This window comes from Balaenoptera acutorostrata, chromosome 7 (assembly GCF_949987535.1).
Source record: "Balaenoptera acutorostrata chromosome 7, mBalAcu1.1, whole genome shotgun sequence".
Taxonomy (NCBI): Eukaryota; Metazoa; Chordata; class Mammalia; order Artiodactyla; family Balaenopteridae; genus Balaenoptera; species Balaenoptera acutorostrata.
This window is the reverse complement of record NC_080070.1, coordinates 28,392,961-28,537,139: the sequence shown is the minus strand read 5'-3', so window position 1 is coordinate 28,537,139 and position 144,179 is coordinate 28,392,961. Positions and strand designations below refer to the sequence as shown.

At 37.1% G+C, this 144,179-nt stretch overlaps 2 protein-coding genes and 1 non-coding gene across 5 annotated transcripts; 1 reads left to right on the top strand and 2 right to left on the bottom strand.

The window, feature by feature from the left end:
* Positions 1 to 36,060: 36,060 nt before the first annotated feature.
* On the bottom strand, positions 36,061 to 104,986 carry IQUB (IQ motif and ubiquitin domain containing). Of its 2 annotated transcripts, none has more exons than XM_057550541.1 (13): positions 104,950 to 104,986; positions 99,846 to 100,270; positions 97,403 to 97,537; positions 88,885 to 89,046; positions 88,623 to 88,795; positions 88,252 to 88,407; positions 79,780 to 79,990; positions 71,115 to 71,290; positions 62,899 to 63,069; positions 60,350 to 60,526; positions 46,708 to 46,956; positions 45,821 to 46,006; positions 36,061 to 40,794 (listed from the first exon to the last, which is right to left on the bottom strand). In XM_057550541.1, exons 2-13 carry the CDS (start codon positions 100,264 to 100,266, stop codon positions 40,612 to 40,614), a joined length of 2,400 nt encoding a protein of 799 aa, XP_057406524.1. In that variant the 5' UTR covers positions 100,267 to 100,270; positions 104,950 to 104,986; the 3' UTR covers positions 36,061 to 40,611. The 2 variants fall into 2 exon arrangements, with proteins under 2 accessions (XP_057406524.1, XP_007177288.1); XM_007177226.2 differs by lacking the exon at positions 104,950 to 104,986 and adding an exon at positions 104,883 to 104,949.
* Positions 80,886 to 80,945, top strand: LOC114237059 (U7 small nuclear RNA). The gene has a single exon (XR_003622854.2). It is a non-coding gene; the product is annotated as a U7 small nuclear RNA (small nuclear RNA).
* Positions 104,987 to 112,081: 7,095 nt separating the features above from the next.
* NDUFA5 (NADH:ubiquinone oxidoreductase subunit A5) lies at positions 112,082 to 125,646 on the bottom strand. 2 transcript variants are annotated; one of them, XM_007177224.2, is made up of 5 exons: positions 125,546 to 125,646; positions 125,193 to 125,237; positions 121,161 to 121,277; positions 116,139 to 116,204; positions 112,082 to 113,041 (listed from the first exon to the last, which is right to left on the bottom strand). In XM_007177224.2, exons 1-5 carry the CDS (start codon positions 125,564 to 125,566, stop codon positions 112,940 to 112,942), a joined length of 351 nt encoding a protein of 116 aa, XP_007177286.1. In that variant the 5' UTR covers positions 125,567 to 125,646; the 3' UTR covers positions 112,082 to 112,939. The 2 variants fall into 2 exon arrangements, with proteins under 2 accessions (XP_007177286.1, XP_007177287.1); XM_007177225.3 differs by lacking the exon at positions 121,161 to 121,277 and having other exon boundaries at positions 125,546 to 125,619.
* Between the last annotated feature and the right edge of the window lie 18,533 nt (positions 125,647 to 144,179).

Here is a 144,179-nt window from a genome sequence, read left to right as displayed (position 1 = left end):
CGGTTCGGATCGCAGGGAGAGGACTGGGGCTGGCGGCGTGAACACAGCCTGAAGGGGTTAGCGCACCACAGCTAGCCGGGAGGGAGTCCGGGGAAAAAGTCTGCAGCTGCCAAAGAGGCAAGAGACTTTTTCTTGCCTCTTTGTTTCGCGGCGGGCAAGGAGAGGGGATTCAGAGCGCCGCCTAAACGAACTCCAGAGAAGGGCGCGAGCCGCGGCTATCAGCGCGGATCCCACAGCAACAGGGGCGCAGAGGGAAAAACGGAGAGACTCCCGCACAGAGGCTCGGCGCCGAGCAGCGCTCACCAGCCCGAGAGGCTTGTCTGCTCACCCGCCGGGGCGGGCGGGGCTGGGAGCTGAGGCTCAGGCTGCGGTCGGATCGCAGGGAGAGGACTGGGGTTGGCGGCGTGAACACAGCCTGAAGGGGTTGGCGCACCACAGCTAGCCGGGAGGGAGACCGGGAAAAGGTCTGCAGCTGCCGAAGAGGCAAGAGACTTTTTCTTGCCTCTTTGTTTCGCTGCGCGCAAGGAGAGGGGATTCAGAGTGCCGCCTAAACGAACTCCAGAGAAGGGCGCGAGCCGCGGTTATCAGCGCAGACCCCAGAGACGGGCGTGAGACGCTGGGGCTGCTGCTGCCGCCTCCAAAAAGCCTGTGTGTGAGCACAGGTCACTCTCCACACCGCCCCTCCCAGTAGCCTGTGCAGCCCGCCACTGCCAGCGTCCCGGGATCCGGGGACAACATCCCCGGGAGAACGCACTGCGCGCCTCAGGCTGGTGCAACGTCACGCCGGCCTCGGCCGCCGCAGGCTCGCCCCGCCTCCTCCGTACCCCTCCCTCCCCGCGGCCTGGGTGAGCCAGAGCCCCCGAAGCAGCTGCTCCTTTAACCCCGTTCTATCTGGGCGGGGAACAGACGCCCTCAGGTGACCTACACGCAGAGGCGGGTCCAAATCCAAAGCTGAACCCCAGGAGCTGTGCGAACAGGGAAGAGACGGGGAAATCTCTCCCAGCAGCCTCAGAAGCAGCGGATTAAAGCTCCACAAACAACTTGAGGTGCCTGCATCTGCTGAATACCTGAATAGACAACGAATCATCCCAAATTCAGGAGGTGGACTTTGGGAGCAGGATATATTAATTTTTCCCCTTTTCCTTTTTTTTGTGAGTGTATATGTATATGCTTCTGGGTGAGATTTTGTCTGTATAGCTTTGCTTTACAATAGCTTTATTTTACTTCACTATACTATAGCCTCTTTCTTTCTTTCTTTCTATTTTTTCTCCCTTTTACTCTGAGCCGTGTGGATGAAAGGCTCTTGGTGCTCCAGCCAGGCATCAGGGCTGTGCTTCTGAGGTGGGAGAGCCAACTTCAGGACACTGGTCCACAAGAGACCTCCCAGCTCCACGTAATACCAAACGGCAAAAATCTCCCAGAGATCTCCATCTCAACATCAAGACCCAGCTTCACTCAACGACCAGCAAGCTACAGTGCTGGACATCCTATGCCAAACAACTAGCTAGACAGGAACACAACCCCATCCATTGGCAGAGAGGCTGCCTAAAATCATAATAAGGCCACAGACACCACAAAATACACCACCAGACGTGGACTTGCCCACCAGAAAGACAAGATCTAGCCTCATCCACCAGAACTCAGGCACTAGTTCCCTCCACCAGGAAGCCTACACAACCCACTGAACCAACCTTAGCCACTGGGGACAGATACCAAAAACAACGGGAACTACGAACCTGCAGCCTGTGAAAAGGAGACCCCGAACACAGTAAGATAGGCAAAATGAGACGACAGAAAAACACACAGCAGATGAAGGAGCAGGCTCAAAACACACTGGACTTAACAAATGAAGAGGAAATAGGTAGTGTACCTGAAAAAGAATTCAGAATAATGATAGTAAGGATGATCCAAAATCTTGGAAATAGAATAGACAAAATGCAAGAAACATTTAACAAGGATGTAGAAGAACTAAAGAGGAACCAAGCAATGATGAAAAACACAATAAATGAAATCAAAAATACTCTAGATGGGATCAATAGTAGAATAACTGAGGCAGAAGAAAGGATAAGTGACCTGGAAGATAAAATGGTGGAAATAACTACTACAGAGCAGGATAAAGAAAAAAGAATGAAAAGAACTGAGGACAGTCTCAGGGACCTCTGGGACAACATTAAACGTGCCAACATTCGAATTATAGGGGTACCAGAAGAAGAAGAGAAAAAGAAAGGGACTGAGAAAATTTTTGAAGAGATTATAGTTGAAAACTTCCCTAATATGGGAAAGGAAATAGTTAATCAAGTCCTGGAAGCACAGAGAGTCCCATACAGGATAAACCCAAGGAGGAACACGCCAAGACACATATTAATCAAACTGTCAAAAATTAAATATAAGGAAAACATATTAAAGGCAGCAAGGGAAAAAAAACAAATAACACACAAGGGAATCCCCATAAGGTTAACATCTGATCTATCAGCAGAAACTCTGCAAGCCAGAAGGGAGTGGCAGGATATACTTAAAGTGATGAAGGAGAAAAACCTACAACCAAGATTACTCTACCCAGCAAGGATCTCATTCAGATTCGATGGAGAAATTAAAACCTTTACAGACAAGCAAAAGCTGAGAGAGTTCAGCACCACCAAACCAGCTTTACAACAAATGCTAAAGGAAATTCTCTAGGCAAGAAACACAAGAGAAGGAAAACACCTACAATAACAAACCCAATACATTTAAGAAAATGGGAATAGGAACATACATATCGATAATTACCTTGAATGTAAATGGATTAAATGCTCCCACCAAAAGACACAGGCTGGCTGAATGGATACAAAAACAAGACCCATATATATGCTGTCTACAAGAGACCCACTTCAGACCTAGGGACACATACAGACTGAAAGTGAGGGGATGGAAAAAGATATTCCATGCAAATGGAAATCAAAAGAAAGCTGGAGTAGCAATTCTCATATCAGACAAAATGGACTTTAAAATAAAGACTATTACAAAAGACAAAGAAGGACACTATATAATGATCAAGGGATCGATCCAAGAGGAAGGTATAACAATTGTAAATATTTATGCACCCAACATAGGAGCACCTCAATACATAAGGCAAATACTAACAGCCATAAAAGGGGAAATTGACAGCAACACAATCATAGTAGGGGACTTTAACACCCCACTTTCACCAATGGACAGATCATCCAAAATGAAAATAAATAAGGAAACACAAGCTTTAAATGATACATTAAACAAGATGGACTTAATTGATATTTATAGGACATTCCACCCCAAAACAACAGAATACACATTTTTCTCAAGTGCTCATGGAACATTCTCCAGGATAGATCATATCTTGGGTCACAAATCAAGCCTTGGTAAATTTAAGAAAATTGAAATCGTATCAAGTATCTTTTCCGACCACAACGCTATGAGACTAGATATCAATTACAGGAAAAGATCTGTAAAAAATACAAACACATGGAGGCTACACAATACATTACTTAATAACGAAGTGATTACTGAAGAAATCAAAGGGGAAATCAAAAAATACCTAGAAACAAATGACAATGGAGACACGACGACCCAAAACCTATGGGACGCAGCAAAAGCAGTGCTAAGAGGGAAGTTTATAGCAATACAAGCCTACCTCAAGAAACAGGAAACATCTCGAATAAACAACCTAACCTTGCACCTAAAGCAATTAGAGAAAGAAGAACAAAAAAACCCCAAAGCCAGCAGAAGGAAAGAAATTATAAAGATCAGGTCAGAAATAAATGAAAAAGAAATGAAGGAAACAATAGCAAAAATCAATGAAACTAAAAGCTGGTTCTTTGAGAAGATAAACAAAATTGATAAACCATTAGCCAGACTCATCAAGAGAAAAAGGGAGAAGACTCAGATCAATAGAATTAGAAATGAAAAAGGAGAAGTAACCACTGACACTGCAGAAATACAAAAGATCATGAGAGATTACTACAAGCAACTATATGCCAATAAAATGGACAACCTGGAAGAAATGGACAGATTCTTAGAAATGCACAAACTGCCGAGACTGAACCAGGAAGAAATAGAAAATATGAACAGACCAATCACAAGCACTGAAATTGAAACTGTGATTAAAAACCTTCCAACAAACAAAAGCCCAGGACCAGATGGCTTCACAGGCGAATTCTATCAAACATTTAGAGAAGAGCTAACACCTATCCTTCTCAAACTCTTCCAAAATATTGCAGAGGGAGGAACACTCCCAAACTCATTCTACGAGGCCACCATCACCCTGATACCAAAACCAGACAAAGATGTCACAAAGAAAGAAAACTACAGGCCAATATCACTGATGAACATAGATGCAAAAATCCTCAACAAAATACTAGCAAACAGAATCCAACAGCACATTAAAAGGATCATACACCATGATCAAGTGGGGTTTATCCCAGGAATGCAAGGATTCTTCAATATACGCAAATCAATCAATGTGATACACCATATTAACAAATTGAAGGAGAAAAACCATATGATCATCTCAATAGATGCAGAGAAAGCTTTCGACAAAATTCAACACCCATTTATGATAAAAGCCCTGCAGAAAGTAGGCATAGAGGGAACTTTCCTCAACATAATAAAGGCCATATATGACAAACCCACAGCCAACATTGTCCTCAATGGTGAAAAACTGAAACCATTTCCACTAAGATCAGGAACAAGACAAGGTTGCCCACTCTCACCACTATTATTCAACATAGTTTTGGAAGTGTTAGCCACAGCAATCAGAGAAGACAAAGAAATAAAAGGAATCCAAATCGGAAAAGAAGAAGTAAAGCTGTCACTATTTGCAGATGACATGATACTATACATAGAGAATCCTAAAGATGCTACCAGAAAACTCCTAGAGCTAATCAATGAATTTGGTAAAGTAGCAGGATACAAAATTAATGCACAGAAATCTCTTGCATTTCTATACACTAATGACAAAAAATCTGAAAGTGAAATTAAGAAAACACTCCCATTTACCATTGCAACAAAAAGAATAAAATATCTAGGAATAAACCTACCTAAGGAGACAAAAGACCTGTATGCAGAAAATTATAAGACACTGATGAAAGAAATTAAAGAGGATACAAATAGATGGAGAGATATACCATGTTCCTGGATTGGAAGAATCAACATTGTGAAAATGACTCTACTACCCAAAGCAATCTACAGATTCAATGCAATCCCTATCAAACTACCACTGGCATTTTTCACAGAACTAGAACAAAAAATTTCACAATTTGTATGGAAACACAAAAGACCCCGAATAGCCAAAGCAATCTTGAGAACGAAAAATGGAGCTGGGGGAATCAGGCTCCCTGACTTCAGACTATATTACAAAGCTTCAGTAATCAAGACAGTTTGGTACTGGCACAAAAACAGAAATATAGATCAATGGAACAGGATAGAAAGCCCAGAGATAAACCCACACACATATGGTCACCTTATCTTTGATAAAGGAGGCAAGCATATACAGTGGAGAAAAGACAGCCTCTTCAATAAGTGGTGCTGGGAAAATTGGACAGGAACATGTAAAAGTATGAAATTAGAACACTCCCTGACACCATGCACAAAAATAAACTCAAAATGGATTAAAGACCTAAGTGTAAGGCCAGACACTATCAAACTCTTAGAGGAAAACATAGGCAGAACACTCTATGACATACATCACAGCAAGATTCTTTTTGACCCAGCTCCCAGAGAAATGGAAATAAGAACACAAATAAACAAATGGGACCTAATGAAACTTAAAAGCTTTTGCACAGCAAAGGAAACCATAAACAAGACCAAAAGACAACCCTCAGAATGGGAGAAAATATTTGCAAATGAAGCAACTGACAAAGGATTAATCTCCAAGATTTACAAGCAGCTCACGCAGCTCAATAACAAAAAAACGAACAACCCAATCCAAAAATGGGCAGAAGATCTAAATAGACATTTCTCCAAAGGAGATATACAGATGGCCTACAGACACATGAAAGAATGCTCAACATCATTAATCATTAGAGAAATGCAAATCAAAACTACAATGAGATATCATCTCACACCGGTCAGAATGGCCATCATCAAAAAATCTAGAAACAATAAATGCTGGAGAGGGTGTGGAGGAAAGGGAACACTCTTGCACTGCTGGTGGGAATGTAAATTGATACAGCCACTATGGAGAACAGTATGGAGGTTCCTTAAAAAACTACAAATAGAACTACCATACGACCCAGCAATCCCACTACTGGGCATATACCCTGAGAAAACCATAGGTCAAAAAGAGTCATGTACCAAAATGTTCATTGCAGCTCTATTTACAATAGCCAGGACATGGAAGCAACCTAAATGTCCATCGACAGATGAATGGATAAAGAAGATGTGGCACATATATACAATGGAATATTACTCAGCCATGAAAAGAAATGAAATGGAGGTATTTGTAATGAGGTGGATGGAGTTAGAGTCTGTCATACAGAGTGAAGTAAGTCAGAAAGAGAAAAACAAATACAGTATGCTAACACATATATACGGAATCTAAGGGGGAAAAAAAAAAAAAAAGGCCATGAAGAACCTAGTGGCAAGACGGGAAGAAAGACACAGACCTACTAGAGAATGGACTTGAGGATATGGGGAGGGGGTGGGGTGAGATGTGACAGGGTAAGAGAGTGTCATGGACATATATACACTACCAAATGTAAAATAGATAACTAGTGGGAAGCAGCCGCATAGCACAGGGAGATCAACTCGGTGCTTTGTGACCACCCAGAGGGGTGGGATGGGGAGGGTGGGAGGGAGGGAGATGCAAGAGGGAAGAGAAATGGGAACATATTGTATATGTATAACTGATTCACTTTGTTAAAAAGCAGAAGCTAACACACTATTGTAAGGCAATTATACTTCAATAAAGATGTTTAAAAAAATAAATAAATAAATAAAGTGATTTTCTATTTCCCTTATCCCTTCTTCATTTATTGATTGGAATTCGTTTGTAATGAATACTTACCCCTTCTCCCCTATTTATTTATTTAGTTATTTATATTAGCATGGACTCATGGATATTTATCTGATTCTTTAGGTTATTAGTCAAGAGTTCTCCAGAGAGACAGAATGAACAGGACATGTATATACATATATACAGGTTGTGTGTGTGTGTGTGTGTGTGTATACATGAAGAGAAAGTTAGAGAGGGGTTTTAAGAATGAACTCACACTAATGTGGAAGTGCAACTCTAAAATATACAGGGGAGGCCAACAGGCTGGAGACCCAGGGAAGAGTTGTAGTCTGAATCCAAAGGCAGTCAGCTTGCTAATTCTTTCTTGCTCAGGGGAAGTCAGTTTTTGTTCTATATTCAGGATTTCAACTGATTGGATGAAGTCCATCCACATTATGGAAAGTAATCTGCTTAATCTCATCTAAAAAACACCTTAACAGAAACGTCCAGAATAATGTTTGACCAAATATCTGGGCACCATGGTGGAGTCAAGTTGACACATAAAATTAACCATCTCAGGTTATAATCCAAATGACCATTATTTATTTTCTTTCTCAAATTTTTCCAACTTTACCCATTAGGAGTTCCTTCAGGTTGACTCCTATGTTCTCTTGACAAGCTTCTACCCTTTTGTACTTTTATACTTTCTGGAACTATGACATATTTCAGGCTCATCTTGTATTTTACCTGTCCCAGCCCTGGAACCAACCACTTCTCCAAGGAACGTTGTTCTTTTTATGGAGAAAGATATTTAGAAACAAAGATCTAGGCACTGAGTGTGCTCACTGCTACTGGGGTATCAAAGCTTGTAGGACCTCTCGGTGGACAGAACTAAGAAATGTGTGTATGTACACTTACCTACACATATGCACAAATACATATTTATTTCTGTATCTATCTCTTTGCATATTTTAAAACATGAGTTTACATTGATACCTCTGAATCTAATTTAGTGCCACAGGGTTCAGTTCTAGCCTTCTCCCCTTCCCTTATTTGTAATGTCTTTTTCCAACAGTGAGAAACCCTTTCTGACATTATGTACAACACATTAACTTGTTTGTTCAATTCTGGCTTATATATAGTTTCAGTATTGTTAGCCCATACTGCTGCAGGAAACACATTTACCAACCAGTGTTCAGTGACTATGTTTAGTAATTTTGTCTTTAGTCTTACATTATCCAGTCAAAACTCTGCTTTTCAAAGTTACTTAAGTCGGTTCCTTTCATTCCCACCCCCTTCAGTGCAGTTATGCCGTTCCTTTAAACTACAGTTAAAATCATTTGTCACAGTCTATCTTCCATCTTTAGTTCCTTCCACATCATAGTCAATCTTTTCTTTTTATTTACATACAGTAAAATTCTCTCTTCGTGGTGGACACTTCTGTGAGTTTTTACATAGTCATATAATACCATGATAAATGATCTTAACACTTTGCTGTTTATTAATGCTTTTTCTATGCCTATCTGTGTCAAAATTAACATTATAGTATTACTTCCATCTTATCTGGGAAAGAGTATGCCACTAGAATAAAAAGACTAGTTTTACAGATCATGGCCACTGTTTAGACTTCATCTACTACATATTGTCTTCCCAAGGATCAGACGAGATCATCATATAACTTTGTTTGGTAGGAGATAATTCGCTTCAAGCTTTTGTATTACCATCCATTTCTTTCTCCTGTAGAAATATAGTTTTGGCTCTTGTGGATATTAAAATGTATAAATTCATCTTTAAAAATAAAGTGAAATAAAAATAAGCGATCTTTCATTATCCAAGCTTATTATAGGATCTTGTGATCCATATGCTGATTCTAAAGATACTTTTCAAAAGCCATATCCATACATAAATTTACACTGGCAACAGTCCTTTCTTCCTGCTCTAGTGCTTTAAAATTCAAATGCAAAGAGACCATCCTGAAATTTTCTTGCCTTGTGAGCGACATGCTCCATGAAGGCCTAAATTTATCTCCAGCCCACATAGATCCAGTCTTCACAGAGTTTGCTGCTATGAATTTTAATAGCTGGAATGAAGAATAGTAAAATAGAGGTCTGAGAGATTACTTGTGCTGAAAAAACTCAGCCGCATATCAGTTTAGATATCCTTTCTGAACATTTAGTTTCAAAGAAGGAGACTTACAGAGGAACCGATTACAGACTTGGACTCAAGAAGAAATAGGAGGCATGAGTCAATACACCTACAGAGGGTAGCCTGTGTTTTGTCACCTGAAATCAGGAATGGCCTTGAGAAAAACTGCCTTGTGGTACCTCCTAGACAGTAAAGCTGGAGTTAAAGGAAATGGGGTGAAAAAAGATTTTTATAGTGTGTCCCTAAATAAGGAATTTCAAAATTTATGATAATATCTGAGGACATGAAGAAATATTGGGTAAAGAAGTTAACTGCGATATTTCTAGGTATCAAATGAGAGATTGTTATTTTAAAAATGGTAAAAATCGTTCTCCATCTTTGTTGGCAATGGAACAGAGGACATAGGCCTGGTCTGTGACATGAAGAAGATTGGTTAGGTAATAGGAATTTCCCAGCAGGGAGGACTTTCAGACTGTGGAATGGTTAACAAGTGAAAGTGCTGGGTTTCATTAGTGAAAGCATTTTGGAATCCATATTCACGCTTACATTTGTTACTTCCTTTTTGGGGAGGGGAGGGTGATAGCAAAATGCACTTGATCACTAGCCTATTTCCAGTGCTCTTCCCAGTAACTAACTCATTCCCCAGTTAAGGGACAGGTCACAAGAGTTCACCTCCATTGATTATGGAAAGAACAAGACTCACCATGGAAATAGAAAGCTAAGCAGACATAGATGGTGAATGTTATTGGAAAGACATCTGAAATGAAAGGGGAAAACTGTGAGATGAGAAGTAGTGTCTGGGAGTGAGCAGTGGGCAGAAGAGAGAGACACACTAGAAGCAGGGACTTGGGCGGGGCAGAGGGAGGGGTGGAGCCAGATGACCACCCCACTTCTCTCCAGGATGAGACTTAGAAAGATGAGAGGAAGACTCTTTAGGGCCATGTAGGTCCAGACATGTTTATGAAATGGACAAAGTTTTGCTAGCACAGTTCACCTCGCAGTCCCTCTCTCATTCTAACATTTCCAGACCCTTGTGCCCTGTCCCCTGGTCAGCCAGTCCCTCTAGCACCCTAGCATGCCCATTTAGTCCTTTCTCTTCTCTATCCTCTAAAACTCAGAAATTGAGGGAGGTCTGCATTCATATGGATCTCTTCTTGTTCTTTTCCTTAAATATGCCCACAAAAGCAAGCTCTATCATTATTTTCTCAATTTCTAACTCCTGAGGATTTTATTTCTTCCCTTCTCTGTCATCCTCCCTCAATGTCCTCGCATTGTGTTTCAAGTTTCCTAGATCTTGAAGGTGTCTTGTGAGGATGCAGTAATACATGTAAACAATAGGCTGTTCAAGTGCCTCCAGATACTCCAGGATTCTACCCCAGAAATTCTGACTCACTAAGTCTAAAAAAGAATTGGGCTCCAGATTTTTTAAAGCTCCCTTGGTGATTTCAATGGGCTCTCTACTTAGGAACAACTGGATTAACAGACATTTCAAAGAGAAGGTATAACTCACCCTAACATTCACATCAAAATGCAAAACAGTTATCTTGACCAAGTACTTTTCAAAATACTAAGCATTATATCTTGTTTTCTTTTAGTTGATGCATCTTCTTCATTCTTGTGAGTGTGTGTGTGTGTGTGTGTGTGTGCGTGTGTGTGTATAATCTCCTTCTCTCTATAGACAGACTGATATTTGCATCTTTCCTCTTTCTAGTTTCCTCTTCTTTAATCCCTTTCTCTCCTTTTTTCTTTTTCTCCTACTTCCTCTGACCGTACTATAGATTTACACGCTCGAATGTCTACAGAAGTTAGGCCAGTGATGCCCCCAGAACTTTTGCACCAGGGGAGCTAAAAGCCAGCAATAGTGTGAAAAAGGAAGGCAAAGTTAGCAATTTTCAACCTAAAGAGTGAGTGGCCCTGGGGCAAGGAGGGCACAGGAAGACTTTTAAGGGATGTAAAGCCACCCATAGTTTTAAAGGAATTAATTTCTCCACATTCATTTGCACTCTTTCTTAACATCAGGTAAATTCTATTTTCCATCTCCCTTTTCACAATATCCCATCTGCTACCATAAGTCACACCCTTGGCCATTAGGAGTCTCACTATGGTACATTGTTCCAAGGGGTAACAACTTCCAAGGTGACAAACTAAGGGGCCATTGCAAATACTATCTTGGGGAACCTCATTTAATGAGTAATCAAAGCAGATCAAACCTATCTTAATAAAAGCTTCCTGTCTTCCTGTGTCTTATATCAATTTGACGAAAGTAAGAAGAAACTGGGTATTTGTTAAGATGATCTAAAATCAAATATATTGTAGAATGTGGTCACTCAGAGTGATGATTTTCCTTTAACAACTTTAACTCCTCCATCCTTAAACCATTATCAAAGAATTAGTTACTAAAGAAGGTGCAAGCGTCTGGAGCCTGTGCTCTGCAACAAGAGAGGCCGCGATAGTGAGAGGCCCGTGCACCGCGATGAAGAGTGGCCCCCGCTTGCCACAGCTAGAGAGAAAGCCCTCGCACAGAAACGAAGACCCAACACAGCCAAAAATAAGTAAATAAAAATAAATTAAAAAAAAAAAAAGTTAGTTTAAAAAAAAAAAAAAAAGAAGGTGCAAGCAAAGCAAATCAACAATATGAAAGAAAATATAAAGGCTGAAAATGGATTTTGTTTTTACTTAAGTGTGAGCATTGTTTTTCCATTTTTCTCAGTATTCATCCACAGAATGAGTGATTAGGTGGAATAAAAAGTACCCCTAAACAACCAAAGAAGAATGAGAAGTACCACATCATTCTAATTACAACAAATAAGACCTGCAGATGCAAATTTAATGCGATATCATTTAAACTTGGGAAAATTAAAGCATACAATAAAGTAATACAATTAAGAACCTATTTTCAGAGATTGGTTCAAGATGGTAGAGTAGAAGGATGTGCGCTCACTCCCTCCTGCAAGAGCACCAGAATCACAACTAACTGCTGAACAAATATTGACAGGAAGACACTGGAACTCACCAAAAAAGATACCCCACATCCAAAGACAAAGGAGAAGCCGCAATGAGATGGTAGGAGGGGCGCAATCACAATAAAATCAAATCCCATAACTGCTGGGTGGGTGACTCACAAATTGGAGAACACTTATACCACAGAAGTCCACCCACTGGAGTGAAGGTTCTGAGCCCCCACGTCAGGCTTCCCAACCTGGGGCGTCCAGCAACGGGAGGAGGAATTCCCAGAGAATCAGACTTTGAAGGCCACCAGGATTTGATTGCAGGATTTTGACAGGACTGGGGGAAACAGAGACTCCACTCTTGGAGGGTACACACAGAGTAGTGTGTGCATCAGGACCCAGGGGGAAGGAGCAGTGACCCCAAAGGAGACTGAACCAGACCTACCTACTGGTGTTGGGAGGGTCTCCAGCAGAGGCGTGAGGTGGCTGTGGCTCATGGCAGGGATGGGGACCCTGGCAGTGGAAGCTCTGGGAAGTACTCCTTGGCATAAGCCCTCCCATAGTCCGCCATTAGCCCCACCAAAGACCCTGTAATCTCCAATGCTGGGTCGCCTCAGGCCAAACAACCAACAGGGAGGGAACTCAGCCCCACCCATCAGCTGACAAGAGGATTAAAGTTTTACTGAGCTCTGCCCACCAGAACAACACCAGTTCTACCCACCACCAGTCCCTCCAATCAGGAAACTTGCACAAGCCTCTTAGATAGCCTCATCCACCAGAGGGCAGACAGCAGAAGCAAGAAGAAATACAATCCTGCAGCCTGTAGAAAGAAAACCACATTCACAGAAAGAAAGATGAAATGAAAAGGCAGATGGCTATGTACCAGATTAAGGAACAAGATAAAACCCCAGAAAAACAACTAAATGAAGTGGAGATAGGCAACCTTCCAGGAAAAGAATTCAGAATAATGATAGTGAAGATGATCCAGGACCTCGGAAAAAGAATGGAGGCAAAGATCAAGAGGATGCAAGAAACGTTTAACAAAGACCTAGAAGAATTGAAGAACAAACAAACAGAGATGAACAATACAATAACTGAAGTGAAAAATATACTAGAAGGAATCAATAGCAGAATAACTGAGGCAGAGAACAGATAAGCGACCTGGAAGACAGAATGGTGGAAATCACTGCCGTGGAACAGAATAAAGAGAAAAGAATGAAGACAGCCTAAGAGACCTCTGGAACAACATAAAATGCACCAACACTTGCATTATAGGAGTACCAGAAGGAGAAGAGAGACAGAAAGGACCTGAGAAAATATTTGAAGAGATTCTACTTGAAAACTTCCTTAACATGGGAAAGGAAATAGCCACCCAAGTCCAGGAAGCGCAGAGAGTCCCAGACAGGATAAACCCAAGGAGAAACATGCCAAGACACATAGTAATCAAATTGACAAGAATTAAAGACAAAGAAAACTTGTTAAAAGCAACAATGGAAGAACAACAAATAACATACAAGGGAACTCCCATAAGGTTAACAGCTGATTTCTCAGCAGAAACTCTACAAGCCAGAAGGGAGTGGCATGACATATTTAAAGTGATGAAAGGGAAGAACCTACAACCAAGATTACTCTACCCAGCAAGGATCTCATTCAAATATGACAGAGAAATCAAAAGCTTTACAGACAAGCAAAAGCTAAGAGAATTCAGCACCACCAAACCAGCTCTACAAAAAATGCTAAAGGAACTTCTCTAAGTGGGAAACACAAGAGAAGAAAAGGACCTACAAAAACAAACCCAAAACAATTAAGCAAATGGTAATAGGAACATATATACCGATAATTACCTTAAATGTGAATGGATTAAATGCTCCAACCAAAAGACACAGGCTCGCTGAATGGATACAAAAACAAGACCCGTATATATTCTGTCTACAAGAGACCCACTTCAGACCTAGGGACACATACAGACTGAAAATGAGGGGTTGGAAAACGATATTCCATGCAAATGGAAATCAAAAGAAAGCTGGAGTAGCAATACTCATAACAGATAAAATAGACTTTAAAATAAAGAATGTTACAACAGACAAGGAGGGACACTACATAATGATCAAAGGTTCAACCCAAGAAGAAGACATAACAACTATAAATATATATGCACCCAACATAGGAGCACCTCAATACATAAGGCAAATGCTAACAGCTGTGAAAGAGGAGATCGAGAGTAACACAATAATACTGGGGGACTTTAACACCTCACTTACACCAGATTATCCATACAGAAAATTAATAAGGAAACACCAGCTTTAAATGACACAATAGATCAGATAGATTTAATTGATATTTATATGACATTACAACTGAACACATCAGATTACACGTTCTTCTCAAGTGCACACAGAACATTCTCCAGGATAGATCACATCTTGTATCACAAATCAAGCCTCAGTAAATTTAAGAAAATTGAAACCATACCAAGCATCTATTCCAACCACAATGCTATGAGATTAGAAAGAAATTACAGGGAAAAAAACGTAAAAAACACAAACACATGGAGGCTAAACAGTACGTTACTAAATACCCAAGAGATCACTGAAGAAATCAAAGAGGAAATCAAAAAATACCTAGGGACAAATGACAATGAAAACACGATGATGCAAAACCTACGGGATGCAGCAAAAGCAGTTCTAAGAGGGAAGTTTATAGCAATAAAATCCTACCTCAAGAAACAAGAAGAACCACAAATAAACAATCTAAACTTACACCTAAAGGAACTAGAGAAAGAAGAACAAACAAAACTCAAAGTTAGTAGAAGGAAAGAAATCATAAAGATCAGAGCAGAAATAAATTAAATAGAAACGAAGAAAACAATAGCAAAGATCAAGAAAACTAAAAGCTGCTTCTTTGAGAAGATAAACAAAATTGATAAACCTTTAGCCAGACTCATCAAGAAAAAGAGGGAGAGGATCAAATCAATAAAATTAGAAATGGAAAAGGAGTGACAATGGACACCACAGAAATACAAAGCATCATAAGAGACTACTACAAGCAACTCCATGCCAATAAAATGGACAACCTGGAAGAAATGGACAAATTCTTAGAGAGGTATAACCTTCCAAGGCTGAACGAGGAAAAAATAAAAAATACTAAAACACCAATCACAAGTAATGAAATTGAAACTGTGATTAAAAATCTTACAACAAACAAAAGTTCAGGACCAGGTGGCTTCACAGGTGAATTCTATCAAACATTTAGAGAAGACCTAACACCCATCCTTCTCAAACTCTTCCAAAAAATTGCAGAGGAAGGAATACTCCCAAACTCATTCTATGAGGCCATCCCCACCCTGATACCAAAACCAGACAAAGATACCACAAAAAAAGAAAATTACAGACCAATATCACTGATGAATATAGTTGCAAAAATCCTCAACAAAATACTAGCAAACAGAATCCAAAAACACATTTAAAGGATCATACACCAAGATCAAGTGGGATTTATCCCAGGGATGCAAGGATTCTTCAATATATGCAAATCAATCAATGTGATACACCATATTAACAAATTGAAGAAGAAAAACCATATGTTCATCTCAATAGATGCAGAAAAAGCTTTTGAAAAAATTCAACACCCATTTATGATAAAAACTCTCCAGAAAGTGGGCATAGAGAGAAGCTACCTCAACATAATAAAGGCCATATACGACAGACCCACAGCAAACATCATTCTCAATGGTGAAAAATGGAAAGCATCTCCTCTAAGATCAGGAACAAGACAAGGATGTCCACTCTTACCACTATTATTCAACATAGCTTTGGAAGTCCTAGCCATGGCAATCAGAGAAGAAAATGAAATAAAAGGAATACAAACTGGAAAAGAAGAAGTAAAACCATCACTGTTTGCAGGTGACATGAAACTATACATAGATAATCCTAAAGATGCCAGCAGAAAACTACTAGAGCTAATCAATGAATGTGGTAAAGTTGCAGGATGCAAAATTAATGCTCAGAAGTCTCTTTCATTCCTACACACTAATAACAAAAGATCAGAAAGAGAAATTAAGGAAACAATCCCATTCTCCACTGCAACAAAAAGAATAAAATACCTAGGAATAAACCTATCTAAGGAGGTAAAAGACCTCTACTCAGAAAACTATAAGACACTGATGAAAGAAATCAAGGATGACACAAACAGATGGAGAGATATACCATGTTCTTGGATTGGAAGAATCAATATTGCGAAAATGACTAGACTACCCAAAACAATCTACAGATTCAATGCAATCCCTATCAAATTACCAATGGCATTTTTTACAGAACTAGAACAAAAAATCTTAAAATTTGTATGGAGACACAGAAGACCCCAAATAGCCAGAACAATCTTGAGGGAAAGAAGCAGAGCTGGAGGAACCAGACTCCCTGACTTCACATTATACTACAAAGATACAGTAATCAAGACAATATGGCACTGGCACAAAGACAGAAATATAGATCAATGGAACAGGATAGAAAGCCCAGACATAAACCCACGCACCTATGGTCAACTAATCTATGACAAAGGAGGCAAGGATATACAATTGAGAAAACACAGTCTCTTCAATAAGTGGTGCTGGGAAAACTGAACAGCTACATGTAAAAGAATGAAATTAGAACATTCCCTAACACCATACACAAAAATAAACTCAAAATGGATTAGTGACCTAAATGTAAGCCCGGACACCATAAAACTCTTAGAGGAAAACATAGGAAGAACACTCTTTGACATAAATCACAGCAAGATCTTTTTTGATCCACCTCCTAGAGTAAAGGGAATAAAAAAAAAATAAACAAATGGGACCTAATGAAACTTAAAAGCTTTTGCACAGCAAAGGAAACTATAAACAAGACCAAAAGACAACCCTCAGAATGGGAGAAAATATTTGCAAACAAATCAACAGACAAAGGATTAATCTCCAAAATATATAAACAGCTCATGCAGCTCAATATTAAACAACAAAAAACCTAATCAAAAAATGGGCAGAAGACCTAAATAGACATTTCTCCAAAGAAGACATACAGATGGCCAAGAGACACATGAAAAGCTGCTCAACATTACTAATTATTAGAGAAATGCAAATCAAAACTGCAATGAGGTATCACCTCACACTGGTTAGAATGGGCATCATCAGAAAATCTACAAACAACAAATGCTGGAGAGGGTGTGGAGAAAAGGGAAGCCTCTTGCACTGTTGGTGGGAATGTAAATTGATACAACCACTATGGAGAACAGTATGGCGGTTCCTCAAAAAACTAAAAATAGAATTACCATATGACCCAGCAATCCCACTACTGGGCATATACCCTGAGAAAACCATAATTCAAAAAGACACATGCACCCCAGTGTTCATTGCAGCACTATTTACAATAGCCAGGTCATGGCAGCAACCTAAATGCCCATCGACAGACAAATGGATAAAGAAGATGTGGTACGTATATACAATGGAATATTACTCAGCCATAAAAAGGAACGAAATTGGGTCATTTGTAGAGACGTGGATGGACCTAGAGACTGTTATACAGAGTGAAGTAAGTCATAAAGAGAAAAAAAAATACCATATGTTAACACATATATGTGGAATCTAGAATAATGGTACAGATGAACCAGTCTGCAAGGCTGAAATAGAGACGCAGATGTAGAGAACAAACGTATGGACACCAAGCGGGGAAAGTGGCGGGGGGGTGGGGGGGTGGGATCAACTGGGAGATTGGGATTGACATATATACACTAATATGTATAAAATAGATAACTAATATGTATAAAATAGATAACTAATAAGAACCTGCTGTATAAAAAAATAAAATTTAAAAAAATTTTTAAAATTTTAGAAAAGAACCTATTTTGTCAAATTTTATAACAAAATGTATATAGATATACACACATCTGTCTCATGTATATATATACATTTTATGTAGTATATATAATAAAATCTTCATTCCATCCTTTTAATTCACCTTATAATAAATTTCATATTTACCATATTCTACATATTAATAATACATAAAAATACATAGTAGCTACTGGATCAACTAATTTTTAGTAGTATATACTTCTTTCTTTTGTTAATACATAGGAAAAGCTTAATCTTAACACCTAAAGTAATTAATGGAGTTATTTCTGACTTTTCATACATAATTCTTTTTTAATTATTCCCGAAAGCTGAGCATCAGAGTCTAATATATGAATGTATACCCATTTATTCAAGGAATACTATCCCTTTTAGCATCCTCTTTGCTTCTTAAATAAATTATATTAGTTATTCATATAATGCATTAGTAAAATTGGTAATGAATAATTACATAAGTTTTTGTCTTTAAAACCTTCCAAAAACTTAATTACAGTAGTTATATTAGCTACAGTAGTATTCATTACATTAGTTCTTATATAATTTTAATCTTGAATTGACTGCTTTTTATATTTTATGAGATTTATTCCATAATTTATCTTAGACATTTTTATTATATCCTGAAAATTCATTATTTTGTAATTGTTTACATAAACTGAAAAAGGGAGCCAGACTTTCTGACAGAAAGGAAGTCTAATTTGACTGATTGTGTTGATTGTGAGGATTGGCTTTGTTAATTACATTAAATGGCAGATATTATACAGAAATTTGTTATTTCAGGTCCTCCAAGAAGCATGTGCCAAGACAGAATTAGACAGGCAAGAGACTTACTAGGAAAAAAATCCTATGGAGAAAAAAGAGAAAGGAGCTGGGGTTGGCAGGATAGCCTTTAGACTACAATGCAGTTCTGACACCTACGAAAAGAGAAAAAGCAAGAAAGACCAGGGCGGGAAAAGCCTGAGACTGCCATGCAGTTCTGAGAAAGTTTTAACTATGGATGTGGATAGTCCTGAGCCAAAGCTGACTGTTAAAGGAACCTCATATTCACAGGAATGCGCTAGCACTGCTTTACCCACCATTGGTTGGGAGCAGCCAAGGAAAGTCCAGCTTCAGTGCAAACACAGCAGTGGATCCAAGAAGCAGCAACTGGGGCTGTCAGACAGTTATGCTTGCCACAGCAAGAGATCTAAGTGGTGTGTTCCATAGTTGTCACAAATTCCATGAGTTAAATCAATAATCTGCAGTCTTAAGTTTTGAAAAGAATATTTTAAAAATATCTAATACAATAAAAAGCATTCTTAACCAAAATATTGTATTGGCAAAAGTCTTTTTAAAATTAACAATATTTTAATTTTCATAGACTTCTCTTGGCATATTGGGTTAAAAAGTGAAAAAGACTTAAAAAGTCTCTAAGTGAAAAACAATAAAATAATAGATTTGATTAATAAGTCATTTGGTAAGTCTTATTAATTCTCAGAATTACAAAAGTAAATGATTATAATGACTGAGTAACAAATCCTAGTGTAAAAGCCAGGTGGTTTTCAGTTCTTTGCCTTGCACAAAATTAAAGAAGAATCACCAACTGATTAACTAACCAACTGATCAGTAAAAGTTATTTGTAAATTTTGTATTCAAATATTTATATAAATAAATATTATTAAATATTATTTTTAATTATTTTTGAAGATATATACTTCAAACTCTATATGCTTTTTAGCATGCAATTCACAAATTTAAGGAATTAAATGACATCGCCAAAAAATTGAAATTCCAATTTACATGAATGTTTTGTTGCAGAGAAGTATGACTGTGATCAATAAAAGACTTTCAGGCATTAATATATACTAATTTCATCAAGATAAAGTTCTGTGGGGGAGGTAGAGTTGTGAAAATATAATGTACATATCATCCTTGAAAAGGTGGTTAAGTGGATGATGAAGAATATCCAATTGCTACTGTATCAGTTTCACCCTGGAAACTGGAAAGAGCATCATTCCCACTCTTGCAACAAAGAAAAAGCTGGAAAAATGTCAGATTAACAAGTTTCCTTTAACCAGTCAGACAACTGAGGGCACAAGGCAAACAAATGACCAGAAATCTGCGGACAGGGGCTTGCAGGGAGAAGCAGTTGCTTATCTATGGTGGATGCTGTCAGATACCACAGATACCAGTAAAGAGTGAGCTGAATAAAGTTAATAAATTACAAAGGGATGAGGGTAGGCTAGTACGACAGTGTGAAGCTCCTGAAGACCAGATATCCAGAGATAAAAGGTGTTCATGGGCTTCCCTGGTGGCGCAGTGGTTGAGAATCTGCCTGCCAATGTAGGGGACATGGGTTCGAGCCCTGGTCTGGGAAGATCCCCACATGCCGCGGAGCAACTAGGCCCGTGAGCCACAACTACTGAGCCTGCGCGTCTGGAGCCTGTGCTCCACAACAAGAGAGGCCGCGATAGTGAGAGGCCGGCGCACCACGATGAAGAGTGACCCCCACTTGCCACAACTAGAGAAAGCCCTCACACAGAAACGAAGACCCAACACAGCCAAAAATAAATTAATTAATTAATTAAAAAAAAAAAACAGATGTTCATATTTCTTGCACGCTTTTCCTCCAAAAACCTCACAAGGCGCTCACTGAAATGACTGGGAAGAATCTAGAGAAAGTTCCCTTGTGGTACAGTTTGGGAGAGGAATCAACAATCACCTCTGAAGAACTCTGACAATACAGTTCAGATGTTACCCTTCTCCTGAGCCTATCCAAATTCTGGTCTGGTTTGTGTTTATTGTAGACCTAAAATTCTGGAAATGCAAGCACCACAGAGATTATCTGGGCCAAATAGTTCACTGTAAAGATGAAGAAATTAAGTTACTCATCCAAAGTTAAATACATAGTAAAATGCAGCATCAGAACTAAAGTCCAAGTCTCCTCAAATGTCCCACAGTACCTTTCAGTAACACTTTCTCATTCTTTAGCTGTGGTATGCATATATATTCCAGCCTAAACGACACATATGGGAACACTATAAAATCTTAAGTTAGATTTCCTGTTCAACCTTCGGAATTAGCCACATTACTCTAGCTAATGTGTGTGTAAATGAGACAAACATACTGTGGATAATATTAAAGTCAGAAATGCTAATTGGCATTTCTGCTTTGGACAGGTGAAGTGGGGCTGCATTTCTCTACCTGAGTAACGTTCGCAAATGAAAATACAGACCGTTGTACAGAGTGCATTATTTAGTTTCCTGATTGGCACCCTTTCCCAGGAATATGGTCAATCTCTTTCATTAAATATGAACTCACTTAAAATGCATCATCAGAACAATTCAGAGAACAGAAAAAGAAAGCGAGAGAGAAAAGAGAAAACTCAGAGTGATTTGATATTAACAGTTGAAAACATTCAACATCTGGATTTCATACAAGAGTAAACTACTAAAATAAATTTAGTTTGAATGAACACTCATTTCTTAGATTGAGTAGTTTTAAAAACCTAATAAATTCAGTCGATCTGATATACTCATATATTATTTTAGAGGAAGTAATTTTTATGCCCAAAGTCAAATTATGGACTACACATATAATTGCATATGAATAAAAACCTGCCTCAAATTTTTCTTCTCAGAAATGTGCCTTTAGGTTATATGAATCTGAGTAATATTATATGCACAGAGTCAAATATATAAAAGACATGTGACTGAATACTTACCTTGAAAAATATAGATTTTATTCAAAGAATAGCACTTGACTATTTTGCATTTCTATAAAATAAAATTATATTGCAATTATAACATACTACATTTGTTGAATATAGCTAAAGCACTGCCTAGAGGGAAATTTATAGGATGAAATGTTTCTATGAGGAAAGAAAAGAGGTTTCCAATCAATTCACTAAGTTTCACTTGAAGATTAGGAAAACATAAGTATTAACCCCCCCCAAAAGTAGAAACAATGACTTAATAAAAGAGCAGGTATTAATGAAATATATAGCAATCAATAGAGAAAATCAATTAAAGTACCAATAAAAGAAGGCAGAAAAATACTATTTTCAACAAATGGTACAAGAACAACTAGATATCCTCCATATTAAAAAAAAAGAAACTTTAGAACCAGAGTAATATCCAGCTACTAGCCTATTGCATTTGAGTTACATCGTTCAAACTTTTGACATTATGCACAGGATTATTGATCTTTATACATAGTTTGCAAGTGTTTTAGATAGAGTTTAAAAAGAAATTATGGAGAAAAACACCAATTCATTAAGAGTTTTACCATGTGTTATCCAGGAGTGTTAATGTTCTGGGGAGGGGGGCCTGAGGGGGGATAGAGAAAGTGAAGGAAGAGAGAAAAGTATTGCATATGTAGATTTAGTATTGAATAGAAATTGTTATGAATATTTCAGTTGTATTACTATTTGAATATTTTTCATCATAGGCATGAGTTAATTTTATATAAAATAAATTTTCTTTGTAATTTCAAAAAATAATTGAAAACCAAAAAAATTAAAAAGCTGATTCACTTTGTTATACAGCAGAAACACAAGGTTGTAAAGCAATTATACTCCAATAAAGATGTAAAAAAAATTTTTTTAATTAAAAAAAGAAACTTTAATCAATCCTTATCTCACATAATGTACAGAAATTAATTCAAGATGGATCAAGGACTTAAATGTAAAGCTTAAACTACAAAGTAGAAGGAAATAATATCTGCTCAACTTTGGGGAAGGTAAACTCTTCTTAGAGAGGAAACAGAAAGCATAGACCACCAGAGAAACAATTGATTAATTGGACTCCAACAAGTTAAAAACTGTTACTCATGAAAAGACACCATTAATAGAATTAAACAGAGAGCCAGGGACTAGGAGAAAATATCCACAATACATGTATCTAACAAAGGACTTGTATCCAGAATTTATAAAAAACATTTACACCTAAATAATAAGGAAAACAATCCAATTAAAGAATGGGCAAAACACTTGAAAAAACATATTCCAACAGAACGCATAAGAATGATCAACATGAACATGAAAACTGTTCAACATCATTAGTCATCAGGGAAGTACAAATTAAAATTACAATGAGATGCCACTTATATCCACCAAAATGACAAAAAGGCCTACACCACCAATTGCTCTGCACCAATTGCAGAGCAAAGAAAATTCTTGTATGCTGTTAGGCGGGGTATACAATAATACAACCAATTCTGGAAAACCGTTTAGCATTTTCTGCTAAAGTCAGAGATATACCTAGCCTACAACCCAACAATTTCAATTCTAGATATTTACTCAATAGCAATAAAAGCATGTCTGTTAAAAGGCTTGATAAAAGAAAGTTTATAGGAGCTTATTTATAATAGTCAAAAAAATTGGAAACAATCCAAATAAAATATCACTCAACAGTAAATATCAACAAACTGCTGAGACATCCAACAACATCAGTGAATCTCGAAAATGTTACATTGAGCAAAAGAAGCTCAGCACAAGAGTCCTTTATAAAATGCAAGAACTGGCAATGCTAATGTTTGATCATTGCAATCAGACTTGTGATTATCTATGGTGGGTAGGAACTGACTATAATGGGTCACAAAAGTACTTTCTAAGGTAATGTAAATGATTTATAACTTGATTGTCACGTTGGTTATACAGGTGTATACATTTTTTGAAATCCATTGAATTATACATTTAGGATCTACATATTTCACTATTTACAAATTTTACCTCAACAATAAAATGATGCAATAAAAATTAATTCCTTATGGTACACTTGAGTCACTGCAAATAAAAACTGTAAATAATTATAGGTATATTGGGGGATTTGGCATCCTTTTTACGAGTCAGACGTTGCCAGATTTATGTCTTATAAAATATAGTTTTTATTAAAAGAATAACTCGACTATTTTTGCTAGTTCTTATTCATAGCATTTTATTCATAGCATTTTTGTATTGATGTTTTTAAAACAAAGCATCGTTATGATGTGTCAAATACCTAAGGCCACTTTCCTTCTCCACATCTCCATAACTCATGGAGGGAACCTGAACAGTACGTGGCAGTTTGGCTTACACAATAAAGTTTATCCTTAAGAGTTATTCACAAGGAAAAGATGGGTTAAAAGGCAGATCGAATTAGGTCAAATAATAACGTAATTAAAAAGCTGGAAAAAAAACAGCAGACTAAATTTGTGCTAAAAATAGTTAATATCACTGGAATTTTGTCCAAAGAAAACAATTACAAAAATATATTGTTAATATAAAACAGCTGGAGATTTTGATTAGCAAATAAGAATTTTTTATTCTTTATTAGAAAGCAACTTAAACATTTTTTTCAACTCAAGGGTCTTTTCCTGGCTACTTGCTGTGCATAATAGAAATTAGTTTCTTACTCACACTTGGAGACCAACTCCAGCTGGTTTTATTCATATTGATTTAAAAACAGGTAAGGAGAATAGAGCTATCACGATATATAATTTTTTATCCTAATAATTGATATTTTTAAAACTTTCACATTGTTCGAGAATATTTGTAAACTAATAAAGCCTAAAAAGTTTAAGACCACATACAGTTCTTTGTTTCAAAGCCTCCTCAAGTTTGAGAGAATTACTGGCTTTACAAATTAGAAAAGGGAGAATTAGTGAGTTGTTGTCTTCCTAAAATTGCCCAGCTGCCTCTAATTTGGGAAAGATAAATGCAGGTTAGGAAGACCATTGGAAGCTGCCAAACACAAGCATTAGCAGGAAGCCAAGCTGAGTGGGAGGAGAGAGACAGCAATCCATCTGCAGATAAAGCTCTTGTGAAGTAGGGGAAGTTTTTTTTCTGAGGAAGTGTCACGGAAAGTTCATAATAACTTCTTGAACACATGTAAAATTCATAGCAGCAAGGTATCAGCAGTAGCTGTTCACACTTTATACACCTGAAACCTTCACCTCCAGAAAGTAGAGTTCTGTCTCTTTTGAATTGTTTTCAGGTACATTAAAAGGAAACAGTGAGAATAAGGGATCACACTTGGACCAAATTAGGATACAACGGCTTTGGACGAATCCCCACAGTACGTGAATAACCACGTAGGGCACCAAGAAAATGACCAGTCATTGAAGGGTAAACCTAATTCTGTGTGTCTCCTATCAACCTACTGCATATGAAATAATAAAAGAAAGATTATACTGTTTTATAAAACACTTAAAGCAAAGAAACACTAATCCTTCATTAAACAAACATTTAACACTTCCTGTATCCGTACATTTTATATACACACTTTAATTTTTAACAATCCTGCAGCTGAAATAATGCCAACTTCACTTTACAGATGAGGAGACACAGAAAGACAGCAATTATTTGCCTGTCTGTCTACATGGGTTCCTTGAGGGCATGAATAGTATTTTACTTGACATATGGCCCCAAGGCATAATAACTAGTCCATATTAAACTCAAGAAATATGTGTTGAATAAATGAGTAAATGACTGAATGAGGTACAGTTGGGCTGACCTTGAAAAATATATAGGATTGGAATAAGCAGAAGTAGGGGAGTGAAGGTAGAAAAGAAAACCAGGAGGAATATCCAGCATGTGAAAATGCATTTTATCAAAGAGGGATAGGCTTATAAGTATAGATGATAACAATTTGAAGAGCTATGAGGAAAGAATAACGGAATTTCCTTCTTTCAATTACTTGTTCCTGTACCTAAGTCAATTCACAAATCCAATACTGATGTAAAACACCAAACTTCAGTGTATCATTCTGTTGGAGAGTCAGAAAAAACACAGACTTCTGTCTTGTATAAAACTTTATACTCTGTTCAAATCGATTTGTGTGTGCATCCCCTATATTCGTCTTCACATCAAGTCACTTGAATCAGCAATGATTAAACATTGCTGAATTCTGTTTTGATACACTCTTAATTTCAGTTTCGACGTGATGTAAAAATGTCAACTCTCTAGAATCTGAGATCACTTTTCGCATGTATTTGTTAAGATTATAATTCAATTCTGCATTGCGTATGGGAGAGAAGAAATTCAAATTCAGTTTACATTTCACAAACATCTTGCAACAGCTGTCCACAAGATCCTATGAAAAGCAGACTTTGACTCTCGGTCATTATCACAAACTGTTCATATTTGAAAGATTCGTAGTTTAGTACGTATTTTCCTTTCCTGATTACATAAATATGCACATTTATGGGAACTTAATGGAAATATTTCCGCCTGAATCATTAAGGTTGAAAATTCAGTATAGGTATATGCTTTTTAACATTCATTGATAACATTTTAATCTATTTTTATGTGTATTAGATTTTGTTTACTATAAGAAATGTTCTTTAAAATCTGCAGTGCATTAAATTTAAGTTGGTAAAAGGATCATCAGAATTTTCTCCAAGTCAAGAGCATCCAGGGGACTTCTAGTTTCCAATCTATCAAGTAAAAGCTTAGAAGTCACCACTTCGCCCTAACAAGTAAAAAGCTAAACAAACTGAAAAAGCAACAACTCTTCTTAGATCTGTAAGAGAAGTGAGGTCACAGGACAAACCCCTACCCCCAACATTGGAGAGAAAGACAGGCAAATACAGAGAATCACAACCTACTGGAGCAGAAACCTCCACGGGAACCAGTGCCAGGGTAGGGACCCTGAACTGTAATTGATGAATTGCTAGAGGCTCAGTGTGGACAAGTCTGAGAGATGGAAAATCCAGGGGAATCCAGGCATCAGAGATCTCCACATTTTGTAAGTTTTATTTCCTGGAGCTCTATAAGATTCTCACAGTGAAGATTAGAGAAAAATCCCCTCATGCTTAGGGGGAATGGGGAAATTAATCATTTCAAAATATGCCAGATTATTCAGTTCTTCTGAACAAGCTCTGCCCTCAGGAGAAACTATTTAACCAGAGACAAACCTACTGGGACTTTATCAGCACCTAACGGACCCGGGAGAAGGGAAATACCCAACTCCAGCTCACTCTAGCCCATCCGGTCCCACTAAGTGGGAAAGAAAAAAGAAAACAAAAACCAAGAAGTACGTGTGAAGTTCACAATCCAGACTCACTAAAAGACCGACACTCAATCATAGGACTATAGAACCCTTCCCCTCCCCCTACACCTTACCACCACTACTAAAGTCCTATATTACAGCAGTTCCTTTTACCCAGTTAATGACCCATTAGTAAAAAAAAAAAAAAAAAAAAAAATTACAATATATACTAAAAGACAAACAACACAGTGTGAAGAGACAGAGCAAGCATCAAAGCCAGATCCAGATATGGCAGAGATATTGGAATTATCAGACCAGAAACTTAAAACAGCTATGATTAATATGCTAAGGGTTCTAATGGATAAAGTAGGCAAGCATGCATGAACAGATGGGCAATGTAAGCAGAGAGATGGAAATCCTAAGAGAGAACCAAAAAGAAATGCTAGAGATCAAAAACACTGTAATAAGTGCAGATAAAATTAAAACTTTTGTTTTTCTTATTCTTAATTAATCTAACAGATAAATTCATTCAAAATAATAGCAAAAATGTATTCGACTATATATATACTCATGTATACTTATAATAAGTGAAACAAATGACAGCAATGATACAAGGGATGGGAGGGAGGAATTAGGATTATTTTGTTGTTATAAGGTACTGGTACTACCTGGGAAGTGGTATAGTGGTATTTGAAAGTGGACTCAGATTAGTTGTAAAGGTATATTGCAAACTCTAGGGTAACCATTAAGTAACACTTTAAAAAAAAATGGTATAACTGATGAGACCATGAGAAAATTAGAGTAAATATAATAAAGAGAGGAGAGACAAGAGATTCATATAAAATACTCAGTTAAAACCAAAAAAGACAGAAAAAGAATGGAAGACAAGAGTAGAAACAAAGAACATGGGTAACAAATATGAGAGATATTACTACAACTATATCAACAATCACTTTGAAAGTCACTGGTTTAAATGCACCAGTTAAAAAACAGAGATTGTCAAAGTGTATCATAAAACAATACGCACCTATATGTTGCCTACATAAAACTCACTTTAAATATAGACTATTTTTATACAGATTAAAAGTAAATGAGTGGAAAGAGATATCTATGCTAATACTAATCAAAAGAAAGCATGAGTAGCTATATTAATTTTAAATCAAGCAGACATCAGAACAAGGAAAGTTACCAGGGATAAAGAGTGGCATTACATAATGACAAAGGCGTCAATGCTCCAAGAGGACATAACAGTACTTAATGTGTTATGCACCTAACAACAGAGTCTCAAACTGCATGAGGCAAAAACTGATAGAACTGCAAGGAGAAATAGATGAATCCACTTTTATAGTTGGAGACTTCAACACCCCTCTATTAGAAATAGATCCAGTAGGCAGAAAATCAGTAAGGACATAGTTGAATTCAACAACACTTTCGATTAACCGAATATAATGGATATCTAGACTATATACTCCAACATGATACACATTTTTCTCAAGCCAAGAGCATCCAGTACTTTATTTTTGACTAAACTTTTTTAGTTCTCCCTCAGAAAGTCTTTCTTTTAAATATATATTATGATTCTATAAAATATAATGTGTGATAGTTTTTAGAGTCCAAAATGAAATTTCATAATGCCCGTTATGGAATGATACATTATTCCTATAAAGCAACATGGTGTATTGCATCTATAAGGGTACCATAGCATACTACCTGGAGTATAATTTGGAGTGGCAAGGGACTCTTTTTTTTTTTTTTTTTAATAGCTACTTTATTTTATTTTATTTTTATTTATTATTTATTTTTGGCTGTGTTGGGTCTTCGGTTCGTGCGAGGGCTTTCTCTAGTTGCGGCAAGCGGGGGCCACTCTTCATCGCGGTGCGGGGACCGCTCTTCATCGCGGTGCGCGGGCCTTTCACTATCGCGGCCCCTCCCGTTGCGGGGCACAGGCTCCAGACGCGCAGGCTCAGTAGTTGTGGCTCACGGGCCCAGCTGCTCCGCGGCATGTGGGATCTTCCCAGACCAGGGCTCGAACCCGTGTCCCCTGCATTAGCAGGCAGATTCTCAACCACTGCGCTACCAGGGAAGCCCAGCAAGGGACTCTTATTGTGAGACCTCACGAGAATAAAATAATCTTATATCCAAAAAAATGTGGAAAATGTTTCTTCTCAACCAGGTATTGGTAGCTCTCAACCTGTGGAAAAGAGAGATTATGACCTGTTCACTTAGGACGACACACTAACTTAACCATTTGGGCTCTCTAAAGAATTGCTTTGTGAGTCTCAAAATCCAATTCACTGTGAATATTACTATGAATATTACTGTGTTCCCTGGAGAGATTCCTCCCTGTGCATAAAAGTCTACACACTCATTGAGTCCAAGGTTGAAGGGATGTGCATAGGTTATGTAGTATAATAGTGAAACAGGACACACTCAGCCTTAGCCTTTTGTTCCTAGTCCTGTGCATTCTTAAGATAAGACAGCAGCATCCATTAACCAGCTCTACCCATTGTTTCCCAGTCTATGCATTCTGGCTGTGAGGGAGACACCACTTATTGGCCAAGGACTTAAAGCATGTGCTGTATCCTGTAGGACAGCACTCCAACCTCTCAGGGTGTTGTCACCCAGATGGTGTCATAACTGACCCTTTAGTAGGCCATGCCAGAGTCTTATCAAGTCAGGTATTTCTGGGTGATAGAGACATGGTAAGATTGGTGAATTCTGTAAGCATGACCCATTGTCTCACTTCTGCCTCTGTAAAGTGAATTCCTTGATTGAAGGTAATATACGATACCACAGATGTCACATCTACCAGAGCTGCAATTGGCATCATCATCTGATTATCTTTTTTTTTTTTAATTAATTTAATTTATTTATTTTTGGCTGTGTTGGGACTTTGCTGCTGCGCGCGGGCTTTCTCTAGTTGCGGTGAGCTGGGGCTACTCTTTGTTGCGGTGCACGGGCTTCTCATTGCGGTGGCTTCTCATCGCGGTGGCTTCTCATCGCGGAGCACAGGCTCTAGGCACGCGGGCTTCAGTAGTTGCCGCATGCAGGCTCAGTAGTTGTGGCTCATGGGCTCTAGAGCACAGGCTCAGTAGTTGTGGCACGCAGGCTTAGTTGTTCCACGGCATGTGGGATCTTCCCAGACTAGGGATCAAACCCGTGTCCCCTGCATTGGCAGGTGGATTCTCAACCACTGCGTCACCAGGGAAGCCCCATCATCTGATTATTTTTATGATAATCCACAGCTTTTAAGATCTGGATAGGATTTGCACCAGCCCAAAGCATAATTAAATGGGACTGTGGTAGGAATCCTAACCTTCCCAGTATTTGGTGGCATCAATTCCCCCATCGATGCAGTATTGCTTTTGGTTTACTCTTTCTGGGGGGAAAGGAGAGATTTGGAGGACAGTTTCAGGGACTTTCACTTGGCCCTTTCTATTATAATAATCCTCACTGCATAAATGAGGAAACATACGGGAGAATCCTGCTAGTTACTAAGTATATGCATTTCCACTTTATACTCTAACCTTGGGGAAATGAGCACAGGATAGTTCTGTGGTTGCCAGGCACTCATCGCTGAATTGATTTGGGGCAGGAACCAACTTACTGCCTAGCCATCACAGACTCCCAGTAAGCCACAGTGATGTTTTGAATCTCCAGAGATCAGAATCATCTCAGAGCCAGTATCTAAGAGCACTTAGAAGGTCTGGTTACTTGTTTCCTCCTGGGCACAGTTAATGAGATAGGTCTCACTGGAAAAGGCTTGGAGGAACATACACAGTAAACACACGTTTGTGGAAGAGTCATTCTTTAAAGAGAGCCAGTCTCTCCCTGCATAAAGAGTCTGTAGGTCTGTGTTAAATTAATTAAACAAGAAAGCCATTAGACTGAGGGAGCTCTAATGCCATGGCAGCGTACATAAGGAAACCAAAAATCTAAGCCTGTAAATGTCTCAAGGTTATGAAATCAAATCAAAATGCTAAGGACAACCAATCACAAAGACCCAACTAGGCTTTAAGTTATAGCCAATCAAATAATTTCTGTTCTCCAATTGGAAAAGAAGTAAAACTGTCACTGTTTGCAGATGACATGATACTATACATAGAGAATCCTAAAGATGTTACCAGAAAACTACTAGAGCATAGTAGTTTGCATTCCTATACACTAATGATGAAAAATCTGAAAGAGGAATTAAGGAAACACTCCCATTTACCATTTCAACACAAAGAATAAAATACCTAGGAATAAACCTACCTAAGGAGACAAAAGACTTGTATGCAGAAAACTGTAAGACACTGATGAAAGAAATTAAAGATGATACCAACAGATGGAGAGATATACCATGTTCTTGGATTGGAAGAATCAACATTGTGAAAATGACTATACTACCCAAAGCAATCTACAGATTCAATGCAATCCCTATCAAACTACCAATGGCATTTTTCACAGAACTAGAACAAAAAATTGCATAATTTGTATGGAAACACAAAAGACCCCGAATAGCCAAAGCAATCTTGAGAAAGAAAAATGGAGCTGGAGGAATCAGGCACCCTGACTTCAGACTATACTAGAAAGCCACAGTAATCAAGACAGTATGGTACTGGCACAAAAACAGAAATATAGATCAATGAAACAGGATAGAAAGCCCAGAGATAAACCCACACACATATGGTCAACTTATCTTTGATAAAGGAGGCAAGAATATACAATGGAGAAAAGACAGCCTCGTCAATAAGTGGTGCTGGGAAAACTGGACAGCTACATGTAAAAGAATGAAATTAGAACACTCCCTGACACCATACACAGAAATAAACTCAAAATGGATTAAAGACCTAAATGTAAGGCCAGACACTATAAAACTCTCAGAGGAAAACATAGGCAGAACACTCCATGACATAAATCACAGCAAGATCCTTTTTGACCCACCTCCTAGAGAAATGGAAATAAAAACAAAAATAAACAAATGGGACCTAATGAAACTTCAAAGCTTTTGCACAGCAAAGGAAACCATAAAAAAGACAACCCTCAGAATGGGAGAAAATATTTGCAAATGAAGCAACTGACAAAGGAATAATCTCCAAAATATACAAGCAGCTCATGCAGCTCAATATCAAAAAAACAAACAACCCAATCCAAAAATGGGCAGAAGACCTAAATAGACATTTCTCCAAAGAAGATATACAGATTGCCAAAAAACACAGGAAAAGATGCTCAACATCACTAATCATTAGAGAAATGCAAATCAAAACTACAATGAGGTATCACCTCACACCAGTCAGAATGGCCATCATCAAAAAATCTACAAACAGTAAATGCTGGAGAGGGTGTGGAGAAAAGGGAAGCCTCTTGCACTGTTGGTGGGAATGTAAATTGATACAGCCACTATGGAGAACAGTATGGAGCTTCCTTAAAAAACTAAAAATAGAACTACCATATGACTCAGCAATCCCACTACTGGGCATATACCCTGAGAAAACCATGATTCAAAAAAAGTCATGTACCACAATGTTCATTGCAGCTCTATTTACAATAGCCAGGACATGGAAGCAACCTAAGTGTCCATCGACAGATGAATGGATAAAGAAGATGTGGCACATATATGCAATGGAATATTACTCAGCCATAAAAAGAAACAAAATTGAGTTATTTGTAGTGAGGTGGATGGAGCTAGAGACTGTCATACAGGGTGAAGTAAGGCAGAAGGAGAAAAACAAATACCGTATGCTAACACATATATATGGAACCTAAAAAAATAATTTAAAAAAATGGTTCAGAAGAACCTAGGGGCAGGACAGGAATAAAGATGCAGATGTAGAGAATGGACTTGAGGACACGGGGAGGGGGAAGGGTAAGCTGGGACAAAGTGAGAGAGTGGCATGGACATGTATACACTACCAAATGTAAAATAGCTAGCTAGTGGGAAGCAGCTGCATAGCACAGGGAGATCAGCTCCGTGCTTTGTGACCACCTAGAGGGGTGGGATAGGGAGGGTGGGAGGGAGACGCAAGAGGGAGGAGATATGGGGATATATGTATATGTATAGCTGATTCACTTTGTTATAAAGCAGAAACTAACACACCATTGTAAAGCAATTATACTCCAATAAAGATGTTAAAATAATAATAATAATAATAATAATAATAATTTCTGTTCTTTGTTTCCACACTTTCTCAATATAAGTCTTTCTCCTGGTTCCTTTTGGCAGAACACCCCTAACCACTTAAGGTTTGACACGGCCCAATTCAAATAGCTTGTACTCAAATAAACTCTTCAAAATTTTTAACATGCCTCTACATTTTAACGTCTGTGAAATAGCTTAAGTTTGAGAACTCTGGTAAAAGACCAAGATTCCTCACTACCATACCTTAACTAATTTTTTTTCTGCCCTTCAGAACTGGAATTTTTCTGCTCATATATGTCATATAGAACCATACTGCTATTGTGGATTGAAAGGTGGCTCCTAAAAAAGACATATCCATGTCCCAGTACCTGGACCTGGTAAATGTGACCTTATGTGAACAAAGAATATTTCCAGATGTGATTACATGAAGGATCTCTAGATGAAATCATCCTGGATTACCCAGGTAGGCCCTTAACCCAATGACGAGTGTCGTCATAGAGACAGAAGAAAAGACACAGACACACATAGAGGAGGAGGCCAAGTGACCACAGAGGCAGAAATTGGAGTGATGCAGCCAAAGCAGCCGAAGAATGCCTGGAGCCAGCAGAAGCTAGAGGAGCAAAGAGGAATTCTCCCATAGGACATGCGGAGGGAATGAGGCTCTGCTGAACCTTGATTTTAGACTTCTGGCCTCCAGAACTGTGGGAGAAGAAATCCCTGTTGTTTTAAACCACCCAATCTGTGGTAATTTGTTACAGCCTCTAAAAACCTAATACAGCAGTCCATTTCATGCCCGTGGATCTGATTATCAATTAACCACTGTTATAAATCCCTGCAGGACCAAACCACTCTGCCCCTAGGGTTCTTATTATAACTCTGCCCACTTTTTTCTGATGCTTAAATTTCAGCCTGACTTCTAGCATAGGGGATTGCATTATTCCCATTAAACCAGGCTGTCAAATTCCACTGCAGTCACCACTGTCATCTCCAGCTTACAGGGAACAGTCACCGTAGAGTTTTTCAAGGATGCTGGTAATCCACTTATGATCGCATTTTTTAATGTCTTGGTGAAGACCCTCTTGTGGAGTATAGACACCTTTAAGAGGCGTCTGAGAAAGTTGCACATAACAGATCCACTCCAACAACCCATCTTCCTAATATTTTCCAGGGGGAGTTCCGGCATTTCAAGCTCACTGATATAGGCCACTTTTGAGTTTAGGCTCCAGTTAACACATATAGCAATTCTCAGGGCCTCAAGCCAACACATTAAATCTTGAATTCTAGGCAAGAACATCTATTTGGCTTGATATAATCTTTTGTTTTATCCTTTTTAGTCTAACACCCTTACAATAAATTCTTATATATACTCCCCTGAATCTAAGTAAAAATTGACACACTCCTGAAACTCTTTCAGTATATAGGCTAACTCATACCAGACCATACCTTGTTCTTCCTCACCAGTATCCTTACCTTAGCATGAGATCTAACCTGGGTGCACATCTAATTGACAAGACAACTCTACACACATTACAAGCAGGCTTCAGACTTAATCCTTAGCCACGTATTCACTGTATATGCAGGAGATAATTTCTTTAGAGCTGTCTTAGGGCTTTCTGAATTTCTGTCTGGGTCTGTATTGGACATTTAAGGCTTTCAATATATCCATTTCTTTATGGACTCTCTCTAGTGTAAGAATACCCATCTTATGCCACAATCTTTGTCATCAAACTGACTAATTGCCTTAGCCATTTCATCTCCCTGAGCTTATCCTCCGTCCTGCACCCCATTCCATGCCTCCACTGGCGAAGTTTTGAGTAATCATGATGCTACCACACACTGCATATTACCAGTGTCCCATTTCCTACATGGAGGGTACCCACATGCTCTTCAAACATGTAAGCAGCCCGAGCCTAGGATTATCTCTTAATGTCCGTTTGCTGGGACCACTCCTGGTACCAATTACTGCTTTGTTCATGGTCCAGCAGAACCTGTTGGCAGATCCAAACTGGCTAATTTGAGAAGTATTTAGTAAAAGGACTGTTTACAAAGATGACATTGTTTAAGGAAATCAAAAAGAAAAAGTGAAGCACCTTAAGCACCTACAGCCATTATCACCCATAAGCTGAAAAAGTAAAAAGAAGGAATGAGCCCCAGAACTCAAAGAGAGTTGAAGAGTAGGAGGAATGACCATCCAACCACAGCTGTGGTCTTAGGCAGATAAAAGCAGTCACTTGACAACAACAGACCAAAAGGCAGATGGGAGAAGCCAGGGTAATAAATATCCCAACCTCTTTCTCTCAGACCTCAAATTTCCTGATGATGCTTCCTATTGACCAAACCCAACTGAGGAATATTATGCACTCGTTGATGCACTGCATAAATATCAGCCTCCAAGGGCACAAAGAAGAGAAGAGAAGGGGGGAAGGTAGAACTGAAGAAGCATATGAAGAATATCCAGGAAAAACCATATGCTTTTATCTTTTAATACACTTTTTGGATTTGGTTTGCTAATATTTTGCAGTCAAATGCTCTACCACTGAGCTATACCCCCTATTTACTAATATTTTGTTTAGGATTTTTGCAGCTATATTCATAGTGAAATTGGCCTATCATTTTCTTTCTTGTACTATCCTTGTCAAATTTTGATATCAAGGATATGCTGGCCTCATGAATTGGGGAGTATTCATTCTTTTTCTATTTATTAGAAGAAGAATATCTAGTTAGTAGAATCAGAATCTTTCATTCCTTCAATGCTCAAAAGTGACACAAGATAATTTTATTTGCATTACATTGGACAAAGCATGCTACATAATCCTGCCTCACTTCAAGAGGATGGAGAATTGCAATCAATCACCCAGTGTTCCTAGAAAGAGAAGAGAAACAGCATTTTGTACCTCTTGACTCATTTCTCTCTTTTTTTTTTTCCATTTCTAAGGTTATCTGTATCAAGATGTGTGAAGTATCTGAAATGCTGTCCTAATTGCAAGGTAACAAGTTTGGTGCCACAAGTTCATAAATGATAGTAAAAGACATGAGACTCCTGGGTCAGAGATAAAGCACAATTTATTGTTCACAGAAACAGCAGCAGCCAGAATATCAGCATTTTGCCCTAAATCCCTCAGGGTGACACAAAGTCCAGATGACACATGCACACAGTGAGCTGCTTTATAGACTGGGAATGCTGGGCTTAGAGACTCTGAATCTTTTACAGGGAACAGTAAACACTATCTCTATCTTCCAAGACTGCTTGCTTTACAAACATCCTTGAAAAAAGGAGAACTAAGTACCTCTGCTCAAAAGACATGCAGAAATGTTAAAAACCTATGGAGAATTGTTCCCCAACTGACTTTTTGTTTTAAGCCTACTTTCATACCCAATGTAGAGATTAATTATTCATTTATATTGTGAATAATAATTTATCAAAATAAAGTAACTTCTTTTGCTCTCTTTTTCTTCTCAATTTCATCCTCGATATTAATATTGCCACCAATTATTTTGTTGTCTATTTGTATATGACTGATACAGTTTTACTAAATATCTTTAAATGTCATTTTATTGGGGGCACATATCTGGTACACAGCTTGTAGTTCACTCCTTTGACACCACATAAGAATAACTATCCTCTACTAGAATTTTAACCCATTCAAATTTATGCACTGTGATATTTTTAATCTTGTTTTTCTCATATATACTTCCTGTTAACCTAAAAAAACAAACAAACAAAACCCCTTTATTTCACAATAGTTCCCAAGTTTGTTGCTGTTCCCTTTTTCTCTCTAGAAATGTGGAGTTAATAATTCCATTTTCATTCTGCTAGCAGTTGCCTTTAAATTTTTAAACTAAATATTTGAATACCAACTTTCCTACCTATATATCCATTTACTCGTCTCCCCTTGAAAAGATTTGGAACACTTTTATCCCTCTGAACCCTCCTACAGCAGACATTTAGTGACAATACTCAGGGTATTTTTTTGTTGTCGATTCATATTTTTGTTTTTTGCAGTATAGATTTTTATTTGAAAATTTATTTTTGTTCATTGCATTGTTTCATAACCAAACAAATGATGATCATTTAGAAAGGATCTTGAAGTTGTAGTACTCACTGCCATTTCTCATGTACAATATCATGCCCAGGCCCTACCTCCATAGTTTCGAGGTCAGCTGGAGGACACATAGATTGATGGCATGCTTCCTGCCTAACAATGTCTTCCTGTTGTCTTCACCAAAAAAAATTTGCCTGAAAGTAAAATTCTTAGGTCATTTTTTCACCCTCAAAATTCAAAAGTCTTCAATAGAAATGTTCCTCCTTCACCTTCTGGCACTTAGTGTTGCAGAAGAGAAATCTATGCTGTTGTTATTGACTTTTTTCCTTGTGGCTTTTCCTCTTCAACTTGAATGCTTATAGAATTTGTCCAATATTTCTGAAATCCAGAAATGTCATGAGGTTGTGTCTATGTGTATCTCTATATTAATTTTCCCAGTACTTGCTAGATCCTTTATACAGCTATGGATATATGCCTTTTTAGCTTAGGGAAATTAGCTTTAAATCTCTCTTTGCTAATTGTTTCTCCTTCTCTACTCCATTAGGCTTATGTTATTTCTAGCGTAGACAAAGCAAAGCTGTTAGACTTATCATTTTTGCTCATCTTCCTCATTTCTTTGACTTTTCCTCTGAATTCAAGGGGACTATCTTTTTTTTTTGACCGCACCGTGTGGCACACAGGATCTTAGTTCCTCGACCAGGGATCAAACTCATGCCCCCTGCATTGGGAATGCAGAGCCTTAACCACTGACTGGACTGCCAGGGAAATCTCTAGGGGACTATCTTGAGCTAATGCACCCAATCCCTGTATTAGCTTTAGCTTTCAAGTACCAAATCTGCTCTTCATTGCCATTAGTGTGTTGTTTATTCTAATTCAGCAATTGTTTATTTTGTTGTGGTTATTTATTTATTGTAATGATTTATGTAATAGCAATTTTTCCCAGTATTTTTTTTCCAAAAGATGAAAAATGCTGTCAAATGTCCTTAATATAGTTAAGAGATTTGTTAAATGAATATTTGTTCTCATTCTTCAAAAGGATCCCTTTTTTGATTTTTGAATCTTTACGTATATGGTGGCTATCTTTGGTCAGCTTGTTTTTGCAATATCGGGATATAAAACTTTGTTCTGTTCTACTGTTTAGGCCTCTATCCATATAATATAGTCTTCCTAAAGGAGAAAGAAGGAAACACCTTCTACAGTTTCATTTGTTAGTGGGCCAGGGGAGGTGTGCTCATCAGGTCATAAACTAGAGGAATGCAGGTCCTTCTAAGGCAGGGGAATTTAACTTCTTAACTGGTGGTTGTCCAGTACCCTGGTGCCAGGATTCTAGCAGGCAGCAACTGGACTTCTTCCCTGCTGGCCACTCTCTAGCCTGACACCATCTCTAGCCCCTTCTGCTGTGGATTTTTGGAGACCTGTGTATAATGAGAGCTGTAGTTCCAATGGGATGGAAAAGAGTTTCCCAGAAGAGTTGACCTTATTAAGCAAAGTCTCTCTGTTGTTGAGACTGGTTTTTTTGTTTTTGTTTTTTGCCTTTGTGGTTATTTCCGCAGCCCTAAATTAAGGTGCTGCCCCTTTTCATGTATGATTCAATCGCTCTGGTTGCCCGCCCTCGCTCTGCCCCCCACCAGCTGTACTCCACAAGTCTTCCATTACTATAAGCAAGTGCTTTACTCCTAGGGCAATAGAGGAATTCTCAAAGTCCTCTATTTGCCCCTATCTGACTATTGCCCCCTCCCTGCCTGCTGCCCCCTCCCTGCCTGCTGCCTCCTCAGCTCCTCCTACTTTGACCTGGGGGTTTCTCCTGAACTGTCTTGTGAAAACCTGGTCATTTCCATTGCAGTGTAAACCCACTTTTGTCTGTGTTAAATTTTTACCTGTTTATTAGTGATCAGAATGGTCCCCAATCTAATCCTATCTGTAATTTATTGTTTAGAAAGTTCCCAGAACATCTGAATTGTCTATGAAAACTTGAAAATAACAACAGCTTTATAGTGCTTCCCTTTTCAATGTTTAGTTCCTTAAAAACAATAATCATGTGCCATGCTTTTGCTAAGTAAAAAAAACTGTGGATATCCTAGAAAATATGTTGCTAAAATGTTGGTAAATATTTATGTAGAATAAATATTAATATTTAGATTGAATTCCTTGACTCCTTGATCACTAAACTTGAGAACAGCCTCATTAATTACTGATTGAAATTAAGAGAATTCTCTCTCTCTCTCTATATATATAATATACACATACACACATATATATACTTATATATAAGTATAATATATACAAATATACATAATTATGTTGTATGTGTATGAAATATTGCTACTTGAATTATAGCTCTTCACTTTCACTTTTAATTCTTCTCTCTAGCTGGATGTTTTCTCTTTAGCCAGCCAAATCCACTCTCCCACTTGTCTCCTCTGATCTTTGCCCTGAAGCTATATGAATTATGTCCACAGACTTCTATTTTCTCTGCTTTCCTTTTGGGTTCTTCCAATGGGAAACCCAAGCAAGAGACTGGAGGAAGAGAGAAGTGTGAGGTCAGAATATTTATTTCTCTAGCTCATGAGATCACCTAGGGCCCTGAGAGTTGCTCACTTATCTTCTCAGTTATCTCCTTTACACTCTCTTTCTGGGTTCCCAGACTGTTCCCTCCCCAGATCCATTTGAGATTAGGGTAGACACAGCTTATCTGATAGTGACCCTACATTCCTACACTATTCCCTTAGTTTCCCTACACACTGCTCACGCTTTATAAGAAGTCCCTTTGTAAATAAACTCTCCTTGAATTATCCTATTTTGAACCTATTTCCTGTTAAGACTGACTCATATACCGTTGTTCATCATTGTACGTCCCTGACATGCATGTGGTCAAGGTTATTCCTTTGGTTTATTAGGGAAAGGAATTGTTATAGTTTACTTGACCATTTTTATTGTTCTTACAGAGTTTCATCATTGCCCCACAGGGAGTTTTTCTACCATAGAATAAAATATAGTTCCACTGTTCACCCTGTTTTCCAGTATGGAATGCACTTTTTTGTTTGTTTATAGTTTGTTTTTTCATTGAAATTTTGAGAAGAATGGAAGATGAAAGTAGAAGATAAAATGTGAAGATTCAAATCCCTATATTAAAACATAGCATCTTTTATCCTATATGTAAAGATTTTCATGAAAGAGAATTCTATAATGTTTCCTCTCATCCGTATACTGACTATTCTCTTGTAACTACATTTTTTTCTAAAATAAATTTTTGAGTTGAAAGTTAAGCCTAGCTTTTGTTTGTCTGTTGATTTTAACTATAATATAATGTAGTTGAAATTTTAAAAAATTTTAATGTTAAAATAAGTAAAAATAAAATGTTCTCTTTAAAATATTAATTTCAGTAACAAAATTATATTAAATTTAACACTAACAATAAAGCATTTGTATAGGGATGTTTTCTCTTCATACAACTTATGACACTATGAAAAACAATTAAAATCAATAAAAGATAAAATTCTACTTCCGTATTGTGGGACCTCTGTATTACTCTATTAGCAGGGGACAAAAATGCGAATCATCAAACAAATAGTCCTGGATCTTTTAAGGACTAGGCCTGTGGATATCTATAATCTTAGATGTTGGTTCTGATTGATGTTTCTTTCTGATCTCATCTACTTCACCATCACCAAGTAAAAATGAAGCCAGCACTGGAATTTGTGAAAAATAGTTCTTAGCCAGGAAATGTTTGTGTTTGATCTTGTGAATAAACAAGGGTTCATATCCCTGAAAAGAAAAGAAAATCAAATTCTATTAAATGTCACAAATATATTTTGCCAAGTAAAAACACTTTTATGCCTCAGTGCCTTTACTTGTCAGTTCTTTCAGCCCAGAAAACATTTATTCTCACTTTGTCCATCATCTTTCGGGGCTCAGCTTTTATGACGCTTTAATCTGGAAGCCTTTCTTGATTATCCCTCTGACCTCTCTAAGTCTAAACTAACCCTTCCTTCTTCCATACTTGCAAGCACTTTCATGTATTTTAATTGTAATATTTAGTTCATTCTGCCTTGAATTTCACTATTTACTTGTGAGTCTCTTCCATGATAATAAGGAAGACTCCTTAAAGATTCAAACTGGGTCTTTTTTTTTTTTTAATATTTATTTATTTATTTTGGCTGTGCTGGGTCTTAGTTGCAGCACAAGGGATCTTTTTTTAGTTGTGGCACGTGGGCTTCTTAGTTGCAGCACTAGTTCCCCGATCAGGGATTGAACCTGGGCCCCCTCCATTGGGAGCGTGGAGTCTGACCCACTGGACCACCAGGGAAGTCCCTCAAACTGGGTCTTTTTCATACATGTGTGTCTTGGCACCATAAGGTAAAGAGTCAATCAATATTTTTGTGTGAATGCTCTTGCCACCTTAGTTCTCTTTAAATCTATTTCAATACTGATACAGTTACCCACTTGAATTTTTTTTTCCAAAATTAGTCCTTCCCTCTATATCTCCAGAGTTCAAAATAAAGATCACAATGGTGCTGTGACAACATAAGCTTCTCTTTAGTCACCCTTTTCACTACCTTAGATGTAAGTCTAGGTAGGCATTCTCTTCTGTTTCTCTTCTGTTTCTCTTCTCTGTCTTCTAAACAGAAAATAATCTTCCTGCCTTTATCAAATCTTTGTGCCTTTCCATTTTTATTTGTTCATAATTAATTGTTAGGCTTCTTGTCTCTCCACAGCTATAGCAGCACTTTGAACTTTCTCCGTTATGCAGCTTTGCCACATTATAAGACAATCTGTTTTCTAATGAGAGGGGCACACTGCTAGTTGCCAACCCAATATTCATTCTCTCTTGTACTCATATTTAGAGGCCCGACTCTATATAGGGGCCTTATTTTGTATTTTGTGATGTGTTCAGCTTTCTTAGGCTTTATTATAGCTAGGGGTGGCCATATGACAAGTTTCTGACATATATGTGTGTGTGTGTGTGTGTGTGTGTGTGTATATATATATATATATATATATACACATACATGTGTATGTGTATATATATACACATATATGGCATTAACATATATATTTACATATACACACATGTATATATGTACATTTTTTAAAAAGAAGTCATTGGATAAAGCTTACAGGGAAGCTTTTTAGGAGTGGGAAGACTCACCTGTCAAGTACCTTTAGGCTTTTGCCACATCTAGGAGGTGGATATAATGCAGAAGATAAAGTAGCTATCTGTCTCTAAGAGTACACAATCATTAGGATTAAAGCCAAAGGTTAAATATGGCTGAGGAAGAAGTTAGAAGGCCTGGGTTTCTGAGAGCATTGTGGAGCTACCATACAAGCCCCCAGATGCCAAACTCTGGATTCCTATTATATAAGACAACTAACCCCATATTTGATTAAATCATTATATTGCTTAGTCTGTTATTTGCAGCTAAACTCAAGCAACTGAAACAATGAAGTATTGTATCCATTACATTTCCTTGCTTTTCCCCAAGCACTTATCACAATATCTGGCAGATTCAAAAGCAAATTCTGGTTGAATTAATAAATACTGTCTATTCTCTTTATTAATCATTTTTGTTTTTTGGTTTTTTTTTGGCTGCGTTGGGTCTTTGTTGCTGCGCATGGGCTTTCTCTAGTTGTGGCGAGTGGGGGCTGCTCTTCGTTGTGGTGCGTGGGCTTCTCACTGCGGTGGCTTCTCTTGCTGTGGAGCACGGGCTCTAGGCGTGCGGGCTTCAGTAGTTGTGGCACGTGAGCTCAGTAGTTGTGGCTCGCAGGCTCTAGACCGCAGGCTCAGTAGTTGTGGCATGTGGGCTTAGTTGCTCCATGGCATGTGGGATCTTCCCAGACCAGGGCTCGAACTCATGTCCCCTGCATTGGCAGGCGGTTTCTTAACCACTGAGCCACCAGGGAAGCCCCTCTTTATTAATCTTAATTGACCCTTCTTTTCAACCAAATCACAAATACTACCTGTACCTCCTCCTAAAATTTGTTTTCTGAAAGGTTAGATATCTCCTTACTAAGATATCTCCTTACTAAAGATCCTTCCATAGTGTCAAGTCAAGATAAAGAAAGCCCTGGAGAAAAGGAGCCAAAGGATGTGGCATTCTTAAAGAAAGCATTATGTAGAAATATCCTGGGCTTATTTTAAAGTTTCCTCTCTATGGTATATATGTATATATATACAATGGAATATTATTCAGCCATAAAAAAAGAATGAAATTCCACCATTAGCAACAACACAGATGACCTAGAGAGTATTATACTTAGGGAAATAAGTCAGAGAGAGAAAGACAAATACTCTATATTATCACTTACATGTACAATCTAAAAAATAAAACAAATGTATATAACAAAACAGAAACAGAGTCACAGATACAGAGAAAAAACTAGTGGCTGCCAATGGGGAAAAGGAAGGCGGTGGGGCAAGATAGGAGTATGGATTAAGAGGCACAAACTACTATGTATAAATAAATAAGCAACAAGAATATATTGTACAGCATAGGCAAATATGGCCATTGTTTTATAATAACTTTAAGTAGAGTATAATCTATACAAATATTGAATCACTGTGCTGTACACCTGAAATAACATAATATTATAAATCAGCTATACTTCAATTTTTTAAAAAAAGTTTCCTCTCTACAGACAAATTCACCAGGTCAAAATACTCATTTAACCTTATTCCAACACTTCTTAGCCCATATTTCATTCAAGAGATACTAACACATTTCTGTTATACAACATTAAACAAAACATGTAGAGAATTTTATAGGTTTTCAAAGTGCATAAATAAAGGCAAAAAGTAATCGTTAAAGATGAGAATAGCACAATACGGTACATAAAATAAAAGGAACAATAAGTAACTCTTAAAGAATAATATAATATGGAAAAATATCCAATATCCATTATCCCCATTTTATAGATGAGAAAATTGGGGCATTGAGACATTAACAAACTTGCCCAACTTCTCCCAGCTCATAAGTGATAGAGCCAGAATTCAAAGCTCTAATCTACTCTAATCCTTTATACCAATTTCATGTTTTTCGCTAACCTTTATAAAATTTTGCGAAGCAAAGAAGGCAGGTCTTAAGGTCTTGCAGATCGTTAGTGACAGAAATGGGGAAATACTGGGTCAGGTGTCTTGACTTTAAATCCACTATTGTCCTACTCTGGCCATTGCACACACCAGGAGAAACTGATCTGCCTCATATACAGTTCAAAGAACAGAAGTCTTTTTCCATGCTTTTCCTACAATTTGTATCATGATTGCAGGAGTCAAGATTATTTTAATTTTTGAGTATTTTTTTTACTCAATGAGATAGCAAATACCTCTGTGCATTTAGGAAATTCTGGAAATTACCACAAGACATAAACTAGTCTTTAACTAGGCTGAATATTAATACTTAAAAGATTACACCAGCCCAAAACCATAAAAAGGCAATTTTTTTAGTTTGTCTGAAATGACAATTATATTTGAAGTCATTTCTTTATTTACACTAGGGTTGCTTGGCGTAAATGGAGCTCTATTTACAGAAATTCAATAAGATCCTGAAATTAGAAATGCATGTGAATAGAACATTTAATTTGATACTGCAGGAATTTGATTAAATACACAAAGGGAGTTGTGTGCATTAATTGAAGAAGCAGTGGAATATCAGCTTTGGGAATGAACTTCAATCCCACTATGGGTCCTATATGAAACACTATTGCTAGTATTGGCTAGGCTTTCAGTGATTAAATATTTATGAGGCAGCTTAGTTTACTAAATACAATATTTAACATAGCTTCAGTTTCTTGTTACCCTTTCCTTCAGTCCCTAGAGTAAAATTTTTCTTAGCCTGACTTCTAATGGAAAATTATTTAAAAAAGTTAAAAATTTAACTAGTTTCTCCTCTTTACTCCTTCCCCCTCCCTAATAAAAACACAGGCAGGAAATAGCATGATTCAAAATGACTATTATATTTGAAGTCATTTCTTTATTTTCCCTTAGCTGACATCTTGCATGGAATTAAAGTACAGCAATTTAATCAGTAGAAGGCAGAGAATCAATATCAGCTGTTGGGATCATAGGCTTGCTTAGTATAAATGGAGCTTTCTGGGAACTCATCAGGGACCCCTCAATTCTGTTCATCAAAATGTTTTACAGATTGCATCTTATAAATTACTGGAATTAAATGGTATTTAATTTTTACAGTGCTTTCCCCACTCCTAGTTAGGTGGAAGCAAATGAAAAATGAAGCCTCAGAACTATACCCCATCAGTATGATTGTCATTTAGAGCACAAAATTATGAACAGAATTTATTTGAGAATCTACTGTGCTTTTAGGCAGACTTGTGATGATTAATCAAAGGACAGACTCTAGGTTTCAAAATACCTATCTGGTGATAATATTCATTTATTCATTCAACAAATACTTATTAATTCCCTAGTCTGTGACACTGTTGTAGGTATTAGAGACAGACACAAATAAACTAAACAATATCCCTGTTCTTACGGAATTTACTGTGGAACTAATGTGCTTGAACTTGCTATTATTAGGAGGGTCTGGTTTCATGTTAGGTACTTGAAAGACTTTCAGATGTCTTATCTTTACCTTTGATGTGTCTTAGCTTCCTTTCAATTTTAATCTCTGCCATACATACCATCCATGTATTTCGTTACTGTTATCCATGGGTTCTCTGTTTCTTAATCCAATGGAACTATTTAACTTATGCATGGAATGTAGTAAAAGGCAGTCAAGTTACCTCTAATAATTCCAATGACCAAATTAAGGTCCCAAATAAAGTTTGACCTCCTTACCTCTTCAACACTCTTTAGCTTGAGATGAGTAGTGCCTTCATCTTTGGTAAGAAGAATGCAGTTCCAGGGCGACCACTCCAAGGACTTATCCCACCTGACCATGACCAGATCATTGAGATCGTTCCAGGCGCTGAGCACTGACTGGGATGCCCAGATGTTCTCAGTCAGGTACTGAATATCTTGTAGCTGCATGTCAAAACATTTGTGAAAAACAATGTTTTCTTCTAAACATAAAATTTAAAATTATTCTATTACTTGAGAAAACACATTATACTGAGTATATTTTTTAAAGGAAAACATTATTCATGAGGTTTTCTGTGCACATAGCTTCTTATTTCTCATCAAATCTCTGCTCATTCTGCCCAAACCGTATGTTACCAGTCTCACAGTCATGACTGCATCTTTAACCCAGAGTAAGCTGTGTATATTTCTTCCAGTATGCTAATTTTACCTTACATTTATATGGTATTAAGTAGTTTTCAAAATTCATTAGTAACTATCATCTTATCCTCAGGGTTACTGCAGATCATTCTATTCCCATTTTACAAATGAGGAAATTAAGATTTAATAAAGAATAAGTAATTCGCTTAGTGTTATTAAAAACTTCATTGTTTTAATGAAAAAAGAGGGAAAAGGGAAGAAATGAAATAACTGTTTTAAAACTTTTAAAAAAAAATTTAAACCATATTAGCTAAAGCTCTTGAAATGACTTTTTGTCACAAGGTCTGCATATTAAACTTAGAACTGCCAGAGAGGCAAGCTTCACAAAGAATAAACATAGGAAGAAGAACCATTATTTTAATAGGTTTGGATGGGAAAGCAGAAATCTTTTCTGTAAAATCAATGGACAAATTTCATCCGTGATTGGCAACATTTACTGATCATACCTGCATCAGGAAAGCAATTTTAGAATCATCTTCATAATCAGCTTCTGAATAGTAAAGTCGTTGAAGTAAACATTTGTACTTCAAACATGATTCTCGTTTTTGAGTCTCATTGTCAAGGTTAATGCAGTGACGACAGCGGTAAATGTGGTGTGAGGTGGATGATACAGCAAACTCTGTAGAAGGCAAATACAGCTGGCAACTGAGGCAAAAGTAAATCTTCTTATAAAACTTCAGTGGGTCTTGAGTGACCTAAATGAAAGAAAGAAAGAAAGGAAAGAAAGGAAAGGAAGGAAGGAAGGAAGGAAGGAAGGAAGGAAGGGAGGAAGAAAGAAAGAAAGAAAGGAAGAAAGAAAGAAAGAAACTATAACAGCCAGGCCAAATGCTAAGGGCTAATTTACCTTAGAATGAGACAAAAAGTTGGTTAATTTTAAAGTCATATGTTTTCCTTAACTTCCTACTCTATGCAAAATTTAAATTTCAAGTAGTATTCATTTACCCTGCCAAAATATTAAAAATCTCTATTATTCATAAACTTTTAGATATACATGGTAAAATCACCTAGAAAATTAACTGACTGAAAAAAATGAGTAGGTAGAGGCTTTGAGTTGCAATAGTAAGAAAACTTTCCAAAAAGAAAAGAAAAGAAAGTGCTTTGGCACATATTTTTAAGAATTTAGATTTTTGGTGCTATGCTGTGTTAATTATTTTTACAGGCAATAGCTAGATTCACATAGAAATAAAAGCTCACTAAACCAAGTGTTGTTCTCTTTTCATTTATCTTAACACTAAATTTAGATTGGCTCAATTATCAATATTCAAAATTTGAAACTGCATTATATGGTAGTTCTATTTTTAATTTTTTGAGGAACCTCCATAATGTTACATTTCCACTAACAGTGCACAAGGATTCCCTTTTTTCCACATCCTTGCCAACACTTGTTACCCTTTGTCTTTTTGAGTAGACATTTTAACTTTGGTGAGATGATATTTCACTGAGCTTTTGATTTGCATTTCTTTGATTAGTGATAATGAGCACTTTTTCATGTACATGTTGGCCATTTGTATGTCTTCTTTGGGAAAATGTTTATTCAGGTCCTTTGCCCATTTTTAAATTGGATTAAAATTATTTTGTCATTGAGTTGTACATGTTGTTTTTGACACTAACTCATTGGATAAATGGTTTGCAAATATTTTCTCCCATTCCATAGGTTGCTTTCATTTTGTTGAATTCTTTCCTTTGTTGTGCAAAGACTTTTTAGGTTGACACAATCCCATTTGTCTATTTTTGCTGTTGTTGCCTTTGCTTTTGGTGTCATGAGCAAAAAATTGTTGCCAAAGTCAATGTCAAGAAATTTTCCTCTATGTTTTCTTCTAGTAGATTTACAGTTTCAGGTCTTACATTTAAATAATTAATCCATTTTGAGTCGATTTTTGTATGTGGTGTGAGATAAGGGCCCAATTTCATTTTTTTTTGCATGTAACTGTCCAGTTTTCCCAACACCATTTATTGAAGAGACTGTCCTTTCCCCGTTGTGTATTCTTGGCTCCTTTGTTGTAAATTAATTGACCATATAAGTATGGGTTAATTTCTGGGCTCTCGATTCTGTTTCATTGATCTATGTGTCTGTTTTTATGCCAATAATATACTGTTTTGATTACTATAGCATTGTAATATAGTTTGAAATCACGAAGCGTGATGCCTCCAGCTTTGCTCTTCTTTCTCAAGATTGCTTTGGTTACTCTGGGTCTTTTGTGTTTCCATACAAATTTTAGGATTTTTTTTTTTTCTATCTCTGTGAAAAATGCCATTGGAATTTTGATAGGGATTGCACTGAAGCTGTAGATCACTTTGGGTAGTATGGACATTTTAACAATATTAATTCTTCCAAAATTTTCTTAAATACAAAACAAACAATAAAAGCATGATCCATTTTAAAAATGAACAAATTGAACATCATCAAAACAAAAACTTCTGCTCTGTTAGAGATATGGTTAAAAGAATAAAAAGACAAGCCACAGACTGAGAAAATATTTGCAAATCATGTATCTTACAAAGGACTTATATGCAAAATATATTAAAAATTTCAATAACGAGAAAATAAACAACTCAACTGAAAAAATGGGAGTGACAAAAGATATGTGGAGACACTTCACCAAAAAGATATATGGATGGCAAAAACGTGCATGAAAAGATGCTTAATATTATTACTCATCAGGAAAATGCAGATTAAAATACTACACACCTATGAGAATTCCAAAAATGAAATAAAAACTGACAATACCAAGTGCTGACAAGGATGCAAAGCAACTGGAACTCTCATACATTGCAGATGGGGTGCAACATGGTATAATCAGTTTGGAAAAATGTTTGGCAGTCTTTATAAAGGTAAATATGCATTTACCATATGACTCAACAATCCCACTTCCTAGGTATTTAACCCCAAACAACCAACTTACACAAAAACTCACAATTGAGTGTTCGTAGTGACTTTATTCACAAAAGCCCCAAACTCTAAACAATTTAATGTCCTACAATTGTAAATAGATAAACTCTGGTACACCCAGACCATAAAAATATTATTCAGTTGTAACAAAAACTAATGATACACTGAAAAAATATGGGTGAATATCAAATACAATATGCTAAATGAAGGAAGCCAGTCTCGAAAGACTACAGGCATACCTTGGAGATATTGCAGGTTCAGTTTCAGACCACTGAAGTAAAACGAATAATAGCAATAAAGCAAGTCACACGAATTGTTTTGTTTCCCAGTGCATATAAAGTTATGTTTACACTATACTGTAGTCTGTTAAATGTGCAATAGCATTAAGTCTAAAAAAACAATGTACATAATTAAAAATACTTTATTACTTAAAGATGCTATCATCTGAGTCTTCTTTTTTCTGGTGAAGGGTCTTGCCCTCCTTAAGGGCTACTGACTGGTCAGGGTGATGATTGCTGAAGTTTGGGGTAGCTGTGGCAGCTTCTTAAAATAAGACAACAATCAAGTTTGCTGCACTGATTGAGTCTTCCTTTCATTATGCTAACGGTTTCTCAGTAGCATGCAATACTGTTTGACAGCATTTTACCCACAGTAGAACTTCTTTCAAAATTGGATGACTCCTCTCAAACCTTGCCACTGCTTCATCAACTAAGTTTATGTAATATTCCAAATCATTTGTTGTGATTCCAACAATCTTCACGGCATCTTCACCAAAAGTAGATTCCATTCCAATAAACCACTTTCTTTGCTCAGCCATAAGAAGCAACTCCTCATTTATTAAAGTTTTATCATGAGTTGGAGCAATTCAATTACATCTTCAGGCTCCAGTTCTAATTCTAGTTCTCTTGCTATTCTCACCACATCTGCAGTTACTTCCTCCACTAAAGTCTTGAATCCATCAAAGTCATCCATGAGGGATGGAATAAACTTCTTCCAAACTCCTGTTAATGTTGATATTTTGACCTCTTCCCATGGGTCACAAATGCTCTTAATGGCATCTAGAATTATGAATCCTTTCCAGAAGGTTTTCAATTTACTTTGCCCACATCCAGCAGAGGAGTCATTATCTATGGCAGCTATAGCCTTATGAAATGTATTTATTTATTTTTTAAAATTATTGAAATATAGTTGATGTACAATATTATGTTAGTTTCAGATGTTCTACATAATGATTTAACATTTGCATACAATATGAAATGATCATCTGGATAAGTCTAGTAACCACCTGTCCCAGTACAAAGTTATTACAATATTATTGACCATATTCCTTATGCTGTATATTATCTCCCTGTGACTTATTTACTACATAACTAGAGGTTTGTACCTCCTAATCCCCTTCAACTATTTCGCCCCCCCGACCCTCTTACTTCTGGCAATCACCTGTTCGTTCTCTGTATCTACGAGTCTCTTTTCGTTTTGCTTTGTTTTTTTATTTTTTAGATTCTACATATAAGTGAGGTTGTGCAGTATTTTTCTTTCTGTCTGACTTATTTCACTTAGCATAATACCCTCTAGATCCATCCATGTTGTAGCAAATGGTAAGATCTCATCTTTATGGCTAATACTTCATTGTGTGTGTGTTGGTGTATATATATATATATATATATATACACACACATACCACATCTTCTTTATCCATTTGTCTATCAATAGATAATTAGCTTGCTTCCATATCTTGGCTTTTATAAACAGTGCTGCAATGAACACTGGAATACATATATCTTTTCAAATTAGTCTTTTCGTTTTCTTTGGGTAAATACACAGAAGTGAAATTGCTGGGTTACATGGCAGTCCTATTTTTAATTTTTTGAGGAACCGCCACATTTCCGTAGCGGCTGTACCAATATAAATTCTACCAACAGTGCACAAGGGTCCCCTGTTCTCCGTTTCCTCACCAGCCTTTGTTATTTGTTGTCTTTTTGATGATGGCTCTTCCACAGGTGTGAGGTGATATCTCATGGTGGTTTTTATTTGCATTTCCCCGATGATTAGTGCTGTTGAGCACATTTTCACGCGTCTGTTGGCCATCTGTATGTCTTCCTTGGAAAAACGTCTATTCAGGTCCTATGCCCATTTTTAATCCTGTTGTTTGTTTTTGATGTTGGGTTGTATGCATTCTTTGTATATTTTGGATATTAACCTCTTATTAGACATTTCATTTGGAAGTATCTTCTCGCATTCAGTATGCTGCCTTTTTATTTTATTGATAGTTTCATTCACTGTGCAAAAGATTTTTAGTTTGATGTCCTCCCATTCACTTATTTTTGGCTTTGTTTCCCTTGCCTGAGGACACGTATCCAAAAAATACTTCTAAGACCGATGTCAAAGAGCATACTGCCTAGGTTTTCTTCTAAGAGTTTTAAGGTTTCAGGTTTTACATTTAAGTCTTTATTCCATTAAGTTGATTTTTGTATTTGGTGTGATAAAGTAGTCCAGTTTGATTCTTTTGCATGTGGCTGTCCAGTTTTCCCAACACCATTTATTGAAGAGACTGTCTTTTCCCCCAGTGTGTTTTCTTGCCTTCTTTGTCATAGATTAATTGTCCATATAAATGTGGGTTTGTTTCTGGGCTCTGTATTCTGTTCCACTGATCTATGGATCTGTTTTTGTGCCAGTACCATACTGTTTTGATTACTGTAGCTTTGTAGTAGTCTGAAGTCAAGGAGCATGATACCTCCAGCTTTGTTCTTCTTTCTCAAGATTGTTTTTACTATTCAAAGTCTTTTGTGTTTCCATACACATTTTAGAACTATTTGTTCTAGTTCTGTGGAAAATGCCCTTGGAATTTTGAAAGTGGTTGCATTAAATCTGTAGATTGCCTTGGATATTATGTAATTTTAACAATATTAATTCTTCCATTTGTTTATGTCATATTCAGTTTCTCTCATCAATGTCATAGTTTTCTGAGTACAAGTTTTACCTCGTTGGTTAGACTTATTCCTAGGTATTGTATTCTCTTTGATGTAATTATAAATGGGATTGTTTTCTTAATTTCTCTGAGAGTTTGTTATTAGTGTATAGATATGCAACAGATTTCTGTATATTAATTTTGTATCCTGCAACTTTACTGAATTCATTGATGAATTCTAATAGCTTTTTGGTGTTATCTTTAGGATTTTCTCTACATAGTATCATGTCATCTGCAAATAGTGATAGTTTTACTTCCTTCTTTCCAATTTGAATTCCCTTCATTTCTTTTTCTTGTATGATTACTGTGGTTAGGATTGCCAATACTATGTTGAATAAAAGTGGCAAGAGTGGGCATCCTTGTCTTGTTCCTGATCTTAGAGGAAATGCTTTCAGCTTTCCACTATTGAATATGATGTTGGTTGTAAGTTTGTCATATATGGCCTTTTTTATGTTGAGGTATGTTCCCTGTATACCCACTTTGTTGAGAGTTTTTATCACAAATGAATGTTGAAGTTTGTCAAAGCTTTTTCCGCATCTATTGAGTTGATCTTATAATTTTCATTCTTCAATTTGTTAATGTGGTGTATCACACTGATTTGCAGCATTGAACCATTCTTGCATCCCAGAGATAAATCCCACTTGATCATGGTGTATGATCCTTCCAGTGTGTTACTGAATTTGGTTTGTTAACATTTTGTTGAGGACTTTTGCATCTATGTTCATCAGTGATATTGGCATGTAATTTTCTGTGATGTCTTTGTCTGGTTTCAGTATCAGGGTGATGCTGGCCTCATAGAATGAGTTTGGAAGTATTCCTTCCTCTTCAGTTTTTTGGAGTAGTTTGAGAAGGACAGATGTTAACTCTTCTTTAAATGTTTGGCAGAATTTCCTGTGAAGCAGTCTAGTCCTGAACTTTTATTTGTTGGGAGTTTTTGATTACTGATTCAATTTCATTACTGGTAATTGGTCTGTTCATATTTTCTATTTCTTCCAGGTTCAGTCTTGGGAGATTGTATGTTTCTAGGAATTTATCCATTTCTTCTAGGTTGTCCACTTTATTGGTGTGTAATTGTTCATAAGAATCTCTTATGATCCTTTAATTTCTGTGGTGTTGGTTGTAACTTCTCTTTCATTTCTGATTTTATTGATTTGGCCCCTCGTTTTTCCTTGATGAGTCTGGCAAAAAGTTTATCAATTTTGTTTATCTTTTCAAAGAACCAGTTCTTAGTTTCATTGATATTAGTCTCTATTTATTTCTGCTCTGATCTGTATTATTTCTTTCCTTCTACTAACTTTAGGTTTTGTTTGTTCTTCTTTTTCTAGTTCCTTTAGGTGTAATGTTAGGTTGTTTATTTTGAGATTTTTCTTATTTCCTGAGGTAGGCTTGTATCACTATCAGCTTCCCTCTTAGAACTGCTTCTGCTGAATCCCATTGATTTTGGGTCATTGTCTTTCCATTTTTATTGTCTCTACGTATTTTTTTTATTTCCTCTTTGATTTATTCAGTGACCCATGTTTAGCAGCATATTATTTAACCTCCAAATGTTTGTGCTTTTCGTAGTTTTTTTTTTCTTGCAGTTGATTTCTAGTCTCATAGCACTGTGGTTGGAAAAGATGCTTGATATGGTTTCAATCTTCTTAAATTTATTGAGACTTGTTTTGTGGCCTAGCATGAAATCTATCCTGGAGAATGTTCCATGAGCACTTCAAAAGAATGTGTGTTCTGGGCTTCCCTGGTGGCGCAGTGGTTGAGAATCTGCCTGCCAATGCAGGGGACACGGGTTCGAGCCCTGGTCTGGGAAGATCCCACATGCCGCGGAGCAACTAGGCCCGTGAGCCACAATTACTGAGCCTGCGCGTCTGGAGCTTGTGCTCCGCAACAAGAGAGGCCGCGATAGTGAGAGGCCCGCGCACCGCGATGAAGAGTGGCCCCCACTTGCCGCAATTAGAGAAAGCCCTCGCACAGAAATGAAGACCCAACACAGCCATAAATAAATAAATAAATAAATAAATAAATTAAATTAAATTAAAAAAAAAATTAAAAAAAAAAAAAGAATGTGTGTTCTGCTGCTTTTGGATGGAATGTTTTATATATATATATATATTCATTAAGCCATTTGGTCTAACGTGTCATTTAAGGCCAGTGTTTCCTTATTGATTTTCTGTCTGGATGATCTGTCCATTGATGGAAGTGGTATGTTAAAATCCTCTACTATTATTGTGTTATTGTCAATTTCTCCCTTTACGTTTATTGATATTTGTTTTATGTACTTAGGTAATCCTATGTTGGGTGCATATATATTTACAATTGTTATATTCTTATTGGACTGATTGCTTTATAACTATGTAATGTCCTTTGTCTCTTACAACAGTCTTTGTTTTAAAGTCTATTTTTTTAATAAATAAATAAATTTATTTATTTATTTATTTATTTATTTATTTATTTATTTTTGGCTGAGTTGGGTCTTTGTTGCTGTGCACGACCTTTCTCTAGTTGCGGCGAGCAGGGGCTACTCTTTGTTGCTGTGCACAGCCTTTCTCTAGTTGCAGCGAGCAGGGGCTACTCTTTGTTGCAGTGTGCAGGCTTCTCATTGCGGTGGCTTCTTTTGTTTCAGAGCACAGGCTCTAGGCGTGCGGGCTTCAGCATTTGTGGCTCGTGGGCTCTAGAGCGCAGGCTCAGTAGTTGTGGCATACGGGCTTAGTTGCTCTGCAGAATGTGGGATCTTCCTGGACCAGGGCTCGAACCTGTGTCCCCTGCACTGGCAGGCAGATTCTTAACAACTGTGCCACCAGGGAAGCCCTTAAAGTCTATTTTTGTCTGATTTAAATATTGCTACCCCAGCTTTCTTTTTGCTTTCATTTGCCTGGAATACCCTCTTCCATCCCTTCACTCTCAGTCTGTCTGCTTCTTTAAATCTGAAGTAAGTTTCTTGTAAGCAGCATATACACGGGTCTTGGGGTTTTTTTTTTTTATCCATTCAGCCATTCCATGTCTTTTAATTGAAGCATTTAGTCCATTTACATTTAAAGAAATTATTGATAGGCATGTACTTATAACCATTTTGTCCACTGTTTTCCGGTTGTTGTGTAGTCTTTTATTGTTGTTTTTGTTGTTCCTTTCTTTTTTTGCTCTCTTCCCTTATGATTTGATGACTACCTTTAGTGTTATGTTTGGATTGTTTTCTCTTTTGTGTGTGTATCTATTATAGGTATTTGTTTTGTGGTTACCATGAGGTTCATATATAACAACACATATATTTTACGCTGATGATCTCTTAAGTTCAAACACATTCTAATAACCCTGCATTTTTACTTCACTACCCACCACTGCCATGTTTAATATTTTTGACATCATATTTTACATCTTTTTGTTCTGTATATCCCTTAACTACTTATTAGGATATAAGTGGATATAGATGATTTTACTACTTTTGTCTTTTAACCTTCCTACTAGCTTTATAAGTGGTTGATCTCCTATCTTTACAGTATGTTTCCCTTTACCAATGAGATCTTTCCTTTTATAGTTTTCATATTTCTAGTTGTGGTCTTTTCTCTTCTGCTCAAAGAAGTCCCTTTAACATTTCTTGTAAAGGTGGTTTAGTGATGCTGAATTCTTTTAGCTTTTGCTTGTCTATAAACCTCTGTCTCTCTTTCAAATCTGAACAATAGCCTTGCCAAGTTGAATATTCTTGGTGGTAGGTTTTTCCCCATCATCACTTCAAATATATTGTGCCAATCCCTTCTGGCTTGCAAAGTTTCTGCTGAAAAGTCAGCTGATAGTATTATGAGAGTTTCCTGGTATACTACTAGTTGATTTTCTCCTGCTGCTTTTAAGATTCTTTGTTTGTCTTTAATTTTTTCCATTTAAAGTATAATGTGTCTTAATGTGAACATCTTCGGGTTCATCTTGTTTTGAGGCTCTCTGTGCTTCCTGAACCTGGATGTCAGTTTCCTTTCCCAGGTTAGGGAAGCTTTAAGCTATTATTACTTCAAATAAGTTCTCTGCCTCCTTCTCTCTCTCATCACCTTTTGGAACCCCTATAATGTGGATGTTAGTATGCTTGATGTTGTCCCAGAGGTCTCTTAAACTATCCTCATTTTTTTTAATTCCTTTTTTTCTTTTTTTTTCCTTTGAGCTTGGGTGATTTTTCACTACTCTGTCTTCCAGTTTGCTGATCATTTACTCTGTATCACCTAATCTACTGTTGATTCTTCCTAGTGTATTTTTTATTTCAGTTATTGTATTCTTAAGCTCTGTTTGGTTCATCTTTATATTTCCTAACTCTTTGTTAAACTTCTCACTGTGTTCATCCATTCTTCCTCTGAGTTCATTGAGCATCTCTATGATCATTACCTTGAACTGTTTATTGGGTAGATTTCTTATCTTCACTTATTTAGTTTTTTCTGAGGTTTTGTCTTGTGCCTTCGTTTGGAACATATTCCTCCGTCTCCTCATTTTGCCTAATTCTCTGTATTTATTTCTATGTATTAGGTAGTTCAGTTATGTTTCCCAATCTTGGAAACATGGACTTACATAGGAGATGTCCTGTGGAGCCAAGCAGCACATTCCCCTCTGGTCACCAGAGCTATATACTCTAAAAGTGGCCCCTGTGTGGGCTGCGTGGGCTCTTCTGTGTGGCAGGGCCAACTACTGTGGTCATGCTGTTAGGCAGGGCTGGCCTCTGGCCCTGTTGGCTGCCAGGCCCTGCCTCGTGTGGTGGCTGCCAGCCCACTGGTTGGCTGGTAAGCCCCTGGTGCTAATAGACTAGAGGGAGGACTCCAAAATGGCGCTTGACAGCATCAGTGTCTTCTGTGGTAGAATGAGCTTCCAAAATGGCTGCCTCTAATGTCTATGTCACCAGAGGGAGTCCCAGCTGCCTCCTGCATCGCCAGGAGGCTCTCCAAGATCAGCAAGTGGGTCTGACTCAGGTTCCTCTCAAATTGCTGCCTCTGCGCTGGGACTCAGAGCATGTGAGATTTTGTGCATGCCCTTTAAGAGCAGAATCTCTGTTTTCTACAGCCCTCTAGCTTTCCCATATGCAAGCTCTACTTGCCTTCAAAGCCAGATGTTCTGGGGGCTCGTCTTCCTGGTGCAGAACCCCTGGGCTGGGGAGCCCAATGGTGGGTTCGGACCCTTCACTCCTTGGAAAGAACCTCTGCAATTGTGATTATCCTCCCACTTTATGGGTCACCTACCCAGGGGTGTGGGTCTTGACTCTACCACATCTCTATCCCTCCTACCCTTCTCCTTGAGGTTCCTTCTTTACATCTTTAGTTGTGGGAAATCCTTTCTGATCATCTTTAGGTTGTTCTCATAGATAGTTGTTCTGTAAATAGTTGTAATTTTGCAGGGAGGAAGTGAGCTCAGGCCTTCCTACTCTGCCATCTTGGCCACATCTCTTCATGAAATGTATTTCTTAAATAATAAGACTTGAAAGTCAAAATTACTCCTTAATCCACAGGCTGCAGAATGAATGCTATGTTAGCAGGCATGAAAACAAAATTAATCTCATTGTACATCTCCATCTGAGCTCCTTCATGACCAGGTTCATTGTCAATAAGCAGTAATATTTTGAATGGAATCTTCTTTTTCTGAGCAGTAGGTCTCAACAGTGGGCTTAAAATATTAACTAAACCATTGTAGGAAAGAGATGTGCTGTCATACAAACTCTGTTGTTGCATTTATAGAGCACAGGCAGAGTAGCTTGGACATAATTCTTAAGGACCCTAGAATTTTCAGAATAGTGAATGAGCACTGGCTTCAACTTAAAGTCACCAGCTGCATTAGCCCCTAACATGAGAGTCAGCCTGTTCTTTGAAGCTTTGAAGCCAGGAATTCACTTCTTCTCTATAGCTAGGAAAGTCCTAGATAGCATCTTCTTGCAAGATAAGGCCACTTCATCTATACTGAAAATCTGCTGCATAGTGTAGCCACCTTCATTATTTTAGCTAGAACTTCTGGATACCTTGCTGCTTCTGCATTAGCACTTTCTATTTCACCTTGCACTTTTATGTTATGGAGATAGCTTCTTTCCCTAAACCTCATGAACCAACCTCTGCTGGATTGAAACTTTTCTTCTGCAGCTTTCTTACCTCTCTCAACCTTCACAAAAATAAAGAGAGTTAGGGCCTTGCTCTGGAAGAGGCTTTGGCTTATGGAAATGTTATGGCTGGTTTGATCTTCTATCTAGACCACTCAAACTCTCTCCATATCCGCAATAGGGCTGTTTCACTTTCTTAACACTCATGTGTTCACTGAAGTAGCACTTTTAATTTCCTTCAAGAACTTTTCCTTTGCATTTACAAGTTGACTAACTATTTAGTGCAAGAGGCTTAACTTTTGGCCTATCTCAGCTTTCCACAAGCCTTCTTCACTAAGTTTAATCATTTCCAGCTTCCGATTTAAAGGGAGAGGTGTGCAACTCTTCCTTTCACTTGAACTCTTAGAGGCTGTTGTAGGGTTATTAATTGGCCTAATTTCAATAATGTTGTGTCTCAGGGGATAGGGAAACCCGAGGAGAGGGAGAGAGTTGGAAGTACCACCAGTTGGTGGAGCAGTCAGGACACACACACATCAAATAAGTCCGCTGTTTTATGTGAGTGAGGTCCATGGTGCCCCAAAACAATTACAATAGTAACATCAAAGATCAGTGACCACAGATCACCGTAACAAATATAACAATAATGAAAAAGCCTGAAACATTCTGAGAATTACCAAAATGTGACACAGAGACACAAAGTGAGCAAATACTGTTGGAAAAATTGTGCCAACAGACTTGCTCAATGCAGGGTTGTCACACCCTCAATTTGTAAAAAAAAAGAAAAAAAAGAAAAAAGAAAAAACACACATACACAGTATCTGCAAAGCTCAGTAAAGTGAAGTGCAATAAGACATGGTATACTTGTACATAGCATATCATTCCATTTATGTGACACTCTAGGTTAGGTATAACTATAGAAATAAAATTCTGATCAGTGTTTGCCAAGGGTTAGGTAGCCAGGGGAAGGGCTGACTACAAAGTAGCAGCACGAGGGAATTTGGGGGAGGTGATAAGACTATTTTTTATCTTGATTGTGCTGTTGGCTGTTGATTACATGACTCTGAATTTGTCAAAACTCACCAAAAAGATTGAATTTTACCAAAGGTAAATTTAAAAAGTGAATAAAATGATACAATGTTATATGAATGTATAGAATATTAAATTCTATTATACTACTGCAAGCATATAAAAACTGAGTAAGTCTATAGAAGACTAAAAGGTAGCTTGGAAAAATGAAACACCGACATGAATAAGAAATAATTCAATGGTCAACTCTTCTCTTGAACTTTTGTTATATTTTGAAATTATCTTGCAATACAGTTAAGTTTCAAAACTTCATTAAAAAAAAAGAATATAAGAAACAAACAATTTTAATTTTTCTAAAAATTTTGACTAAATATTGAGATTTTGTTTATGTTAAAAAAGCAAAATACATGTTTAGTCAGCTTCTTAAATAGATTATTAGTCTAAACATAATCACTGAAACAAAACGCTGTTTCAAATTCTTTAGTAAATCCCCCCAAAACTTTACTAAAGGTGTTTTAAATAGTTTTGCAAAGTGAGAAGGCAATAAGGCACTTATCTTGGCTTTAGAGAGAAAAATCCCCAAAGAAGCCTAAACATGTTAGAGTTGGAAAAGGTAGTTTAATTCAAATACGTGTTACATTTGAAGTTCTTGCAGGATATCTATGTGTATCTGTTCAGTAATAATTATAACTCCGTCATAAGTATTATAAAGGAACACAAACAGGTGCATGTAGAATCTCAGATATGAAGAGTTTAACTCTCTCTGAGGCCTAATGAAGGAGGGTACATGTGAATTGAGTCTTAGAAAATGAAGAGGAGTTGGCTGGGTAAAGTAGGGGACAGCATTCCAAGTAGAAGCAACAGTACATGGAAAAGCATGATGGCGTGAGAGATCATGATGTGTTCCACACACTGTAATATTCAACTGGATATTTAATCCAGAGAGTAGGAGAGAATTCAAGCTTGGAAATAAAAACAGAAAAATTTAAATGATTCATTTATCAACATAAAAAATATCATTCAAAGGAGATTTCACCAATAAGATGGTCTTCCACATGGACCCCTAGTAAAGTATTAAAGCAAAATCTGCATATACTTCAACTTACTATAGCACATCTTAGAATTTTGATAAAGGAATACAGGGAAGAAAAGGTAGAGTACCTTAAGGTGTCTTGCAACTTCTGGATTAAACAGAGGTGTTTTGATGTAATGAAAAAAGAGTGTTGCAATCCTTTTTCTGAGCCCTTCAAGGTTCTCATGTTTGACTCCTCTCATCGTAAGGTCAACCTCCCTGTCAATCAATTCTAGAATTTCCTGAGTCAGTTTACATTCATGTTCCTGTGTAAAACACAACCATATTCAGTATAGAATTTTAAAAATCACTAATTAGTTTTTAAAATTATCACCCAAACAAACTGAAAACTAGATTCCAAAAGTAACGAAACATTGCTGACATAAGTATAAATTGGTGCCACTAATTTAGAAAAAATTTTGACATTATCTAGTAGAACTTAAGATATGCATAATCTACAACCCAGCAATTCTACTTTAAGTGCTTTAAAAAATGTGTACAGAGTCATCGTTCACACCAGCTCAAAATTAGAAACAACTAAATATCCATAAATAAATTGATTACATAAATAATGATGGCTTATTCATACAGTAGAGTATTATCTGATATATGGACATGAATTAACTAGAGCTATATACAGTAACAAGTTTAAATCTTACAAATTAATGTTGAGCAAATGAAGCAAGGCACAAAATAATACATACAGTCTCATTCCATTTAAATAAAATCCAAAAATAAACAACACTAGACCGTATTATTTAGAGATGTATACAGAGGTGGTAACTATGAAGAAAAATCAAGGAAATGACTACCATGAAAGTCTGTATGGTAATTACTTTTAGAAGACGAGAGGGTGAATTGCAAATATGAAGAAAAGGGGGCACGTTGGCAATGTCCTGTTTTGGGGCCAGAGGGCAGTAACAAGATTGGTGGTTTTATATTTGCTAAACTACACACGTATATTTTATACATTTTTTTCTGCATGTTTATATAATTCACAATAATCTTTAACAAAGTAATAGAAACGATGGTGATTGAATAAGAAAGCCCAAGTAAGAGTGAAGTGATTAAAGTAGAAGGATTTAGAAGTAATAAAATAGAAGTAAGCTGCTCCGACTGCCCAAGAGGGACTACAAAAACCATAGTTTGAATGAAGGAGTCAGAGGGTAATGTCAGTAACTGTAAAATAATGCTCTTCTCTTCTTTTTAATATGTACTTGGTATGGCTAATACAAGAGTCTGCATCAGTGGTCTTTGACCCTGAGGGCACATTAGAATGACCTGGGGAAGATTTTAAAAGATTTTAACAGTGCCCTCACACTTGAGAATCTGATTTAACTGCTCTGAAATGGGGCCTAGATATCACTCCTATTCATTTATTCTCATACTCTCTCTCCTTTTCTCTGTGTATCTCTTTCTCTCTTTCAAGCTCTCCAGATGATTCTAACATACACCCAGGTTCAAAATTCACTGGTCTATATTAGCAACTGTCATCAAAATAATACTTATTATTTATTGAGGGCTCCCTATTTGTAAGCATTGAGACACATAAATTATATATTTTATTTATATTCTATATACATACGTATGCATAAATATATACACACATATATATGTGTATCTTCAAGGCAACTAATTTTACAGATGATGAAACTGATTTTCAGAAATATTAAATAACTAATCTAAGGTTGTGCAACCACAACAAACACAGCCAGAAATCGAGTTATGCTTAAAAGCCTTAATCCTCCATCAAATATTGTTAAATAAATGTATATGTGGATATATTAGGTTAAACATATTAAGACATGCACAACTTACCTTTTATGAGTCCATCCTTTGGCTTTTTTAATTAACCAGCTAATGGTCCTAATTATGTCAGGTAAGAATATTTCTACTGTACTCCCTTACCTGTACTCTCTTTTTTGCCAATTTGGTCTTTCTATTGCCCTCTACAGATACCATGCTTATTTCCCACCTCTGGTCCTATGGCTTCTCCCTCTCTTCCTATCTCTAGCTTCAAAGGCATAGTCACTTGACAAACACCTCTGAAAAGGCTGTCCAGAAAAAAGGCAGTCAATGCCTAATTGAGTCCATGCCTCTGCTTTCAAGGTGGGCAGAAATGTGAGAGACCTATGGGGACTTACCTTCCAACAAGAACCATTTACTCAACTACTTAAAGTGCCTTAAATCAATAACTGATGAGGAAAAGGAGATAAAAATACTTATACTAATGCTGCTTTAAAATTGCTAAAAGATAAAATTTTCATTAAAAAGTGTCAAAATATATAGACAATAATTGCTGTTTTATTGAACTGAATTGATTACTAATCTCATGCTATATATATCTGCGTTCATTGCAAAGTTAAGGATACATTTACATTTAGAATATTCATTGTGTTATATTTACTTTTGTATGTGACATAATATATAGTTTGAGAACTTGCAGATAAATGTTAAGGCATAAACCATATCCTCCAATTATACCCAAACAATATAGTTGTTGACAAAATAAAATTCATATATATAGACATTTATTATCTTTATAATTACTTAATACAAACCATCTTGTTTATTTTAGTATTCAATTTTTTTATTGATAGTGGTAGTGATACCCAAAAACTAAGAGAAAGTAACGTACCTTCACAGTATGTTTAAGTGTTAAGAGCACATCTAGTCTCTCATCTTGAGAGATATTTTTCAGCATAATGCAGTTATAGATGTTTTGCAGCTCTCTGGCTCTGATGGTGAATTGTGTATCCATCTCAATTATTTTTCCATCAAATGTTCTCCATATCTTTGGAGCTGAACACTTAAAAATAATATGTTTATAATTATCAGTTAATTAAAGGTTCAAAAATAATTTTGTTCCTTCTACTATAAGTTAACCTTATTATTATGTGCTTTATGGAATAAAACTATCACTAAAACTTAAGAAAATTATTTGAAGAATTTGTAGACCATGGGAAAGTAAAACAATTTAGGAAAAAAAATATGAGAGAGCTTTACTCTGCAGAAGTACAAACACTTCCTCAGGATTCAGAATTTGCTACTAATTTGTACTAACTAGTATGATGGTTAGCTTGATGGATTTATGAAATAACCCCTGGGGAAAAAAGCATGCTATTTAGAATGCTAAAAAAATTATCTACTTGGTTCAATTATACTGAGTTGTATGAATGTGTCTTGATCATGCCTTGCCAATTGAGAACAACCCTTGTGGAACAATGATTACAATCCTCAAGGTGTTAGACCTACAGATATAGCAATATGAGACTCAGTTACAGTTCTGTTTCCTATAAAAATAAATCTATAACAAGTTCACAGTTCTTCACAAAGCAGATGTCCATAGGGAAACAGCTGTATTTAGCTATTTTAGCAGTGCTATGGCCCCTGCCTCCCTGACAATGGCTAAGATTCTCACTTCCTATTTCCAAATCTGGCTTGATGCCTCCCAACATAGCCTGTCTCCTGAACTGAGGGTCAAAGATGGAGCTAACTTGCCCTGAAGCTCATGTGAGGAGTCCCAGGCTAAGAATTCAGACAGGAAATGGAGTGAGTCCTCCACTGACTCAGGACCACAACAAAATATTTAAAGACTATGTTTGCCAGTGCTTTTGTTGCCTCCTACCCAAACTATTGAGACTTTAAGAGAAGATTCATTGACCTAGAAAGAGCACAGTGAAAATTCACTGACTCTTCTACTTTTAAGGTATAAAGCTGCTCATTTTCTTTCCCTGATTATAATCTATCAAAAAGGAGGCTATGTTGATCACAATTTCTAATGTCCAGATGCTGTATTTTTTGTAGCCTGATTGGTAATTGCTTTGGAGACCTGTAGTCCAATTTATGCCATACTTGCAAGCATTTAAATCTTAGATTTGATATAATTTAAAGTTTAAATAGAAGCCCATGTATCGGAATAAATCATCAGGAATGTAGAATAGCCAAATAGAGAAACCATTTAAGGCTGTATTTAGTATGACAGTAGTATGAATTTTTAGTTACAGCCTCAATTTACCTTTAATTTTTTTTTACATTTCATATTAGCTAAATTACATTGAAAACTACAAAGCTACCATTTAACAACTATATTTGATATGTTTTCAAAGTAATGGCATCATTTTCTGATCAAAGGTAAAATGAATGTTGTGCAGAGCTAGGAATCTTCATCAGAAACTTTAGATCCTCAGTTCTAGTTTTAATCTAGCAAATGAGAAGCTGCAGCCCTATAATTAGTTTCCATTTTTAAGGCATAAATCTAATATTAAATAATACAGAGTTAATTAGCAGATTGATAAAATTAATAAAATTTATTAAGGATTATAAAAGGGAAATAGCTCAATAAGAAAATATTTTATGATTTAATTATTATCACTTAGAAATTTTAAAAATATATTGTTTTAAATGGATACAGCCTTGTTTGGGGTAGGCCTCAGAGTGTTACTGAAATCTAATGTTTGCTGCAAAGCTCTTTTTAAAACCTTTAAGGAATAAGCAATCTTAGGCTAAGTTTCATATAGCAATATTCTAAAGTCTAAAGCCTTAATCTTTGCACACAGTTTTCCTCAGGGTGGCTCTATTAAATGTAATTTCCCTTCTTCCAGTAATGTGAACAATACCTTTAGCTCTTCAGGCTGATAAGTTATTTCATTTGTAATAATCCAAGTACAATAACCTTTTAATGAAATGCTTAGTTCATCTACTTTATTGTGGTTTTTTTCAGTTGTTGTATTGATTTAACTCTACCTTCCCTCCAAGATTTTAGCCCCATCTAAGATACTGTGATATAGTAATACCTTGGATTTTTTCCAAATATATTTAACATCCAAATCGTTTCTACCCTTCAATTTTTAACTTAAATCCTAACTTTTCTATAAAGATTCCTAACTACTATGGTTTGAAACCACTGAAATCACTATTATCTGTCCTGTTGTACTTGTAAAAACACACACACACACACACACAGTATGCAGTGAGGCAATGCAATTTGGATCCAAATTGTTCTATAATTATAACTCTATTTCTCCTTACAGATGATAAGAAATAAATTTCTTATGTAGTTTTATATATTTCACAGGGCCTACAGTATTCATTCATTCATTCAATAAACATTTATTGTGTTTACTATAAATTGGTCAGTGTACTAGGTAGCAAGTAGATAAATTCTAATTTCATGAACTCTTAAATCTAAGAGCATAGAAAGATTAATAAATAATTAAAATAAAAGTTGATTATGCTTGATGATACAGGTAAACAGTTAACTACAGTTTGATATGAAGCACTTAACTGGTGAAAAGAAAATAATATCTAAGATAAAACCTGAAGAATAACTAGGAGTTAGCCAGATTAAAGGGAACTGAGTGATACAATCAAAGACTCCTAGATTTGAAGTTTGAGTTCCCTAGTGTAAGCACTGAAATGACATTAAAAAAATCTGCTTGGCAAAGCTGTTTTTATATTTGGATTTATTTCTGCCAACACTGATAACCTGGTCTTCAAGTCTAAGCTTCTTTGATTGTAGGCCTTAAGGTATCTTTTTTATTCTGATGCAGGAAAATGTCAACTTTGCTTATTTCTCTTTCTATGCCTTATTTTCTTTGAATGCTGTGGCTGTAATAAGAGATGTACAACAATCATGTTCTTAAATTGCTTCAGAAAACAGGAGCATAATAAATTCCACTTAGCTGCCAACAAATGAAACAGTATAGACTCTGGAGGAGAGGAACAGAAAAACAGCAGGAAGGCACATTTTGAGGAAGGGAAGGTGGAGAGGTAACAAAAACCTTGAGAGCAGCAAGCTTCCACAAAAGAGAAGAAATGGCTGCACTGTGAGAGGCGGTCTTTTCTTTCTCCTAAATTAATACTCTAGACCCTCAGGGCACAAATTAAGAATAACACTAACCCCCCAGAGCTACTGGGTAGTGATCAACTTTTCTTTTACACAGCGAAGTGGTTTTGTCCATCCATAGAGGACACCCCTGTGGACTGTGGCGCTCAGAGAGAGGCAAGAGCTGGTTGCATTTTTCTATCTCATTACCTGTTGGCCACCTGAGTAAGGAGAAAAAAAATTAAATGACACAGCTAAAGTAGATTGCAGTTTTTTAGCTTGTGATTGTGAGAAGTGGTGTGTAAATCAAAGAGAATCAAAGAAATAAATGGCCTTGACTCTAGGGAAAACCTCTTACAGAAATTCAAATTGTCTCTTTACACAGTTTGGGTAAGCAGTACCCAAGATATATTAGAAATTGGCTGGTGATTTTTCATTCAAATTTCTTGACCTGAATTTCTTCACCTCTGTCAATTTATGAGTTTTTAACATTTGACAACCTGTGGATGTCAATGTTTGATGTGATAAAATTACAAATTATTTAACTAATGCTTCAAAAATCTTTAGATTAAACTTTTTATGGAGAATGAAGGCTTAGTATAGAATCCCTAATAACTGATTAGTTCAGTGCTTTTATTGGACTAATTTAAAATAGTAATCATTCATTACTCAGAGAAATTCTGTGTCCAGGTTAAGAACATAAAAAATAAAATATTAGTTCAATACACTATATAATACTTAGACACATTGAAGTTAAACTAAAACCAAACCATAAAATTTTATTTTCCAGAGTTATTTCCAAATTATAGGAAAGTAAATATTCTCTTTACATATCTATATGTTATGGTGCTAAATGTGGATCTTAAAATCCACATCATGGCCCTGGTTGTTAGCGTTAACATTTGAAAAAACTCTGACCTTATCTAGCCTCAGGGATTACTTATAAGCTGTTTTTTCTTAGCAATCAAAAAAACTGTAGAATAAGTTACTTCAAGTTTCATGAAGTCAACACTGACTCCTCCTGAATATTTACTGGAGACAATGCTAGGCATGGGTAGGGTGGGATAGACAAGGCATAAAACGGAATAGAACTGGTATAACTATTTACAACAAAAGACTATAAAATCTACCTTAATTGTTTTCTATGATGTTTATTATGGCATCATATACAAAAAAGGTGATTTAAATGACTGTATTAGAATAACAAAGATTTCACAATTTACTATAACAGGTTAAAAGCAGGTCAAAAGTCACCGTTGGTCAATATTTTTAAAGAATGGACTAATTAGGCTACGTAATGGACTGGGGATTGACCTCAAGTGCAGTTGTTCCATTCCGTGGTTGTGTTTGTCTTGCCCTGTATAACACTTTGGTCAAAACTGAGGTAAAATTCTCTTGTATCAACTAAAATGTCCATTTCCTCTAAGTCTTAGCCTGGGGATTGGTGAGATTAACTGGTTTATCAGCTGGGGTGACCACAGGTTCAGAACCCCAATTCTAAAACCTATGACCCACAAAAAGCCTTTCCCTTGATTTCTACAAGTTCTTGTGGCTAACTTTTCCATCCTTCCTGCCATCTTCTGATCTCGCATCTTTGTGTGCTGCCCTGAATCAGTCCTTAAGGCCCAGTCATTTCTCTTGCTCCTTTTCCTCTTATGAAAAAAAAAAATCATCTTGCACTTAATATTTCAATTATTAGTGATATAATTAATGAAGTTACAAGAAGCCACATTGTGTCCCACTGCCTTCTAACTGTGTCCTCCCTCTACTCTCTCTCCTGGCAACACTCGAAAACCTCCATTTTCCTGGGATAGAGCAATTCTTCCCATACTCAGGATCCTTTAGGGTCTCAGATTCTACCCCAAAACTTATCAAAGTATTTACCAAAAAAAAAAAAAAAAAATCTTCCTTCCTCACAGGAATTCTCATGAACAAAATCTCCCCATCTCATCTTTTTTTTGGTGAAATTTAAAGAACTTCTTAGAAAGTTATACTTCATGACAGAGAGTAATTGTCATCACCTGGCTCCAGAGGCGCTTTTATATGTTGGGACTTGATCTACCTTTGGACTCCCTATAATTCAAACCATGTTTAGGGACAATGCTAGACATGAAGCTGGAGGTTGGGGGGTGGGGTGAGGGGTGTGCAGGCATAATGAAGAATAGACATTGTATAAGTATTTACAACAAGAATTTAAAATCGCTTATAGGAAACAAAGCAGCAGGTGAAGCACAAGCAGGAAATCCTGTACAAGGTTCAGCCTTAAATAAGGAAGGTAAGTACCACCCATCTTCCCTGTCCATCGGCACCTGAGAGGCCTCCAGCTCCTTCTTGTGCCCTGGGTCCATGCTGTCCTCTTAAAGTTAACAATCAGACACATAAGGAACACAGTGCGCAGTGACGAAGCTGGATTCAACATAGAGCAACTTGCTAAAGGAATAAGTTTAGTTCAAAATATGACTCTGGAGAAGTATGAATATTATGGCTTCCATACAGTAGAACTCAGCTCTTCTAGAATGAAGATATTCAAGAATTTGAAATGATAGTATCTACATTGCATATTTTCTCATACTACCTGAAATATAAAATTACAAACCACTGGGGCTTCACTGGTGGGGCAGTGGTTAAGAATCCGCCTGCCAATGCAGGGGATACAGGTTCGAGCCCTGGTCCGGGAAGATCCCACATGCCGTGGAGCAGCTAAGCCCGTGCGCCACAACTACTGAGCCTGCGCTCTAGAGCCCGTGAGCCACAACTACTGGAGCCTGCACGTCACACTACTGAAGCCTGTGCTCCGCAACAAGAGAAGCCACTGCAATAAGAAGCCCGTGCACTGCAACGGAGAGTAGCCCCAGCTCGCCGACCGCGCGCAGCAACAAAGACCCAATGCAACCAAAAATAAATAAATAATTTTTAAAAAATTACAAACCATTATTTCTTTCCCTTATTTTTCCTCCCTACCTTCCTCCACAAGCACTTATTGATACTCTGTGATGAGCAGTGAGCTAGGATATGAGGCTATGGAGATAAAAGATAGCTCTTGCCTTAAGAAACTCAGAATCTAGGAAGGATTCAGACATGTAAACAGATATAATAAAAATTGACCACTATGTACTAAGACAAAAATGAAACAGAGTCTTATGAAGGTATATAGTACAGGCTAAAGTAGGAGGATCAGTGATCCTTTCTGGAGGAAGGGACATCTGAGCTTGTTTTGAAGGGTGACTACCTGGTTACTGAAGAAGGAAAGAAAGGATGTTCCACGTAGAGGCCACAGCAGATGCAAAAGCATTGAGAGCATGCGGTCTTTCTGTGAACGTGCAAGTAATTGAGCGTAGCTGAAACAGTATGGCTGTAGTGTGTGAGCAGAGATGATAAACAACTGTGGGATGGGTCAGGTGTGCTAAGAATCGACTATAAAAGTCCTTGTTCCCTGAGGGCAACAAGGAGGGCCAGGGGCAGAGTTGTGTTGAATGAGGTCCCTATGGCAACAATACGGATGATGGAGGAGGGAATTAAGAAGTGAGACTGGAGGTCGAAAGCCTCATTTGGGGACATAAAGTAATCCAGATGGGAAGGAAATCCAGATCCAATTAAATCAGTGTCAAGCTCACACACACAAGGCAAGACCTATCTCATGACAGCCTCTCAGAGGAGACAGGGAAGCAGGAGAGGGGAGCTGCTGCATAACATCTCAGAAGCTTCCCATCCTCTCCAGTGCCAGCAGGATCACAAGGCATTCCACCAAGACTCAGATTAGCTGTGGTCCAAGTCTTTGTTTACGTGGCGTATTTGGATACACGCAAGGTCATCAAGGTGCACGGCAGAGCCACTTCCCTGTAGGCAGTGGTAGTGAGTTTGGAAAGGAAGAAGTAAAGAACTGAGGAGATTATTAAAGTAATAGAACAGACAGGTTGGTGGCTAAGTGGGACGTCAAGAATAATGCCCGGGTTTCTGTCTGAAGCAACTTAAGTAGATGATGAAACATTCACAGAAGATACATTATGTGAGTGTTACAGAAGAGGATCAGTTTGGAGGTGAGGGGGTCAAGGAAAGGTAAGATGATATGACTCAGGGGTTGACATGTCAACCTGAGGTGTACTCTGGGGACATCCAAAGAGCAATGATAGTAGGCAATTCAGGATATGATCTGGAAGCTCCTAGGAGAGGTCTGGCCTGGAACTGCAGGGAGTTCCAGGATGCAGGCAGTAGTTAAAACCACAAGAAAAATTGAGATCAAACAGGAGAGCGTATAAGTAAGATGAGTGGGGGGCATTTATAGTATCAAAAAATATGGTTTTTAAGAACAAATGTTCTCAAATAACAAGAATCATACAACCAGAATCACTACAGGAGAATATCTTGAAGAACTCCATCCCTTTTCTTCTTGTGGCTGGATTGGCTTTTAATTGTTTGGAAAGATCAAGTTTATAAAAGGAAATTGGTCACTATGGAAACAGGCTATTCAATATCAAGCAGGCAGTTTCACCACAAAAGGGTAATTACTTTAGATTTTCCCTTAATTGTATGTTTTCATGGTTTGCAATAATCATATATCCTTTTGGTCAGAAATTTCTAGTCACTTAATGACCTGGTGAGCAAATGCAGAAATACTAGTCTACAGCTATTTCCCCCACGTTGCTTACTATGGGGCACTGCAGATCCAGACATTTTGTGACTTCAATACTCTACATTTTATCAGGGTGTGCAATTCATCTAATTTCTATAACCAGCCTAAGTCTAAATGAATAGAGTCACAAAGGTGGTGTCTCCTTTTCCTTCATAGCTCTTTTGTTAAGAACACGTTAATTTCATGTGACTTGTCAATCGTTATTCTAGGCTGCAGTGAAAATCTAAAGCTGTATAAGAAGAAAGAAAAATATATACAAAATTTAAATAAATATGTCACCAAAATACTAAACAAAATTCACACAAATTCTTACAATGTAAGTCTCTTCTTTAGCTCATTATTCTATATTTTTAAACTCAGGATACATTCATATTTAAATAATTGTTACTTCAATTACCTTATCCAAAAAAGCTTGTATCGATGCTTCCTGGTTAGCCGTATAAGCGATATATCTATGTCTCCCAATGGAAGCAATTATCTGGGTCTCTTTTTCCAGGAGTTCACACAAAGCAGCTTTCCTCTCAGCTCCAGTGAAAGACTGGTTAATGCGTGCAAGTTCTTCTTGCCTCCAGACTAGAGGAATAACATAAAAGACTCTTGAGTTTTTAAAATCCCACATCTTTACAGAGCATTTTTTACTATCACCTCCTGAGAAGTGTATTTTATTTTTATAACAATTTAAATAAAATTATACATGAATAGAATCATTCATATTATACACCTGATATATGAAAAAAATAGGATGAAATGAAAGCTGAGAGACGTAAAGCAATAAAAGTAGAGTCAAACTAACAGAAGTTGTAAGACATCAGTACAGATCATGTCAAATTATGCCTCCAAGTAAGCATGCACAAATATGGCTTGGATTTGTGGCAGCCATGAACGTGTCCTGCTCAGGTCTCCCTCCAAGAGAGTACCCGTAGCTAGGAGTACAGGTGGCTGATAGTACCAGCTACAGCACTTTGGATCTGCCGCCATATTGGAGCAGAGGCCACACTTTCCCCACTAAGCTCTCAGTCAATGAGTAAGAACCATGGGAGAATCAGGGCCCGGCCATGTCTGCCCAACAGTGGTCTCTTCTGTGGTCAATCAGAGCTGACCGTCGGGCCAGCGCAGACTTCCTCAGAACCCTACCTATTTGAAGATCTCCATCCCTCATCCTCATTCCTTCCCTCTCTCAGCTTTCACAGGTGTCAACCTACATCTCAATCTGAAGACTTCCGTTGCCTTCCCCTGCTCTCTCTGTTCCCTTTATCTTTCACTTCAAACTCCATCTTGGTGTCTGCTTCCCCCAGTACCCAAATTGACAGTTTTATGTAGAAATGTCGACTTCAATTGTTTTCTTCATTATTAGCACTTTTAGAACGATTTTCCATTTCTTTACAAAACCCTAATTATATCAGCAGATGTTATAAAGTAATTACATTTACACTTTACTCAAACCAATGAATTAAGTTAGAATAATATTTACAATATTTTAAAGTGTTGGTTACTATCAACAAAGACTGTGTTGCACATTACTATATATAAAATAGATAATCAACAAGGACCTACAGTATAGCACAGGGAACTCTACTCAGTACTCTTTAATAACCTATATGGGAAAAGAATCTGAAAAAGAATAGATATATGTATATGTATAACTAAATCACTCTGCTGTATACCTGAAACTAACACAACATTGTAAATCAACTCTACTCCAATATAAAATAAAAATTAAAAATAGAATGTGTTGCATGAAAAACATCCTAAAACCAAACCATAAAATGCCAAAGAATAGTACTTTTATAAACTCACTTTACCTAAAGATTACACCATATTCTCAAAATTAACCTAAGAAAACACAGAGTACTAGATCCTACCCCAAACTTAAATAAATCGAAATGTCTGGGCTCTGAATATATTTATTTTAACAAGTGTTCCATTCAATTCTTATACATGTTAAATTTGGGGAAGAAACCTGTTTTATATCCCATATTTCAAAAATGTCAAACTTATTTACATTAAAGGAAAAATAGTGTTGGAAAGAACCTTAGAAATTAAACAGTTCAACACCCCTCCCCTTCTAAGACAGCATCCTCTTCCCAGCAGCTTGGACAGGTTTAATTTGCTCACCCTGGTCCTGGTCCTAGCCTGTGAGGCTAAACAGTCAGTCTATTCTTTGCACCACATGGCATCGAAGACAGCTGTCATACTCTACTTAGGTTTTCTCTTTTCCAGACAAAAACACTTCCCTTTCTTAAATTGCATATTATTTGACATAATTTCATGTCCTATCCAGGCCTAGTTCCTCTTTAATATATGGCATACCAAATTTCTGACAAGATGGAGGTTTACATACAGGCTGTTAACTCCAACTCCTCTCTCCTAAGTTCTTCTAGAAATGATACAGGAAACATGAAATGGGGGAGGAGAGGGAGAGACCGGAAGCAGTACTGGAAATCAGAGAGAGGTGTGATCCATGTGGTAGAAATCTTAGGGCAATTTCCGTAAGACACAATGCAGATTCGAATGGAAGACACTCAAGGAGACACAAATGTCGTCCCCCAAACTGCTGTTGTCTCATCTCAGAAAGTGGACCCTCTAGCAGAAGGTAGTAAACCTTAACTCGGGAATCAGAACTAGAGAAAAGGGTAGGCTATGAATCCATTTGATAGTTTACCTGTTTTAAGAACGTCCTTGAAAAACTTTAAGAAGGAATAAAAAAAGAATGCTTACATTTCAAATCATTGCAGAAAAGAGTAACAATCATAAATGTTTGTGCAGAAAAAGACAAAAAAATTAGAAATAAAAAGCATAAAGCAAGATGAGAGAAGCAAAATCAGGCATAATCGTTATATTGAAAAATATGAAATGGTTCGATTTTTTTGACTGAAAATAAAATATTATGGTTTTTTAAAAATTCAATGACGTGATGTTTTTGGAAGGCACAAAGTGATGCCAAAGACTAAGGTTAAACATAAAAGGATGGTAAATATGAACAACAAAAAAGACAGATACAGCAATATTAATATATTGAAAATAGGGGGGAAAACACTCAAAATTCATCCCTTGGGGTAGAAGATAATTTTATGATGAAAGGTATGACTCTCATGAATATTTATACTGAAAATCACATCCCATCAAGCTATAAAAAGCAAAACTTCTATCAGTTATAAACACTACTGGGGTGAGTATATTTTATATTATATAAACATAAATAAAATACAAATGAGTTAATCTATGACAGTCAAGTAAAGAAGAATTAAAAACAAAAAATATCTGACACAGTATGATTAACAAATTTAAATTAATATACATCAAGCTCTGAACACCAAAGTCTGAAAATATATCTTATTTTCAAAGTTCTATGAAGCATTTATATAAATTTATATAAATTCTAGGAGTAGGAATGGAAGAAAACATAAATCCCCCAAATCAGAAATGTTGAAAACTGCATTTTTTGACACAGTACAATTCAACTACAATTAATAACAAAAGTTTAAAAAAGAAATATATTCCCATCTGCTTGGAAATGTAAGAAATACTATCAAAAATAACATTTTAATCAAATAAGAAGTAAAAGGTATGAGTGTCAACAATTTAGGAAAGAAAAAAAAAGCACTACATATCAAAATGCATAGGATGAAACAAAAATTGCAGTAAGGTCAATTTGGGGGAATTTTACATAAGTAAGCCTCAAATTTAAATCAGGCACCTGAAAAGTGTGTATTGGGGCAGGGAGCCGGGCAGAGTTATAAAAATCTGTAATGTATGTGACAGTTAATCACAAGCCTTCTCTGGAAGGTCATGTCTTCTGGGCACACCTCCCATTCTCCATGATTACTGTAAGATAACAGTATGGCTTTGATCCCCTGGGACATATATTTGAATTGTGAACCTGAACTCATTTGAGCCATATTTGTTTTCTGTTCTTCACAGAACATGGAAGCAAAACAAAAGTAGAAACAGTGACCTACTGTTCTTTATTCTGAACAAATATTCCTTAAAGTCACTCTAGTCTTTGACATTCATCACAATTCTTTTCAATGTGAACTTATTAGGTGCTTTACTACTGGAAAGCCATATTTAATTAGCCATGTAATTCTTTCCTTTTATGTAGAGATGATTTATTACTTTATTGTCAGAATGATGAAGCTTCAGAGTCTCATGAACTACACTCTGGCCATAGAATCAAGCCTATTTTTTATCTGAACTTCAAAAAACCTAGTTCCCTGATCTGGTTATTATATCAATACTTGTCAAAATCCTATCACTTCTTTGCCAATTCAAAATACTCAACTGCAATTTTTGAGCAATTATTATCTGAAAGAACTCTATAAGGTTTGATGGTACACACAAAAGTGAGAAAGACATAATGCCTTCTTGAAGGAGCAAACGTGTCTCTGACTCTCCCTAGTTGGACAGACTGTAAAATCCTTCCACTGGGACAGAATTTTTGCTTGTCATTACATTTATCTTTACCCAAAAGCCTGACATTTTTCACCATTAGTTTTAAAGACTTCCTTTGGGTAAATCAACTCTTGACATAAGATTACTTCCTCTTATCTTCTATTAGATATGATTCAATCAAGTAAAATGTACTCTTCTGTTGTTATATTCCAGGCATGATTACTCTCTCATCGTGTTGCAGGAATATTTCAGAATATATTACATTTATATATAATTTATATAATTAGAAATTATATTTTCCTTCTTCTATTAAAATTTCAAGTTTACTTTAATACAAGTCCCTGCACCAAAAGGTAAATATCTGAAGTCATAAGTGTTGTTTCTGGACCTCCTCTGTTATAACCACTGCCTTTCATGATATCTAGTTTTATAATTTTATCATATTATTTCTTCCTCCTCTCAAATTTCAATTTGAAATCATCCTGATCAGGTCAAGGACTTGTCACTTGTGTTCTTTATAAGAACCCCATTCTGTCTCTTACCAGGAATACATTATTCAGATACTGTACAGTTTGGTCTATTCAAAAAGAGGATTTGTAAATTTAAAAGCTAAATTGTGTTCAGCAAAAGGGTTGTAAATTTAAGTGCTAAATTATGTTATGAAAGTCCAGAAAATCCATGATTGATGAGCTTATCATTTAAGAGTAGTTTTACCAACCAAAAAACTTTAAAAATTTGACAATATCCATATACTAAAAGGCAGTATATGAATAAAGAGGAAGATTGCTTGCTTGTGGAAATAATAACTGAGAGTATTTACCTCATGGGATTATATGGATGTCCCCAGAAAGCAAATAAAAACCGAATGATATTAGTAAGTGTATATTACTTCCCAGTTTTACATTAGAAACCTTTGGGACCAGTAATAAATTTAGGCCACTAGGATATTTAAGCTATTCTGCCAACCTCAAAAAGCAATATACTGATCTGCTAGATTAATCCTTAAGTCCTGGGTGAATCTGGAGCTATACATATGTGTATTCAAATACATTTATATCCATATATATTCAGATTTTGTATTTTGCTTAAATTATAGTATGACTTTTAAAAAGGAAACAACCCAATGAAGCTAATTAGAAATATGAAAATAATGGACCTTAATTCCAATAAAATTCTCCATTAGATGAACAAACTCCCTGTAAATCTATAGCAAAGGATAGAACATGGCATCAGAAAAATACCATGACCCACTACTAATAAGGAATAGAAAAACACAGGAACCAGGAACAGCTATATAAAACTGATTTTATAACTGATTTCACAGTTTCCAGAACTATACAGAGAAGACATTGAGAAAAATGAGAGATTCTTCCTGCTTTCATAAAATATATGCTCCCTGGGAATGATAATAAAAGCAAACCAAAAAAATTGGAATCCTGCATTAGTTTGCTAGGGCTGTCATTGCAAAGTACCACAGACTGGGAGGCTTAAATAACAGAAATTTATTTCCTCACAGTTCTGAAGGATGGAAGTTCAAGATCAAGGTGATGGCAGGATTAGTTTCTCCTGAGGGCCTCTCTCCTGGGCTTGTAAAGGGCCACCTTCCTCCACTGTCTTCACATGACCTTCTCTCTGTGCATGTCTGTGTCCTAATCTCCTCTTCTTATAAGGATACCAGTCATACTGGACTAGGGTCCCATATGACCTCACTTTTTCTTCATTAATTCTTTAAAGGCCCTATCTCCAAATACAGTCACATTCTGAGGTACTGGACGTTAGAACTTCAACATTTGAATTTGGAGGGAACATAATTCAGCCCATAACAGATGTCAATAACCTCCAATATTTTTAAAGAAAAAGATATGAAAGCAACCGGTTCCTTCCAAAGAATACATTTATCTTATAACCTTAACTTACATTCTTGAACAAATTACCTAATTTCCAGGGTCTGAAGTTCAACTATAAAATGAAAGGATAGTACTAAAATATAAAGTCCATACACATTCTAAAATTTCTGAGATCTGATAAACTTGCTATTTCCAAACAAGAAACAGCAGAACATACAATATTTTGTCTGTCACTGGCAGTTTATACACATCTGCTTTTTAAAATTCTTATCACAGACTGGAAGCCTGAATGGAAAAAAAACCAAGAAAGATTCAGACTGAAAGCCCAGGGCCAGATCTGTCAAAGGACTGGGGCCAGGGAGTCTCCAGAAGCTAGGAGTCAAGGGACCTTGAGATCAAGAGGTAATAATTAGAGAAGAGTCAGAAAACACCATTTCCACAAGTTAAAACAAGACAAAGGGTAGAAGGTTCAATTCAACAAAGATTTATTAGACATAATGAACAAGGTCCTATCTGGTGCCCTAGGTACAGACATGGACAGTTAAGAGAATGGTATGCACAGAGAATAATGGGGCAAGGAAAAGAGGTGCTAATCCATGCTGCTAAGAGAGGTTTCCTAAAGATAATGACTCCTATACCGAGTCTGAGATAAGAGTGACCAGTCAGATCAAGGAAAGAAGTTGCCCTCAACATATTGCTATAAGAAAAAAAAAAGAAGAGGAAGAAGACATAAAAATCAAACACTGGGGCTTCCCTGGTGGCGCAGTGGTTGAGAATCTGCCTGCCAATACAGGGGACACGGGTTCGAGCCCTGGTCTGGGAAGATCCCACATGCTGTGGAGCAACTGGGCCCGTGAGCCACAATTACTGAGCCTGCGCGTCTGGAGCCTGTGCTCCACAACAAGAGAGGCTGCAATAGTGAGAGGCCCGCGCACCGCAATGAAGAGTGGCCCCCGCTTGCCACAACTAGAGAAAGCCCTTGCACAGAAACAAAGACCCAACACAGCCATAAATAAAATTTAAAAAAAAAACAAAAAAAACACACTGTTGCCCAGAGATAGTCTTGTCTTTGATACAGCATATTATCTTATATAGTTAAATTCATTTTCCTAAACTGATATCATTTTGCTTTTATTACTGAGGAACAGGTTACCTGGAGGAAAAGTTAAACTTTTGTTATTAGGAGTTGTAATTCAAACTATGCAATTGTCACTATAAGCCACAAGAGGGCAACAGTTTCAAACACTGGAGTAAAGAATGTGGAACGAAAACTATAGTAAATAGAAGAGCTATGTAAATTACTGAGCTTGTGAACCAGAATTTTAACTACAACAGAACAGAACTTTAAATTATTCTTAGAGTTCTAATTTAGAATTTTAGGCCTGGAAGAAAACTAAGAGATGTCTCTTTTATGTAAGAAATTTCATTTTCATTTTCTTCCATTTATCAAAGAGATAGATGTATTACTATTGCTTGTTAGACCTAGTGTTTCATCTTCAGTAAATAGCATATTATCATATAGCTATTTAAACAGACCTGATATCTGACACCTAAAATTGTATTCGATTAGAGAGGAAAGGATGTCCTGAGTAACAGAGCACGTAGTAACATCCACAAATAAATAGTATATAGAGAAACAACGTTATAGTAAGAAAATTTACTTAAAGTTAATATTATGAATAATCATAGAGAAGTCAAAGACTATTATTTCTTTGGATAAAAAGACCGTATTCAACTAAAAAAAAAACTGAGGCTACTTTTAATTTTTTTAATTCTTCTATGTCATCACAAGAGCCCAACTTCACTTTCCGGTATCTAAGGTAACAAATAACTCTTCTGTTCTGGTTACTTCCACTTTAGAGGTACTCTTGGGAAAGCAGAAGCTAGAGACAGTGGCATGGCTACATCCTTGGGTTTCCCTTCGTTCATTCACTTATTCATTCTACCAGTATTTGTTGGGCATGTGAGCTAAACACAGAAAAAGAGATCATCCAAAAAATAAATGAGTCATTCATTTACGGAGCTTGCAGTCCAGTAGTGAAATTAATGTTAAAAAAAAGAAACGTATTGTGGTGTTATAAATGAAAAGTTTGGTGTGCAGTGAGAACCATAAGATGATAATAGGATGTCCAAGTTGCACTGTCAGTCACAAAAGCCTGTGAGTAGGTGATATTTAAGCTGAGATTAGAGGGTGGGTATTGGGGGAAAGCTTCAAGAAGAACCGTGTATATACTGCCCAAAGTAGGGAGTGATTGGCTTGCTCAAGTAACGGAAGTTTTTAACTGTCAATGACTAGCACACATCCTATGGAAGAAATAAGCCATAAAATCAAATGTGTAGAGAATATATATACATATACATATATATATATATTTATAATCATTAGTAGAGGGGAATAAAAAAGTATCTCCTGAAAAGAGCAGAATCAGAGACAGAATGCTGGACTGAGGGGTTCAAAACAGTTCAACTCTGAGTTCACAAATTCCCAAGACCATCAGAGAAACAGACTGGACAATACTTTCTCTTTTTATCTCATAGGGATGAGGAGCAAATGAGATAACATACTAAAACTGAATAATTCACAGAGCCGTGGTCACACTTTATTCATCCATTGTTAATATAAAAGCGTTTCCAATTTCACTCCAGCCTTAATTCCTGTCCCAAATGTAAGACATTATTCATCTTTTAAAATTCTCTAGTCCAGATACCCCAGACATCTTCCTAAAATAATAAGGTCCCCCTTTTGTCTTTAGTAAACCTGTTTTTCCTACTAATGAAAAATTATAAAATTAGTATTTTATGCAAAGCCTAGTTCAAACTTACGTTCTAGTGCATTGTAAAGAAGTTCAAAATCTTCCTTTGTTTGAGGATTATGCCTCCGGTAATAATCCAATTTCATCCACTCTTCTTTTTCTCTTATCTTCCTTAGTTCTTCCTGTGCTTCCCACTGCAACCTTAACATTTTCTGTCTTTTTAAACTGTCTACGACAACTTTAGCATGCCATCGTCTGTAGTAAGTCTGTATCACAATTACCTATACTTAAAGGAAATAAAATATGGTCAACCTTATTACACAATGAAAGGCAACAATGACTATTTCTATTCCAATTCAATAAGTACTAAAAAATACTGAGAGTCTAGTTTCAGCTCTATGCCATGTATTCTCACATACATTATAACAGAAAGGTCATAGATAATGCACATCAGCTATGTGACTTTGAAATCTAGTAGCAAGGATACCTTCACAGGAGGCAGTTAGTATGAAGTTAAGGGCACAGGGTCTGGAGTACAGCTTAGTTTAAATCTTCCCTCTGCTACTCACTAGTTAGTTAATTTGGGGTAAGTTACTTGCCATCTCTGTGCTTTAGTACCCTCAGGTGCAAAATAGTGATAATAATACTATGCATATAAAGTGCTTACCTCAAGCCTGGTACACCACAAGTCCTCAATAAATACTATTATTGTTATGAATACTATGTATTGTTATCTACTTTTTAATTGTCATTAGCATAGGCTTACATCTTTTAAAAAATGGTATTTACTAACCACACAGCGGGTAGGTTATATGTGGAAACCACCGAAGTAAACATGTATTTATTAAATTGTGAGAAAAATATATATGTCTGAAGGTATATAATACAGTACTAGAGTCACAAAAAGCTTGCGATATAACTGAGAGAGTTTTTGTTTTTATTTAGTAAACTCATTTTAAAAAAGTAAAATATAGAGAGGCTAGATCAAGTTTGAGGGTAGAGAATATGCTGACATGTCCCTTCCCCTCATCCTAACCCCTGATGACTACAGAAAAATTATAGAAGCAGAAATCAATAAAGATATTGGATCATACTGAAGGAGTCTTCCAACAGAACAGAAACTTTAAAGAATTCTCTTCAGGAAAGGAGGTACGTGGAATAAATTGAAGAAGGAATTAGTGTTACAGCTCTTTTAAAATTTGTCTCAGGTTTTCCGGTCTACACCGGAAAACCTCCCACGGAGCAGGGGTGGAATTTGAAGGAATCTACAGCCTAATCATGCACTGGAGAGGCAAGCTAGAAAACACAGACGTGTCTCTAAGATGTTTCAACCCCAAAACTGGTGGATTCTGTGAGCAGAAGGGGTCTTAGAGCAACTAACAAGGTGACTGCTTGAAAAATGCAAAAGGGACAAGGTCCTCTAAAACAATTTAGGTAAAGAGCATCAGAGGTATTTGCCTCTAGGCAAGAGAGGCTAGTGTCCCAGAAAGGTGGTGACACCAGAATGAATAGAAGCCCCCTCTCCAGAAAACTAGCTGCCTCCCAGAATCAAGCCTTGCGCATCCCCGAAAGCCACTGAGGTAAGGCTACAGTAAATAAATACGTTGTAGCACTTTGCACATCAGGAATTTCAAATACTCTTGAGTACACACCCAAGAGTAACCAAAGATTTGAGAACAGCCAACAGAATAAAAGGTTCCTCATTCAATGTAGAAGAATTTATATTTGTGTGAAAGAGAATTACTAGAACAGAGGTTCTCAAAGTATGGTGGCCAGACCACCAGCAGCAGCAGCACTTGGAAAATTGTTAGAAATGCAGATTCTCAGGCCCACCCCAGAGTTACTGAATCAGAAATTCTGGGGTGGGCATGGATTCTGTATATTTACAAGTTTTCCAGATGTTCTGCTGCATGCCAAAGTTTTAGAACCACTCTTTTAGAGTAAAACAAAACAAAGCAAAACAACAAACAAGACCAGACTAGATACAGTTAACATTTTCAGAGAGAAAGGAAAGGCTGTTGAATCAATACAAAAGAAGCAACAAAAGACTGTGACAACATTTTTATTGTTGAAATTTTTAAAAAATCAGTACAATGTGTTTATCTTGGGGGCTATTAAACTTGTTAAACTCATTAAGGATATTAAAACACTGTTGTTTAAACAACTTAGTTTTTCCCTTCTCGCATGATACTCCAGGGATTGGCCCAGGGATTGGCAAGCAGTTTAGGGCTAGTAGGAAGCTCTGTGCTGTATTACAAATGGCTTCCTACTTGTGTTTCCTAGTGGCTGATCCACTTACCATCATCTTCTAGTCAGTAGAATGGGGGAAAAGACAACAGAATTGCAACCCAGCCGCTTTAAGAGCAATATCCAGAAGGGGCACACATCATTTCCCCTCACATTCCTTTTTTCCAGGCCTTAGTTCCTTGGCCTCACCAACATACAAAAGAGGTTATAAAATGTAGTTTTCAGTGTTGCAGCCTCATGCCCAGCTTAAGCTTTACTACAATGGGAAGAATAGGTATCAGTCAATAACTAGTAATCTATTCTGCTGATCTACAGAATGTGCAGAGTCTAAGAGGGAATTAGTAAGCAAGAAACTTAGACAAGAAAATCTTTTAGAATGCAGGGTGAAAGGTCGTAAAAATTAGAAAGAATGGAGGAATATTAAGAGACATGGAAGATAAATGTGACCTTCCAAAATATGTCTGATACAAGTTCCAGACAGAATGAAGAAAGTTGGATTAGAGAAATTGCTCAAAATATAATAGAAGAGCATTTCCCCAAACTAAAGACATGAGCTCTCAGACAGAAAGGATCCATCACCAAGTCTCAAGCACATCACAGTAAGATTACTAAGGATGAAGTGAAAATCCCAAAAAGCTTCCAGAAAGAGGAAACAAAGAACTGAGAATCCCATTGACATCAGACTTTTAATCAAAAACAGCTTCAAAGATATAAAATAAAATAATTTTGAAAATAAGTTTGAATCTAACCTTCTACACCCACTCAGACTAAAACCCAAAATGAGGTTCATTCAATAGGACTTAGATGGTTCACCTCCCATGCGTAATATCTGAAATAATTACTAGAGAATATCTTCCAACAAGAACAATAAAGAGGGGGAGACCTTCAAGATAGCAGAGGAGTAAGATGTGGAGATCACCTTCCTCCCCACAAATACATCAAAAATACATCTACATGTGGGACAACTCCTACAGAACACCTACTGAACACTGGCAGACCTCAGACTTCCCAAAAGGCAAGAAACTCCCCACGTACAAGGGTAGGGCAAAAGAAAAAAGAAAGAATGGGGACAAAAGAATAGGGACGGGACCTGCACCTCTGGGAGGGAGCTGTGAAGGAGGAAAGGTTTCCACACACTAGGAGCCCCTTCGTGGGTGGAGACTGCGGGTGGCGGAGGGGGGAAGCTTCAGAGCCATGGAGGAGAGCGCAGCCACAGGGGTGCAGAGGGCAAAGCAGAAAGGTTCCCGCACAGAGGATCGGTGCCGACCAGCACTCACCAGCCTGAGAGGCTTGTCTGCTCACCCGCCGGGGCGGGCGGGGGCTGGGAGCTGAGGCTCGGGCTTTGGAGGTCAGATCCCAGGGAGAGGACTGAGGTTGGCTGTGTGAACACAGCCTGAAGGGGTTAGCGCACCACAGCTAGCCGGGAGGGAGTCCGGGAAAATGTCTGGACTTGCCTAAGAGGCAAGAGACCATTGTTTCGGGGTGCACGAGGAGAGGGGATTCAGAGCACCACCTAAACGAGCTCCAGAGATGGGTGGAAGCCGCAACTATCAGCTCGGACACCAGAGATGGGCATGAAATGCTAACAATGCTGCTGCAGCCACCAAGAAGCCTGTGTGCAAGCACAGGTCACTATCCACACTCCCCCGGGAGCCTGTGCAGCCCGCCACTGCCAGGGTCCCGTGATCCAGGGACAACTTCCCTGGGAGAACACATGGTGCGCCTCAGGCTGTTGCAACGTCACACCAGCCTCTGCCCCCACAGGCTCGCCCCGCATTCCAATTATAACTAACGTATCCCTCCTTCCCCCAGGCATGAGTAAGCCAGAGCCCCCTAATCAGCCGCTGCTTTAACCCCCTCCTGTCTGGGAGGGAACAGATGCCCTCAGGTGACCTACACACAGAGGTGGGGCCAAATCCAAAGGTGAACCCCAGGAGCTGTGCGAACAAAGAAGAGAAAGGGAAATTTCTCCCAGCAGCCTCAGGAGCAGTGCATTAAATCTCCACAGTCAACTTGATGTACTCTGCATCTGTGGAATACCTTAATAGACAACGAATAATCCCAAATTGAGGTGGTGGACTTTGGGAGCAACTATAGACTTGGGGTTTGCTGTCTGCGACTGACTTGTTTCTGATTTTTACGTTTATCTTAGTATAGTTTTTAGTGCTTGTTATCAATGGTAGATTTGTTTATTGGTTTGGTTGCTCTCTTCTTTTTTTTTTCTTTTATTATTACTTTTTTATTTTTTATTTTAATAATTTTCTTTTTTAAATTTTTATTTATTTATTTTTTCTTTCTTTCTTTTTTTCTCCCTTTTCTTCTGAGCCTTGTAGCTGACAGGGTCTTGGTGCTCCAGTCTGGTGTCAGGCCTGAGCCTCTGAGGTGGGAGAGCCAAGTTCAGGATATTGGACCACCAGAGACCTCCTGGCCACACATAATATCAATTGGCTAGAGCTCTCCCAGAGATCTCCGTGTCAACACTAAGACCCAGCTCCACCCAACAGCCAGCAAGCTCCAGTGCTGGACACCCCATGCCAAACAACTAGAAAGACAGAAACACAACCCCACCCATTAGCAGAGAGGCTGCCTAAAATCATACTAAGTCCATAGACACCACAAAATACACCACTGGACGCGGTCCTACCCACCAGAAAGACAAGATCCAGCCCCACCCACCAGAACACAAGCACCAGTCCCCCCAACCAGGAAGCCTACACAAGCCACTGAACCAACCTTACCCACTGGGGACAGACACCAAAAACAATGGGAACTACGAACCTGCAGCCTGCGAAAAGGAGACCCCAAACACAGTAAGTTAAGCAAAATGAGAAGACAGAGAAATATGCAGCAGATGAAGGAGCAACGTTAAAAACCCACCAGACCAAATGAAGAGGAAATAGGCAGTATATCTGAAAAAGAATTCAGAGTAATGATAGTAAAGATGATCCGAAAACTAGGAAATAGAATGGAGAAAATACAAGAAACGTTTAACAAGGACCTAGAAAAACTAAAGAGCAAACAAAAATCAACAAACAACACAATAAATGAAATTTAAAATTCTCTAGAAGGAATCAATAGCAAAATAACTGAGGCAGAAGAACAGATAAGTGACCTGGAAGATAAAATAGTAGAAATAACTATCACAGAGCAGAATAAAGAAAAAGGAATGAAAAGAATTGAGGACAGTCTCAGAGACCCCTGGGACAATATTAAATGAACCAACATTCGAATTATAGGGGTCTCAGAAGAAGAAGAGAAAAAGAAAGGGTCTGAGCAAATATTTGAAGAGATTATAGTTGAAAACTTCCCTAACATGATAAAGGAAATAGTCAGTCAAGTCCAGGAAGCACACACAGTCCCAAACAGGATAAATCCAAGGAGACACACGCCAAGACACATATTAATCAAACTATCAAAAGTTAAATACAAAGAAAGAAATACTGAGAGCAGCAAGGGAAAAGCAACAAACAACATACAAGGGAATCCCCATAAGGTTAACAGCTGATCTTTCAGCAGAAACTCTGCAAGCCAGAAGGGAGTGGCAGAACATATTTAAAGTAATGAAAGGGAAAAACCTACAACCAAGACTGCTCTACCCAGCAAGGATCTCATTCAGATTCGACGGAGAAATTAAAACCTTTACAGATAAGCAAAAGCTAAGAGAATTCACCACCACCAAACCAGCTTTACAACAAATGCTAAAGGAACTTCTCTAGGCAGGAAACACAAGAGAAGGAAAAGACCTACAATAACAAACTATATGTCCTAAAAAAGAAAGTAATTAAATTATAGTGTTAACATTGTGGAATAATATAATGCCGTTAAGTTGTTTATAATAAATACTAAAAGGTAGAGAAATGATTGTGATATAATGTTAGGTGTACAAGAAACTTCTTTAAAGTTCCATGTAGGGCTTCCCTGGTGGCGCAGTGGTTGAGAATCTGCCTGCTAATGCAGGAGACACGGGTTCGAGCCCTGGTCTGGGAAGATCCCACATGCCACGGAGCAGCTGGGCCCGTGAGCCACAGCTGCTGAGCCTGCGCGTCTGGAGCCTGTGCCCTGCAACGGGAGGGGCCGCGATAGTGAGAGGCCCGCGCACTGCGATGAAGAGTGGTCCCCGCACCGCGATGAAGAGTGGCCCCCACTTGCCGCAACTAGAGAAAGCCCTCGCACGAACCGAAGACCCAGCACAGCCAAAATAAATAAATTAATTAATTAATTAATTAAATAAATTAAAAAAAAAAAGTTTAAAGTTCCATGTATAATTATCTCCCAATGGAAAGTAAGAAAAAGAAAAATCTGAGTGAGGAATTTTCTGCAAATTTTTTTCCATTTGGAATAAAAGAAGGAAAATACCATATTGACTATGTTTAGGGTTAGATACTGAATAAATTTTTGTTTAAAATGTATGGTGACAGAATATCAACAAAGAGACAGAAATTAAAAAAAAAAGAACCAAGTGGAAATTTAGGAGTTTAACAGTAAAATAACTGAAATGAAAACACAAAAAGTAGGCTCAACAGCAGATCTTAACTGGCAAAAGAAAGAATAATGAATTTGATGATAGATCATTAGAAACTATCCACTCTGAAGAAGAGGGGGAAAAAAAGGTAAAGGAACAGGGACTCAGAGATCTTTAGGACACCATCAAGTATACAAGCATACACAAATACTAAAGGGAATTCTCCAAACTGAAAGAAAATGATATTAGATGTTAATTTTAACTCAAATGAAGAAATAAATAGCACCAGAAAAAGTAATTATGTAGGTAAAATATAAAAGACTATATAAATATATTTTCCTCTTTTCTACTCTTATTTAAAAGTCAATTGCATAAAAACAATAATTATAAAAGGAATTACAGGGCTTAGAACATAAACAATGTACATGTTTGTATGATAATAGCACAAAGAAGAAGGGATAAACTTGGAGTTCTACTGGAGCAAGGTTTCAATACTTTATTAAATTTCAGTTAGTATTAATACGAAGTATGTTGCTATAAATTGAGATGTATATTCTAATCCCTAAATTACACTTGGAGCAACCACTTAGCAAATAACTAAAAAAACTTTTTTAAACAATAAAGCAATAATAAAAAAGACGACCTCATTAAAATTGGACAAAGTATCTGAATATACATTTCTCTTCAGAATATATATAAGTTGTTAATAAGCACATGAAAAATATTCAGTATCATTAGCCATCAGGGTATGCAAATCAAAACCACAATGAGATACCACTTCACACTCACTAGGATGGCAATAATCCAAAAGTGCTGATAAGGATATGGAGAAACTGAAATCCTCACACACTGCTGGTGGGACATAAAATGGTGCAGCTGCCTTAGAAAACAGTCTGACAGTTCTTCAAAAAGGTTAAACAGAATTACCATATGAGGGCTTCCCTGGTGGCACAGTGGTTAAGAATCCGCCTGCCAATGCAGGGGTCACAGGTTCAAGCCCTGGTCTGGGAAGATCCCACATGCCACAGAGCAACTGGGTCCGTGCACCACAACTGCTGAGCCTGCACTCTAGAGCCCGCGAGCCACAACCACTGAAGCCCACACGCCTAGAGCCCGTGTTCCACAACAAGAGAAGCCACCGCGATGAGAAGCCCATGCACTGCAACAAAGAGTAGTCCCTGCTCGCCACAACTAGAGAAAGCCCACACGCAGCAACAAAGACCCAACTCAGCCAAAAATAAATAAATAAATAAATAAATAAATTACCATATGATCTAGCCATTACATTCCTAGGCAGATACCAAGAGAAATGAAAATACATATCCACATAAAAACTTGTACGTGAATGTTTATAGCAGCCTTATTCCTAATAGCCAACAAGTAGAAACAAATCAAATGTCTATCAACTGATAAATGGGCAAACAAATTGTGGTATATATATTGACCTACCTACAGTAGGTATATACAATTGGGTACATACAATGGAATATTATTTTGCAATATAGATTGCAATATATTGATACATGTTGCAACATGGATGAGCCTTGAAAACATTATGCTAAGTAAAAGAAACCAGTCACAAAAGACTATGCATTGTATGATTACATGTATATGAAATACCCAGAATAAGCAAATCAATAGAGGTAGAAAGTAGATTAGTGGTTGCCGAAAGCAGAAAGGACTGGAGGGAAATAGGGGCTGGCTGCTATTGGATGTGGGATTTCTTTCTGAGATAATGAGAATGTTCTAAAATTGACTGTGGTAATGGTTGCATAACTCCGTTTACATAGTAAAAAGTCATTTAGTATTCACCTATAATAAAAGTTATCTTACCGCCTTTAATCTTTTAGCATGGTATTCTGCTGCTGAAAAATATTTTCCTGGTGTTACCAGTTTATCAGTCATATTTGATACATACACACCAATTTTAGTCATCTGTGTGGATGTTGTATTTGTAGTTTGCTGGAGCTTTCTTCTCTGAAAAACTGTCTAAAATAAAAACATTTAAAAAATTTAAATAAATATCCACTATATACACATAAAGTGAGTAAAGAGCATATTTTCCTACACATTTAAGTTAATATCTTTCATTATTTTAATTACCATATAATTCCTTAGAAGATTTTAATTTTAGAGAGCTACACAGTAAAACATTTGCTGATTCTGTAGCTTCAAAATCCTACATGGAAAAATAAAAAAATTACCTGTGTATCCCTACAAAATGCATTCAGTTTTTCAGGAATCTTTTTAGGTACAGTTTGTGTTCCAGCATTGTGATATTCCATTCCTGTTACTTTATGTCTGAATCCACCAAGAAATGGTTTGTGAAAATCAGATTTTATAATCTCAACAGCTACTTCCTGGTACTGATCAATGCCTGAGGAGATAAAACCAAGATTAAATGAAAGTTCAACTACAAAGGGACTCTAAAAAAATACTTTATCTAAAAGATATCAAATAACTAACCAGTTTGTACTCTGACAGTTATGATTTGAGAGGCATCACTTGATCTATCTATTCTTTTGATTGGATATAGATCTGGATGTAAAGAAAAGATTTCCACTTGGACAATATCCTGGGGCTTAACTCCATGTTGTAGTAGCGTCTCATGATTTTTAATAATCATTCCTAAAAATGAGATAAAATTATAAGAAGCGTTATGGCAAAGAAATGATTATATGTACTCATTTTAAGGGATGGAAAACATCAGTGGTGCTTATATGAACACATATTGTTTAATTACCAAATAGCGTATTGATGATGTCCACCTCTTGCTGTATTATTAGTATCAAAAACTCCACAATGGAAAAAATTAAGGTGGTACTCCTGAGCAAGAATTCAGCATTATAAGTAAAGTAAAAATACAACTCTCAACTCATCAGAAATACAAATATACAATAACCATGCAACTATAAACATTTAAAAATAAAAAACACATTCTATAATATGAGTAAAATCATATTCTAAACATAGATTCTCTAAAAAATCACAATGTTTTATACATAAGCATAGGACATATCCATATCAGGGAAAGCCTGATTATTTTAATACACACTCCTAATGTATACACTCAGAGTTGTAAAGAATCCCTTCCTTTCTGTTTCTATAATCAGAAATTCATATAAATTAATTCATGCCAAGGTAGAGCTAAGACTCAGTTTTTTGCTGAAAAAAGTGTACATCATCACCTTATTTTTATGTTTTATTGCTTCAACTTATACCCCCATCCCCACTGGTTTATTTCATAAACTGACTATAAATTTTTTTCTATATTTTTTTTTTTTTTTTAAGATTTTTAGAAGTTTCCTGTAATGTCTGAAACATTTATATTAACATATTTCCATACATATTTCCATACAAATACAAATATAAGATTTTTAGAAATTTCATGTAATGTCTGAAACATTTATATTAACATATTTCCATACATATTTCCATACAAATACAAATATAACATTTTTAGAAATTTCATGTAATGTCTGAAACATTTATATTAACATATTTCCATACAAATAACCCAATGAAAGTTTAGTATTAGTTGTTTTGTTTGTTTTTTTATACTGCAGGTTCTTATTAGGCATCAGTTTTATACACATCAGTGTATACATGTCAATCCCAATCGCCCAATTCAGCACACCACCATCCCCACCTCACCGCAGTTTTCCCCCCTTGGTGTCGATATGTCCATTCTCTACATCTGTGTCTCAACTTCTGCCCTGCAAACTGGCTCATCTGTACCATTTTTCTAGGTTCCACATACATGCATTAATATACGATACTTGTTTTTCTCTTTCTGACTTACTTCACTCTGTATGACAGTCTCTAGATCCATCCACGTCTCAACAAATGACTCAATTTCGTTCCTTTTTATGGCTGAGTAATATTCCACTGTATATATGTACCACAACTTCTTTATCCATTCGTCTGTTGATGGGCATTTAGGTTGCTTCCATGACCTGGCTATTGTAAATAGTGCTGCAATGAACATTCGGGTGCATGTGTCCTTTTGAATTACGGTTTTCTCTGGGTATATGCCCAGTAGTGGGATTGCTGGGTCATATGGTAATTCTATTTTTAGTTTTTTAAGGAACCTCCATATTGTTCTCCATAGTGGCTGTATCAATTTACATTCCCACCAACAGTGCAAGAGGGTTCCCTTTTCTCCACACCCTCTCCAGCATTTGTTGTTTGTAGATTTTCTGATGATGCCCATTCTAACAGGAGTGAGGTGATACCTCATTGTAGTTTTGATTTGCATTTCTCTAATAATTAGTGATGTTGAGCATCTTTTCATGTGCTTCGTGGCCTTCTGTATGTCTTCTTTGGAGAAATGTCTATTTAGGTCTTCTGCCCATTTTTGGATTGGGGTGTTTATTTCTTTGATATTGAGCTGAATGAGCTGTTTATATATTTTGGAGATTAATCCTTTGTCAGTTGATTCATTTGCAAATATTTTCTCCCATTCTGAGGGTTGTCTTTTTGTCTTGTTTATGGTTTCCTTTGCTGTGCAAAAGCTTTGTAGTTTCATTAGGTCCCACTTGTTTATTTTTGTTTTTATTTCCATTACTCTAGGAGGTGGATCAAAAAAGATCTTGCTGTGATTTATGTCAAAGAGTGTTCTTCCTATGTTTTCCTCTAAGAGTTTTATAGTGTCCAGTCTTATATTTAGGTCTCTAATCCATTTTGAGTTTATTTTTGTGTATGGTGTTAGGGAGTATTCTAATTTCATTCTTTTACATGTAGCTGTCCAGTTTTCCCAGCACCACTTATTGAAGAGACTGTCTTTTCTCCATTGTATATCTTTGCCTCCTTTGTCATAGATTAGTTGACCATAGGTGCGTGGGTTAATCTCTGGGCTTTCTATCTTGTTCCATTGATCTATGTTTCTGTTTTTGTGCCAGTACCATATTGTCTTGATTACTGTAGCTTTGTAGTATAGTCTGAAGTCAGGGAGTCTGATTCCTCCAGCTCCATTTTTTTGCCTCAAGACTGCTTTGGCTATTCGGGGTCTTTTGTGTCTCCATACAAATTTTAAGATGATTTGTTCTAGCTCCGTAAAAAATGCCATTGGTAATTTGGTAGGGATTGCATTGAATCTGTAGATTGCTTTGGGTAGTATACTCATTTTCACAATGTTGATTCTTCCAATCCAAGAACATGGTATATCTCTCCATCTATTTGTATCATCTTTAATTTCTTTCATCAGTGTCTTATAGTTTTCTGCATACAGGTCTTTTGTCTCCCTAGGTAGGTTTATTCCTAGGTATTTTATTTTTTTTGTTGCAATGGTAAATGGGAGTGTTTCCATAATTTCTCTTTCAGATTTTTCATCATTAGTGTATAGGAATGCAAGAGATTTCTGTGCATTAATTTTGTAACCTGCAACTTTACCATATTCATTAATTAGCTCTAGCAGTTTTCTGGTGGCAGTTTTAGGATTCTCTATGTATAGTATCATGTCATCCGCAAACAGTGACAGTTTTACTTCTTCTTTTCCAATTTGTATTCCTTTTATTTCTTTTTCTTCTCTGATTGCCGTGGCTAGGACTTCCAGAACTATGTTGAATAATAGTGGTGAGAGTGGACATCCTTGTCTCTTTCCTGATCTTAGAGGAAATGCTTTCAGATTTTCACCATTGAGAATGATGTTTGCTGTGGGTTTGTCATATATGGCCTTTATTATGTTGAGGTAGGTTCCCTCTATGCCCACTTTCTGGAGAGTTTTTATCAGAAATGGGTGTTGAATTTTGTCAAAAGCTTTTTCTGCATCTATTGAGATGATCATATGGTTTTTATTCTTCAATTTGTTAATATGGTGTATCACATTGATTGATTTGCGTATATTGAAGAATCCTTGCATCCCTGGGATAAATCCCACTTGATCGTGGTGTATGATCCTTTTAATGTGTTGTTGGATTCTGTTTGCTAGTATTTTGTTGAGGATTTTTGCATCTATATTCATCAGTGATATTGGTCTGTAATTTTCTTTTTTTGTAGTGTCTTTGTCTGGTTTTGGTATCAGGGTGATGGTGGCCTCATAGAATGAGTTTGGGAGTGTTCCTTCTTCTGCAATTTTTTGGAAGAGTTTGAGAAGGATGGGTGTTAGCTCTTCTCTAAATGTTTGATAGAATTCACCTGTGAAGCCATCTGGTCCTGGACTTTTGTTTGTTGGAAGATTTTTAATCACAGTTTCAATTTCATTACTTGTGATTGGTCTGTTGATATTTTCTGTTTCTTCCTTATTCAGTCTTGGAAGGTTATACCTTTCTAAGAATTTGTCCATTTCTTCCAGGTTGTCCATTTTATTGGCATAAAGTTGCTTGTAGTAGTCTCTTAGGATGTTTTGTATTTCTGCGGTGTCTGTTGTAACTTCTCCTTTTTCGTTTCTGATTTTATTGATTTGAGTCCTCTCCCTCTTTTTCTTGATGAGTCTGGCTAATGGCTTATCAATTTTGTTTATCTTCTCAAAGAACCAACTTTTAGTTTTATTGATCTTTGCTATTGTTTTCTTTGTTTCTATTTCATTTATTTCTGCTCTGATCTTTATGATTTCTTTCCTTCTGCTAACTTTGGGTTTTGTTTGTTCTTCTTTCTCTAGTTTCTTTAGGTGTAAGGTTAGATTGTTTACTTGAGATTTTTCTTGTTTCTTTAGGTAGGCTTGTATAGCTATAAACTTCCCTCTTAGAACCGCTTTTGCTGCATCCCATAGGTTTTGGGTCGTCGTGTTTTCATTGTCATTTGTCTCTAGGTATTTTTTTATTTCCTGTTTGATTTCTTCAGTGATCTCTTGGTTATTTAGTAACGTATTGTTTAGCCTCCATGTGTTTGTCTTTTTTACGTTTTTTTCCCTGTAATTCATTTCTAATCTCATAGCGTTGTGGTCAGAAAAGATGCTTGATATGATTTCAATTTTCTTAAATTTACTGAGGCTTGATTTGTGACCCAAGATGTGATCTATCCTGGAGAATGTTCCGTGCGCACTTGAGAAGAACGTGTAATCTGCCGTTTTTGGATGGAATGTCCTATATATATCAATTAAATCTATCTGGTCTATTGTGTCATTTAAAGCTTGTGTTTCCTTATTTATTTTCATTTTGGATGATCTGTCCATTGGTGTAAGTGAGGTGTTAAAGTCCCCCACTATTATTGTGTTACTGTCGATTTCCTCTTTTATAGCTGTTAGCAGTTGCCTTATGTATTGAGGTGCTCCTATGTTGGGTGCATATATATTTATAATTGTTATATCTTCTTCTTGGATTGATCCCTGGATCATTATGTAGTGTCCTTCCTTGTCTCTTGTAACATTCTTTATTTTAAAGTCTATTTTATCTGATATGAGTATAGCTACTCCAGCTTTCTTTTGATTTCCATTTGCATGGAATATCTTTTTCCATCCCCTCACTTTCAGTCTGTATGTGTCCCTAGGTCTGAAGTGGGTCTCTTGTAGACAGCATATATATGGGTCTTGTTTTTGTATCCATTCAGCCAGTCTATGTCTTTTGGTTGGGGCATTTAATCCATTCACATTTAAGGTAATTATCGATATGTATGTTCCTATGACCATTTTCTTAATTGTTTTGGGTTTGTTTTTGTAGGTCCTTTTCTTCTCTTGTGTTTCCCACTTAGAGAAGTTCCTTTAGCATTTGTTGTAGAGCTGGTTTGGTGGTGCTGAATTCTCTTAGCTTTTGCTTGTCTGTAAAGCTTTTGATTTCTCCATCGAATCTGAATGAGATCCTTGCCGGGTAGAGTAATCTTGGTTGTAGGTTCTTCCCTTTCATCACTTTAAGTATATCATGCCACTCCCTTCTGGCTTGCAGAGTTTCTGCTGAGAAATCAGCTGTTAACCTTATGGGAGTTCCCTTGTATGTTATTTGTCGTTTTTCCCTTGCTGCTTTCAGTAATTTTTCTTTGTCTTTAATTTTTGCCACTTTGATTACTATGTGTCTCGGCGTGTTTCTCCTTGGGTTTATTCTGTATGGGACTCTCTGCGCTTCCTGGACTTGGGTGGCTATTTCCTTTCCCATGTTAGGGAAGTTTTCGACTATAATCTCTTCAAATATTTTCTCTGGTCCTTTCTCTCTCTCTTCTCCTTCTGGGACCCCTATAATGCGAATGTTGTTGCGTTTAATGTTGTCCCAGAGGTCTCTTAGGCTGTCTTCATTTCTTTTCATTCTTTTTTCTTTAGTCTGTTCTGCAGCAGTGAATTCCACCATTCTGTCTTCCAGGTCACTTATCCGTTCTTCTGCCTCAGTTATTCTGCTATTGATTCCTTCTAGTGTAGTTTTCATTTCAGTTATTGTATTGGTCATCTCTGTTTGTTTGTTCTTTAATTCTTCTAGGTCTTTGTTAATCATTTCTTGCATCTTCTCAATCTTTGCCTCCATTCTTATTCCGAGGTCCTGGATCATCTTCACTATCATTATTCTGAATTCTTTTTCTGGAAGGTTGCCTATCTCCACTTCATTTAGTTGTTTTTCTGGGGTTTTTTCTTGTTCCTTCATCTGGTACATAGCCCTCTGCCTTTTCATCTTCTCTGTCTTTCTGTAACTGTGGTTTTTGGACCACAGGCTGCAGGATTGTAGTTTTTCTTGCTTCTGTTGTCTGCCCTCTGGTGGTTGAGGCTATCTACTTTTTTCTATATTTTAAGGCATACATAAATACATACAATGTTACTGGCTGCTGCTTTGTATAATGATAGAAACTATATCAGTTTTCCAATGTATGTTCTTCCTAAATTACAATTAGGAATTTAACATAGCAAAGGTTTGTTTTACTCATTCTTAGAACTATGTCAGATACCACTAGTCTATTTTAGCTACGTTCAAGAAAGCACATTGAAAAATCTTTGAGTTTCAATTTCACCTTAAATTCTTAATTTAAAAAAATTAACGTTATATGGATTTTGCAATAGGTTGAATAATGGCCCTAAAATATATCCATGTACATTCCTAAAGTCCATGAATGCTACCTTATATGGAAAAAGTGACTGCAGATTTTATTAAGTTAAGGATTTGAGATGGGTAGATTATCCTGGATTATTCACATGAGCCTTACATGTAATCAGAAGTGCCCTTTAAGACGAAGGAGGAGGGAGATTTGACTACAGAGAAGATGATATGACAGAAGCAGAGAGAGATTTAAAGATGCTATGCTGCTGACTTTGAAGATGAGGAAGCCCAAGAATGCAAGAAATGCAACTCTAGAAGCTGGAAAAGGCAAGGAAGCAGACTCTCCCCAGAACCTCCAGAGGGAGAACAGCCCTGCTGACACCTTGACGTTATCCAAGTGAAATTGATTTAGGATTTTTGGCCTCCAGAACCATAAGCAAAATAAGCCACTAAATTTGTTAATTGTTACAACAGTCATAGGAAACTAATAGAGATTCCTCTTCCAACTAACACAGAGCCCTCTTCAGCCCTCTAATTGTTTCTAGTGTAGGCTTAGTCCCACCAAACTTGAACTCCAGTTCTAGTACAAGAAGAAAGCACCTGACTTAGAGAGTGGTTGGCACAGAATCAAGCTCTTTTTTTATTGCTGCTGACTTAAGCCAGTGGCGATGCATGGTATTTACACATAAAGAAGAAAAGTCATGAAGTGCAAAGAAATAGATTCTTAGGTACCACTGGCCAGGTGCTCAGTCTCAAAGTGTTCTCTCTTCTCCAGTTTTGAATTTCACCTTATAGTTAATGCCAAGCAGTTCCAAATTCCCTTTTTGGAGTCATACCTATATTTAAGTTCAGACTCTGCCACTCATAAGCTTTGGGAATTTGCAGAAGTTCTTCAAGCTTTAGCTTCCATCTCTCAAAAAAAAATTAATAGTAATACCTACCTCAAAGGACTGTTGTATAGATTGAATGATAATGTGATAATGTAGGCAGAATATTCTGTAGAAGGACTAGCACATAGTAAGTGCTCATTAAATTAGCCATCATCATCAACATGACCATTATCATCATCAGTATCATTATTGTTACAATAACTATTTAAATTTTAGCTTTGTTTCCTCAATCAAGCTTTAGTAACCTGTTGTTTGAATACATGAACATCTTACTATTGAAGCACATTCATTACAATAGTTTTCTAAAAATAATTTTGAAATTGAACTGATTGTTTTTCTCTGATTTGGCAAGGAGGAAGAACTTCATACGTATGGCTTACTCCTTTTTAGCACTTCGGATTTTCCCACAAAAAAAATGTTCTTATTGCCCTAGAAACTTGTGGCATCTTTATAAGTTAATATCAAACTTTTTAAAATAAAATATTATGATCTGTGCAGGCATATTCTACAGAAACATTTCCTGAGCTATTCTAGTCTGCTTAATTCTATCACAGTTACTAAGACCTCAGCCTCTCATGACACAAGGCTAATATAAGGTGGGCTACTCAATATTGCCCACAAAATACAAATAAAGTTGAACATCATCAGAATGTGAACTGACCTTAATGTACAGAAGACTGATAGATAAACCATTTTCAGTCCTCTTCTTTTTCTATACATGCTCATTCATCATCTATTTTTTTAACCTCATTTCCTCCTACTTCCCATATATAATTTACTTCTACTCCCTCTAAACTCCTTACCACTTCCCAAAAGTCCCAGGTTTTCTCACCTCTTTGGGACTTAGCACAAGTATTATCACTTTTATCAGATGAAGCTTTCTAGAATCTCCCAGTTTCCTTCCTCGTTGTTCTCACAGCTTTTTGAACATATCTCTATCAAAACATTTACACACTGTGTGGTAACCATTGCATACATCTTCTTCCTTCCTAGTCTGTAAACAACTTGAAAACAGGGATTTTGTTTCATGTTTCTTTATATCTTTGGCTCTGAGCAAAGTATTTGGAACAAAGTATGTCCTCAATAATAATGTGTGAATGAATGAATATATAACCACAATATAATGTTCAAACAGTAAACACGAAGATATTTAGTTTAACAAAGCAAAGAGAAGTCTCGATAAGTTTTATTAGCCTCCAAGCTTACCTGCACATCTTATCTGCAGGACATAAGGTGGGACACCTAATAGAGATGAAAAATGATCCTTGAGGCATTTTAGAACAGTGTCAACTTTAAAGGGCATTATAATTTCCTGGCCCACAGGAAGAAGTACAACTTTTACTGTAGAAAAAATAAGAGAAAAAAAAGAGTCTTAGTTAAAAGCAAGGGTCAGCATCATAGAATCCACAGGCAGAGAAATATGGGACAATTTGTAATCACATAGAATGCAGGTTGTCTCTGCCATGTTCTCCCACCACACCTCCGTAATAAGAGCTAGTGTTCATTTTCTAAGAGGAGAAGTGACAAACATTCAGTTGCAGCGTTTTGCTTTGAAAATCAATGCATAACCTCAAGAACTGGCATCAATGGTCAATGCCTGCTCCCCCAACTCCAGCTCAAAGTTCAGATCTCTCTTGCATTGCCTTCTATGAGGATCAGTGCACGTTCGAGATTACCTCCTTGCCCAGAATACCACGAGAAAGAGGAAATGAAACTAAAGTGATTTTAAAGATTCTTTTAAAATCATTTAAAATTTTTAAAGATTCCCAATATCTGGTATATACAATTCAGATATAAACATAGGAAACATCTCAGAACATCAAGTGTTTCTGTGTAGTATTACAAAGGGAGACCCTGAGACCTGAACTGAGAAACATACATGCTTTGATTATATATTTATACATGCATCAGGAAGTCAGTGTGTATTCATGAAGTTAAGAAAAACCAACAGGGAAATTTTCAAAGAAAATTTTCCTTGACCTTGCGATGACAAAAGATTATCTAAGTCCATTCTTCTTCCCATAATTGATTTATGACTATAGCTGGCAAAATGCAAAACAGAAAATCATTGTTGTTTTACAAATATCTGGAATAACTATGCACAAATCTACTTTTCACAAAAATGGACATTATGTAGCTCACTCCCAACTCTATAAAATAAAAATCAAGACACATGTTAAAAATAGAGAAAAACTGTTATTATAAAATGATTATCTGTTTACAAATTATAGGGAGGGTACATGGTACTTAAAAACTAATTATGATGGGGTAAAATTTTTACTTTTATATCTAAGACTTTAAATTTTAATGGAGAAGATGTAATATAAGTAAGATGGAGTGGAGAGTACACATGTAGACCAAAAAAGTTTCATATATTTCTAGATGCCTGACATGACAGCTTTCATAAAGCTCTATGAGACATTCATCACTAATCCCAGCATGAAATGTAACAAGGCATTATTGATGCTAAGGTTCTTTAAGCTTGTTAAATATTATTTTCACAGTTCTCTCTTAATAAGAGAACACTCTCACAGATGTTACATTATCAGAAGGCTATTTTAATTGTTTCCTGGATTCAAAATTCTATGATTAATGTATTTTAAATTTTTCATAGCAGCGACTTCCTAAGCTTTGGGAAGGGAAAGTTTGTTCAGGAATCTGTGAGCCTCAGGAACTACAGGACCAAGACCACTTTTTTTTAATCATCATATATTTGGTAAAAGCTATAATCACAGGGAATCACAGAATTATCAAAAAATGGAGCCCAAATTCACAATGAATAATGTAATTGAGGGAAAACAACTTCAATTTGTCATAAATGGGCTTGATTACTTCTCCTCCTCCTTTTTATTCTTACTTGTGTGGACACACCACACAAGAGCTAACTACTCCACTAGATTCCAAAGCTACATTTTACCAGCCAGACTAAGCTGCTGTTATTGTTAAATGATGACCCACGGTCTCCACTCTATGGATGGAAACTCTCTCAAAACTTACGGACAAGGGGGAGAAGGAGTGGTCAGTTAACCACCCAAGTACAATTCTCCACGTAACCACCTTCTTCCTGCTCCCCTTCTGCTTTGTTACCAACAATGTAGTAATAACTTCCACATGCCATGTGGTCAACATTATATCTTTAAAATTAACCCATAATGAAAGACAACAATGATTTTTCTGAAGCTTAATATAAAGTTAACACTAAGCAGAAATATGGAAATACGTAAAATCAACGAGATACGTGGAATGAGTACTGTATATGAAACTAGAAAAATATGGTGTCAAGTTCCCATCCCACCTCTTGCTAGCTATGTACAATTAATTCCAAAATGGCATGCAAAAGAATTACAATTATACTCAAAAATTTCTCCCTAAACATTTTAAGAACCTATTTTATTTGGGAAAAACAGATAAACAACACTTTAAAATTTACTGATGCTCCTTCATTTAGGGAAGTAGATACTGCAGAATAGAGGAGAGGCTTCACACGTAATTAAGAGATTCAAGGGGCATAGCCACAGAGGTTTGGTGGATAAGGGAGTGGGAAGGTAATATCAAATATAAAATAAATCTTCAAGCAAAAGCAAACAAGAAAAAACAACCATTCTTCAAAATGAGGTGGAAAAAATACCCTATCTTCCCTAGGTAATACCTGTTGCTGACGAATCTTTCATTGATGTTTTCAGAGATTCCTTTACAGCCTTTATTTTTTCCAGAAATGCCAGAGAATCTTTTGAATATTGTTCGGCTGACTGCACTGCATTATCAGATTTAGCTAGAGACTCTCCACTGTCTCCTGGAGAATATGAAACTTGTTCATCTGCCGTAACGTCTTCCATGAGTTGCTCGACATCATTTAGGCCCAGGCTTAAAACGCTCTGGTCACTCGTCTCCTCAACACGTTTTGCACAGCCCCCACTAGATGGCTCTAGTTCAGATTCACAGTCTTCAGTTTGATCTGACTCTGGAACCTCTTCTGTGGGAACTGGAATATTGATAGTCCCGAAAGCATCCTCTCCTTCTTTTGCTGAATCAACATTCTGAGCATCGGATCCTTCCTCCTGGTCCGACATTGTCCTGAATTAAAAAAAAAAAAAATATATATATATATATATATATATTTACTACACTTAAAACTTCTACACCAAATATCAAATTCATTGCTGGCATACAGCAATGTTCATAGTATACTACAATGTGGCTCATTATTTTTTTAATATTATCTTAGTAATGGCATTAGGTAAAAAACATTGGTGAATTTTTAATAAAAACACCACAGAAAGTAAAAATGTGCACCAAAAAGAGAACCTCAAAACACAATAAATCTGAGAGAAATATTCTATGAAGAATATATTTTAAAAATTCTAAAATATGTTGTCATCTCTTATTCAATGAACAATGCCTTGTGAAAGAAGAATTTTTTTCAATAGCCTTTTTTCTAAAAAAGGCTATGTATGCTTCTGACATTGCAATTGAATAGAAGCTCCAAGGAACCTGACATCTCCACAGCAACTATATGCTGGAAAGTACACACTGTAGTAGCTTTGCTCTCACAAGTTGTAGCAGAGGTGTCCAATGACCTCTGTCCCCCAAAACAAACATATCAACAAACAAATGTGGGTTGATCTTGGAGCTAACTAGGGCCTAAGCTACAGCAACCAAGAGTTTTGGCTTGGGAAACAGTACGACAGCATACAGGAGCTTGGGCCAGGGTGGGCCAGAGCAGCCCAGAGCCGGGCATCAGAGACAGGAGCTGGATCAGAGCAGTGAGAAGCCAGTATAGCCAGGAGCCTACCTATAGAGGTTGGCAGCCAAGAAAAGGGGACAGGGGAAGTGGCCCTGAGGCTGATTTCTGAGGCAAAAGCACAGGCAAGATTAAAACTTGAAATAGTAGTGAGATGGAAAAGCTGTGTTTGGAACTTTCACTTAAGCATAGATCCTTATGGAGAAAAAAATTAACCTTAGTGAAGTTCTCTGGCTACCAGATGACAAATTAAAAATAATTAATAATATCCTGAATAAAAATGTATACTTGTTGAATTCAATGAATACAGCATTAGAGCTGAAGAGAGAATTAGTAAACTGGAAGATAAATCAAAAGCTTTTATATAGACTATTGCAAAGAGATAAGGATATGAAAAATATGAGAGATTAAGACCCATGGAGAAAAGAAAAAGAAAGTCTAGCATATTTTTCTGCTAAGCATGTCTCTTGTTGTGAGCTAAGAATGGCTTTGTATTGCTAAAATAAAAAACAAAGAGGGATTTCCATGGTGGTGCAGTTGTTAAGAATCTCCCTGCCAACTCAGGGGACATGGGTTTGAGCCCTGGTCTGGGAAGATCCCACATGTGTGCAGCAACAAAGACCCAATGCAGCCATAAATAAATAAAAGAAAAATTTTTTTAAATATATTAATAAAAAACAAAGAGTGTGCAACAGAGACTGCATGTAGCCTATGAAGCCCTTTTCAGAAAAAGTCTGCCAGCCCCTGATTTGGCATGTGTCAAATTGGAGTCCTAGAAGAAAACAAAGATGGAAAGGAGAAAATATCGTAAAAGGTAATGGCTGAAAATTTTTCAAAACCAATTAAAAATATGAATCCAGGTCCAGGAAGCACAATATAAAAATATACTTAACAGGATAAATAGAAATAATTCATAGCCATTTATATTATAACTAAATTACAGAATAACAAACAGAAAATCCGAAAAGCAAACAGTGATCAAGGACATATCATCCACTGTTTTGAATCATATTTGCTGGCATTAATGCAAAGGAAAGAAAAGTAAAATCGCTGCAATTTCTCATCAGAAAAATAGAAGCCAAGGCAATAATAGACTAATTAAAAGAAGGTAACTATCAACCCATAATTGTACACCCAGCAAAACTATCTTTCAAGAAGAAAAACAGAAACATTTACAAACAAGTTATCACCAAGATATCTGCTCTAAAGGAACTTCTAAAGGATACACTTGAAGAGGAGTAAAATGGGCCCAATGTAAGTCTGAAGTACAAGAAGGAAAGGTAAACAAATAAATCATAAACATATGGGTAAACCCAAATAAATATTGTCAACACAAAATAATAGCAGAAAATTAAAATATGAGACAATAAGAATACGTAACTGGGAAGGGAAAGATGAGAATAAACTATTATCAGTTCCTTATACTGTTTACAAAATTGAGAGCTATGATATTCTTAACTCTAGACATTGTTAAAATTAAATATGCATAGTTAAACTTCAAGAACAACCAATAAAAGAACTGAAACAAAGTTTTAAAATTCAGGAACAATAAAGAGAAAAAAAATGAGACAAAACTGGACAAAACTTTGACTTTTAAGAAGTTCGAGAAACTTCTTTAGGCTCTCACCCACACACACACACAAATCTTCCTTTTGGTTATTTTCTCCTATAACAAAGTTTAGTGGCCTGATTAGAAAGAGAGCACCATAAAGAAGCCTTAACTCCTAGCAACATAATTATCTACCCTTTTTGGAGAATCTGAGATAATGCTTTTGTTTCTATCTGGTGGGTCATCCTCCCCCCATGATGGCCAAGATAGCATCTTCTAAAACAGCAACAGCAACAAAATCAAAAACTTCTGCTCTTAAAAAAAGACAACTAGAAGAATCAAAAGGCAAACCATACACTGGGATGTAGTTTTTTGCAAAACTCTTATCTGATAAAGGACGTGTACCCAGAATATATAGAGAACTTGAAAAAATCAATAATAAGAAAAAAATAACAGTGAAAAAAATGAGTAAAAGATTTAAACAGATCCGTCATCAAAGAATATACAAAAGAAAGCAAATAAGCAGAGCCAGGACAAGATTGAGGCAAGCGCGGCACCTGCACTGCCCTATACACGCACTTGCACCTGAGAATAAATGCCTCCTAAGATTTTAGACCTAGTTGCCTCAGTTGCCTTACTCTAATCCTGGCCCTGAGTACAAGCACATGAAAAATGCTCAATATCATTAGTCATTAGAGAAATGAAACTTCAAATCACAATGAGATTTCACTACACATCTATTAGAATAGTTTAAAAAATTTTTTAACCCAACAATAGCCAGTGAGTATGAATACAAGTGGAGCTCTTATACCTTGATGCAAAAGTGAAAATTGATATAGCGTTTGAGATAACTGTCAGGTTTCTTGTAAAATTAAACACATTTATCATATGACCCAGCAATCTGTATCCTTTACCCAAGTGGAATGAAAAACTACATTCACTCAAAACCTTCACACAAAAGTTAATAAAGGCTTCATTTTTAATCACCAAAGACAGGAAACAACACAAACGTTCCTTAGCTGAGGAATGGATACACATACTATGATGCCTTCATAAAATGGAATACCACGCATAAATAAAAAGGAATAAACTATTGATACAACATGTGTGAATCTCAAATAAATTATGATAAATGAAGAAGCCAATTCTAAAGGCTACATACTGTATTCTTCAATTAAGTGAAAAAGCAAAGCTCTTGGTTCACAACCTCCAGAATTCGCTGGGTAAAACAGAAATTGAGCCTGGTACACAGAGGGCAAGGAGAATCGAAGAAAGAGGCAGACCGCTCCAGATTGCAGGTGGCAGGTTTAATAAGCAAGGAAACTTACAAAGGAGGGTTGTCTTAGGCAGCCTAAAGACAGTAAATCTCAACATCTACCCGCCAAAATTCCTGAGTTTATGAAATCTTAACTGGCTTCAGTCAGGTATACAGTTCCGATGGTCTCAATAGCACATCTCCTAGTTCAGGAACAATGGGCAGAAGGTACATTCCAAGGACAGGGGAAGGGAAAAGAGCCTCCGACTGCCCCCCTGGGTAGTGGGTAAACCGGAGGTCATGTCCTTTCAATGACCTCTCCTCCAACAAAAGCACATACCAGTATGTACAATGTTACAGATACGACTACTTTTGTATATGTGTAGAAACCTCTGGAAGGTGAACTGGAGGGCAGGGAGTTGGGGAACATGGGCGCAAGACAGATTTTCACTGTTCACTCTTCTTACTCTTTGAACTTTTAATCATCTTTATGTATTATGTATTCAAGGGTAAATGTTATAATATTTAAAAAGTTGTTTAAAAAGAAAAAAAAACACTCTCCTATGACTGCATACAAAAACGTCCCCCTTTCACCTACAATGCATAATTTCGTTGGTATATCTAGAATATTAGTGTAAATAGTAAGGCAGGGATCCAGTTTTCCCTTCTACCAAATAGCCTTGTTGAGCATTTAAGTTTCTTAACAGGGCACAGCAAAGACCGTGGGTGGAGAGGAGTGAAAGAGGAATGTCTGAAAGCGCTCTATAAAGACTAAAAATGGTCACCATGGATGGCTAAACATTTTCTAACGCCAGACTGGGTTGCACACACGTCTTGCTTCTATATTATTAACCGTGATAAGCGCTCGGGGTGGGAGGTGAGGTACACCTCCTAGCTTGATGCCGCTACTTCCGAATCCCAAATTAGAGATACGGAGCCAGAAAAGGAACCAAGAAAGATGGGATGCTTGGCACAGTTTTTTAGGCAAAGGTGAAACGTTCCCGAGTGGCCATACAGTCCCCAGAGCCCAGGTTGCATCAACGCCCCGCACAGAGCCCTCGGAGTCCAGCGCCTTAGCCACCCGCTCAAGGTCGGCCTAGGGATAGGGCCAGTCGAGGGCAGCCAGAACCTGTCCTCCTACCTAAGAAACGCAGTTAGTCGGGGAGAAGCGGTTTCCCGGGTTCCTAGAAAGCGGAATCCACACTCACCGAATTCTCTGTTTCCGGTTGTATCCTAGCAACGGCCCCGGCACCACTCCCTCCCACCAGAACACCACTCCCGCGAGAAGAGGCGGTGCCGGCGCTTAGAAAAAAAGGGGCGAGGGATGGAGCCAGGGGAGGGGGCGGAGCCAGGGGAGGGGGCGGAGCCAGGGGAGGGGGCGGAGAGAAGGAGTGAAGCAGAGGTTGGGGCGGGGTGAGGGAGCGAGGGGATTTCTTACCTACTCGCTACCTAGATCCAAAAGTGGTTCTGATGGTAACCACTCTCTAAGCTGTCTTTTACACTTGTGAAATGGCACAGTTCTCCGAACGAAATACTGACAGCAATTCGCGCTATGGATATAAAAAATCAGGGTTAGAGAAAATGTAAATATGAAGTGAGAGTGAGGACCTAAGCAAAGGAGAACACAGGTGTTCAACAGCAGGTGCCTACTTGCTTTTCTTAAATTTGGAACTTGGCTCTTAGCTCCCTTGCAGCCAAACAGAAAAGGGAGATAGGAGCTATTAAATAATTCCCCTTTTAAGTCAGGAGAAGCAAAGCTATTGTTAATCACTGAATTATAAACGGGTTTTTTTTCCTATGACTATAAATTCTTTAAATTGAGAAGGTTTTTAAAGAAGCACGTATTATTGCGGGAAAGGATCAATTGTGTTCCTATTGTATATGTAGTAACAAACTTCATGTGGCTTCATAATAGCTAACATTTATTATTATTTGTTACTAAGCACTTACATATACTTCTAATTTAAATTTTACAATGATTTTTTAAAGGAAGAACTGTGATCTGCTTCCTCTTACTAATGAGGAAACTAAGGCTCAGAGAGGTTTGGTGGGGGGAACCAGAAATAAACCCAAGCAGTGTGACTCCAGAACCTCCATTTTAAACCACTATTCTATGCTGCCTTTGACCTAAAACCCTTTGCTATTTAAAAAGGATGTAAGATTAAGTAATAAAATTAAAATTTGTGTTATATATAGTACAGGTCCATTCTTCCTTCATAATGTTCAATGTCTTCATTCCTTTATGCCATTCTGTTGAAATTGCATTCTCCTCTCCCCAATAACTTCCTAATGTCCAAAGTAATTTTTTCCATCTTTATCTCATTTTAAAATAGATATTTCTTACTAGAACAATATAAAATATGTATTATATTCTCAGATGAAATTGGCTTTGCTAATGGTTTTAGATAAAAATGTTTTGTTTTTGTTTTTTTGGCTGCGCCCGGTCTTAGTTTCAGCAGGATGTTTAGTTGCAGCATGCGGGATCTTTTTTTAGTTGCGTCATGCCAGATTTAGTTCCCTGACCAGGGAGGGAACCTGGGCCGTCTTCATTGGGAGCTTGGAGTCTTAACCACTGGACCACCAGAAAAGTCCCAAAGCATATGCATTTAAATCATTTCATGAATCCACATATTCATAAAGAGCAGAGAAAAGGGCATTTTGATAACCACTAGGGTTAGTGTCTCATGAATAAACCAGATGTTGCTGGAGATATGCAGACAAATTCTTCTCAGTGCTCCCCTACTCCCATCTCCAAAATCATAATGTATCTTAAATTTTACTAGTAATGCGAATTTAATTGGTTTTAAACACTCACCTTTCTGGGTCTCCTGTTTAAAATGTATCATTCACTGCCCTCCCTGTTAGGGACAGTATGAAAAGCTAGATTTAGTCATAGAGGCAGGAGATGGAGGGATGAAAACCTGGTGGTAGATAACTTAAGTACTTCACCATCTTAAATATGACTTGATACCCACTATATGTTCATATTTTATTTATAGTTTGCTGTGGAGGCGATTTTATACAACTCAATTTTACAATATAAGCCTAACTTAATTGGTAGGCTTCCCAGGTAGTCTATACAAGTTGGAAAGCACATCAAAAGCACATACATATATATGTGTATACACACACACAAACACACACACAGATATACGGTTGTTTGGTTATATAAAATAAATGTAAATGCAAGCTGAAAACAACCAGTCAGAAAAAGACCCTCAATTCTGAAGGTGGAAAAGTAATTTAAAATACCATTTTACTTTTCACCATAAACCTATGCATTTTTCTCAGGATTTATTGCCCAAAATGACTTATCTTTATTTCTCATGAAATAAGAATCCACCTTTATTTATCTCAGCCTTTATTTATACAATAAACATTTCTTTTAAAGTATTTCTATTTTTACAAAGATGCCATCTAGTGGCTTTATGAAATCAAGCATTTCAAAGTATTTCCCATTGTTACTTCATGCTAAAATGCAAATGAATGAATCAGAAAAAGGTATTAGAAGAATAATTTAGACCAAGAACCTGAAAATTATTCTTTAGAAATTATCTGTAAGAACTGAATTTGGATCATAATACCTTTGTGAGCTTGTTAAGAGACTGCAAATACAGATCCATAGTCCCTTTTCTGAAACCTGAAGGGACAGATGTGTTTGAAATTCAGGTTTTTTTCAGATTTTTGAAAGGTAATACGGACATATACTGTATATTCTATAGCACCTCCAGTGGGTCTGGGGAAGTACTCCAGAAGCAAATACATTAATACTTCTATAAAAAAATATATCCATAATCACATTAAAGTGGGATAAAGACCATAAATAGCCTTTTCTCAATTCAGGTCAGGTTTTGCTTCCAAATGAGTTATTAAAAAACCTTCCATTTTCAAACATTTTTGGAGTTTAGAATTTAGATACGGAATTGTGGACCTATTTTACCCTAAGAAAAAGAACCAACCCTCCTGTCATAGAAAAAGAGAGTTAAATGAAATATTATCATAAAATAGTAATGTTTACCTTTAGAAATGCCTAAAATGTTCACCTGAAAAGGAAACCAACATATTTGAAGATTAGAAAAAATCCCAAAAAAGAATCTCTGCAATGCTTTTCATTTAGTCATGTATAGAAAGAAGCTAATTGACCATACATATTATGTACGCACACAACAAAAAATTAGCAACTAATATAAACTGAAAGGCCACTTTGAAAACTCAATATTAGCAATGTGTGGCAAGTTAAATTTATGAGTTCTATAGTACATTCCAAAAAAAATTTTTTTTAACTTTGGTTTTCTATTTCTTGTTTCTATATATAATTTGCCATGTTCCCTTTCCTCTGCCTCTGTGTTTATGAAACCACGTGTTGAAATGTCATCATTCTCAGCCCAGATCCATTGTGTGACTCTTTTGAGCACTGTCGACCCTCATTAGACATGTAATATGAATAAGAAACAAACTTTTGTTGCATTAAGACATTGGGATTTAGGGGTAGCCTATTCTAATTCACTATTTTTCTCATATTTTCCTTCACTAAGGAGAGTTTTGGCTTATTACCTCTAAATGAAAACATTCGAATAAATTTCTTCAGTCCCCATAAATAATTCAATTTCTGTATCACATTCCCACTTTGATTTTGTTGGGGAGGAAGAAATTTTCCTCTACCCTTCTATGGTCTTCTGCCTGGTCAAAGAATTAAGTTGACCTGAGACAGATTAACAAGAGAAAATCACACAAATTTTAATAACACATACATGGGAGAGACCCAGGAAAACTGAGTAACTCACCAAAATGGCTGAAAACCTCACACTAAATACTATCTTTAGCTAAAGACAAGAGGATGTTGTGGGCAGTGGTTTGGGACTTCAGAGGGGAGGAAGGCATTTCACAAGGATATAGAAGAGCGAATGTTTGGTAAATAAATGTTTGCTGGGCCATGCAGAGACAATGGGACACGGAAATTTTAACAGACTTTGCTAGGTTCCTCCCTGTCTATACACCTAGTTCATACTATAGTTATGTATGGTGATAGCTTCCTTCCAAATTTCTTCCTGAGTCTTTTAGGCCTTGATTGTTTTCAGCTCAAAATAATCTGCATGCCACAGACATATTGGGGTGGCAAGTTTTGCTCCCCTACAATTTCTTGTGAATTCTATTGAAAATAAACCTCTTCATTCTCCTCTAAACCAAAATCCTATCTTCTCATTTACTTTTTTCTCCATTGTAATTGTAGTATAGGCTGCCATCCTACCAAGTACTGAGTTTCAAAGGAAATTCTGACCTAAGATGCAAAATACTACTCATGGTATGTTCAGTGATTCGCTGCTTTACCCTAGACCCCAGAACACACTTGCATAGGCAGTTTCTTTAACTTCCATTTGTCTATATAGCCCTTGAGAGTGGGAGGAAAAAGAAAAGGCTGATATTAACCTATATGTGGGAATTTTCTTCGATGGAGCACTGCTGATTTTCTCCCTTTGAAGAAAAAATGTGAGGGTAGCAAACTGTCTTCCAGTGATTAAGAAGCCTGATATAGATAACTGGGGGTGTGGCAAGGGTTCAAGCTCTACAGTCCTCTTCAGTTGGAGAACATGGTAGGCAAGGTCCTGCAAGACCTGAAGATCTTGGCTTTTTGAGAAAAATGAAAGTGAACAGAAGAACACAGACTCTGGAATACTGTCTTGGCTGTTAGAAGGAATTAGAAGAGCTGGCCCAGTGGGAAGGCCCATTTGAAAAGCCTGATGAAGCATCAGGTAAAGAGACTTAACTTCTGAAGGCAACACAACAAGTCTTCCCATCGTAGTTGGTCCTAAATTCAGCTACTTAAGAATCTGGTGACAAGAGTCATGTGGATTTGAGGAAGCTCTCACCTGGACCCAAGTGAGAGGCAGGCAAACCGGCTGGGTTGACCAGCTGGGTTGACCTGGGGAGAAGTTGCCCTGCACTCCACTTTGCAAATGTGGACCAGGCAGCCCTCAGGGACCCTTGCACTTAGAGAGCTGGCCTCAGGGCCTCTGGGGCCCCTCCAGCTCAGAAATGGAGGCCGACAGGTTGCTCGCCCCTGCACCCACCAGCATCACAATGTAAGCTGCCTTTTTACAGTGAAAAAAATAAAAAAGAATCCTGATCTTCTCCATTTGATAGATTTGACAGAAGATTGCTTTCCTTTTTATCTAGTATCCTAATCTTCACTGATGTGCTCAAAAATAAATCTGCTTCGCCTTGTAACCACAAAAAAGCTCAATTAGCTTCACTTCTCTAACTATACTTTAGGATTAGAAAAGGAAATTAAAACAGAGATAAACTTCCTTACTTCCATCCCCGATTCTGAGGGAAAGGACTCAGGGAGTGGAATAATGCGGAAGAGGCAAAATGACACCTGAGGTCTGGCGGCACATGACGGCTGCCACTGCTGGCATCATATCCTTTCTATTCAGAAAGGCAGACAACTTCCCCAGCTTCTCCTGATCAGAAAGGATGGCAACCCTCAAGGCTGAGCCATATCCTGTGTGCCCAGGATAGCCATGGCTTATACCTATTATTCTTATCATACTTCCTTTCACTCTCACAATCATTACACAATGAATGAAAAATTATATGCTTATCCTAGGTATAAGCCATTTTCATCCCAAAGGAAAGAATGCCAGAAATCTGAATATTCTGCACTCAGTCCACAGACTGGAAAAAGGGGGCATCACTTGGCTGCTACTTCCTTCTTTGTCTGCAAAGCTCAAACTGATTAGCTTCTTTTTCTTGAGGTGCCTGGATTATGGTGATTTACTTGAATGAGACCTACGAGGAGCCCAGGGAGACTGAAATGGGCCATTCGGAAAATTACTCCAATTAGTCTAGAAGCCACTCAGCAACAATTGAAGATCATTACATAGAAGAATCAGCTGCAAAAGATCAGGAAAGGTTAATCTGGAAGTTTATAAAAAGCACCTGGAAAACATTTGCACACATTAAAAACAATCAGGTGTAAGATTATAGGGGCAGTTGGAATGGCAGTTAGGAAGTGTAAAAGAGTGGACCACACAGTGATGTCTTTAAAATACCTACCCCATTAACATTACCTGCCTATGATCCATATGAAGATTTCTGTACAAAATGAAATCAAGTTTATTACTGTATATTTGTTTTTTATAGGTACTTTGACAGAAAAAGTTAAGAAAGCAGATCTACATTCTTTATTTTTTTTAGATCTACATTCTTTTGGTGCAGCCCAAACAGTACAGGCAGGAGGGACAGCGTCCCAAGCATATTCATAAAAAAAATATAATGTTTAGGAGCATGAGTTCTGGAGCAAGACTGTCTAGGTTCAGAAGTTAGCTCCACATCTTACTATGTAACCTTGGGTGTGTTATTACACTGTCTCTTTGCCTCAGTTTCTCCAGGGTCCCCATGTTGCCTAATTACAGGGGAGCACTACTTGCAACTGAATTCTGGTTTATCTGGAAAAATTTGCAGGATCTCACTCTTAAGAGTTGTAATGCAGATTTAATGAGTAACATTAGTCAAGTACTTAGAAAACTGCCTGGCAAACATGAACAAACATTAGTCATTATTATTATTACTATGACTACTACTGCTATTCTACAACTAGCATTCTAATTTCTAATGTAAACATCATATAAGGTCCCCTTTTATTAACAGCCACAGGAGCTCTGCTGGTGAAATATATAAGATGCCAAGGATCATGGGAGAAATGGAGCTGGAAGTATGTATCAAGTCATCTTTCTGTTTTCATGTACCCAAAGGACCTGAAAAAATGGTTGGCCAGAAAAATAGCTTGAAAGCACCTACGCAAACATGCTTTAAGATCATATATTTTGACCTCAGTAAAATTATATATTAAAGCAAATGGTTAGAACTGAAAAGGAAGATATAAATCATAAATTCTACTGCTTTTACAGAGAAGGAAATCAATAGGTTCTTTTGAGAAACGGACCACGTGCCTCGACTTAGTCACTGAGTTCACGGTAGTGCTGGAGCCTGGCAATGAGAGCCCCTGGACTCGCCCCCAAATGCTTTTCCCACTTCCCACACAGAAGCGTCCTCTTGCAGTCTGACTGCTAAAAATTATCTCAATCCACTTTAAATATTCCTTTAGCACTCAATTTACATCTATATAAGGGGAGAAATATTGGAAAAAAAGAAAAATACATTTTTTTCCCCTCATTCCGAAAATTCTGAAAGGTTCTGTTCGGCCACAAGAGATAGCAAAACACATATGTACATGCACACACACACACAAAAAAAACAAAAGTACTTTGTTCTTATCTTTGAAGGTAAGAACTACCAAATTTAAATACTTAGAAATGATAGGAGGCTAGGTAGAAAAGGTGAGGACATATGAAAAGTAATTTTATTTTTGTTTAACCTTAAACTTACCAAACTGCTTCTTTCTTTGAACAGCATTTATCTTGTTTGATACCCAGCTGCACTCATATTGGAAATTAGTGAAAACTACTTAATGATTCCACTTTGAAGTTCTAACCATACAACTAAGATGTTTTGAATATAAGCCTATCTGTAAGTCAGATAAACTTTAAGAACTCTTAGTGTCTCTTCTTTTACAGAAATTCTATCTCTATCCTACTGTACTTCGGTTGATCAAGAAAACTAAAGGCAAAGGGCCAGAAAGCTAACTTCCTTAAAAATGAGACAAAAGGAAAAGTTTTTCCAACTACCACTATAAATAAAAATTTTTCTTTCAAATACCAAATCAATTTTCTCAAGTGTACAATGAATTCTAATTTGATAGGTTTTTTTCTTACTACTTCACTTCAAACAGTGACCTATAAATTTGTTTAAACAATAATAATAATTAAGTACCTTTTATGTTTTTTCAGAATAAAAAAAATTAAATGACGTGTTGAAGATACCACTAAAAATACTTCACCTTTTGAATATGGCCCCTGCATTGGAGATCTATAGGAATTTTTCCAATTAACTTTCAAATCTTCCCACAACATTTCTGTTTTAAAAAATATTTTTGAAATAATTTGAATGAATGCTCTACAAATCAAAAACCAATTCACAAGTCCTTATTACATAATCAGCGATTTTATCAAGTCTCCTATATATGTTCTGTATCAGTTTTCTTGATTATAAGATGTCAATAATATGGAAATATTTTTAATATAACAGAATATTTAATTACATCAGTTTCCCATAAACACACAAGTCACTTAATGATGCTTATATTGGCCATTTCCATTGGTTGGCAAGAGGCTCTTCCACTAAAGGCTCCCATGGTTTCCATTGCACCATTTTTCTTGCCAGACTTAGTTCATTTTCAGCCTGTTAATAAGAAATTTTTAAAAGATTGTTTGATTATATTGTCTAATAGATATTTATCACAGCTAATAACTGAAATATAAACTAGGAGAGCTACTTCTTTCATATTAATACATAATAAGCTGTTCCACCATCACATGTTGAACATCATTAATTAAATTACCTTAATTCTCACAGCTACACGATCATCATGAGTAAGAAAGGATGGCTTTTGATTTCTTCTATTTGATTAAAATTTGCTTTTAGAGTGTTCAAAAGTTTAGTTGGTGAGTTTTTGATCTTGTCTGTTTCACCATTTAGACTACAAATTCTCTGAAGAAGTATGTCTCTTAATCTATGTTAATGGCTTTCAAACTTTATTTTACCATGGCCCACTGTTTAAAAAAATTTTTTTTTTTTTACTAAGGGATCTACAAGATGCACATACAACTAAAACAAAACTAAAAATATCATCACCTTTACTAGCTGTCATACACTCTATTTTCTATTGAATGTAAAAAAAAAACTAGTCACAATCCACCTAAACTGATTTCATGATCCATAATCCTTTAGACCCACAATCTGTAAAATTGTGATCTGTGAAGTGTAAGAGCATACAAGAGTTGTATTTTTACTGATCAATCAAATCAGTTTCCTTAATCAGATTATGTTACATTTAATTTTTCCTTTCAAACACAATTTACAACATATTTAACAAATATATTTTAGCTATCTTTTTTTTAACATCTTTATTGGAGTATAATTGCTTTACAATGGTGTGTTAGTTTCTGCTGTATAACAAAGTGAATCAGTTATACATATACATATGTCCCCATATCTCCTCCCTCTTGCGTCTCCCTTCCACTCTCCCTATCCCACCCCTCCAGTTGGACACAAAGCACCAAGCTGATCTCCCTGTTTAGCTATCTTCTTATTTCACATTTTTTCCACAGCAAAAAGACCTATGACAACTCTGGCCAACTTAGAAGAAGAACACTGTTGAACACTTGTCAGGACATCAGAGAAAGAATTCAAACACAGAATGAATGCTTAGTTTCTATCAGAGGCTATAATTCTCCAGTTAAAAGGCAATGCCTCGGGACTTCCCTGGTGGTGCAGTGATTAAGACTCTGAGCTGCTAATGCAGGGGGCCTGGGTTCGATCCCTGGTCTGGGAACTAGATCCCACATGCATGCTGCAACTAAGAGTTCACATGCCACAACTAAGGAGCCCGTGAGCCACAACTAAGGAAAAAAAAAAAGGCAATGCCTCATTTATGTCAGTGGCGTGAAACAGCCAATCTATGTTTAGCAGCAACAGTCTAAAATGTATATAAACAATGAGTTAAAAAGAGTAGATAAACAGAAATCTGGGGGTAGAGGCATTTCCTAATGCTGAAATGAGAAAATACTGATTAAAACTATCCCTAAGGATGACTCTCTCTCTGAATGCCCTTTGACTTTTGTCTCTTGAACATTCATGCCTTCTCTATGCCCCCAAAAAGTCACTGCATGCTGAGGAGGGTTCCTACCCCTGAACACCACTTAAGTCAGCCCTACTTCAGGGAGCTGGACTCAGCTGGCATGTGGCGCCTGTATCCACTCCCTCCCTCTTCTCTGGCTTCCGACACACTACCCTTTCCTCATTCCTCTCATATGTCCCTCTAGAAATGGGCTGTCCAGTACGGTAGCCACTACCTACCTGTGACTACTGAGTGAGCACTTGACATGTAGCTAGTTCAAATTCAGATGTGCTGAGAGTATAAAATACACCCCAGATTTTAAAGACTTAGTATAAAAAAAATGTAAAATGTCTTAATTTTTTACATTGATGATATGTTTCAATGATACTATTTTAGATCTACTGGGTTAAATAAAGCATTATTAAAATTTAACCTTAGCATAGCCCATGAAAATTTGAGAACTGCACAGATAACGTAAAAATACTTAATGTACCCTACGACTATAACTGCATGATAAATTAATGTACCAGCTAAACTAAAGTTATGATCAAAGTGAAATCAGGTAGAAAAGAAAGAGGAACAGAAGGAAGACAATAATAATAAGTTTGCATTAAATTCCCATAACACTTCATCTAGTACCATATTCAAGCTGGCAAATGAATAGGAAGGCGAAGAAAATAGGCCTCTGAATGACTGAAACAGTCTACATTTATAGAAAGCTGTCTGAATACTCCATTCCTCTTTTAACAGAGCCATCTAACAATTCTTTCAAATTTATATATTATGTCTATTGGTAAGAGATTTTGATAAAAGGCAAGAAAACGTAAGAAAAAAATGTTTACATTTTTTAAAAATACGAAAAACGTAAAAATTACATGAAACAGAATTAAACATTTATCAGACCCTTATAAGGGGAAGACATTCTAAACCTATATATAATATTGGGAAGGAGCGGAGATTAAAAGGGGAGTGGGCAGAGGGAGAGTGATTTGACCAAGTAAAAAATTTAAAAACCTCTACATATGGGAGAAAAGTCAAAAGGCAAAGAACAGACTAAAAAAAGAAAAAACAAACAATATAGCAAAAATTTAAGGTTAATATCTTTTATTTGAAAAAAATCTCAAAGAAATATATAAGAAAAACACTAAAAACAAATGACAGAGTAAAAACTTTAACAATATAAATTACAAAACATGAAATACAAAAACATATTTTAAGAATTTAACCTTCAAGAGTCAAAAATAAAAATGAAACTACATTTTAATTTTATGACTCAAAAGATCTGTATTTTTCCATATTAAAAATATAGTAACCCTTTAAAATGTAAAAGTATATGTATCTAAAAAGATAAATTATTCAAATAGCAATAATACTGTTACTAATTTGAACTAAGGAAAGGCTAACAAGAACATGCTAATTAAATTCCAAACTTCCAACAAAAGCCTCATAAATTCAAATTATAATCAATGATAAATATTGAACTGACATACACATGTCAGAGTATGCATTTTCTTATGTGGTTAGTCTTCTATTGGATGAATTGATATAAATTAAAAAGTTTAGTTTTCTTTTCTTTCTGGAATGTCAGTTTTATACCTCTATAACATTGTGCCTTTGAACATTTGAAGCTAAACATCTGAATATTCAACTTTTCTTTACCTGAAGAATCACCTCTTCTATTTGGCCTCCCTGAAGTTGCTCTTCTAATTTTTTAACATTTGGTTCCTATAATTTAAGGGAAAAAAAGAAAAAAATAGTTAAAGAAGCACAAAAAGCACTTAATATGACAAATGTAATTAATTTTTCTTTCATTGTACCCTTGCTAATTTTTACCAAATATCTGGTTAACAGCCATTTCATCTCTCTACTATTTTATTGCTTTTCTGTCTTAATATTAAAAGTGTTAAATGTTTATTGATGTGCTTATCAAGGGTAAGAATATGTTTAATTCAGTTTCTCTAAAATACAGATTTTAAAATAATACTTTATTTTCTTAGTACTTCCTATATTTCCTCTTAAGCATTAGCATTAAAAATAAATGCTACCCTATGACCCAGAACTCTACTCCTAGGTATATGCCAAACAGAAATGCATAATACATTAACCAAATGACATGTTCAAGAATGTTCACAGCAGCATAAATTACATCCCCAAACCAGAAACAATCCAAATGACCATATATAATAGAATAAATGAATAAACTGTAGTATCCGAATATAATATAATATTATAGAGCAACGAGAATGAACAAACTACAACTATATGCAACAACATAGATGATTCTCTCAAACATATTATTAAGCAAAAGAAACCAGACAAATACATATTGATGATTCCACTTATAAAAAGTTCAAAACCAGGCAAAATGAATCTGTGGTATTAGAGGTCAGAAGAGTAGTTATCTTCAGGAGGGTAGTAACCTTGAGAAGAATAAGAAAGGGTTTTGGCATTCTGGAAATGTCCTCTTTTTTGATTTAGTGTTGACATGTGTGATTACTTTGTGAAAATACATCAAGTTCTATGCTTATAATGTCTGCACATTTCTTTATGTACATTCTTCTTCAATAAAAGGTTACCTGAAACTATCACAACATTGTTAATCGGTTATACTCCAATGTAAGATAAGAAGTTAAAAAAAAAAAATTAAAAATAAAATAGCCACTGTGCTTCCCTACTTTGACTCAAAAAAAAAAAAAAAATGTTAATATAGTAACTAGAACATTCAATGACATATATTTATTTTCTAGTAGACCAAGCTTTTTGAGAGCCAGAAACCATGATCTATATATACACATGCATATGTAAATAAGGTGTAAATAGGGTAGCTTCTTGGCCTATAAATGGAGTGAAAAGAGGGAGAAAAAAGAAGTTATTTTCTACAGGAATTGGCATCTGTCTCAGGGCATCTGCTGGCTGACCCAAGATATCTGTATGGCTTGTTCCTCCACTTCCATCGAAGTCTTTGCTCATACATCTTCTTCTTAGTGAGAACCACTCTGATAATTTATACTGTGGTAGGCTGGAATAATGCCCCACAAACTGTACATGAACTAATCCCTGGAATCTATGAATGTTACTTTATATGGCAAATATTTCGCAGATGTGATTAAGGATCTTGGAATGGGAAGATTATCCTAGATTATCTGAATGAGCCCTAAATACAATTATAGGTGTCCTTATAAGAGAGAGGCAGAGGGAAATTACACATGGAAGAAGAAAAAGTAAAGACTGGAATGACTCAGCCACAAGCCAAGGAATAACAGAAGCCATCACAGCTGGAAAAGGCAAGGAATGAATTCTATCCTAAGGCCTCCAAAGGGAGTGCAGGCCTGCCGACACCTTGATTTTTGCCCCTGATACTAATTTTAGCTTCCAGAAATATAAGACGATAAATTTCTATTATTTTAACTCACCAAGGTTGTTGTAATTTGTTACAGCAACCATAGAAAACTAATACATATTATAACACCCCTCATCACCCTCATACACACCATTCTTCCTTCTTTAATTTCCTTCACTGCACTTACTATGTTCTAACACACTATGGAATGTACTTCTTCATTCACTTATTTTTCTTATTTATTTCTTTGCCTCCCATCATTAATGTATAATCTCCAAGGCAGGGATTTTTATGTTTTGTTCATTGCCATGTAGGCACTAGCTTCCATGCCCAGAACCATACGTGGCATATGATAGACATGCATTAAGTGTTTCTTGAATAAATACAAAGTAGTTAGAAAAGAGAGGGAAAAAAAGCAGATGAACATGTTTGAGAAAGACTGTTTAACTCAAAATGACTGAGCTATGAAGCCAAAAATTAATAACAAAACAGGGAAGCTGGTCACTGTCATGATACCCAGGAGGGAGAATGTAGAGAAGGCAAGGAATATTCAACATTATTTTCAACTCAGGAAAAGCCTGTGTTGGGAAAACAATTCAAAATTTGTCTTACTTAAGTTGGGTCAATAATGTGAGTTTTATTTACTAACGGCATAATGCCACCAAGCTTAATAAGGTACCATGTACTGAATGCTCACTATATGCTTGCAACTGTGTTAAGCACTGTACATATATTACCTATTCAGTCCTAACAACAAGTGTTCAAGGCAGGTATTATTATATCCAAGTTATAGATGAGGGAATTGAGACAGAGAAAATGGGCAATATGCCAACTCACCAAGTAAGTATTAGAGCTGAGATGAAAATTTTGGAAAGGCCACAAACCAATGCTTTTCACCACTATGCTATTACTATCTCTCCAGTATAATCTGAAAAAAATATTTACTTTTATTTCCATTTTAGGCTTAGACACTTTATAATCATTACAATATTCCCTGAAGATTCCATGGCTCTATGGGTGGGGTTAAAAATCTGTGTTAATTTTATCAAACAGGATTCAGCAATACAGCTATTACATAGCGCTTGGTGTTTTAAAAAATTATTTGTATACAGCCTTTTGGATAAACAAATATTTCTAAGGACCTCATTAAGTGTCAGGCACTAAGCTAGATTCTTGGGATACAAAAATGACTGCAATTCACAAGTAGCTTATGGACTAGTAGAGAAGACATAAAAGGCTTCACAGAGGAAGTGATGGATCTTGAGGACTGAGTAAGAACTGCCTGGCAGACAAGGTAAGGGTATTCCAGGAAGAGGGAAGAGAAAATACAAAGAAACCAAAAATAAAATTGCATGGAACTCACATAACTGTCAGCAGTCTGGTATTACTGAAGTATAGTGTACAAAACAGGAAACGACAAGATAAGATTGAGAAGGTAACTTAGAGCCAGATCTTGGGGGGGCTTCCATACCATGCTAAAGACTTCATCCTATAAGCCAGTGGCTCCCAAACCTGGCTATACGTCAAAATCATACAAATAAAGGTAGCTAGATGAGTTTCACACAACCAGCCCAGCATAAATCCTTAAACTCAGCCTTTGAGAAACACTGAACAGGAAACCATAGTAAGGTTTTAAGCAGGAAGATCTCATGATCAGATTTACATATTGAAAAAAAAACTCTATTGGCAGTGTGGGGCATATAATGAAATATGACAGAACTAAACACAGACCAATTTAGTTATAAGGCAACTGAAAGAGCCTAGGTCAGAGAAAAGAATTTTAGAACTATTAAGTGAAAGCAATGACAGTGAACTCTTCTTTGGGTGACACTGGCAAAAGTAAAGGAAAATATAAGGATAAGTTTTCTTTTTCTTTTAAGGTAGGAAAAAGCTAAATACATTTTGAGGCTAACTGAAAGATGATAATAAAATGGGAGGCTAAAAGAGAAACAGAGAAGAAATGATTAAAGGGGAACACGGTTATGGAGAAGGAAAGCAGAGAATAAAAGACAGTTGAAGAGACTGACCTCATGAAAAAGAAAAGAGAAATTTCTTACTATGAGATGGGAAAAAATGCATAAGCCCATTTTCCTTAAAGAAAGATGAATTCAAAAGAAATGTTAATTTCCCCTTTAGAGACTTGTAATCTGTGAATTACTTCCAGAACTGCCAAGATAAGAATAAAAGTTCCAAATCGAATTGCACTGTTTTGCCATATACCTGCAGAAAATGTAAGAATTCTCTCTGGACTACAGAGTTTGGTGATCTAATAATAAGAAAACTATATTAGGGCCACTTATTACATGTATAAGTGGTCTTAAACTTTTGGAGTTTATGAACACTATTTTGGATAATTACAAAAGTCCACGAAATAACTGCTAGTGTGGAAATTTAACAACAGTACAATATAGTTTGGTATAAAAGAAGTAGCAGCAGTCTATTGTGTGCCTGTCTAGCCTTTGATTCAGAAGCTGTAAAATGCTTGTATTAGTCTGCCTGGGCTGCCATAACAAAATACCATACATAGACTGGATGGCTCAAACAAGAAAAATTTATTTTCTCACAATTCTGGATACTGGAAGTCCAAGATCAAGGTACGACAGAGTCCGTTTCTGGTGGGAGCTCTCTTCCTGGCTTGCAGACAGCAACCTTCTTGCTGTGTCCTTACATGGCAGAGAACACGAACTCTCTGGTATCTCTTCTTAGAAGGACACTAATCCTACTGGATCAGTGTACCACTCTTATGATCTCATTAACCTTAATTACTCCACACTGTGGGGTTAGGGCTTCAACATATGAATTTGGGAGGACACAAACATTCTGTCCATAACAATGCTCAATATAACTTTTGGTAGTTAAGAGACTAACTTGGTCCTCTTCTTTTCATAACAAATCACTTTTTAAAATATTTATTCCTGACAGTTGTTAAACACAATATACATATTTTTTTCGGTTTTGTTTTCATTCTTCCCTACTCTAAAACTAGAAAAATGAAATAAAGATTGATATATCTATGGATAAGAAGTAAAAGATCAATAAAGGACTAGACAGGTAAGAGAGATAAAAGAAAGCTATAATGTTAACTTAAGGAAGGGACTTGATCTTATTCTTTCACTCCTGTATTTATAGTGCCTGTCATATAAAAAGTACTCAATAAACAGGACTTTGATGAATGAAAGGGAGAAAGGATGGAAGAAACGCATGGAAGGAAGGAGAATAGAAAGGAGAGAGGAAAGTGTGCAGAATATGCAAATAGTAATCAAATGCATTTTTTATTTTTTTGTTAAATGTCGCATTGGATACCATACATCCAAGAAAACAAAATCAAGTTAGCTACTTACCGCTTTAACCATACTCAGCTTCTCATTTGTAATCTGTTCTGTATACTTTCTATATGCTGCATTTTTAGGGATTTGTCCAAGGACATCAAGAATCTTTGTATACAATATTTTTAGCCTCTGAAAAGACAAAAAATACAAATTTCCAGTTTAAAATGTCACCAAAGATTTAAAAAGTCTCACTGATTATTAAAAAAAAAATTCAAAAAAAATAAAAATTCACACCTGTTTTTTAAAAAATCATTTAACTTTTCCTTGTTGCAACTTCTTCATGTCTACGCCTATCGATCCCTTTACAACTTAGGAAAAATGTGAATATAAAGATGGAAACTTTTCATATTTGTATGTATGACAAAAGTCGTACAGAAGTTAAAGGTATGATAACAAAAATAAAACTGCATTCTAACTTATTGCTAACAATCTTTTTGGTAAATTAAATCACTTACTAAATCAGTATGTCTCAAATTGAGGTCCTAAGCACTGCAAATTCTGATTTTTTAAAAATTTTTTATTTGAATTTCTACAGAAATAGAAAAATATACAAGCAGTATATTATCAGTATGATCACATTTAACGGAATGTAGTGATGATACTTCAGTGCTTATGCTTAGTGACTATGATCAAGTTGGTACCATGTGAAGATTTCACCACAGGCTCAACAGAAGAAAGCAGCAAGAAAACTGAGTCACTGCACATATTAAAGCAGCACGCATTAAAGCACACTGAACTTAAAGTTCAATACAGCAGCCAGCAATAAAGTCATATGATAAAAAGTTGTTATAGTAAACCCTAATTCACAGTTCATAAATATTAAGTATAATCATAAATATAGATATGTGATGAGGATTTTTCATTATTTCTTTGAAATTTAATTTGAAATTTGTTTTAGTTTAATTGTATGAAACCGTAGATGCTAATACCTAATTTCATTCATATATATTCACCATATATATGAATAAACAAAACCAACCTTAAGGGCCTCTAAGAATCATTTTTCTTAAAAAGTGCTCTGCATATTTAGACATTACTTCTATATTTGAATATGATGTTCCATAATAGAGGGTATTTTACTATACTAATGTAGAGCTTGTTAGATAACATATAATCTAAATTGTGTTTGTGTGTGTGTGGGGGGGGGGCGGGGGGTTGGTTTAGCCTCATTTCTCCTCAATTTTAGCAAAGGGCATGACAATAGAAAGGCCTGGTAAGAGACATGGATTCTAAAATGGGGATGTTAATAATATCAGCTTCATAGGATTTTGTATAACTTAGAACAGTACCTGGCGCACATTAAGTTTCAATAAATGTTAGCATTATTATTCTACTGGGGAAAGAAGAGTCACATCAGCAGATACCAGAGAAGGTTTCATAGAAAAGGCAGCATCTGAGATAGACCTGGAGGGATGGTAGGCCTTAGACATTTGAAGATGTTAGGAAAGGCAATCTTACACATAGAATACATACAGAGGATTGAATGGCAGAAAATATGGGGAATGTAAAGTAATTATTATATAGTTCTATTTCCCTTGAACTGTGTTGTCTAATATAGTAGCCACTAGCCAAATTTGGCCATTGAGCACTTAAAATGTGACAAATCTGAACTAAGATGTGCTGTTAAGTGTAACTACACACTGGATTTTGAACATTTAGTATGAAAAAAAGACTATAAAATCATTAATTTTTATATTGATTATATATTGAAATGGTAATATTTTGGATATGTTAGGTAAAATAAAATATATTAACTTTTTCTTTATTAAAAAAAAGTGACTCCTAGAAAATTTTGTACTACAAGCATGGTTTATATTTATGACTTGCATTATATTTTTATTGGACAGCACATGGCTAGAATATAGGACACAGAGGAAATGCTTTGGAGATAAGGTTGGAGAAAAAGCAAATCAGACTGTAAGTGGTTCTGCATGGCAAGTTAAAGCATTTGGGCTTTATTATGTGGGCAATTAAAAGATTTAGGGAAATTGTGATTAGATGTATGCTTCGGAAAAATTAATCTGGCAGTAGTGAGTTAAAAGAATAGGATAAAGGAGCAACAGAGAAGAAGGCCAGTAACAAGGTTGTTGCAAATCTCTACACAAGAACAAGGGACTAAACTGTGGTAATAATAGTAGGACAAAAAAAGAGAGGTCATAATGGAGAGCTGTTATAGAAAAAGAGCAACAAAATTCATCACTGGAGTGAACATGAAGATAAAAGAGCATAAGAGAAGTATCAACTATGATGTCCAATTCCCAGCCTGCAGAGTAGAAAGACTTTGATACCATCGAGAAAAATACTCCACAGTGGAAGAAACAGATTTAGAAAGGGAAAACCATGAGTTCAGTTTTAGACAATGAGTCTAAAGGCATTATGAACTCATAATGAGTACAAGACATTAACTCAACAAACATTAGTTACTGAGCACATACCATGTGCTAGCATAGTTCTAGCAGTGAACAAAAGAATAAAAAATCCCTGTCTTGATGAAAACCTACAGTCCAGTAGAGAGAGACAACATACAAGATCAATCAGTAGAATACAGTCCATTGAATAGTGATCTGGAAAACCACTGTAAGCACTTTTGTATTTAGAGTGAAATGGAAAAGCACTGGTGAATTCTGAGGAAAGGAGTCACATGGCTTGACTCACATTTTAGCAGGCTGACTTTTGTTGAAAAAAGATCAAACTGAGGCAGTGAAAAGCAGGGAGAGGCAGTTAGGAAGCAAATGCAAATATCCACAGCCATGATGATGGCGGCTGAGAATAGGGTAGTAGAGGAGGTGGTGAGAAGTAATCAAAATTTGGATATCATTTGAAGGTAGAACCCAGAGGATTTACTGAAGTACCAAATTGGGGTGTGAGAGAAAGAAAAGAATGAAAGATGATTTCAAGGCTTTTGACTGAGTGAATAGAAAAATGGAACTGCTGTTCACTGAGATGAGCAAACCTGAGAGCAGAGCAGGTTTTGGGGAGAAGATCAGCAACCCCATTTTGGGCACGTTAAGTTTAGGTTTCCTGCCTGACATCCAAGTGGAGATGTCCCCTAAGTAATGAAATATACAAGACTTCCATAAAGGGAGAGGTTAGTGTGCTTGCCACGGAAACCCAAGAGTTATCAGTGTGTAGGTGGTATTTAAAACCATCGGAATGGGTCCAGACACCAACAGAGAGCAAATACAAATAGAGAAAAGACCCAAGAACAAAGTCTTAGAACTCCACCATTTAGAAGTAGGGATATGAGGGATAAGCAGAAAAGGAGAAGGCCAAAAGAAGTAGGGAAAAAAAAACACACGAGGAGATTGAGGTGTCTTGAAGCACAGTAGTGTTTGATGGACAGTGCCAAATAAGTCAAATGCTGCTATTGGGTTAATAAAGATGAGAAACGTGAGCTGACCATCGGATTTAGCAGCATGGTGACCTTGAAAAGAACAGTCTGGCCAAGCCTGACTGGAGTGTCTTCAAAATGGAATAAGAGAAATAGGAGACCGTTAAGTACAGATAACTTTTGAGCTACCTGTAAAAGAGAAGGAAGGAGAGAAATGGCGTGATTATAGGAGGGAGGAGAACGATCAAGGGAGGTCTTTTTTTTTTTTTTGATGGAAGAATGTCTGAATACTGACAGGAAAGACCTACTAGAAGGGAAAACGGATGACAAAAGACGGCAACTGCTAGACCGCTATCTTTGGTAATCGAAAGTGTACAGAATCTAAGGCACCTAAGAAAAGGTGAGGCGGGGGAAAAGGCAGAAAATGGCGATACAGATCTGGGAAGACACTCGCAAAAGTACCAGTGAGCCACTAGAATGCCACGGAAAAACTCAACAAGAAAATGGTTTGAGAAAGAGATCATAGCAAAACAACCAAACAAAAACGTGGTACCAGATAAACCAAGTACTAAATACCGCTGTTGACTCAAGAGCTCACGCTGAGTTGTAACTTGGGGCTTGCAATATCCGTATCCCGTTAACCATTCAAGAAACAAAGTCGCAGGATTCTAGGCTTCCTTGGAAACTCAGGAAGGAAAAAAAGAGGTACATACCTCGTGTGGACTCTCACATACAGCCAATCCCACAAGGCCAGTGGTCTGTTCAAAAAAACAAAACACGATTCATGCTGTTTACTACAATTCCCCGCGTACCCACGCTAAGACAAGCAAAACCACTACTGTCCTGGCTAAAACTGGCCTAAAACCAGCTACCGGTCTCTCAAAGCCGCTGGTTCGGAGTTTTCTTCTGCCTATCCGATCGGAGCCGCTAATCTGGTCACCCCTAAGGGCAGAGCAAAATGAGTCCCCCAGAAGCACCACCAAGCCCGTGACAGTTCCGGCCACCACCCGCGGGCTGACTCCATCCCCACAGTCTAAATTCCGTCAGTGACCTCCACCCGCCTCACCTTCTTCAGCAAGCCCGCCATGACAGCGCCGAGCAACCGGGACGCGCAGCCCTCTGGGAACTCGCCCAGACCCGCTCAATCCACCACAGAGGCCGCCACTCCGTCACCTTGGAAACAGCTTGGCCCCGCCCCCTGAGGCTCTTTACGGGGGCAAAGGCTCTGCACCGCCCATTCCGAAAAGAAAAAATGACGCATGAGCAATTAGTGCACAAAGCCTCTAAACCAGGAGGGTGGGGCAAAGGTTATGTTAGGTGTCTTACGTCTCAGTTCCTGACGCTCTCACGCTGCCTGCCTGCCCAGAGGTTGAGGGAAACCCTCCAAGCTACAAAAACACACCAGGAGATTGAGGTCATAGTCACTCTAGGAACCTGCATTCGTCTTAACCTTTGGTGAATTCCTCTCTTCCACAGCGTAGTGTGCAGTAAAATGAGGGTGGTCGCGGAGCTATCGTCTAAGTGATCTCTTGGGTGCAAAGGTTAGTTCAGTATTCTCAGTCTTATGAGGCAAAGCAAAGCCAGAGAACATTTCCCATCACAAGGCTTTTCTCTTTCATTTCACTCACTGAAGTACAACATCCATTTTCTCATTTTCCCAGGTGAAGTGATACCGGACCATACCCCTTTTTTTCACTTACCTCTACAAACATGTATTGAACACCCGTTATATGTTAGTTGCTGGGACAAAGTTTGTAAAACAGCATCTGTCATCGCGAGATTCACAGAACAATGACGAAGACATGCATTAGTAAGTAATTTGTTAAGTGTTCCAAAAGAGGTTTGTGCCAAGTGCAATGAATGGTAGCAGGGAAGAAGAAATAACTGAAAATTGTGGGATGACTGGAGTTAAAAAGGGCATTTGCTTAAAAAGTCAATGGGAGAAGAACACAACAAATTGAGAATATATATAACTTAAATGGTAAAACAACCCACAGAATGGGAGAAGATATTTGTAACCACATATAATCACCAAAAGATAAGTGGTGCCTAGAACATATAAGGAACTTAACATAAATCAGTAAGAATAGAACTATGAATTGGGAGATTGGGATTGACATATATACACTACTACATATAAAATAGATAACTAATGAGAACCTAATGTATAGCACAGGGAACTCCATTCAGTGCTCTGTGGTGACAGAAATGGAAGGAAATCTAAAAAAGAGGGGACATATGTATATGTATACTGATTCACTTTGCTGAACAGCAGAAACTAACAACATTGTAAAGCAACTATACTCCAATAAAAATTAATTAAAAAAATGGAAAAGAGCTAATAACCAGAACAGGTCTTCCTGCTTCCATTCTTGCCTACCTCTCTGGAATATATTAAATGGATTAATATATGTAAAGTGCCTGACTCAGTGCATGGAACACAGAACCACACAAGTGATTTTGTTATTTTTTATTTTGCTGTTATCATTATCAACCCAGTAGCTAGACTAATCCTTTTAGAAAATACTTCACAGGGCTTCCCTGGTGGTGCAGTGGTTAAGAATCCACCTGCCAATGCAGGGGACATGGGTTCGAGCCCTGGTTCAGGAAGATCCCACATGCCACGGAGCAACTAAGCCCGTGCGCCACAACTACTGAGCCTGTGCTCTAGTGCCTGAGAGCCACAACTACTGAGCCCTTGTGCCACAACTACTGAAGCCTGCACGCCTAGAGCATGTGCTTTGCAACAAGCCCTTATCAGCTTCTAATATGCTATCTAATTATCTTACTTATATTGTTTTGGGGTATCATCCTTTCTAGAATATAAGCCATATGTGGATGGAAATTTTTTTCTACCATATCTCATGTGCCTGAAATAGTACCTGGTACATAATAGGCACCCAACTAATATATTTTTAGTGAATACAGTAGAAAAATAAACAAAAAAATGACTAGACAATTGACAGAAATGGAAACAGGATGAGTCAATAGACATGAAAAGGACTCAACCTCCCTGTTAAACAAGGAAATGCAAATTAATTATAATTTTACTGCCATCTTATGGACAAAAATTAAGGACTTACAATACCAAGTGTTAGCAAGGATGTGAAGCAACAGGAATACTCATACACTGCTGGTGGGAGTGAATTGGTATAATCACTTTGGGGAATAATTTTACAATAGTTAGTTGAAGATATGCAAAACCTATGACTGAAAGCCACGGGTGAATTTGAATTTTGTTCCCTTGGGCACAAACTAACACTGAGTAATACATTAGCTTGATTGTATGCTCCTCTCTTCTCTTAGAATAGCTGCCCCTGGAAACATGAGCTATGGGGATATAATCTTTCCAGTTCAGATTACCCAAGAATTAGGCTTTACCATAACTTCCATCATAATTTCCAACTTCTAGTATTTAAATCATCCACAATTACAATTCAGGACAGAGTAAATATATAGTAATGAATATGCATGTGTCGACGGCATTTTAAAGATACACATGTGCATGGATGTAAACACAAACATAAAGTAACTATTGATTTGGAACAAATCATCTGATGTACCCATTTGCTTCTACAAAGGTGACGTATATATTTGGACACACTAGATTAGATTCAGAAAGCCACATTAGGACTGGGAAGAAATGCCCCTCTTTTTCAAACCAGACAATGCTGAAATAGTCACTGGAACTTAGATGAATGGAAGTTTATGAGGTCACAGTCTTTGTTCCCTGTCCCTCCAGATTCTAAGAATTTTTGCTGTTGTGGGATGTATTCTAGAATGTAGAATCATGGGATTATAAAAGATGCATGTGTTTTCATTGGTTGTAACTTTGGGTTCAAGCTTCTGCCATACGACGTTTGCTGAAGACACCACTGCTAAACAGACCTAGCTGATCCTGGCTAAGGTACTGCATAGCTAACCAGTTCTATGTGGTGGGAAATTGTGTAGGTTTTCTGAGCTAATCCCTTTGCAGAGGTGTGGGGCTATGTATGGAAGGGGCTTGATAGTGGTGTCCTATGGCTGGTGGCAGTAGAATTAGCTACAAAGGGAAATCAACCTTGGCATCTGTGATATCAGAAGGGGATTTGGGAATGTCTTAATGTGAGTAGCAAGGGCACCAAATGCACTATATTCTGAGGTAAGAGTTCCCAGAGGGATAAATGTTGGAATCCTCGTCAGGAAGGAGATAGATGTTGGAAAGTTCTTCTGCAAATAAAATTAGTAGGCCAGGTAACTTAGAGTTAAAATCTGTAACACAATTTGCTCTGCAGGACCTCTAGCCTATCCAACAAGGGACTTCTTGTTTCTCCAAAATTAATTAACTGGGAGGGTTAGGACCTCCTACACTGCTTCTTAATGACACAGACTCTTTTGTGAAGGGACAGATCTTACCCACAGTTAAACAGTTAGAATATTTGCCTAGAATATCTTCTCAGAAAGATTTTACCTGAGAGAGGCATGAGAAAAGGAAGAAAACATCTCAGTTTTCAGGGCAGGAGGAGCTCATTCCTGAAAATCTAGAGGGGATGAGTACTGCCTTGGTCACTTTCCCCTTAGTTTTCATGTCAGGGGGCAGAGGTGAAAATAATCTCGACTCAGGGAGTGTTCTTTCCTCTCCCAACTTGGTAACCCAAAAAATTCATTTTTCTGAAGTTAGTTCTTAGAACAGACCTGACATATTAAAATGCTAATAGTTTGGATATTATCCATCTCTTATGCCTCCATTCATATCAGGAGTGTTCAAAACAATTTGGATTTTTTTCCTGTATTCTTCTTTATCTACGCTATGGATACTTTTAAAAAGTGTTCGTACCAGATAACTGGGTGTTTCCAATATGGTAGTTTTTAGAACTTCATTCTAAATTGGGCTGTAAGTCAGATAAAAGCCATTACCCAGTTTTATCTGAGTGGCTATTGGCTTCCAGGTGTTTGAGTTGTCTAATGTGTAAAAATGGAGCTAACCAACACTCCCACCCAGATCTGGATTACGTTTAACAATTGAGATTAAACATAGGCTATTGAAAAATAGAACCTATGGGAGGATGGAATAATAAAGATGTCTGTGGGGACATATCTAGCCCCATTTCTATGTACGAAATGCTGCCACTTCTTATTTAAAAGCAAGAAGGAGGGACTTCCCTGGTGGCACAGTGGTTAAGAAGCCGCCTGCCAATGCAGGAGACACGGGTTCGAGCCCTGGTCCGGGAAGATTCCACATGCCGCGGAGCAACTAAGCCTGTGCGCCACAATTACTGAGCCTGCGCTCTAGAGCCTGCGAGCCACAACTACTGGACCCGAGCACCACAACTACTGAAGCCCGCGTCCCTAGAGCCCGTGCTCCACAACAAGAGAAGCCACTGCAAGGGGAAGCCTGTGCACCGCAACAAAGAGTAGCCCCCGCTCGCCACAACTAGAGAAAGCCGGCGCGCAACAACGAAGACCCAACGCAGCCAAAAATAAATTAATAAATTAATTAATAAAAGCAAGAAGGAAAAAAAGTGATGAAAGGCAGGAAGTTTGTTTGAGGAAATAAAAACTATTTTATGAGACTAAAATAAATATTTATTAACATAAGAATATACTAATAAAATGGTAATAAAACAATAATTATTTTAAAAATAAATATTTTAACAGAATTTAGAAATAGGAAGATAAAATTAGGTATAAGGAAAAAGTTGAAAATGGTGAAAAGATATAATAAATGTCAATATTGTATTTTTAACTATCTCTTCCAAAGTAAAAGGACAAATTAAGTGAAATAAAATAACCAAGATAAAATGGGAGGAGGGGGAGACAACAGCTAAAGTAGAGAAGGGACTTCAGAAATATGAGAGGAAGCATATGACTATTTTTTTAAACTGGATAAGCAGCAGAAAAACTAAATAATCTTTCATTAAACAAATGTATATTGATTGCTTACTTTGTATCAGAAGCTGCAATGGGTCCTAGGGTTCTGTCAGTGAACCAGACTGACAGGTCTCAGTCATCAGGGAGCTTTGTTCTAGTGGCTGGACACACAGTAAAAACGTAAATCAATTAATAAATAAAATTACCAAATTAGATTATTTTCAAAATATATTGTCTGATTTACACTTTTAAAAGACAACTCCAATTGGGCGTCCCTGGTGGCGCAGTGGTTGAGAATCTGCCTGCCAATGCAGGGGACACGGGTTCGAGCCCTGGTCTGGGAAGATCCCACATGCCGCGGAGCAACTGGGCCCGTGAGCCACAACTACTGAGCCTGTGCTTCTGGAGCCTGTGCTCCGCAACAAGAGAGGCCGCGATAGTGAGAGGCCCGCGCATCGCAATGAAGAGTGGCCCCCGCTTGCTGCAACTAGAGAAAGCCCTCGCACAGAAACAAAGACCCAACACAGCCAAAAATAAATAAATTTAAAAAAAAAGTAAGTCTTTACTAAAAACAAACAAACAAAAAAGACAACTCCAATTAATATTGGGAGAATGGATTGCAGCAGGGAGGGAATAGAACAAAGAAATGGTTAGGAGACTATGCAGTAATCTGGGCAAGAATGATAATGGTTTGAACAATCTTGTAATAAGATTGGCAGTGGAAGAGGGCAGATTCATTGTTTAATTTGAAAATGAAACCCACAAAAGCTACAGCTAGATTGGATATGAGAGGGGAAGGAAAGGACAAATGAAAGAAGAGCTCCCAGGTTTCTGGCTTTAGCAATAAGGCAGGTCAAAATTCATACCAAAGAATTTTTTTTTTAAGGAAAAGAATGAGTTTCAAAAGTTTAAACAGATAAATATTAGCCAACTTATAGACTAGAGAAATAAAATAGCAAAACCAAAAAATGATGGTTTAAAAAAAGGAATATTGGAAGTCATCAGACCCAATATTTAACACCCTCACACAAAGTGAAGCAAAGATCTTTGGCTAAAGCAGCTACCAGTACCCAATGGATAGTCCACTTCCTACCTCCTCAAAGGTAGGGCTCCTTATATTAAGATGCATGGGAGCCTAAGGTGTTTGGGTAATTTCAGGACCAAAAAGAAAAAACTGACTGGAGGGCACCTTTTTTAAAAAATAATTATAAAGGGCTTCCCTGGTGGCGCAGTGGTTAAGAACCTGCCTGCCGATGCAGGGGACACGGGTTCGAGCCCTGGTCTGGGAAGATCCCACATGCAGCGGAGCAACTAAGCCTGGGCACCACAACTACTGAGCCTGCGCTCTAGAGCCCGCGAGCCACAACTACTGAGCCCACGTGGCACGCCTACCGAAGCCCATGCGCCTAGAGCCCGTGCTCCGCAATGAGAAGCCACCACAATGAGAAGCCTGCGCACTGCAATGAAGAGTAGTCCCTGCTCGCTGCAACTAGAGAAAGCCCGTGCGCAGCAAGAAAGACCCAACGAAGCCAAAGATAAATAAAATAAATTAATTAATTTAAAATAATAATAATAATTATTATTATAAAGCCAAATACCGTTAGGTTGTTCTAGTTGCTTTTCCCTTCCACCCTCAAATGCATCAAAGCCCACTTACTCCGAAGAGTCCCACAGAGGAAAGCAAACTGGGAAAAAAGTCATGTTTTACTGGGAGCATTGAGTAAGACTCTCAGAGAGTAATGAAAGAATAAATTTAAAGAGCTGCTTACACTAGGGACTGACACAAGGAGAAATGGACATGAAAACCAGAGTGATGACAAAAGAGAAAGAAAATTGTCAGGGGCCTCCAAAACTTCTCATTAAAACTATAGCAATTTTTATAAAGGTATCACAGTGGAGTTTTAAAAATATCTTTTAGTTTATAAATTTCAAACTTCCTTTTAATATTCTTTTAGGGTCCTGAATATGAATCCATATGCTTTAAAACTTTTTGGAAACTTTAATCTAAATTTCATGGTCAACATAGCTTTAATTCCCAAGAGCTCCTTCATTTCCCATATATAATATTATATAACATATATATACTGTAGTAAAAAATAGTCTCAGGGAGATTATACACTCAGGCAACTTGCCCTTTCTCCATTACAACTGAATCCTGTAGTATAAAGTATCCAAAACTACCTTTGTTCCCCATAGAAAGCCCGTTAAGTTGACTTCATAAGCCATGTAGTAAGTTCGCCAGGAGGTGGTGATAAAGAGACAGATGTTAATGGCAATCTTGGTAACCTTATACCATTGACGGGATGAAGAACTTTATTTCTTTTAGATGCTCTGGCAAATTCATTTGGTAAGAAACATAATAAGCAATACAGCATAAAGGAGTTTGGTCTAAAAAGTCTCCGACACATGTAGACAGCAGGAAAAAAAAATACAGTCCAGGAATGGCTAGGACCCAAGAGAATTAACCTGTCATTTAAAAAGTCATTACTAACAACAGTAAATAGCAGGATAAGGAGGCCTTGATTGTATGGCCTTCTATGACATTCAAACGTTATTGCATGCATTTTTAATAGTTGGAGGATGTATGAGATTGACTTAAGGGGCAGTAAAAGAAGGAAGGAGGTGGGGAGTCAGTATGGCACTGTCAGTGCCTGGAGGAAGGAAGGCAGCAGGGAAAAGGAACAGGCTGAAGAAAGATGAGCACAGGTATTAAAAATCCAGCCGTAAGAAGTGGAACCTGCATACCCAGCTTAAGGCCAATCAACAAGGTGGAAAAGGGAAGCTAAATGGAATTCAAATAATATCCTACAAGCACAGTATAGCTGTGATGGTTGTAGGGGACATGGTGGTGAGACTCTTTAAAAAATATTTATTTATATATTTATGTATTTATTTATTTGGCTGCGTCGGGTCTTAGTTGTGGCACGCGGGATCTTCATCGCCAACCTTCACTGTGGCATTCGGAATCTTTAGTTGGGAGCTCGGAGTCTTAGCCGCTGGACCACCAGGGAAGTCCCAGGTGGTGAGACTCTTGAGAAAACTGAGAGGCAAGCATATTAAATATAATTGATTTCTTTGGTAAATTATAAGAAAGAGGGTGCAGAAGAGAACTACAGTGTGATGGCAATGCCTTACTATCGATAACTTAGACAATTAGACATTAGAAGTAAGTAATGATTGCTGTTAATTACCTTTTTGTCTAAGAAAAAGTGTGTTACGATGGGGTATGACTAAATTCTTGTCAACAATACTGAAAGTTTACAGCTATTGCCATAGTCCTTTCTCTTCAGCCCACCCTTCCCGGACTGCCCCTTCCACAGAGGCCTGCACGGGCTGCTGCTGGTACAATACTCATGTCAGCAGTCACGTGATGCCTTCTTGATCGGCCTTTATTTTGGGGATATTCTAAGCATGGGCAAGGAAAATTTTCAATGTCCTCTCTTACTCCAATAGATATGCCTGCTCACCTTTACCTGTAGGTTTCAACCAACCCACCTTGACAGATTATGGTCTGAGCAGATTGGCCCTAAAGAGTCCTTCAGTTAACCAGCTGTTAGTTCTGCAAGGGACACAATACAAGAGAGACACCAAGCAATTTCTCCCTACCTATCTTAATTTTGCAGAATCAAGTAGGCTATATATCTTACTTTTTCAGCCCTGCCCGTTCCCCATTCCCACTGAAATTTATATATTCCTTCTTCTAACACATATACCCCACCCATACAGCCTTTTACTCAAAATAATTATGAACTGAAAAGAACTCTAAGCAGGAATATTAGCTTCACCGTTTATTAGCTCTATGGCTTGGGAAGGTCCTTTAACTTCTTTGGATCCTGACGAATATCTCCATCTGTAAAACTCATGATGGTTGGACAAGGTCATTATTTTCTGGAAGGTAGTTCAAGAACCCCTAGCTGTTCCAAATTGTGTTCCAGGGCATTCCGGTCAATATAAGTTGCAATGATATTTGTTTTGATTTATACTTTCAAGTGATAAAAATCATTTAAAATTTCCCATTAAAATGGAAATATTTGAGAGCCTCCAATAGCACAGCAGGTGACTATGTGCTGTGGTTAATGAAGGTCAGATGATTTGGGAACAGTTCATTACACATGTACAGAGAAAGCCTCAACCATTTTGACTGTTATTCAGTATAATTTTTTAATTTTGGAAGGGATATTAACATTTATACAGCATGTTGACATTTATACAGTTAAGATACAGAACACTTCCATTACCGTAAGGATGTCTCATATTGCCTCTTTATAGCTACTTCCAATTCCCTCTCATTCACTCCCCCTTTAACTGCTGGCAACCATTAATCTGTTCTCCATTTCATTTCTATAAATGAAATCATACAGTATGTAACCATTTGGAATTCACTTTTTTCACCCAGCATAATCTTCTGAAGATTCATCCAGATTGTTCGTGTATCAGTAGCTCATTCCTTTTCATTGCTGAGTAATATTCCATGCTAGGGATATACTACAGTTTGTTTAAGCATTTACCTGTCAAAGAACATCCACATTGTCTCCAGTTTTTGGCCATTACACACAGAGCTTCTATGAACATTCATATTCAGATTTTTTTAGTCAGTGTAAGTTTTCATCGCTCTGGCATAAATGTTCAGAAGTGCAATTGCTGGGTCGTATGGTAGCTTTATATTTAAGTTTTTAAGAAACTGTCAAACTGTTTTCCATAGTGACTGTATCATTCTACATTTCTACCAGCCATGCATGAATGATCCAGTTTTCCACATTTTTGCCAGTATTTGGTGTTGTCACTGGTTCTTTTTTTTTTTTTAATTTTAGTCATTCTGACAGGTGTGTAGTTATGTCTCATTGTGGTTGTAATTTGCGTTTCCCTAACGGCTTATTGATGTTGAACATCTTTTCATGTATTTATTTATCATTTATATAGACTCTTCTCACCAAAAAAAGTGGTAACTATGTGAGGTGATGGGTGATGGGTGTCTTAACTTGATTATGGCAGTCATTTTACAATATATACATACATCAAATCATCACATTGTACACTTTAAATATATACAATTTTGTCAATAATACCTCAATAAAACAAACAAAAAACATTACCAGCACACCACTAACTTTAGCTCATCAATTTCTCATTTCTCTGATTTCCTATGTGCTCTAAGTTAGTACTCCATGGCTTAGAAACAGTTTGATTTCTGTTTCCTCTTTGCTAATTTTGAGAGCAGAATTCATGATTTTTACTTCTTGTACTTTCCCATGGCACTTTCTACAGAGCTAGTCAGAAAGTAGGTGTACCTAACAAATATACTGAAGTCAACTGATAGACTGTTAAAGCTTATAAGTGGTGGAAGAAACTTGGATTTGAGAACCATACAACTTTTTCTTCTTTTACTACCAATATCTTGTTTTTACTTTCAGCATTTCAGACTTAAAGATCACTGAAGGAAAATATTCAACCAGGCTCTGAAGAAGTGCTCCGGAGCTTGGGCATAAGCTATTCTCTATTCTTCACATGCGTATTTTTGGCCTGAGGCTGCACTATTTAATTTTTATTTATTTATTTTTTAGTAATCTCTATTTACTGTAGCAATTCATTCAGACAGCTAGACAATTTATTCCTTAACCTACTGTGTTTTGTTCAAAAGATCTTGTACCAATATTGTTTCTTGAAGGATGGATTCATTTCTTAGCCAGTAACAGGATCAATGTCAAATTGATCCTTTTCCTTAATCAATGGTAAGCTCTTTTTCATTTACTGATGACAGATATGTTTGCTCTGGTTTTTGTAGTTTTTAAACATATCTTTTCCTAGGCAACCTGTTTTTATTTTTTATGTAGTTCTTCAGATATTTAGAAAGCCTTTATTTTTTGTTTCATGATTATATTTATAATATTACATACCTCTCTTGGTTTCCAGTTTTCCTAGACAGTACCTGTTAGTTTCCTACTAGAAAAAATTGATAAATTATAATGTTCCTTTTTTTTCTCTCCCTGCTCTGCATTTCCTCTCTCACCCAATTTTAGTAAAAAATATTACTTTTCTTAGTGTTCACCTTCGTATGTTAAATATTTTTATACTCCCATGATTTGGTACATCAGATTTACTTTTAATCATTTCACTCCCAGCTACACCAGATGAAGCAATCAATGCCACTACCTTCTTTCCTTTCTGTCCCAAATTTATGTTAGTTATCTCGTATCTGTGCTGTCAGGGCATATAACACCAACACTCTGTTCTGTAACCTTAATTCCTACATTTCTTTTATTATTAGTTCTACAGTAAATATATTTTTTCAATATTCTCTGCTGTCGAGGATGGGAAATTTTTCCCCTACCCCTCTTGGTTATTTTGGCTGGTCTAGTAATTAACTTGACACAAGGCAGATTAACAGGGGAAAACAATTAATTTTGCATGTACAGGACTTCATAGAAATATGAGACTCAAAGAAGTGACCAGAGCAGGCAGCTTTTATACCTTTTAGACAAAGAAACAATACATTTGTGAAGAACTGACAAGACAGAGAAGTTTGGGCTTGAGGTAGTAAATTAGTAAAGAAGTACGAGTTTTGTGTATACAGCCTTCTTGGCCCTGCACTTCATATCTCTGGAGATAAGGATGTCTCTTTGCCTTCTGGCACAGGGAAGGTGCCTTTCACATGAGAGATTTATTTCCTCCTTTCAGGGGAGCAAAAAAGGGTCAGAGTGTCCTTCTCAGGCCAGCTGTTTCTTACATAACTTTAATTCAAAATAGTCAATATGCCAAAGTGGCATATTTGGGGGCATCCTGCGCTGACCTCCATCACTGTTAATGATGTCCATACGTCATAGTTACCCCAGTCATTTATTGTTTGGCTGAATTAATCCCTTAGCCGTTTGTTTTTTTTTTTTTTCCTACAGGTGACTATCAAATCTCATCTGAATTTATGCTGATTTGTTATACATGTCAGCAATTTCTGATGTACAGCAAAGTGATTCAGTTATATATATGCCAAGCATAGCACCTTGCACATAGAAATTACTTTTAAAATAGTGAATGAAGAAAAGGATATATGAATAGTAAAATAAAGTTCAAGTAACAAAAGTTATTCACAATCCCTACTGGAAAATCTAGTTCTGTCCTAACTGCTCACAAACTACCTGCTTATATTTTGCATCAGTTTAAAGAAATCATGACATTTACCCTTGCAAAGCTTCCTGGTGCCTCTTTCACTCTCTGTCTTGCTCAGACTTTACCAACAGTGTTTCTGTGATCAGAACTGGCTATTGTTCAGTCTCTAGGAAGTAACTTGCCTGGACCTGAATACTTTTCGTTCTATTATTTGCCATTCACCTAAACTGTGAATGTACCCCTCTTTCCTGCTTCTACTTCTTTCTCTTTAAAGAACTGTTCTTTAAAAAGTTCTATAGTTTTAGTACTTGTTCATTGATTCATTGATTCATTCATTCATTCATGCCATCTCAGTTAATTTGAGGCTTTAGCTTTTACCATTATTATCACCAGTCTTTATATTTATCTGTATTATAGGGGCCCTTGCCATCTTTATTATACACCCTTTTAATATCTGAGCTCATGAAAGAGGTTGCTGTGAACCACAGTAATTTCATTCAATGCGTCACCCTTTTCTTTCTCAGTGAAATTTGTGTGTGCCTGGTTAGAATTTTATATCCTATACCCTACCCTCCCTCTTGTAAATATTCAGGCAACCAAATCATTGCCATCTGGAAACTTTATGAATTCTAATTTCTCTTGTTTCCTATCTGAAATATCCAGTTTCTGTTTTTCTTAATTAATATAAATCTATAACAGAGTTTATATGTGAGGTATTTTATATGCAAAGGTTAAGAATCAAGTAACAGTATTAATAGTAGATGTTATCCAATATATAAAAATGTGGGTCATGTTTATTTTACCAATTATATTTGAGTACATTGATTCCATAGTAACAACATGTTTTCTTTGATAATTTCAAAGCTTAATTGGGAAAAATCTTAGATGAAAATATCTTCTTAGTTAGGATTGAAGAATGAGGATCTTAAATTTATTTCTTGAATATCTGTTGTTAAATTTCTACATTGCTATATACTCAACTGCAGAGGTTATAATAGTTATGTTCTCTGAATTCTTTTTTTTATTACCAATTCACTTCCATGCAAAACAAATTCTCCATAAATATTCTCAGAAATATCCTGAATGGCTTTTCTGTTTCCTTCTATTTAATTCCTGCCTGACTTTAGCCTGAGGGCCTGATAGGTAATCGTAGTCAAAATGAAAGTTTAAAATCAACTCAGAACTAGTTTGCAACTTGCCTGGTACTAAGGGATTTGCAAATCTGTAACTCAATCAGCTCTTGGGAGCTGAGTTAATTATGGCAAATCACACTAATTAAATTATTTACTAGGTCTTTATTAAAAACAAATCTGTTATGTTTTAGAATGCATTGTGGATTTGCCTTAAGACTCCTAGCTTGTCTTGCCCTGTATTATGAAATTCCTAGTTAGACATTTAGTTTAAGTGAGAACCTTAAAGATACGGTGAAGCTGCAGGTTTCTCTTGCTGTTGTTTAGGTCCCCAGGCCTCCAATTCAATTCAATTCATATTTATTGAACACCTGCGTTGTGCAAGTCCCACGTGTTATATGTTATACTCTATGTCCTCAGAGGTTACAAATAAAAACCTGATGTAAGAAATGTACATAAATGACTACAATTCAAGGCAAATAAAAAATACATAATCAGAAAATAAAAGAGAAAAAGAGATGGGCTGGGACAGGATTAGAACTTCACAGAGATGGGGAAAGAAGATTTAAGCTGGGTCTTAAAGCAGCAGAGGGACCTCTACAGGCAGAAATGGGGAGTGATGCTGAGGGCATTTGAGACAGGTCACAGTGTGAATAGGACTCAGAGGGAAGAATATGCGTAGCCTGATCAGAGAGCAAGCAAGTTAAGCTAAGGTAGCAGGTGAAGTCTTGAGGGGCATGGCAACCCATGGGTCTCTATTGCAGGGCTTGATAAGTTTTTGGTTTGGCTACTTTGTTGAGTTGCTTGAATCACTGAACAAAGCAGCCATTACAATCAACTTACCAGGTACAGAGGCAGCTCTGAGTTTGCCTCCGCTTCGGGCCACTTGAGCAGGGGCTACTCTGCAGTGGAAAGACACTGCACAACATCTCTCACTCCAGTATGGGAATGGGGAGGGCAGTGATTCTACATAGGAGCACTGGTGCACACACACATCTGCACTCACGCTCCTGGGAGGCCTCCAGCATACGGGCAAGTCTGTCTGTGTTAAAATCCTAGCTCTGCCCCTATGAGCTATGCAAACCTGGGCAATTTACTTAACCCCCTAAGTCTTACTTCCTCCTTGAAAAATGACCACGATAATATAACACCTACTTTGCAGGACTGTTGTGAGGATTAAATGTGAGTTAATGCATATACAGGACGAGGACTGCATTATACAGAACCTCTGTGCATTCAGAAAGCGTCAACCTTCTCTCCAGGTAGGTACAACCCTTCACCACGGCACTCACATCAGTGAGTGGAGATGAAGGTGGATTTCAGTCCCCTCACTCCTTTACCCAAGCATCCTTGTGCAGGGCGCAACCTGCACAACTGTACACACAAACCCTGAGGAAAGGTCTTTGCATAATGCTTGGTTATAGCAAGAGCTCAATAAACACTGGCCATCATTATAGTTATTAGTTGGCAAACCACTCCACGTGGTGTTGAGGCTCAGTCGGAGACCATCTGGTTAAGCCAATTGTGAAGAGAGACTGATGTATTCACAATGCACAGGTAGGTCTTAGAAAAGTTCAAAGCACAGAATTGGAAAGCAAACCCATGGGCATCCATTCCTGTGACACTCTCCTCCCACTGGGTGGTGCTGTCTCTCACAGAGGCACAGCTTCAGCTTGCTTTGGTGGAACTGACCTCCGATTAGAAATGGCCTTTATTTACCAATCATTCAATCAATAGCCACGTGATATCTGTGTCCCACAGGCTTCCTTCAACTCTCTGGAGGTGTTACTTCTCTCTCAGAGCACCAGTGTCCCACAATATACTTAAACACTGCTCCAAAGAAATGATTCTCACTAGATGGTAGGAAGCTGTAGGAGGGCTGTCAGCTGCTGTGAAAAAAGCTCCATTAACCTCCTAACTCTTTGGATTGAAAACCAGAATGTTAGCAATAATTTATTTAACAAGTAGCAGCATCACTTTACTATTTGACGACCTTTGGCATTGTTAGAGCGTGAGTGTGGAAGCAGGACATGATAATTCAACTGTGTGCTTATAAAAAGTTAATCTCTAGACGCCTAGTGTCCACACCAGAAGAAGGGGATCCTTCCCAACTTAAGTCCTAAAACTAAACTTTTGTTATTTTTATCTTTATCATTTTTAAGTTCTTCTGGTTCTAAAGAACTTGTGAGCTTCACTACACAAAAGATAAGTTTCTGAGAAGTCTTTTCGTTAAATTTGTATACATCAAATTATGAGGATAACTTGCTACTTAAGAGATTCTTTAATAAATTACTTTGTAAAATGAAATTTTTCTTTTACTGCTATTTAAGTCCACTTGTGAATATGCCATATATGTTTGCAGAGTTTCTCCCTTTTTGTCACTCCCAAGTCTGACAGATTTTGAGGAGAAAATATGAGACTTCAAGGGTATTTTTCAAAAGATTACTGCAAACCACTGAAGACAATATGAATGAAATTTTCAGGCAAAGCAAATGGGTTGATTAACAAACTGTAAGCGGTCTTCTGACTGCTCCCGCTGTTCGTTTTGGGCAGTGCTGGGGCAGACGCTGTGCTGCCGCTGTGCTGTGTCCATTTGTAAACAGAGCACCTCCTATTCATTTGGAGAAAAATCTATACCTCAGTTTTAATGGTGAATTATCTGCAAAACGAGAAGAGGGAGTAGAAATCGTGAAATCAGATCATGACATTTGTCCTGCCTAAAATGCTCCTGTAACTTCCCCTTGCCATGGTGGTAATCAGACTCAGAACGCTTGCAGGATAGACTCCTTCCACAGCATTTGAAGGTTACATCTTTGCAGAAGGAAGGATGCAGTCAGGATGAGAGACGACTCTATATTAGAATATCCAAAGGGAGTGTGTGTTCAAAATGTTCAGACCATACACACAGCCTTTGAAAGTCTGGTGAATAATATACCACATACAGTAGTTCACCCCAGGGAGAAAGTCCTTTCTCCACTGCCCTGGAGGAAGAAATAAAATCCTGAATTCCCTAGTTCAGTATATAACGTCCTACATAATCTGACTCCTGCCTAAATCTCCTGCTCATTTACTGCAAGCTCCTCAATGCATTCTGTGACCAGCTATAATACATGTTCATAATTACCCCCATATACGCCATTTTCCCTTGACCTATGTGCATTTTTTCTGCCTGGAATACTTGTCCCTTTATTTATTTATTTATTTATTTAAATTTTTAATTTATTTATCATTTATTTTTGGCTGCGTTGGGTCTTCGTTGCTGCGTGTGGGCTTTCTCTAGTTGCAGCGAGAGGGGGCTACTCTTCATTGTGGTGCACGGGCTTCTCATTGCGGTGGCTTCTCTTGTTGCGCAACACAGGCTCTAGGCACGTGGGTTTCAGTAGTTGTGGCACATGTGGCTCAGTAGTTGTGGCTTGCAGGCTCTAGAGTGCAGGCTCAGTAGTTGTGGCTCACGGGCTTAGTTGCTCCGTGGCATGCGGGATCTTCCCAGACCAGGGCTCGAACCCGTGTCCCCCGCATTGGCAGGCAGATTCTTAACCACTGTGCCACCAGGGAAGTCCCTGTCCCTTTTTTAGATTCTCCAAAAAAGTCCTTCTCATCTTTCAAGTCTCAAGCCTTTATCGTCTCTCTGACATACTCTTGTCTTCTCCTGGAAGCTAATTCTCACCTTCTTTGGGTCATCTCTTTATTTCCTCCATCAACTGAGATTAAGAACTGTCTTGTTTAATATTATCATTGTACCAGGCACGTAGTAGTGAACAAACCCATGTCCAGTGAATAAATGAATGCAGTACTGTTCAATGGGGATACATCTCATCTAGGTTACTCAGAAATGATAACTTAGGACTGTGAAAGAAACCGGTGTAAATCTTATTTAAAAATTAATCAATTAGCCTGTGTTTTAAAATCTAATTCAGGTAGAAGGCAAAGAGACGGCCAGCATCACAAACAAAAATAATTTAGCAGAAGCTGAAACTTTAAAAGTAAAATGTTCAGGCTATTGAAGGTAAGATGATAGCATTATAGATTCTTAAAATTAAAAGAGAAATTCAAGTTCATATAGTTCCAGGCCTAATTTCAATATTTCAGCTGAGAAAGAGGATCCTGAGAGGTGAGACTGACCCATTTCAAAGTATCTCGGCATTTTCCTTTCTGATGATCTTATGTCACGGGAGGCGATATCGTGGGAAGTGAGCTCTAAGGACAAGCTGGAAGTGAGAACTATTAAGCACAGCAAAATTCTAAGCAGCCCCCGAAGTCCTCTCGGACCGTGGTCATCGTGCTGCAGTCCTGCCCTCCACCTCTACCACTTGCTCCTCCTTCTAAGGAATTATAATACAACAGTTTTCAATTCTACTTAAATTTCTGTTATATGACATTATTTTTATTCTCAAGTAGTTGCTCATATAAACTTTAAAAGAACTGATTTTTATATTAATGGCCGTTTTTCATAAAATGAGATAAAAATGAGCTGAGAGAGATTTTTTTTCAGAGAGAAAAGGAGTAGGAAAAGGAAGTAACGTTCCTAAATTTAGGGGCATTGTATGTGGGTCTTATGAGCCCCTAAACGTAAGAACACTGTGTCTTTCTTCTTCATACTGAGAAGCAGGGCAGAGGGGGAGAAAGATGGGAAATCTTTGAAATGAAGCCTGGGCAGTTAGTGAGATGATTCTGGAATAGAAGACAAACCGAAAGGTTGCTAAGTCCCATCCATGGTCAGTTCTTAGTCTTCATCTCACTTAACCTAGCAGCAGAATTTGATACAGTTGATTGCTCTCTCCTGCTGCAAATGTTTTTCTTTCCTTAGCTTGCATTCTGTCTTGTGGCTTTGGTTAGCCACAGGGCTCATCCCTTGAATGCCTTTATTTTTATGTCTTTGTGTATTCATTTGGTGAGCTCATCTAGCCTCATGGCTTTATGTATCACTAATTTGTTTTTCCAGCTCAGACTCCCCCCACAAATGTGGACTCACATTCACCTGCCTCGTTAACCTTTCCTCTTGGACTTGAACAGCATTTCAAGCTTTACATGATCCAAGCTGAGGTCCCATTCCTCCTCTCCAAACCTGCCCCTTCTGGGACCTTTTCGATCTCAGTTTATGGCAACTCTATCCTTCCAGTTGCTTAGACTCGATCCTGGTCTCCCCTCTCACAAACCCAACATCAAATCTAAGACAAATTCTGTTAATTTTACCTTCAAACAGAGCAAAATACCTGCATGTTAGGTGGTGAAATGTTGTGCTCATTACTGTATCCTGAGTACCCAGAAAAGAAAGCCCCCTTGAAAGTACTCATTTACACTGATACTGGGTGGCCCAGACCTTCAGGATTGTACCCAGACTTTCTAAGCTGCATCAAAACACTTTAACAAAACCTCAAAACTCAACTTGATTTTAGTATTTTTGAATTATAGTATTCAAATTTAATATTTTTGAATTAATACTTTGAACTATTTAATATTTTTGAATTATAGGAAATGTGAAAAATTGTCTTATTTGTATGGTAATTGCATATTAAATCCTCAAATCAAGCTACAACTAAGCTGCATATAATGTATGATAGTAGAAATTCCATTTTGGAAAAATCAGAGTGTTTTGCCCCAGGACTGACACTATTTACT

Coding starts and splice junctions, on each gene's coding strand:
- NDUFA5 (XM_007177224.2), bottom strand. CDS start 125,566: ATGGCGGGCTTGCTGAAGAAG. Junction 125,238..125,545: donor TGGCGGGCTTGCTGAAGAAG/GTGAGGCGGGTG, acceptor TTTTTTGAACAG/ACCACTGGCCTTGTGGGATT. Junction 113,042..116,138: donor TAGAAGAGGTGATTCTTCAG/GTAAAGAAAAGT, acceptor TCTTATTAACAG/GCTGAAAATGAACTAAGTCT.
- IQUB (XM_057550541.1), bottom strand. CDS start 100,266: ATGTCGGACCAGGAGGAAGGATCCGATGCTCAGAATGTTGATTCAGCA. Junction 71,291..79,779: donor TCTTTACAATGCACTAGAAC/GTAAGTTTGAAC, acceptor TTATTCCTCTAG/TCTGGAGGCAAGAAGAACTT. Junction 46,957..60,349: donor AAGTTGCAAGACACCTTAAG/GTACTCTACCTT, acceptor TCTTTCATTTAG/GTCACTCAAGACCCACTGAA.